This window comes from Magnolia sinica, chromosome 10, assembly GCF_029962835.1.
Source record: "Magnolia sinica isolate HGM2019 chromosome 10, MsV1, whole genome shotgun sequence".
In the NCBI taxonomy this organism is placed as follows: domain Eukaryota; kingdom Viridiplantae; phylum Streptophyta; class Magnoliopsida; order Magnoliales; family Magnoliaceae; genus Magnolia; species Magnolia sinica.
In genome coordinates this window covers 31,937,978-32,082,156 of record NC_080582.1, presented here as the reverse complement: position 1 = coordinate 32,082,156, position 144,179 = coordinate 31,937,978, and the positions used below count along the sequence as shown (strand labels likewise).

The following is a 144,179-nucleotide window of genomic DNA, read 5'->3' as shown; positions in this document are numbered from 1 at the left end:
AAAAAAAAAAAACAAAAGAGCAAAGACAGTAGCTGCTGCTGCTATCAGCGTATGCAGCAGGCGCTGCCTGCGGTTGACGAGCGGGCGGACGGGCTGGGGCTCACGGCCCCAGCTGTGGGCCCCACGTGATGTGTTTCAAAAATCAACACCGTGCGTTTGGTGGGCCATCCTCCTGGCTACGGTCCACTTAAAAATCAGCCGTAAACGGAACTCAGGCGGGCCATACCATCTAAAATCATGTGAAGACATGCCTAAAACATATAAAATCATTTGGTGGGGCCTACCTGAGTTTTGGATGTGATTGAAACTTGATTTGGACCCTTACATTTGTGGGACACACACAATGAATGGACTGGATTTGTGAACCACATCACGGTGGGCCCTAGTCCACGTGATCTCATCAACACTTTGAATGGCAAATAAACTTTACCGTGGGCCCAGGTCCACGTGACCTTGCAAACAGATTGGATGACTGATAAAAATCACGGTGGGCCCTGCCCTGGTCCACGTGACCTTATGAACAGTTAGATGGCAGTGGGCCCCAGTCTAGTGGGCCCTCCCCTAGTCCACATGATTTTATGAATAGATTGGATGGCAATAAACGCTATCGTGGCCCATGGTCCATGTGAACTGTTTGGATGGCAAACAAACATCACAGTAGGCCCCTACTCAAGGTCCATGTGACCTTATGAATGGATTGGATTGCAAATAAATATCACAGTGGGCCTTACCTTAGTCCACGTGGCTTTATGAACAGTTGGGTGGAAAATAAACATTATGTTGGGCCCTAAGTTGGGTGGAAAATAAACATTAAGTTGGGCCCTAGACTGGGTGGAGAATAAACATTATGGTGAGTCCTACTTAGAACCCACCTATGGATGTATTGTAATCCACACCCTCCATTAGTGTGGGCTCCACCATGATGCATGTGTTTCACCCAACTGTCCAATCATTTTGGAAATAATTTAAGGCCCATTGTTGAGGCCCATCTTGATGTATTAGTGGTCCTTATTAAGGCCTACCTTGGTTTGTATAAGGCCCATATTATGAGGCCCATTGAGGCCCACCTTGATATAGATATGGGGCTCATGCTATGTAGCCCATTTGATGTATTTGGGTCCTTGGGTCGAGGCCCAATAAGATATACAAAAGGCCCATTGCAATGTGTGATTCATGGAAGGCCATCCCTTGGGAGCAATGTTGATTTGATGTCCACATTAAATGGATAATTTTAGTTAAATGTCCGCATTATGACTCTCCCTAAGGCCCACTGATAGACCCATACCTGTGGTAAGTAGGCTGTCTAAGCCCATCTACGTTATACACAGAGCCCATCTCTTTATATATGTTTAGTATAGATCCATGATTCATGATCATTCGCATCATATGTATGCCTGATGTGAGGAGTGACTGATCATAGCATATGCCTTCGGGTGGACTGTTTATGGGCTCCCTGATAGGCGGAGTTGCCCCATATAAATGCATGGTACACGCAGGACTGTTGCATGACTGATAGTGTGATTCATGCACTTGCATTTGTGTGATTGTAGTTACTGTATGCCCTAGCAACATCAGGGCCATAACCTCCACAGACACATCGTGGATGGTTGGGTTGGATACTGAAAATATTTGGTTCTAGCATACGGGCGCCATAGATGTTCCTGGGTGAAAATCTCTAAACCCGATGGTACTAGAGGATGACTCCAACGTCGAGACCGAGTGGATATATGAGTGCACGAGGGCCAAATACCAGGAGGCCGCGTCTCCCACTGTGTCGTGGTCGATTGGAAAGGGGTGTGGCCTTACTCGCCAAAGGGTAGGGGCAATACTAAGCTGAATTTGACCAGCTCGCGAATGGGTCCGCTATCGACGTGCCGGATAGGTATTGGCAGACTATTGGCCAGGCGGATAGTGAGGTTTCTTACGCTCACTTGGACTGTGCGGCTAGGAGAGCGACAGTGCCATTTGGAGTGTATTGAACCCCGGTGATTATCCAGAATGAGAACTGTACTGATATATGATGAGAGTTGGCATGCTTAAGTTGCATCTCGCATCGAATGGCCATTTTATGGCCGATGACATTCATATCTTACACCGCATAGCCTTGGTACGGCTGATTGTATTCATGTACTCATCACCATGATTCTGCATTACTCTAACCTTGCGTTCTGAGCAAGCTTATATTGCACACACACTTACACCACCCTCTAAGCTTCCTATAAGCTTATGCATGATTGATGCGTGCAGGTGACGCCAGGACGCAGCCATAGCATAGTAGCAGCAGGAGTGTGCAGACGAGCTTTGGAGTTTCTATCTTGTATTTTTTCCCTTTCAGACGCATTGTACTCAAAAGTTTTTGATCATAGTGGATTCTGTGGTGGTGTTCTTGTGATTATTGTTCGTGGGTTATGCTTTTGGTTATGTTCACTATGAATCAGACTGATGATTATAAATCCTCTTTGTAGTATCTCAAGATCGGAACCTGGTGAATGGGTGCCGGGATCCGAGAATGGGGTTCTATGGAGGCTATCGGCGCCGGATTTGGCGAACGAAAATTCTGTGAGCCCGGTTTTCGAGTTCGGGGCGTGACATAGTCTACTGTACCTCGAATATACCAAAGTAACAATTATACTGCCTCTCGATGTTGTTTGTTGGGGTTAGCTAGGTATCTGCTCACAACGCCCACTGTATGTGAAATATTATGTCTCGTAGAGACCATGACATACATTAAACTGCCAAAGTGCTCGAATAAAGCACACGAGACATCCTTGCTTTTCTTCATTTGTAGTAAAATATTGTTTAAAAGAAAGCTTAAAGTGAGTAACATGGGGTGTGCTAAACGGTTTCACATTATCTGTACCAAATTTTATCAATATCTTCTCAAGGTATTTTACCTGTGATAACCATAGCCTATTCTTCTGTCTATCTCTATGAATATCTATGTCGAGAATCTTCTTGCAGCTCCCAAATCTTTCATTTCGAATGTCTCTGACAACCGAGTCTTCAATATATCGACTTCAAATATGTTATGGTTAGCAATAAGCATGTCATGTATGTACAATACCATTATGATGAATTATCCATCATTCAATGTCTTGTAATAAATACAACGATCATATTCACTTCTGGTAAATCGTTGGCCCATTATGAAAGTATCAAACATTTTGTACCACTGCTTAGGCGACTGTGTTTAGGCCATATAACGAGCTCCTTAATTTACAAACTTTATTATTTGCCCCTTTCACTCCAAACCCTTCTGGTTCCTTCATGTAAATCTACTCCGCCAACTCCCCATGTAGGAAAGTAATCTTTACATCCATCTATTCCAATTCCATGTTGTAATGTGCAACCAATGCCAATATAAATTTAATAGACACCTGCTTGACTATAAGTGTGAAAATCTCATTGAAGTTGAGACCCTCATTTTAAGCATACTTTATTGCGACCAATCTTGCCTTATATCTATCATACTTCTTCTTGTATATCCTCTCACAACCGATCTTTTTACACCCCACTGGAAGCTCCACCAGCTCCTATGTCTCATTCTTATGTAGGGAATCCATCTCATCATGTATGAACTGTAAATATAACCTGCGGTGAAAATCAGGCCGATCCACTCACTAAGTGAGCCACACCGGTAATGTCGAAATAGGAAACGGATAGGCTACTCCCCCTGCCACCAGCCAATGGCTGATGGTCGGTGCTCTGTGGACCCCACCATGATGTATGTGTTTCATCCATGCCGTTCATCTATTTTTCTAGATCATTTTATGGTGTGAGAGAAAAAATGAGGTATGTACCAATCTTAAGTGGACCACATTAAAAACTTTTTAGGGCCCATAAAAGTTTTGGATCAAGCTGATCTTTGTTTTTTCCCCTTCATCTGTGTTTGTATGACCTAATCAACAGATTAGATGTCAAATAAACAGTAAAGTGGGCCTTAGGAGGATTTGAATGGTGGATATCCAATCACTATTGTTTTCCTCTGGTGTGGTCCACTTGAGATTTAAATCCCTCTCAAGTTTTATATCAAGCCCTAAAATGATATGTAAAAATGGATGAACGGCATGGATGAAACACATACATCATGGTGAGGCCCACAGAGCACCGACCACCAACCACATGGCTAGTGGCAGGGGAAGTAGCCAATCCGTTTCCGTCCAAACTCCCCCTGTCTAGCGAAGATTCATGTTCACCACACACATTGGGAAACCCGGGATTGGACTCGGCCTGTCACTGGGTCAAGTTGACTAGGGACCCAACGGGTCACCCAAGTCCGAGTGAACTCACCCGAGTCCTGAGTTGGCTAATCGAGTTAGACCCGAGACAGATTGAAAGTGGGTGCATCTCGACCCAGTCACCCAACCGGTGAGTGGACTGAGCTGACTCTCCCTAGTCACGGGTCGATTGGCCTAGGGCTCGAAAAATGGAAGGGGCTTTGGCTTGTGAAGCTACCACCACCGTGGTGGCTAGTGGTTGGTGTTATGTGGACCCTACGATGATGTATGTGTTTTATCCACACCGTCCATCCATTTTAAAACATAATTCTAAGGCTTAATCCCAAAAATGAGGTAGATATAAATCTCAGGCAAATCATACCATGAGAAAACTAGTGATTGAATGTCCACTATTAAAAACTTCCTAGGGCCCACTGTAATGGTTATTTGACATCTAACCTATTGATTAGGTCATACAGACTTGGATGAAGGGAAATAATATATATCATCTTGATCTACAACTTTTGTGGCCCTGAGAAGTTTTTAATGGTAAGAGTTCAATCAACACTGTGCGGTCCACTTGAGATTTGGATCAACCTAATTTTTGAGCTCATACCATAAAATGATACATCATGGTGGGGTCCACAGAGCACCGACCACTCGCCATTGGCTAGTGGTAGGTCAGTAGCCGATTCGTTTCCGGTGTCATAGGAGGGGAAGTGAATTAGTTGGTGTCACACCAGCTATATTGCTGCTATAGGTACGTGTTGTGCCAAGATGAGCATTGACGCTCCTCGAGCTCCAAGTTGTACGGACGGTTCAAAGGAGATCAAAGTTACATGGCCCCACAGTGATGTATTTATTATACCTACACCATTTATCTATTTTTAGAGATCATTTTAAAGCATTTTCTAAAAAATAAATCATATCCAAAGATAGTTTGGACCACACCACAAATAGCAGCGGAGATAATGGTTTTCACTGTTAAAAAATTCGTAAGGCCCACCATAATGTCTATTTTCCATCCAATTTGTTCAAAAAAGGGTTTCAATGGTAGATGTTCAATCCCCCACTGCTTTTTGCAGTGTGGTCCACTTGGTAGTTAGATCTGTCTTATTTTTCTTCTCAAACTTTAGGATGAGCTCGTCAAATGGATGGACGGTTTGGATATAACACATACCTCATGATCAGACTCACAGAACTTGCTGATGTCAATACAGCAGCTATATAGCTAGTGTGTGTAAGGTTGTACATGAACCGACCTAGTTCGGTTAGCTCGCTCGACTCGACTCGAAAAAGCTCGATTCGACTTGGTTCAAAGTTGAGTTTGAGCCGAGTCGAGCTGATTTTTTTAGCTCGAAAATGAGTTCGAGCAAGCCCTAGCTCGACTCGACTCTGCTCGAATGCAGCTCGGATTGAACCAGGTTAGTGACTCGGTTTGGCTGGTGGATTGTCTTGATGTTGCTCACCAACTGTTTGATAAAATGATCCAGCCATTGATCATTTTACCTCATCAATAATCCACACAAAAAGCTCAAATAATCCAGCCATTGATGTTGCTCACCAACTGCTTGATAAAATGACTCAACGAAATGTGGCTATGACAAGGAAGGTTTGGCTGGTGGCAAGGAAGGTTTGGTCGGTGGCAAGCAAGGTATGTACATTAAACAAATACCTTTTTTCTCTTTTTTTTTTCTTTTTTTTTTTGGTTTTTATGTTACTTAGAAGGTGTTTGATAAAACACCTATAAAACCATTGCCTCTGTTTGTAAAATAGTGGGATTTTGAAGTTGCAGTTCAGGTATTTGTGGAAATGCCTCAATGGCGAACTCCGCTCGATCTTGGCTCAAACTCGGCCCGAGCTAGCCCGAGCTGCTGACCGTACCGAGCCGAGCTGGCCAGTCAGGCTCGAGGACCGAGCCAAGCCAAGTTCGAGCTGAGGTCGGCTAGTGTTCAAGCTGAGGCCAGCTCGACTCGGTTCGACTCGATGTACACCCCTAGGTGTGAGGTACACTAGCCAATCCGCTTCCCATAGGAAGTAGACATAAGTGTGACAAGTTGACACATATGAGACAATCCATCCGTTCAATCCACGTTGCAAACACGTGTCAGATTGGCAAGCGTGTAGGGTGTCCGAACGGTGCATCATATGCACGACCACCACCACCACATAATGCAGCATGATCCTATCATATGGCAATAACACATCAATGAATGAAGATGACTCGCTGCTTTGGATGTGTTGTATTGAGTAATTCAAACTTAAATTGCTTGCAAAAGGCCATAGGAACTTCTTGTGACAGGAAGCTAGATGTGGTGTTTGTGAGAAATCTGCTCCATCCATCCATTTTTCTAAATCATGCTAGGACATGGGCTGAAAAATGAAGCAGATTCAAAACTCAAGTGTGCCACACGACATGAAATAACGAGGATTGAACGTCTGCAGTTGAAATATTCGTGTAACCACATAAGTTTTGAATCAGGTTAATATTCATGTATTCTCAGTTCATCCCCAATAGGAAGTAGGAATGACCTTATGAACAGTATACATCATGGTGGACCTAGGGATGTTTTAATGATAGAATTTCCCTATTCACTTTTTCATGGCTTGCAACCCACTTGAGTTTTAGACCTACCTTATTTTTGACTCACATCCTAACATGAACCAGTAAAACAAATGGATGGGGTAGATTTCTCACAAACATCACAACTGGCCCCACCTAACTTTCCCTTACACAAAACCCTTATCAAAGGTTTCTTTGCAGACGATCTGTTGGGGGAAGCACATAAACAACCCTTAGTTAGAATCAAACAATAAGAGATCAAATAAACTATGCACATCGAGAACACAAGGCTTTACATGAAAAAATTATTGTGGGAAAAAATCACAACATAAAGCGGTAGCAAATCCACTATGATAATCAATGTTACAAGATATGGAAAAACTTATTGATCCGATAATAAACTCTGAAAAACATACAAAAAACCATAGCTTTGATCTCTAGTTGCTCACAAAATCCCTAAGCACATTTTAAATACCATAATTCCTTATTGCAAACCCTTAAATAGAGTAAAAATCCAATTTAATAACAAAACTCGCAATTCCGTAAAACTGCATAAGTTGGTTGATGGGGAGCTTTGATCATATTGAGTGCCATCAACGACCCATTGATGGGATCAAAGCTATCTTTAATCAAATCGATTTGGATTTAAAAATTGTCTAGCGAGCAAAGGCAAAAAAAATGAGATTTTCTTAATGGAATCAACCTAGTTGTATATAGACAAATTGAAGACATCTGACAACAATCTCCAACATGTCTTGAATTATTACAAACCACAGCTTTAAGCTTTATCTCTAATTGCCTCTATTGTGAGACCCGTATCCTAGCCCGTACCATTCCGTAGGCTTCCGCGGTCCTCCTGGTCGAATTCCGGCAACCAGCGACCTGTAATCGACATTTACGCGTGGCCCTGAGTCGTGTCCCGTATTCCAGAGTCGGCTCAACCCAAGACTTGTACCCTAGCGACCGCGACGTCGCCGCAGTTCCGACGCCGCATCTCGCGCGCCGAGACAGTACCTGGGCTAGGAGATGTGGACTAGCGTTCGGTTCGAGGAAAATACCGCATGTTACAAATACCGAGAGAATCTCTATAACAAGTCACATCAATCCATCAATCAAGTACAAGTAACCCAACCCATCTCCCTCTTACACAACCTTACCTAAAGTCAACTATCTCTTACAACCAAGTACACATCCATCACCCATCACCCATCTCTCACCCATCACACCCCATCACTCACCCATCCCTCTCTCTCTTACAACCTCTCTTTCTCATTCTCCCAAGCTTCATTAAAGCAATCCAACGTCCAAGCAAGAGACCTCCATGAGAGAAGCTTTGTGTGGCCCACTCCCTACCATCCAATCCAACCCTTCAAAGCCGATCTCGACCGTTGAATCGCGCCCCTTGGAGCTCTAGATCACATTGGTAGAAGAAGGAAGAGGAGATCAAAGGTGGGTGTTTTCTAGAGTTGATTTGTGTGGTTTTGATGAATTGAGGGCCAACATATGGTGGGACCCATCTTAATGTATGATTTGTATAAGGGGCCCATAGTGGCGGGGTCCCTCCGCTGCTCCGATCTCTCTTTATCTCTCTATCTCTCTCTTTCTCTCTATTTTTTCTCTCTTTTGGTGATGGTTTGCAGCCCACTTGATCTAGACCATTCATTTGTTGGGGCCCGACTCTCTACCTTAGATTAAGGAAAAATACAAACATCAACTTGATTGGCAGAGTGGCTCACTGGTGCAGACCCCACCATTTGTTCGTGTTGCGTATATACCATAGCACAACAAAAAAAAAATGATTTTAATAATATCTGGTGGGCCACACCACGTGGACACACCCTACTGGACATGAGGATCCAACCAACCATCCAACATCCAGATAGTCTTTAGATGCTGGAAGCCTTTTTTTAAAATATAATAATAATTTTATATATATCATGATATAATATATAATAATATTACATTATATTATATTATGGTGGCCCCACGTGGGAACCACCTGAGATATGTATTATATAATATATAATATATATATCTTAGTGGGGCCACACCACGTAGGAGCCCACCTTGCTGTAACTATGCCCAGCCGTCCATCTGGACGAGCTGTGGGACCCCCACTATGATGTAAGGGTGCCATCCACACCGTCCCGCACATTGAACGGGTGGACCCCACCCTAATGGATATGTTCCATCCAAACCGTCCACCCATTTAACGATCTCATTTTAAGGGCCGGACGGACCACATATGTGGACCCTACCCCGATGTATGTGATTCACCTAAAACCGCCCATCCATTTGGCAAGTCCGTCTCAAGGCTTGAGACTAAAAATAAGACAGATCCAGTTATCAGGTGGGCCACACCACAGCAATAGTGGGTTTGAACGTCTACCATTGAAACTCCTTTTGGGATCACAGAAGTTTTAAATCAATGTAATATTTGTTTTTCCTCCTTGTCAGGTCCTTGTGACCGTATGGACAGATTGGATGGAAAATGAACGTTATGGTGTGCCCTACCTTGACGTGTGTTGTATTCACACCTTCCATTCATTGGCTAGATTGGTGGGCCACATGTGTGGATCCCACAATGATGTATTTGTTTCATCACACCATCCAGATGTGCTGGATAGTGTTAGATAGTTTGGGCAGTGCTGGATACCATGTGACGGTGCTGCGGACCACCATGATGTATATTTTGATCTACGCCATCCATCTATTTTGGGGTTGGGCCCATCGTGATATATGTGTTATAACCACGCTGTCCAGTCCGTTGGACATGCGGCCCACTGTTATAGGTGTTGTTCATCCATGCTGATCATTTGGTGGGCCCATTTCGAAGGTGCAGGTCCACCTATTCCGAATTTGAGGCCCATTAGTGCGGCCCACTTATTGCATATGGGGCCCCTTTGCAATGTATCCAAGGGCCATTGGTGGGGCCTATTGTGATGTATTTTGGCTCGTGCGAGAGGCCCATTATGTTATATTCGTGGCCCAGTTGATAAGGCCCATTGTGATGTATTTGTGGCCCAGTTGATAAGGCCCATTGTGATGTATTTGTGGCTCGTATGGCTAGGCCGGATGTGGTGTATATGTGACCCTTGAGTGAGGCCCAATGCGATGATCATGCGGACCGATGTAATGTGTTATTTCACTATAATGTATGTAATGATGTTTATGTGGACCACTCCTTAGGAGCAATGTTGGTTAAATGGCCACATTGATGGACAATGATGGTTTAATGTCCACATTGTGACCTTCCTTTAGGGCCTGTTAGGCCCATTCTCATCATTCTTTAGTGGGTTAACCTAAACGAATGGGCCTCATTGATAATGCTTGATCCATCATCGGTCGTCCATCTATGGACCCTGCCTTGCGACGAGGCCGATTGTTAAGGCCGATTCCGATTGTCGAGGCCGAGTATCGAGGCCGATTCCGATTGTCAAGGCCAAGTATTGAGGTCGATCCGATTGTTGAGGCCGATTCCAATTATTGAGGTCAATTGTATGGGCTGATTTCGATTGTCGAGGCCGAGTATTAAGACTGATTCCGATTGTCGAGGCTGATTGTTAAGGCCGATTGTATAAGCCGATTCCGATTGTTGAGGCCGAGTATCGAGGCCGATTTTGATTGTTAAGGCCGATTCCGATTGTCAAGGTCTAGTATCGAGGCTGATTCTGATTGTCGAGGCCGAGTATCGAGGCTGATTTTGATTGTCGAGGCTGATTTCAATTGTCGAGGCTAAGTATCAAGGCCAATTCCGATTGTCGAGGCCGAGTATCGAGGCCAATTCCGATTGTCGAGGCCGGTTGTATAAGTCGATTCCGATTGCCGAGGTCAAGTATCGAGGCTGAATCCGATTGTCGAGGCTGAGTATCGAGGCCGATCCGATTGTCAAGGCCGATTGTATAGGCTGATTTCGATTGTCAAGGCCGAGTATCGAGGCCGATTGTATAGGCTGATTCTAATGGTCGAGGCCGAGTATCGAGGCCGATTCCGATTGTCGAGGCCGATTGTATAGGCCGATTCTAATTGTCAAGGCCAAGTATCGAGGCCGATTCCGATTGTCGAGGTTGATCGTATAGGCCGATTTCGATTATCGAGGACGAGTATCGAGGCCGATTTCGATTGTTGAGGCCGATTGTATAGGACAATTTCGATTGTTGAGGCCGATTGTATAGGACAATTCCGATTGTCGAGGTTAAATTTCAAGGCCGATTCCGATTGTCGAGGTCGATACTAATTATCGAGGCTGAATATTGAGGCCAATTATCGAAGCCTAATGTGACGTATATGCGGCTAGTATTTGAGGCCCATTGTGATGTGTATTCAGCCCGAGTTTAAGGCCCAATGTGATGTATATGAGGCCTATGTGATGAGGCGCATTATGGTGCATTTGAGGGCCAAGCGATGGAGCCCGTTGTGATGTATATTAGGCCCATCGTGATGTGTATTAAGCTCTTGAGTGAGGCCCATGGTGTTATATATTAGGCCCTTGTGTGAGGTCATGGGTCCACTATATGTTAGGCTCTATGAGGGTCATTCTTTGGGAGCAATGTTGGTTAAATGTCGACATTGTCAAGGCCAACCACTAATACCGATTATGAGTATGTGACAGCATAGCATCATGATATATGCCCATACGCATCATCTACATGTTTATTATAAGATGTGATTAACCATTGCATATGTCATTGTACAGATGGTTTATGAGACTCCCTGATAGGTGGAGTTATCCCACATGAGCGCATGAAATGCGTAGGATTGATGCATGATTGGACTACATGACTCATGCATCTTGCATTGTGTAATTGTGATTACTTTACGCCCTAGCGACATCAGGGTTGTGACCTCCACAGGCATGTCGTGGATGACCAGATGGGACATTGAAAATATTTAGTTCAAGCATTTGGGCACTTTGGATCTCCGTGGGTGAAAGTCCCTAAACCTCCGAGGCCAGGAGACGCTCCAACATCTAGACTGAGTGGATACATGAGAGCCCGAGTGTCGAATACTAGTAGGCCACGTCTTCCACTGTGTCATGGTCGGTTGGGAGGGGGTGTGGCCTTATCCACCCGAGTGAGGGGGCTGTAAGCTAGGCTGAGTTTGACCAGCTCCCAAATGGGTCCGCTATTTACGAGCCGGGTGGGCATTGGTATACTACTAGCAGGCGGGTAATGAGGTCTTTTCCACTCATTGGGCTATGCGGCCGGCCGGGGTAGTAGCCAGCTTGGAGTGTACTAGACCCTGGTGATGATCCCAGAGATGTACAGTACTGATATGTGGACTTATTGAGTAGGAGTTACATACTCATTCATTCATTCACTCTTCACTCGGGCTGGTGGTGTGCAACTATTTGTTACGTGTACCTTCACAACGGCCAGAATTTCGGTTGGGCCGCGCGACTAACCTGAGATCAGGAGTTTATCACATGAGTCTGACTATCCAAATTTAGGTATGAGACTAGTTTGGATAGAAGTCCCTTGTGATGGACCCCATAGCTTGCGATACTACGTACTATCATCCCAAATTCACTCCAGCTTGTTCATTTCATTTGCACCGCATATTGCATTGCATCCACAGCATTTAGCATTTTGGGTTGCCATGTTTCTGCATAGATATGGTCAGTCGCATTCATGTCTTGTATCGCATAGCCTTGGTACAGCTGATAGCACTCATGGACTTATCAGTATATTTCCACTTGCACTGATATCGTATGATTCATAATCTTGCCAGTATTTTCGATATTGTATGATTTATAGCATTGTACTGCATATTTGGCACTTACCTTATGCACATACTTTCACAACCCTCTAAGCTTTCTATAAACTTATGCATGATAGATGCGTGCAGGTGCCATTAGGTTGCAGCAGCGTTGAGCTTGGAGCGTGCAGCGGACTTCTAAAGCTTTGATTTTTGATATATGTATTTCCCTTTCAGCATTGTATTCAAATGTTTATATTAGTGGATATGTGATGTGTTGAGGGTCAAATATTGCATATCAGACCCAGTTGTTACCTGGATTTACTAACATAGTATTGTTTAAAGACCTGATTTAATCGTGTTTGTAATGCAGGGTGTGTTTAAGAGCCTGGACTGAAAAAAGGTGGTAAATGCATGGATTTAACACTCTGAGGACACCCAAGGCAGGGGACGGACTCCAGGAGACGAAGATCGATGGAATTATGCATCAAGGATCCGAGGAAAGCAGGCCATTTACATTAAAGAGGCCCGAAATTGGTGAAAAATGAAAGATCACATAGTTCTTGCCATCTGATTGGCTCAAAACTTCATACTTGGCCTGAGGGCCATGAATTAACCGTACACGTAAATTTTCATCCATTGGATCACTGTAGAAGGGGCCCAACGGACAGATCAGCCCCTTTAATCATTATGTGGGCCCCGCCTGATATCTGGATATACTCCAATTTTGGTCTCAACGCCTTAAACTACGTGTCAAAACAGATGGATGGAGCAGATTTCTTACAAACATCACCAGTGGACCCACGCATGCAGTGCACGTGCAAGGTGCACAAGTACACCGGACGAGTATAAACATTAAGGAAGTCGGTCAGCAGGCGCTGACCGACTCAAAACTCGGATTTTTTTATTTTTACGCAGCAACGGACGCTGGCCGACCGTTTTTGACTAGTGGGCCCCACCCATCATCCCTATGGAAGATCTGAACCGTCCAATGCATTCGGAATGGGGGTTTAACCCACGCCTAGGTCTCCTTTTAGGCATCATGAAAACTTCCTCACTTTCTTAGTTATTAAACACAGGATGGACGGTGACTTAAAAGATAACGTGGGCCACATAGGATTTGGTCCAAAAATAGTGCTTCCCACCTGGTTTTTCGAGTAGAACGCAGTGGACAGATCGGATTTTCCAAAAAGTCAGTGAAATGGGGCCCACCATCGTCACAGCGTCAATGACGCTACCCTGTTTTCGCAGCCGGACGCCGTCCGACTTTCACGGCGAGTTGTACGCCCTTAGGGGCGGTCGGACGGCTGATCTGAACCGTTCATCATGTAGGTGGGCCAAGAATCTCCCAGGGGACGCTGTCCTTTTGGAAAGAAGAAAAAAAATAAGAAGAAAGGAGATGCGGAATTCCGGACTGCGTGAGAACTTTCGCAGCAAAGGGACGCATTCCAGGCTCCGGAAGGACTGTTTCCGCAGTCTACTCCCGGTGGGACTCCACAGCATCGGAAGAAGGGGGGCTGGCCATCTTTAAAAGGAAGGAAAAGAAGAAGGAAGAGGCATCCACGGTGAGAGAGAGAGAGAGAGAACGGCTGGGGGAAACAGGCAGTTTTTCTGCTGCTGCTGTGCGTGGTTGGGAAAAGGGCTGGAAGAGTGAAGACAGGAGGGGCTGCACGTCAAGGAAGGCAACGTGGGAGGCAGAGACGTTGGCTGCTGGGATTGAGAGAGACGGGACGGCTGGAACGGGAGGAAAAGCTGGGTTTTCTCTTTCTTCCCTTCTTATTCTTTTCTTTTCCTTTATTTTATTTTATTTTATTTAACCAACCCATCCATGTGTAGCTAATCCTCTTAGCTAGGGCTAAGAGGTGAAGCTTGTAGCGTGATGGGAAGATTTTGTTGCCTTTAATTCTATTTTAAACTGAATAGATTTGGTATTGGGTTGATTTGATGGGAATATTTTTTTTTTCTTTAATGGCATGTTGTGACTGAAATTACAATGGGCTTGCAATGGCTTTGAATATTCCTCTCCCCTTTTAATGTTTATGACGTCAGGAAGCCCTGTTGTTCACCATCGTCTCATGGGCATGGTAGGATGACAGTACCTTCCTGATCTTCATACATTGTTAATTGGTTGGTAATTAGTTTAATTCTATTGTTTACTCTGTCTCCTGGGCATGGTTTGGTGATGGAATCCATTCTAATTCATACACCTTTCATCTCTTGAAACCTATATCAATGGCAGTTCAGTAAATTTCCATAATTTGTGATACTGGCATAAGATCTCCCTAATCTCTACAAGTGGATCCTCTGAATCCCTAGTTTCCTTTCTCTGAATTCCTTAAAGTTTTAGATAATTATTCCATAATTATTTTTTAAATTCTACTTTGTTTAGATCGCATCTTAGTCTATTTCTAGTTCTACTTGGTTTCAGATAACGTACAGGTATCAGTCCCTGTGGATTCGACCTCGGTCTTACCGAGTTTATTACTACATCACAACCCTGCACTTGGGGTGTGAACAAGTTTTTGGCGCCGTTGCCGGGGACTGATAGTTACAATTTTCTGAAATTAATTAGTTTTAGAATTAGGATAAGATTAGGATTTTATTAACTTTAGTTTTAGATTTTTATTTCTATTTGATTTTTAGAACTAACTTGTTTCCTGTTTTGTAGGATCCTGACATAAAATCTCTAAATTGGTAATTCTTTCTTAAATTCTCTACTTTTTCTTTTTATAGAATTAGGGTTTAGATTTTAGAAACTTTCTAATTCTAGTATCCTCTGTTCTGTAGGAAATAGGTTATTTTTAGAATTTAGGTTATTTAGAAATTGACTTTCTATTTTGGTTCTATTAACTTTCTAATTCTAACACTTTTTGAATCTAATTCTGTTTCTTAATTTATTTTTAGGATTTTTGTTTAGAAACTAACCTTCCTATTTTGTAGGCCTTTAAGATAGAAATCTCTATTTTGGTACACTCCTTCCCTACTCTCTATTTTTCAATTTTCTTGTAGTAATTTACTTTTTAGTTTAGGCTTTCCTAGTTTACTTTAGAAATTTCCGTTTTTCTTTAAAGAATACTTTCTTTTAGAAATTACTTTACTGTTATTTTTCTTTTAAAGTATCATTTCTCTCCTTTATAGAATCTAACTTATTTTTGTTTTATTTTGCAGGTCCTTAACTTAGGAGCCTCAATTTGGTAATTCCTTTCCAATTCTCCCTCTCTTTCGTTTTAGATTTTCTTTTTTCCTTCCTTAGGATTAGGCTGTGAATTGAGGGCTGCGAGTGTTTCATGCCCAAGTGGGCCCGTGACGACACTCGACGTCTCTTGACTGAAGGAGGAGTGGTTGAGGGGTTGACTATCCATCGCAGGATTAGACACCCCTCGAAATCCCCTGAGTTAACTGAGGTTATGGCTGAAGACCAACCTCCTCTACTTCCACCCAGGGTGGAGGATAACCATGATGAAAATGAGGTGCAACAAGCACCCCCGCCTCGTACTTTACGAGATTTTCTACAACCGGCGGGAGTGAGTACGCCCTCATGCATGATTTTTCCTGAAAACACAGGACAAATGGACATCAAGCCAGGAGTTATCCAACTCCTTCCCAAATTCCATGGACTTGAATCAGAGAGTCCATATTTACATTTGAAAGAGTTCGATGAGATTATAGCTACATTATGTTTTCCTAATGTATCTGAGGATACAATTAGGCTGAAACTCTTTCCTTTTTCCTTAAAAGAGAAAGCTAAGACGTGGTTACATTCACTGCGTCCTAGATCCATTGGCACGTGGAACGACATGCAGAGGGAATTCATAAAAAAATTTTTCCCACATCATAAAACGATTACCCTCAGAAAAGCGATCATGAACTTTGCCCAAAAGGAAGATGAAACATTCTTCCAATGTTGGGAAAGATTCAAAGATTAGGTCAGTTCATGCCCACAACACGGATTTGAAACGTGGCGCATTACAAATTTTTTCTATGATGGACTGACATCTTCCATGCGCCAAATGGTCGAGACAATGTGTAATGGAGAGTTCATTAATAAAGATATCGACGAGGTATGGGACTACCTCGACAGTTTGGCTGAAAAAACACAATCTTGGGACTATTACCCAAAGTCGAACACCACGTCTAGGCCGACTCAATTAAAGGAGAAAGGTGGATTATACCTCTTGAAAGAAGAGGATGATCTCAAGTGTAAAGTGACTACGCTCATAAGGAAAGTTGAGGCCATGGAAGGAAAGAAGGATAAGGTCAAGGAAATTGGCATCCGTGATTGCAACATTCACACAATTGAAAACCCGCCTTTGGAGGAGTGTTGAATGAACAAGCCAATGCCGTAAATAACTATCAAAGACCTTTTTTGGACCTAACTCCAACACATACAATCCTGGAAAAATCATCCAAACTTTAGTTGGAGGAATGGACAAACGGGACTCCTCCAGGTTTCTTCAATCAAAATCCAAATCAAGTGAAACCTCAAGAGGAACCTTCAAAATCCCATACAAGAGCCGGCTCGGGCAATGCGGGGAATCACAGATTTATGCCAAAGATAGATTCTCGTATGACGGTTATAGAAAAGGGGATGCTTCCCGCACAACCTCTCCCCAATCCTAAACCGCAATATGAGATTAAATGATTCCAGCTCTTCAAATCAGATGGGACATGCTAAATCCATCACCACTCTTAGGAGTGGGAAGATCATTGATAAAACTCTTAGGTTAGGCCCGAAAAGCCTCAAGAACCAAAAGAGAACAACAATGATGGATCCTGATGTCCCACAAAAAGTGGAACCGAAACTCTAGAGAAGCCGGTTGCTCCATTCCCCAACGGTTGGTTTCACCAAAACCTCTCTCTAACTCTCGGATATCCTAGAGGTGTTGAAACAGTGAAAGTCAACATTCCTCTACTTGATGTCGTTAAAGATACCTTCATATGCCAAATTTCTAAAAGACTTATGCACGACCAAGCGACGGAAAGTTATTCAAAAGAAGATCTTCTTGACCGAGAAAGTGAGTGTCATCCTAAAGCAAGACATGTCATAGAAATTCAAAGATCCTGGTAGCCCAACCATATCATGTGTAATGGGGGACCATCAAATTGATCACGCACTTCTTGACTTAGGAGCGAGCGTCAATCTGATTCCCTACTCGGTATACAAACAGTTAGGTTTAGGTGAATTAAAATCCACCCTAACCACACTACAACTTGCTGATCACTCTGTTCGTGTACCAAGAGGGATAATTGAGGATGTGTTGGTCCAAGTTGATAGATTTTACTACCCTGTAGATTTTATCATCCTGGACACCGAACCCATCAATAACATGAGCACTCAGATTCCCGTCATTCGTGGTCGCTCATTCCTTGCCACTTCAAATGCAATTATCAATTGCAGGAATGGTATCATGACTATGTCCTTTGGGAACATGACATTGGAGTCAAACATCTTTTTCAATAACGGCAGAAACTTAGAGGATGATGATGATTTCCACGACATTAACATGATTGACTCTTTAGTGGAAGTTAAGACACCTCTGACCTTATCCTCTGACCCTCTAGAGACGTGCCTAGCCCACTCCCATGATTTTGATGATGACATGATTAGGAGATGGATGCCGGTACTTGAAGTTAACCGTGGAGGCCACAATTTGAAGAATTACCACAAACCGATGTAGTGCCTCTATCGTCTAATCTCAAGCCCCAAGCTTGACCTAAAACCTTTGCCCTCGATTTGAAATATGCCTATTTAGGTCAGATGAGACATACCCGGTGGTGATCTCCGCCCACCCGGAGAAAGAACAGAGAGTATGCTTATATCTACCTCATTGAGCATAAAGGAGCCCTAGGATGGACGATAGCGGACCTCAAGGGAATCGACCCTTCGATTTGTACTCACCGCATATATCTTGAGGATAATGCAAAAACCGCTCGGCAACCACAACGTAGACTAAATCCAAATATGAAGGAAGTGGTTAAAGCCGAGGTTCTTAAACTATTGGATGTGGGTATTATATACCCTATATCCGATAGTCAATGGGTGAGTCCAACTCAAGTGGTCCCTAAGAAGTCCTAATCACCATCGTAGCCAATGCTAATAATGAACTCGTGCCAACCAGAGTCACTTTGGTTGGAGAATGTGCATTGACTACGGAAAGTTGTTACGAGGAAAGACCACTTTCCTTACCATTCATTGATCGGATCCTGGAAAGGTTATGGTCATTCCTATTATAGTTTTCTTGACGGGTATTCGGGCAACAATCAGAATAGCCCCGAAGACCAGGAAAAGACCACATTTACATGTCCCTACGGCACCTTTGCTTATCGAAGGATGCCATTCGGACTATGTAATGCCCCTGCCACCTTTCAGCGATGTATGCTTAGTATTTTTCCTGACATGGTGGGGCAATATCTAGAGGTCTTCATGGACGACTTCTCTGTTTATGGTCCATCTTTCAGCAAGTGCTTGGAAAGTCTTAAATGTGTGCTGAAAAGATGTGAAGAAAAGAACCTGGTACTTAATTGGGAGAAGTGTCATTTCATGGTTCAGAAGGGAATTGTCCTTGGGCATATCATCTCGGCCAAAGGAATCGAGGTAGATAAGGCAAAAATCGATCTTATCTCTAACCTACCTCCACCCAAGAACATCGAGACGTGCGATCTTTCTTAGGCCACGCAGGATTTTACCAGAGATTCATAAAGGACTTTAGTCTTCTCTCGCCCTTTATGTAATCTTCTTCAAAAGGATGCTCCGTACGAGTGGATCGAGCAATGCAGAAGCTTTCACCAAGCTTAAAGGCACGTTAACCACCGCACCTATCATGCAGCCGCTGGAGCCCTCCTTTTGAACTTATGTGCGATGCTTGATTATGCTCTTGGGGCGGTCCTAGGCCAGAGAAAAGACAAGAAGCCCTACGTCATTCACTACGCAAGTAGGACTCTAAATCCTGCCCAAGTGAACTACTCGACTACGGAAAAGGAACTCTTAGCCGTAGTGTTCGCCTTGGACAAATTTAGGTCCTACCTGATCGGATCCAAGATCATTATCTATACAGATCATGCGGCACTGAAATATCTTCTTTCTAAGAATGATTCTAAGCCCCGCTTGATACGATGGATCCTTCTACTCCAAGAATTTGATTTGGAAATTAAAGATAAAAAGGGAGTAGAGAATGTAGTGGCTGATCACCTTTCTCGCCTTAATACCTCTGATTCCCTTGAGGCGACCCATATCAATGACATGTTCCCCGATGAACAATTTTGTAGTCTCCCATTCACCTTGGTTTCTTGATATTGCTAATTATCTTGCTACAGGTGCCATACCAACACAATGCTTCGCAAGATAAGAAGAAATTTTTCACCGAGGTGCGAACTTTTTCTGGATGATCCTTATTTATTTAAATATTGCCGGACCAAATTCTAAGGAGATGTGTACGACGAAATATTACCCACCCCCTTCTTGTCACTCCGAGGCCTGTGGTGGTCACTTTTCTTAAAAAGACCACGGCCAAGATTCTCCAGTGTGGCTTTTATCGGCCCACTATGTTTAGGGACACTCATGAGTTTTGCAAAGCTTGTGAGCTGTCGAAATTGGGAGCATTGTCCGGTGAAATATGATGCCTTTGAATCCCATTCTTATCATCAAGGCATTGATTTTGGGGCATCGATTTCATGGGACCATTCCCCAATCGTTTGGAAATCAGTATATTTTGCTCGCGGTGGATTATGTCACTAAATGGGTCGAAGCGATTTCGTGTCGAAAGAATGACCATCGCACGGTCATTAAATTCCTAAAGAAAACATCCTTTCTCGATTCGGACGCCTCGAGCCATCATTAGTGATGGGGGCTCACACTTTTGTAATAGACCATTCGAGAGCTTAATGAAGAAATACGGTATCTCTCATAAGGTGAGCACCCCATACCATCCACAGACAAGTGGGCAAGCTGAGATTTCCAATAGGGAGATCAAACACATTTTGGAGAAAACGGTTAACCCAGATCATAAGGATTGGTCAATCCGATTGACCGATGCCTTATGGGCATACCGCTCGCATTTAAAACTCCTATTGGAATGTCTCCTTTAGACTTGTCATGGGAAGGCTTGTCACTTGCCTCTGGAGTTGGAATAAAGCGTACTCGGCGATCAAAAATCTTAATTTCAATCTGACAACGCTCGCTACGCAAACTTCAACTAAATGAACTTGAAGAAATCCGAAACGACATACGAGAATTCGAGAATTTACAAGGACGATGAAGGCGTTTCATGATCAACATATTCTACGAAAATCATTCACGCCAGCCGAAAGTCCTTTTGTATAATTCTCGATTACATCTTTTTCCTTGGAAGCTCCGATCTCGTTTGACCGGCCCTTACATTGTTATTCGCTTATCCTCATGGGGCCGTCGAGATAAGAGATCCCGACAATGGCAAAGAGTTTAAAGTAAATGGACATCGTTTAAAGCCATTTGTCGAGAAATTTGATTCAGAGGACATGTCCATGCCTCTGACTGATCCTGCTTACCAGGACTGATCTCCTAGCCCGATGGAGGTATAGGTAGGTTTATCGCTTTCATAGGATTATGGTAGTTGCTTTTGTCTGGCTGAAGACGGTAAACTTAGCGCTCCTGGGAGGCAACCCAGCTTTTCAACTTATTTCATTTTCCTAGCAAGTTCAATGTTTGTGGGTAACATTACTGGCAAACCCTCACGAGACTACAACTCGTCCACTAGGGGCAACCTAGGGGTTTAAAGGCTTGTTGCATACGCTAAATGCAATCGAGAGTACCTGCGAAAGTGGTATAGGTAGGATTTTATTTTTGTTATTTTTGTGTTGCTTTCTCTCTCGTGCTGACTCTCTTTTACGTAGATATTTTTGGAAAACTTCCTGATTCCTTCGTCCAGGTACTATCTTCCCATCACTCCTCTTATATTTCTGTTGTCTCATGTGTATTGCATGTTTATTTCATTTACATTGAGGACAATGTAGATTTTTTGGTTGGGGGTGGGAGATTAGGTTTCCTAATCAGTGTTTTCTTGGTCTTGAGCAAAAGTTGTGAAAATTTTTAATTTTTCAGGATTTCTAATGAAGTCGAAGTGATTTTGACAGGCCATCTAGGGCATTTAGAATTTCAAGATGCGTGATGTTGGTACTTCATGACTCTTGGATTCAATCATCTATTAAATTTCACAACTAAGTTTGAATTGTTAAATCCAGTATTAGAATTGTAAACATTGATTGAGTCATGAATTCCCAGGACACATCTCGCTTGCATATTAAGGTTTCAGTTCGATATTAAAGGACTAACTTGGTAATCACTATACATGAAAGAAACCCACTTGAATCGAATGGATTGGGCGAACAGTCTTTACCATAGGTTTGCTCCCTATATGTGAGGATTCGATTCCCCATGAATGATATGTGAAAAAGTTGGGTGTACAGTCTTTACCTTAGGTTTGCTCCCTGTAGGTGAGGATCTGATCCCTCTTCTTAACATTAATTCTAATGAGAAAATCAAAAAAAAATAAAAAAAAAATAAAAAAAGGTGTAAGCCAAGTTGGGTTATCATGATTTCTCTTCTTTGTTACCAATGATATTCTTAAATATCAAGGTAAATCTTAATGTTGACAAGTCGAGATTGGACTATACATCCATGGAATTCAATATTTAGAATTATACTAATTGATGGACTAATATTTTGAACTTGATTATGAAGTTTACCGTGAGCTTGATTTCAGGAAAAAGTAATGCCAAAATTCCTGATTCTTATAATTGATATCCAACTTTTCATAAATTAATCGAGTTTATAGAAATTGTCTCGTAATTCTCAATTTATTTTTCGCATACTTTGCTGGGACTACTAGGTGGGGGTTGTGTTGAGGGTCAAATATTGCATATCGGACCCTTGTTACCTGGATTTACTAACATGTATTGTTTAAAGACCTGATTTAATCGTGTTTGTAATGCAGGGTGTGTTTAAGGACTGAAAAAAGGTGGTAAATGCATGGATTTAACACTCTGAGGACACCAAGGCAAGGGACGGACTCCAGGAGACGAAGATCGATGGAATTATGCATCAAGGATCCGAGGAAAGCAGGCCATTTACATTAAAGAGGCCCGAAATTGGTGAAAAATGAAAGATCACATAGTTCTTGCCATCTGATTGGCTCAAAACTTCATACTTGGCCTGAGGGCCATGAATTAACCGTACACGTAAATTTTCATCCATTGGATCACTGTAGAAGGGGCCCAACGGACAGATCAGCCCCTTTAATCATTATGTGGGCCCCGCCTGATATCTGGATATACTCCAATTTTGGTCTCAACGCCTTAAACTACGTGTCAAAACAGATGGATGGAGCAGATTTCTTACAAACATCACCAGTGGACCCACGCATGCAGTGCACGTGCAAGGTGCACAAGTACACCGGACGAGTATAAACATTAAGGAAGTCGGTCAGCAGGCGCTGACCGACTCAAAACTCGGATTTTTTTATTTTTACGCAGCAACGGACGCTGGCCGACCGTTTTTGACTAGTGGGCCCCACCCATCATCCCTATGGAAGATCTGAACCGTCCAATGCATTCGGAATGGGGGTTTAACCCACGCCTAGGTCTCCTTTTAGGCATCATGAAAACTTCCTCACTTTCTTAGTTATTAAACACAGGATGGACGGTGACTTAAAAGATAACGTGGGCCACATAGGATTTGGTCCAAAAATAGTGCTTCCCACCTGGTTTTTCGAGTAAAACGCAGTGGACGGCTTGGACTTTCCAAAAAAAATAGTGAAGTGGGCCCCACCATCGTCACAGCGTCAATGACGCTACTCTGTTTTGCGTCCGAAAAATCTGGGATTTTTGTGCGGTTTTGGCCCACTATATTTGATCAGAGGTATGATCCAAATCGTCCATCGCTGTCCTTTTGGAAAGAAGAAAAAAAAATAAGAAGAAAGGAGACGCGGAATTCCGGACTGCGTGAGAACTTTCGCAGCAAAGGGACGCATTCCAGGCTCCGGAAGGACTGTTTCCGCAGTCTACTCCCGGTGGGACTCCACAGCATCGGAAGAAGGGGGGCTGGCCATCTTTAAAAGGAAGGAAAAGAAGAAGGAAGAGGCATCCACGGTGAGAGAGAGAGAGAGAGAGAACGGCTGGGGGAAACAGGCAGTTTTTCTGCTGCTGCTGTGCGTGGTTGGGAAAAGGGCTGGAAGAGTGAAGACAGGAGGGGCTGCACGTCAAGGAAGGCAACGTGGGAGGCAGAGACGTTGGCTGCTGGGATTGAGAGAGACGGGACGGCTGGAACGGGAGGAAAAGCTGGGTTTTCTCTTTCTTCCCTTCTTATTCTTTTCTTTTCCTTTATTTTATTTTATTTTATTTAACCAACCCATCCATGTGTAGCTAATCCTCTTAGCTAGGGCTAAGAGGTGAAGCTTGTAGCGTGATGGGAAGATTTTGTTGCCTTTAATTCTATTTTAAACTGAATAGATTTGGTATTGGGTTGATTTGATGGGAATATTTTTTTTTTTTTCTTTAATGGCATGTTGTGACTGAAATTACAATGGGCTTGCAATGGCTTTGAATATTCCTCTCCCCTTTTAATGTTTATGACGTCAGGAAGCCCTGTTGTTCACCATCGTCTCATGGGCATGGTAGGATGACAGTACCTTCCTGATCTTCATACATTGTTAATTGGTTGGTAATTAGTTTAATTCTATTGTTTACTCTGTCTCCTGGGCATGGTTTGGTGATGGAATCCATTCTAATTCATACACCTTTCATCTCTTGAAACCTATATCAATGGCAGTTCAGTAAATTTTCATAATTTGTGATACTGGCATAAGATCTCCCTAATCTCTACAAGTGGATCCTCTGAATCCCTAGTTTCCTTTCTCTGAATTCCTTAAAGTTTTAGATAATTATTCCATAATTATTTTTTAAATTCTACTTTGTTTAGATCGCATCTTAGTCTATTTCTAGTTCTACTTGGTTTCAGATAACGTACAGGTATCAGTCCCTGTGGATTCGACCTCGGTCTTACCGAGTTTATTACTACATCACAACCCTGCACTTGGGGTGTGAACATGATGATAATGTTGCCTTTATGATTTGGGTAAACTTGTGGTTGTGCTTCTTATGAGACAAATGTACGTTGAAAAAAATCCTCTTTATAAGATCCCAGGATCGAAATCTAGCGTATGCGCACTGGGAGCCGAGAATAGGGTACTACGAAGGCTGTCGGCACCAGATTCGGCGATCGGAAATTTTATGAGCTAGATTTCCAGATTTGGGGCGTGACATTTATCGTTGTCATCACTTCTTATGCACACTACATTTTCGTCAAGCCTTCCTCAAAACAAAGAAGTCGCATAAAACTTGAACTTCTCTGTATGAACCACTTTTGTAAGCATGTCCTCCGAATTCACACTTGTGTGGATCTTCTCAAGAGTCACTCTGCCTTCCTCAAGCACATGTTGGATAAAATGATGACAAACATTAATATGTTTAATACGAGAATGGTAAATCAAGTTCTTCATCAAATTGATCGAGCTTTCACTATCATAATTTACTAGCACGGCTTCCTACTGAAGACTGAGATTATTTATCATCCCTCTCAACCAAACACTTTCTTTGAATACTTTTGTTATCGCTAAATGCTATGCTTTTGTTGTGGAAAGAGCCATCACAAGCTAAAGCTTCAACATCTAACTGATTGCTCCACCCACTAGTACAAATGAGTGGCTGAAAGTCGATCTCATGTTATCCACATAACCTTCATAATCAGCATCCACGTAGCCTACCAACTTGTCTTCAAACTTTTCAAGCGTCAAGACGTAGTTTACTGTACCTAGAATATACCAAAGTAGCAATTATACTGCCTCTGTGTTGTTTGCTAGGGTTAGCCATGTATCTGCTCACAACGTCCACTGCATGTGAAATATTACGTCTCGTAGAGACCATGACATACATCAAACTGCCAATAGTGCTCGAATAAAGCACGTGAGACATCCTTGCTTTTCTTCATTTGTAGTAAAACATTGTTTACAAGAAAGCCTAAAGTGAGCAACATGGGGTGTGTTAAATAGTTTCACATTATCCATACCAAATTTTATCAATACCTTCTCAAGGTATTCTACCTGTGATAACCATAGCCTATTCTTTTGTCTATCTCTATGAATATCTATGTCAAGAATCTTCTTGCAGCTCTCAAATCTTTTATTTCGAATGTCTTTGACAACCGAGTCTTCAACGTATCGACCTCAAACATGTTACGGTTAGCAATAAGCATATCATGTATGTACAATACCATTATGATAAATTATCCATCATTCAATGTCTTGTAATAAACACAACGATCATATTCACTTCTGGTAAATCATTGGCCCATCTTGAAAGTATCAAACATTTTGTACCACTGCTTAGGCGACTGTGTATAGGCCATATAATGAGCTCCTTAATTTACAAACTTTATTATTTGCCCCTTTCACTCCAAACCCTTCTTGTTGTTTCATGTAAATCTACTCTGCCAACTCCCCATGTAGGAAAGCAGTCTTAATATCCATCTATTCTAATTCCATGTTTTAATGTGCAACCAACGCCAATACAAATCTAATAGACACCTGCTTGACTACAAGTACGAAAATCTCATTGAAGTTGACACCCTCATTCTACTCATACTTTTTTGTGACCAATCTTGTCTTATATCTATCATGCTTCTTCTTGTATATTCTCTTACAACCGATGTTTTTACACCCCACTAGAAGCTCCACCAGCTCCTATGTCTCATTCTTATACAAGGAATCCATCTCATCATGTATGATCGCTATTCACTTCTTAGAACCATCTAATGTTTCCTGAAAGATAGACAGATCCTCCTCATCTGTAATGAGGGCGAATGCAACATTCGATTCATTCCTATATATGACTAGAAATCTGCTATCTCTCGGCGGATTGCTTCTGAGAGGTGATTGCTCCATCTGCTCATGTACCTCTGCCAATATATCTACTTTTTTAATCTTGACATCAATAACCGTTGATTTCTTTGGTTCCTTGCTTTCGTCTTTGTGGAACAAAGAATCTTCACCAAACCTGATATCTTAGGTAATTATGATCTCATGTGTGACCTAGTCGTACGGCCTGTACACTTTTACACTATCACCATAGCCCACAAAAAAAAACTTTTTATCCATATAGTATAGCTTATCTCTCTCAACTGACAGTACATGATAGTAAGCATTACAACCAAATACAGGCAACTGTGAGTAGTCTACCTCATGACCACTCTACACTTCTTCAAAAATCTTATAATCTATTAGCGTAGATGGGGACTGCTTCACCAAGTAACAAGCCGTATTAACGACCTCAGTCTATAACTCTTTGCCCAATCCGGCATTACTTAACACGCTTTGGGCTCTCTCTAAGAGAGTCTGATTCATCTATCCCGCCACTCCATTTTACTTGGGAGTGTCTCACTGCATTGTGCCTCACAATTCCCCTATATTTGCAAAACTAATTGAATTCTTTTGAAGTAATTTCACTTCCATTATTAGTCCTTAATACCTTCAGTTTTTGCCTTGTTTGTCTTTCAATAATCACCTTTCACACTTTAAATATGGTAAAAACATCAAATTTATTGTTGAGGAAGTACACCCACACTGTCTTAAACTAATCATTGATGAATGAGACAAAATACGACGACCCCCCAGTAGAAATAATGGGCAACAAGACTCATACATCTTAATGCATATACTCAAGCACACATTCACAAATATGTTTTTCCAATTTAAAAAAAGTTTGCCTTGTTATTTACCATATATACAATGCTGACATATACTAAGTTTAATACTTTTTAAAATGAAAATCGAGCAATGATTAGAAAGAACCTTCATGTTGTGGTTGTTCATGTGACCTGGACGTGCATACCACAATCATGCCGACATGGATTCTGTTACAGATGTTGCAGCTCCACCCATATCAGTGTTTCTAATTAATATGTATAGATTACTGCTTTATTGCACTTTCATCAAAATAAATGCCCCTTTCGAAACTTTAAGGACCTTGTCATAACTAGTGAACTTATAACCAAGTACCTCGAGAGTCCCAGTGATATCAAATTCTTCCTGAGGTCCAGAACATGTCAAATATCTGTCAGAATACACTCCACTCCATTGAACATTCTGATGCGCACTGAACTGATTCCAACAACTTTACAGGCAATGTCATTGCCTATAAAACATGCCCATAAAATATGTCCACCGTTGTACTCGTTGTATGTGGTAAACCAATTCATATAAGAAATCATTTAGTAAGAGGCCCTTAAATCCAAAATCCAGTCGTTACTAAGGTAATCAGATTCGAATGCAGTCAAGACATCACCACCATCCACCTCCTCGCATGATTACTCTGTGTTGGCTTCTTTTGACACATTCTCTAATTTTTCCCCCTTTTGATCCTTAGGGTTTCTGCAATCCTTCTTCATATGCCATTTCATCCCACAATTTCAGCACTTCATTTTGCCCTTCCATTTCGATTTAGATCGAGATCGAGAATTGCCTTTCTCCCTTTCAGTGTTCATTTCCCTAGCAACCAATGCATCCATAAAGGTACCTCCACCACTGTCCTTTTTTCTCAAGTGTTTCTCATAATGGTTGAAATAACAGACTCCACATCAATGGTATCACTACTGTGGACCAGTGTGTCCACCAAATTCTCAAAAGATGGTGGAAGTGAATTTAAAAGAATCAATGCTTGATCTTCCTCTTTAATCTTAACCTCCACATTCATTAGTTTATATGACAATTTGTTGATAGTGCTTATCTGTTTATTAATGTCAGACTCCGCTATCATCTTACGCTATCATCTTAAGATTATAAAATTGCTTCTTAAGATACAGACGACTACCCAGGGATTTCTTCATGTATAAACTATCCAGTTTTGTCCATACCCCTGCGGCGATCTTTTGATCCAGGACATTATATAGAACATTGTTTGTTAGATAAAATTGTATCGAGGTTGTAGCCTTCTTGTCTAGCTCATCATGATCTTCTCCCATCATAAATGTAGGACATTTCACCTTTCCAAAGAAAGCATGTTACAATCCTTGCTGAACTAGGAGGCCTCCTATCTTAACCTTCCACAATGCAAAGTTATTTCTCACACTGAACTTCTTTATTTCATACTTAATATTATATTCCTTAGAAGACATGTTTTCAAATTCAAAAAATTCAAAACTCTAACGTTTACTCTGATACCACTTATTGAGGGACACGAAGAAGCAATTCCGAGTTAGAATACAATAATAAGATATCAAACAAACCAAACACACAGATAACACAAGGTTTTACATGGAAAAACTCTTATGAAAAAAACTATGGCACAAAGCAACAATGAATCCACTATGATAATTTATGTTACAAGAGATGGAAGAACTTACTGATCCGAGAATAAACTCTGAAAAACATTAAAAAAAAGAAAAAAACTCTAACTTGATCTCTGTTTTATCACAAAAGCCAGATTATGTTTGCAATACCCTAATCCCTAATTACAAACCATTAAATAGAGTTAAAATTGAATTAGGAAACAAAACTCGTAATTATGCAAAATTGTACCAGTCGGTTAATGGAAGCTTTGATCAGATTGAATCCCATCGATGACCCATCGATAGGATTGAAGCCATCTTCAATCAAATCGATTTGGACCCAAAAACTGTCCAGCGAGCAAAGACAAAAAAAATGAGATTTTCTCGATGAAGTCAAGTGGATTGTTGATGGGACCAACAACTGCATGATGAGATCGAGTGATTTGTCAATGCCATCGACAGACCCAGTTACAAACAAAATGAAGACAACAGCTAACATAGATTTTTCAGAAAGGCTGCAAGTACCTATGTGAGGAGATTGAATAAGTGAACTCCGGCCCATTCAGCCCATTCAGCACATGTCACACGTGTATGCAACCAATTCATTCATTACATGGGGTTCATTACGAACATCCTCTTACCTATGATTCAGGCCCATCAACCAATCAATGACCTACACCTTCATAAGGGAAATGGACATTTAAAAAATGCCAGAAGTCAGTGGACCAACCTTGCCATTGAGGGGCACGTTACGTTAAGCGAGGTAACACACAGTTTGGTTAAGCGGTGACAATGGGACCCACTTTGATGTATTTGATGTATGTATTGTATATCCAAGCCATTCATCCATTTTAAGCCGATCTAAATCTCAGGTGGACGACACAGGATTAGTGATGATTGAATGCCTACCATTAATTTTTTTTTTTTCATAGGCCACAAAAGTTTTGGATCAAATTGATATTTGTGTTTTCCTTCATCTCTGGCAGTGTGATGTTATGAACAGGTTAGATGACAGGTAAACATTACAATGGGCCCAGGAGGTTTTTTATGGTGGGCGTTCAATCACCACTATTTTTTCGACCACACCTGATATTTGTATCTGCTTCATTTTTGGGCTCATGCGCTGAAATAAGCTTTCAAAAGGGATGAACGATGAGGATATATAACATATATATCAAGGTGCGCCCGACGGTCATGGCCAGACCGAAGTCGGTGGGACGCGGATTAGATATTGATAGGTTGAGTAGCCAAAGTCGTTACTACTGAAGTGACGTCATTAAGTTTTGTGGGACTCACTGTGATGTATGTGTTATATCTATACCGTCTATCTGTTTAGAGAGATTATTTTAAGGCATGAGATAAAAAATGAGTTTGATCCAAATCTGTAGTAGACCAATCATAGAAAACAGGGGGGAGAGGGATGCCCACCGTTGAAACCTTTCTAAAAGTCACCTGGGATTCGACTTCGGTCTCACCGGGTTTATCCGTACATCACAGCCTATACTTACGGAGTGGCCAACAGCATCTTTTTATTTATTTTTTATTTTTTTTCCTGTAGTAGGGTCCACTCGACCTTTTTATCTGATCCGTTATTTGGCTCGCACCCTAAATTTATATCATCAAATGGATGGACGGTGTGGATACAACACATACATTATGGTGGTTCCCACGTAATTTTGTGACGTCACTTCGGATCGATGCTTGCTAATCAACCTGTCAGTAGGTAAACCGCGTTCCTACGATTGGGACAGCCATTCCCACTCGCTCACCCGCGCTCCATTGCCACCGTCTTACAGTGGTACCCGGAAGATGAAAGGCCCGATCAAGTATTCGGACCATCCAAACCTCTGAAAACCGTACCATTCCAAAAATCACTCCGATCCAAAACTAAAATGGGCCACAGCACAGGGGACGTATTGAAAGGGAAAGCTTACCGTTGATTAGAATGGGGGCCAAAGGTGTTATGTGTATTCCATACCCTTCATCCAATCAAGATGAACGGTCATACCAAACCTCGTCCTATTTTGCGATTCATCTGCCCTTGTGAAATTCACGGATGGGCGTTCCTACACAGCTTGGAACCTGATCCAGTCAACACATGTTTCATGCAGACACCCAAGATTACGGGGCCAGCATATTGTTAATGTAAAATCCACTCCGTCCGTCCATCGTTCGTTTTAAGCTCTGAGGCATAAACATCACCTCGATTCACAACTCAGACGGGCGTCCTATTTTGCTATTCATTTGCCCTTGTGAAATTCACGGATGGGCGTTCCTACACAGCTTGGAACCCGATCCAGTCAACACATGTTTCATGCAGACACCCAAGATTACGGGGCCCAGCATATTGTAAATGTAAAATCCACTCCGTCCGTCCATCGTTCATTTTAGGCTCTGAGGTATAAAAATCACCTCGATTCACAACTCAGACGGGCCACATCACATGCAACAGTGAGAATGGAATGCCCACCATAGGTTTGTATGTCTTCTACCATATGGTGTATCTTTCATCAAAACCGTTAATCAGGTCTAACTCACGGAAAAAATAAATTTTACAGAAATTAATATTAATAAAAAAACTCATGTGGGCCACACCGTGTAAACTTACCATTAGCAACTTTACATTTTTCCATTGTTATAGCTCATGTGACTCTTTAATCAGTCTTATATTTTGTATGTACGGGTAAAATAATTTATTTTATCTGATGGAAGGAGTGGATATTACATATACAATGTGGTGGACCCCACAAATTTTGGTGTTTTATCCACTTAGTAAAACAAGTATTGTCGATGATTCCTGTCCAGCAGCTTGTGCCCTTCTCTGTAGCCCACCTTAGCTCTGGATCAGACAGTTCTTTATGTCAGGGATTTCCTCATATAAAATAGCTGATGGATTGGTTGGATGGTGTGATTACATCATGTGGGTCCTACATCTGCCTGGTAGCACTGTAAGCTTACGGTGGTACCGGTATCACTGGAGCACGCCCCTCCTCAGGGGTGTAAAAAAACATCACCTCCAATATCTCACACACGCGTGACACATGAGCACGTGTGCTGCGAATCACACCATCAATCTAATTCGCGCGAATCGCTCTAGCACGTCTCGGGCCTCAGTTCTTTTATGACACTGCCCAGCGCACACTTCCCATCTTTTCCTCTCCAACATTGCATGAAATTTCCTCTCCTTTATTCTCATCAGAAATCCAACTTCTGATTTTATTTATTTACTTATTATTTTTTTTTTCTCAGATTATATTGTTTCTCCAAAATCCAATCTAATATCAAGCCCCCTCATTTCATAAAATACCCAAATCTCAAATCCATAAAAAAGATTAAGAAAAAGAAAAAAAAAGGAGAAAAATATCCCTTTTTTTTCACTCCTCGTATGGAAATTGCAGTGAGAAGAAGCTCTTGAGTGTTTGATTGATCTGAGAGAATGGCTGGAATAGCTCTTTTATTGGATTTACTGAAGAAAAATCCCGGCTTCGCAAGCCAATCCCTGCACTCGCACGGGCTATTCTCGGCGACAGTAGCTGCTTCCGCTGCCGCTGCGTCTGTCGCAGCAGGATGGCCTTTCGCTTCAAGATTCTTGTTTGGGTATGTCGATCGAATCCTGTCTTCTGGGTTTCTTTGATCAGTTGCTCTTTCTTGTAATATCTTTTTCTTTTTTGGGTATTGGTTCAGTTGAGTGAAAATAAGAGGATCTTTTTAGGGAATTCTGTCACTTGGGTTTGACTGCAAATTGTTTTTTTTTTTTTTTAAAAAAATTTATTTTAAATTTTGTAATAGATAGGCGATGTTTTCAGTGCTTCTGTAGCAGTTTTTTTTTTTTTTTTTTTCTAATTGGATTTTTACTAAGAGGAATTATACTATGCTCGGAAGGAATGTTTGTGTAGTGGCGGATTTAGGATTTAGCCCATAGTTCTGTGATTGAAGCCATTGATATAAACAATTGAAAATCTGTGGAAACTGTTGGTGTTGCAGGACAATTAACCACTTGCTCTAAAAGCTCGATGAGATAGAGAGTGGCGAATCAATCCCATGAATTAGGACCTTGGCCGAACCCTCCTCGTGGGCCCCACTTCACATGGGTTCTGCTTCACACGAGTCACCCACCCCGAGTGTGTCCCCGCATCCCACACCCACTCAAGCCCAGTTGGATATGAACCTGTGGGGGCCACTTGTATGCATATATGACACTCATCAACCACATGCTACGCATGCATTAGCGTGCGCGCACCTATATGACTGTGCAAGGTCTACACAAGCCGTACAAGATTATGACTTTCTAAGAATATCGATTTAAAAGGCTACATCTTTCTACACTTCCTTGAAATTGATGTGGATTATAAGGGTATCAATTTGCCAACCAGATACAATGGTGAGCTTTAGTCAAGCGCCTTACTGAAGATTTTTGCTAGTTGATTATGAGAGGAATGAGGAGAAACAATCTGATTTGAAAGAAAGGAAAGTCCAGTAGGGTTGGACGTCCATCACTATTGTATGTATAAGACAAAATATGCAAATTACATAAAATACCCTTTTAAAAGGGAAAAATTGGAAACATTTCATACAAGAAGCATCGTCAATGAAGGAGACAAAGTATTTAAATCTATTAGAATGGATTGAAATCAGTTCCCATACATTAACCAACACAAAAATTTTAGTTGACTTTTTTTTTTTCGCCGAGGGATAAACATACCTATGATGTTTAGTCAAAACACCAGCTTCATGTTGAAAATTCTTAATATCATTAGACTCAACTGACTGACCAACAAAGATTGTAGGCTTGAATTAGAAGAATGACCGAAATGACAATGCCAAAGATAAAGATCCTCTTTTCTTATAATATGATACTCACCAAACTGACTTGAAGAACTCAAGCGAAGAATGTACAATCCATCATTCTTAAGTCAACCGGGCAGCTTAGTCGTCTTCAGATCCTGAAAGACATAATGATTGGGAAAAATTGTCATGCTACAATTCAGATCCTTTGTAATCTGACTCACAGACAATAAATTAGTAGCAACATTACAAATCATTAATACAAAAGACAAGGAGAACAATGGTGAAGCCGAAACAGTACCATTTCCTTTAATAGGTATCAAAGTACCATCTCCTATCTTCACATGACCTAAATGAGCATCTGAGGTAAACGAAAAAAAGAAAGAAAATAGAAACAATTATACCTGTCATATGATCAATAGCCCCTGCATCAATTATCTGAGGATTGAATGCAGAAGCAACATGAAGAGCATTGAAGGTATGACCCTTTTTTGGCCAAAGATGTAAATGGAGATGTTTTATTCCAAGGTGCGTCCCTTAATAAAGGGTCATACTCATTTTTTGAGAGATTGAGCATATCCCCAGTTGGTTAAACCATTGGTGACTTTGCCAATGGAGCCATTTCCCCAATAGTACTCGGAAAGTCTTTATCATTCGTACTAATCGAACTAGCAGAACAACCTTGAGGTGGTTTACCATGAAATACCTAACAATAATCAACAATATGGCCATATTGACTTCAATGAGCACACAAAACGGCCTGCACCACTACCACAACTAATGTCACGATCACGCCCACAACCTGCATCTCGACCTCCTCGTCCAGTAGTTGTACTTCTTCCAGTACCAGCATCATTAAAATTTCTAAGCCCAGTCACAATAGTGGATTTTTCAACCACAGCAGGTCCCATAGTTGCACAATTATTCTCATCTCTTAATGGTAAAGTATAAACATTATTTGGGGAAGGTAGAGTAGGTGAACCAAGAATTTAAGTCCCCATAGATTCAAAATTAGGACTAAGACCCACTAACAACTTGAATATCCTCTTTTTCTCAATATTTCGTTTATATGCCTCTACATCAATGGTACAAGTAAATTAAAGATCATCTAGGAAAGATAAATCCTGCCATAAACCATGCATCTTAGCATAATAATTAGAAACCAAACGCTCCCTCTGTCTTAAAGTCTCAATCCTCAAGTAAATATTATAAATCCAAGCCATATTATTCTGACTGGCATGCAATTTATGAGCAGTCAATCAAATCTCATTGACAATAGATAATAAGAAAAGACCGGTCATTAATTTCTAGTTCCATAGATTTCAAAAGCGGGACATAACGAGCAGAGTATTTGATTTCCAATCTCCATAAGAAGGATCTGGCATAACAAGTTTTGGTATACTGCTAACTATATATCCTAACTTTTTTTTTTTCCCCTCCAATAAATATCTCGCTCCGTTGTTGTCATATGCGATCACATATTCGTATATGCCATTTTTTAGAAAGATTGCATATGCCATTATGGCATATGCGATCCAGGTTAGTATGCAATAGCATACTTTTTTGTGCGACAAGTATGAGATGGCATACTTTGCAAGTTGTGCTTTTTTTTTTTTTTTTGGTAAATTGTAAATTGTATTTGTAGATTAAGTTATAACTTGTAATTTATAAATTCTTCAAGTTATCATTGATCAATAAAATTTCTATGTTCGAAGTTTTTAATAATTAATTCTCTCTTAATGTAACATGGTGCTTGTTTTGTTAAATTTTATGTAAATATAATATAGGTAATTAAATATATAACTTATTTTATAGATGGTCCAATAGTCTCAAACACTTATACTATAATGGAGGTAAAAGAACCCAATCCAATCACTTGCAGTAATTAGGCATAGTTTTTTCTATTTTTTTAGATTTTTTTGTTTTTCCATATTTTTTAATTTTTTTCGAAAAAAAGGCTAGAGGCATGGTTTTTCCTAATTTTTTAGATTTTTTTTTTCAAATTTTTTTTTAAACATATATATATATATATATATATATATATATATATATATATATATATATATATATAGTTTTTTCAAAAAAAAAAAAAAAAGAAGAGAAGAAGCCAGAGCAATATGCGAGTATGCGATGGCATATGTGAACAGCATATGCTAGTCGCATATGATGGTGTATGCGATTTGACAACATTGCTTTCAATAAGTTAATGGGTTGTAATATGCAACATAGGATTTTCAAAATGAATAATAAATGTCTCCATCTCTCTCTCTCTCTCTATAATAATAATAATAATAATAATAATAATATTATTATTATTAAATCTCTTCATCTTAAAGTTGATTGGATCAACGGTCTCAGACCTTGACGAAGATGCTATATTGAATCCACACAATATAGATCAAAAGAAGATTGAAATAATAGTCGACTCCCAATTCACAAAAAAAAAAACAGAAAAAAAAAAGAAGAGAGAGGGAAGATCTTATGGCTAGATTACCAAAAATATGAAATATAAGGATTACCGTACACAAATTTCGATAAATCTGGACATTAAAATCTGTCCAAACAACAATCAACGAAAAAAAAAAAAAAAAAACCTTATCATTGCAAACAAGATGTCAGCAATTCTGGAGGAAAAACTGCCCAAAAAGTCCAGCGAACATGCCTGCTACTCTATGGCTCAGTGGTAGACGCACAAGAGTTTCAACACGAGGTCATGGGTTCGAGCACCCATTGTGGTGTGAGTGTGTGGGCGTGTGTGGGGTGTGTGAGTGCGTGTGAAAAATCCAGCGAACACAAACTTCCAACAATAAACTGCAACCGTAAAGTAGTTTTAAAAAACTGAAAGAAAATTTCAGAACCATAATTGAAGAAGATTGTCCAGCAACATCTTCTCTCAGATCTTCCAAAACAAGTAACAAGTCTCAAGCCTCAGAAAAGCTCAGCTGCAAAACTCCCCCACAAATCTTAAAAATCTTCAAAAATCTCCAACTGCATGTCTTCTCCTCTCAAATCAAATGAGATTAGTGGGTAAAAAACACTCAACACCCTCAAAACAAGATGAAGTGTGTGCATGAAAGAAGAAGAAAAAGAAGAGAAAAGAAGAAGAAATAAAAGAGAAGAAGAAGAGAGGGGAAAAATGCTTTGAAGGAGAAAGATCAAGAGAGGAAGGAACTAATAAAGAAACCCTAATAATAATATGTAGGCTTTGCTACTACGCAAAGTAGAAAAGCTTTGAAAGAAGGAAAGACGAGTATAGTTGGACCTCCAACTCTATTGTATTTATAGGACAAAATATGAAAATTACATAAAATACCCACAAGTAAAAGGGCAAAATTGGAACCAAGGAAAAAAAAAAAAACCTAAGAAATAACATAACTAATAGGCCCAAGGGCCCACAACCTAAACCAAGGGCCCATGACAGGCCCATATATACTATAATAGATGAAAAGGAAGAGTAAGATGGAAGAAAAGGCCACGATTAATGGTGCCTCATAAACATTGAAGGATTCTATGGATTTGCGATCATAGTGGAACAACGGGTGTTTGGACACCCAGCCGAATTTGCATAAGTAATAGGTGACAAGGAAGAGGAGATGGGAAGAAAAGGCTACAATTAATGGTGCCCCTAGATATCAAAGGCTTGTATGGACTGCAGTCAAGTGGTGTCATTTGGGACCAGAGATCAAACTCATTGATGCTATTAACTGCATGAAATATGGCAGGCCACATCACCCTATTAGATGTTGACACATTGTAGGATCTGAAATTGGCTCCCCATCATCTTTGTGGTACTTAACATTGAACTCAAGAGGAGAATCCAAAAGTTAATCGTCAATGAGATTGGGTTAAGGAAGGTCCTGGGTATACTTATGTTGAGCAATGGAGATCCCAACTGAGGATGAAGAAACTTACAAACCCAAGAAGTAAGTTAAGCTACTCAAATCCTTCATCTTAAAATGAGATTTAACCAGTTCCTTTAGCTCAGTTGTACCAGCGCTATCATCACCAAAATGATAATTTTTTCTTCCGCAAAGAAACTAATAAAATAACAATTCCAACTATACTGTGATGTATGCAAACAGAATAACATTAGAAAAATGTTGAATCTTGAATCCACAATAACACTTCAAAACTTTTCAAACCACACCTGCGGTGCTTGCTTTAATCCATAGATTCCTTGAGACGGCAAACGAGGCGTGGATTGACAGGTAATGAGAATCAAGGAGGCAGAGCCATATACATCACTTCTTTTAATTCACTGTGAAGTATGCCCAGTTGATGGAATGGTCACCTTCAAAGTCAAGCCACAGCTAACAAATTGCAAACAATTGTCTTCGGTACAGGAACAAAGGTCTCATCATAATCAATCCCATAGTCTTGTTTATATCCTTATGCCACTGGGCATGCCTGATAACCAAAAAGACCAAGGCTCTCTGACTATTGAGCACCACAGGAGACTTTTCTCCCAAAATTGTGAAAAGGAATGAAGATAGGGGGTTTCCTTGTCCCAGGTCCCCAATCTCATGGAAAATCCATGAAGAAAACAAAACTATCAACGAGAATGAAGTTCACAAGAAGCATTGACTTGTCCAAATGCATACTGATGAACTTGTAATAAAAGGAATGAAGATAGGGAGTACCTTGTCCTAGATCCCTAAACTTATGGAAAATCCATGAAGAGAACAGAGAATGAAGTTCACAAGCATTGACTTGTCCAAATGCATATTAATGAACTAGTAATATAAAAGAACTCCAAATCGAAGTGGTCATTCTCCCCTATGTCAATCTTGCACACTATCCTCGGATCGCCCAACCAACTTCTTGAGTTTAGACATCTATTAGCAATAAAAATTTGGTCAAGCATTTGTTAGCAATCAAAATTGCATAGCGCCCCCTTAAATTTCCCGGTTCCTTGTAACAGGCTCTTCAGACTAGGAACAAAGTATTCTCCTTATGTATTTTATGTTAGATATTTTAGATGTCTTTTAAAAAAAGTATGTGTTTAATGTGCACATATTCATTTCCATCTTCAATTTTATAGAAAATACTAAAAAAATAAATAAATCATGACAGGTTTTTTTCTCATAACTCTGAGAAACAACTTTTAGGGTGTGTTTGTGTGCCACCCAAAAAGGGGTTTAATGAATCTTTCTCCAAGACTCCGACATGTGTGACAGGTGCTGTTATTGCCTGTTGGAAGTTGTTTTCATGGCTGAGATTGTGTCTACAACTGTGGCCCACCTGTTTTTCTAACAGGTTTGATTTTTTAAGGGAGGCCCTTTCTTGTGATGGCGCATCCTATGGACGATTTGGATCTTCCACACATGGCGCACATTTGCATGTCTGCGGGGGATGATAAATCAACACCCCCTTGGGGGGGAGAGAGGACAGGGGTAGGGCAGTCTTTTTGGCATCTCACTTGCAGGCTGAAACGAGGGGAGCCTGTTTTTTGGTGCACCCAAGTGGGCTCTTAGCATCTTGTAAGAACCCAATAACAGTAGTAAAAGAGAAATACATGTTCGCTTGATGGAACTCATATTAAGGGAAGCATAAGATATTTCCTTAATGCTTTCTTTGTTAAATTATTTGATGATCAGTAAGCACATGTACATATGCATATATATATATATATATATATATATATATATATATATATATATATATATATATATATATACTGTATCCTAAATACATTTTCTTGTTTGACTCAACCTTCATTTCTATTGATTCTTACCTATTACATTTCAGTGATGGCGGAATCTCAACAGCTTTTTGTGATGCTGCCCCAGCCCCAGCATGGACTGAAGATTATGTTACTAATCTACGCAGTGCTTCTGAAAATATCTTTCAACACAAACCCCTCAAATACAGTACCAAGGAATATCCTATAGAGCTAAAACCTCTATTCTCAGCTTTCGGACCAAAGTCTCTTGCACTGACATCACTGAGGTCCTTCTTAATGTTTTATCTGCTGCTCCTGGAACCTCGCACACGCATGGAAGATGATGATGACAACGATTTCCTACAAGATGAATCAGAAGAGAGGCCACCTGTCAATTTGGTTGTTCCCTTCAAAAAGTCAATGAAGCAAATCAGGAGGTGAGTTTTTTTTTTTTGAAATAAAAAAATAAAAATTGAAGAGGAAATATAGGGTACTGAGCCTGACATTAACCTAGATCGTTGATTTGATGGTTCCACCATGTTGAGGGACCGTAATGGATGGTGATGATCACACGTGTAGCCCACTTCACATGGAGATTATTGTTCCTATTGTTTGATTTCATTATTCATTTTGTTTAATCCTTAAGGTGATGTGTTAGTATAGGCCATAGAGTTTTGAGCATATAGGCTTTGGATATGGACTAACGTAAGCATGGGGATATTTTTGTACGTTTACATATATCATGAAAGCCTTATTGATAATAAGGAGAGAGGGTAGGGGCATCACCTCCTTCTAAACCTTCTATCATTTTTCTCTTACTTCTTCTCATACTCTTTGATGTAATCAAGTGGCCAAACAAGCCGATTGATCAAGAGTTGAAGAATCCACCCATTTAAATTGTCTTGATTGATAATCTCAGCCAAATCAACTGTCAAATGGTCAATTGGATGGGATCAACGGTTAACTTAAATTGTAGGGCCTATGGGATCAATTATGTGGTCAATAATTTCATAGGTTTTATTTACTTAATTAGTTTTTAGAGTGAGATTGAGTCATGATTTAGTTAATGAATTCTCTTGTGTGTGTGTGTGTGTGTGTGTGTGTGTGTGTGTATAAATTTCTTAGTGGGCTCCTTTTGGTGCATCAAACGATGTGCGAATGCCCAAAAATTGGTCCTGTTTAGTAGCCTTTTGAGTAAGCTTTCAAACGAGCCCAAGGTCATGCAATTTTGAGGTAATTTGCGTGAGGTATAGCCCATCTACTTAAAGACCATATGCTAGTGACGAGATTTATGGGTAGTTTAGTCATTTTTTTTAAAGGTTTTTTTTTTAAAAAAAATTCGATATAAGATTGTTATGGAGGTGTAATGCATTATTATGATGATTTGAATAAAACTTCTTTGTTTTGTTGTTTCTTTATTCGGTGAAAGATTTGGAGATGGGGTTTTTCACGGTATCTAGCATTCAGCTAGAGGATTGTTGGGTTATTTCCCACTATCTCTATTCTTCTTTTCTTTTATCTAATTTGCTTCCCCTTTTGGGGCTTGCATTAAATTGGTATCAAAGTAAGTTTTGCTCTTGAGGAACTGAACATCTCAATTCTTCCCTTTCATTTTCCCCCACTTCCTCAATCCTCAACTTCCATTTTCTTTTCCTTTTTCATTTTACATTCCTTCCCAAATCACCAAATTCTAAATCGTATGTTTACCTTTTCTCTTTTTCTTGAACCCTTCTAACCCTAAACTTACCCAAAAATTAAAAAAATAAAATAAAAGAATTAACACAATTTAAGCCATGACCATGCCCATTTCCAACCCTACCAAATCCTAATCTTGTTCGAACCTATCAATTCTCTTGCCCGTATTTTTTCCTTCCCGAAAACCCATCCCAAACCCCCTAAAACCCTTAAATCTAGAACTCAAGCCTAAAGTTCACCTTATATTCTTACATTTTTCTTTCTTAGAGATGTCATGGATAGGAATATGTTCATATGCCTTCCATATCCATCATGTTATTCTTATCCAAGGTACTTCGATGATCAAGATCGTTCTTCGTATCACCTCGAGTTATACCCATCTTCAAATGCCTTATGGCGATTCCTTTCAACACCCCTCTCCATGTTACAAGTGATTACAACCACATTTTAGTAATTCAAAAGCCTCCTATAGCACGAAAATGTCAGGGAAGACTGTGAACGTTCAAGAGACGCAGGAGGAGAATATGTGGGAACTCAGGAACGAGATTAGAGCGTTCAAGGAAGATATTGCAAAAGAATTCAAGGAGGTGAAAGGGCTTACCTTGAGCCCTTGATTGAACGAGAAAAGCGCTATGGAGTTCAATCCATTGTCTTTGGAGTTTTGAAGAATTACATGTTTGAAGCAGGTGTGGCGAGTCAAGAGGAATCCACTATTGGCTTACTTAATGGATCCATGGATACACCTATTGATTGATCAACAACTCAATCGAAGGAAGTGCCAATGAAAATGGATGATCAACCATCGAATGACATGGTAGAGGATATCGAAGGATCAACAAGTATGGACGATTCAATGATCGTAAAGTAAATAATTCATGATCCCCATGGTGCCATCTCAATCTTAATTGGGGCCCATAGATCAAAAGCTAACCATGACAAAGGGACCATAATCGATGTCTAGAACATGGAGGACCACCAAGAAGCGAAAGAAAAGATGGCGCATATTTTGGCATTGTATTATGCACAAGTTGCCTGCCAAGTGTAGGTCTCCACTATCAACTGCCAGTGAAGCTAAAGAAGATGCGCTACAAACGAGGATCTTCATAGGAGATTGTAACCACTAATTTAAACTCGATGACTATTTTAGCCGGGTGAAATTGATGCAAAATGGCTACACAAGCTGATTGACAAAGATTTGAAGAATTCATCCGTTCACATTGTCCTGATTGATGATCCGAACCAAATCAACGGTCTAATGATTAATTGGATGAGAGCAACGGTCAATTTAAATTGTAGGGCCTGTGGGATCAATTATATGGTAATCAATTTCATAGGTTCTATTTATTTAATTAGTTTTTAGGGTGAGATTCAGTCATGATTTAATTAATAAATTCTCTTTTATATTTTTGTTGTGTTTTTGGTGGGCACCAAACGATGTGCGAATGACGTAAAATTAGTGCCTCCTGATAGCCTATCAAGTACGCTTTCAAACGAGCCCAAGATTGTGAATTTTGAGGTAGTTTGTGTGAGATATGGCCCATTCACATAAGGTTCATATGGTCGTGACAAGATTTAGGGGTAGTTTGGTAATTTTCTATTATTAGTGCTTCTTCTTCTTCTTGTTTAATTTTAAGCTTATATAAGGCTATGTTATGGAAGTGTAATGCATTATTATGAAAATAAAACTTAGTTGGTTTGTTGTTTCTTTGTTTAGTAGAAGATTTGGACAGAGGGTTCTTCGCGGTCTTTAACATTTTGTTAGAGGATTGTTGGGTCCTTTCTCCCAATCTCTTTCTTCTTTTCTTTGATCTATTTGCATCTCCTTTTTGGTTTTGCAATACTCTCTCTTTTTCCTTCTCAATCTAACTCGAGGAATATGGTATCATTGAGGTAAAAGATTTGGTATCACGTTCCTTCCCAATTTCTTTCAATTTCTCTCTTTTCTTCCTTTTTATTCTCCGCAAGGGGAAACACAGTTTTTTGGGGGCAGTGTTCGCAATATCGATACTATCGGCCGATATTATCATTATCACTGGCCAACGACATGAAACACGTCGAAAGCCCCACATAAATATAAAAAAAGCAACTTTCTATGTATTGTGCAATATATCACACAATTTCACACGATTTTTTGCAATGTCATAGATATTATATGCGGATTATCCCTTTATCTGCAGATTTTTTCTCAGGCTCACAGATTTATTATAGATTCTATCACAGACTCATGGGTCTGCTATGGCCAACAACCATTTCGATGCTAATTTCAACAATAAAAGGGTAGACAATGTCGAGCTTACATAATTATCGAAAAAATCAAAAAAGAAAAAAGGAAAAAAAAAAACAGGGAAAAGCTTTCAATTCAGATGGGATTTCGGTACTTGTAGACAGTGTTCGAAATATCGGTATCACGCTATGTATCGCACCCTTGGGATATAGATACGTATCGGTTATCACATAGGATATATCGTTTGTATTGCATAATGTATCGCACTTTTTGGGAAACATGGGGAAATATTGGGAAAATGGTTTCTATTTTTTAATGAAGCCTCAGGGACTGTTAAAAAAGCCCTTAATACACACCTTTAAATCTTAGCATCTCAAAAAAAGATGCACATAATAAATTTCCTTTGTATAGGGTCCTAAGCGATGCGATGTTTAATTGAACTTATGTAACTATATTTAAATTGAATGCATGACATTTATAAATGTATTGAAGACATGTATGAAAACACAACCAATTTATTGAAAAGCAAAAGAAGTAAAAATTGAGAAATATACATATCAATGATGGGGGAATGGCGCATTGGCCGCTAGAGCCTTTGGCATGAAGTTCCTGCTTTGGGAACCCAAGTGGGGCCAATTGTGATGTTTGTGAGAAATCTACTCCTTCCATCCGTTTTGTGAGTTCATTTTTGGACATGAGGCCAAAAATGAGCCGAATCCAATACTCAAGTGTGCCGAAAACGTGAGGATTGAATGTCCATAGTTGAAATATTTGTGGGGTCACAGAAGTTTTGAATAGTGCTAATATTTGTGTTTTCAGTTCATCCTAGTAGGAATGATGTTATGAACGGTATAGATGGTGTGTAAACATCATTGTCGACCCGAGGGAGGTTTCAATGGTAGGCATTTTCCTAACCACATTGTTCTTTTGTACGGACCACTTGAATCTTGGATCCTGCTCACTTTTGGTCTAATTTAGTAAAATGAGTTCGTAAAACAGATGGACGGTATGGATTTCTCACAAACATCATGTTGGGCCCCACATAGGTTTCCAGTGCAAGGAAATTCCTGCGAAAGGCTTCCGTATCAAATCCTCGTACACCGCATCAAATCAGTGTACGGTGTAACTCATTACGCCAAGCGTACTGAGTAAATTCTATGGGGTCCACCGTGATTTATATATTTTATCCACTCCTTCCATCCATTTTACCATATAATTTTAGGGCTTGGGACGAAAAATAAAGCATATCTAAAGCTTAAATGGACCACACTACGGAAAATAGTGTGAATTGAACGTCCACCGTTGAAATATTCTTAAGGGCCACGAAAGTTTTGGATCAAGCTTATATTTGTGTTTTCCCTTCATCCATGTTATTGTAGTCTTATGAACAGTTGGATGACAAATAAACATCACCGTGGGCCCTAACAAGGTTTCAATGGTGGAAATCATTATTCCCACTATTTCCTATGGTATGGTCCACTTGAGCTTTGGATATGCTTCAGTTTTGGGATCAACCTTTTAAACGAGCAGGAAAAATAGATGGACGGCGTGGATAAACCACATACATTCACGATGGGCCCAAAATCACTGTAAAAGATAAACAGATTTACCATTTAAAGGATCGGACTACATCGATAAACAAAATACATTACCCGTTAAAGAGGGATTGCATTTCCTGTTACGGGCCGAAGCTCGAAGGAGGGTTTCGGTACTTCCGGAACCCAAATCCCTGAAATTTTGCCAGAAATTTTGTCGTTTTCAAAGAAAGAGGGTTCTAGAAGACTGGCCAAAGCTCGAAGGAGGGTTCCGATACTTTCGGAACCCCAAATCCTTGAAATTTCACCAGAAAAATTGTCGTTTTCGAAGAAATAGGACTAGAACCCCAAATCTTGTCGATTTCTTGCCGAAAACTATTCTCTACAGGTACTGCAACCCCTTCTCTCACATCGATTCAAAGATTATTATTATTATTATTTTCTCTATTTTTCGATAGTTATGCAACCTCGACATCTCTAGCCTTGGTCTCGTGACTGTGACAGAAATCCATGACTCTGTCGTAAAATCTGCAAATAATACATGATATGGCAATATCGAGGAAAACTGTGACAATATCAACGAAAATCATGTGATATCTTGTGATATATCGCACGATACAAAGGATCCTTATTGTTTTTTAAAAAAAAAATTCCAAGTGTTTTTGAGGGTGTTGTATCGCTTGCATGCGATATCGATATTATCGGCCGATAGTATCGATATTACGAACACTGCCTGTAGAAGAAGATTGTGTGATCGAAAGTAGAATTTAGTGGGCCACTCGATCGATACACAGCGGTAAGTTGTAAGTTCCACAAAATCTTAATTTCCTTTGTTTTTTTCTTCTTCAAATAGATGTTAGATTCAAATTGCAAAGGAGATTTTGGCAAGAAATCTACAAAAACCCCTAGAGATTTAGGTTTGATTGAGGGATTTTGGGGATTCTTTGAGAGATTTTAAGGTTCCGGTCCTTCCAGAACCCTGTTCTGTTTCGAAAATGGCTTTGAAAGCCTTTTACAGATGCGGGTTGCATCACTTTAGCTTGAGACGAATGGAGGTCCACCTTGATGTATATGTTTTATACAATCCGTCCATTCATTATGGAAGATCATTTTAAGGTATGAGTCCGAAAATGAGACATTTTTAAGGCTCAAATGGACCACACCACAACAAGCAGTGGAGATTGAATACTTACCATTGATAACTTTTCGGTAGGGACAAATGTGTTGGATCAAGTTGATATTTATTTTTTACCCGCATTCAGGTCTATGTGACCTTATGAACAGGTTGGATAGCCAAATAAACATCACGATGAGCCCTATGACGTTTTGGACAGATTGGATGCCAAATAACTCAATCATCAATGTTTAATGTGGTGTGGTCCACTTGATTGAGCCTTCAATCTGCCTCTTTTTTACGATCATGCCTTAAAATGACCTGTCAAAATGGATGGATGATGTGGATAAAACACGTATAATATGGTGGGCCCCATACAACCCCTGATAGGTCCGTTCATCTCTCGCTAGGTAAAGGTGGAGCCCAACTTGGGTAAGACCCTGCGATGTGGGTGAGACCCCTGACTGTAGGGGCCCACCTCAATGTATGAATTGTATATCCATGCCGTTCATATGTTTTTTCAGCTTATTTTAGGCCATGGTTCCAGAAATAAATAAGATAAAAGTTTCAGGTAGACCACACTACAGGAAACAATGGTTAATGACCATTGAAAACCTTTTGTGGGCCACAAGTTTTACATCAAGGTGATATTTTGTCTTTCATGTAGATATGTATGACCTTATCAATAGGTTGGATGGTCAATAAACATTATGGTGGACGCCGAGAAACTTTTAATGGTGGAAGTTCAATGACCATCGTGTGCTGTGGTGCGGTCCACCTAAAATATTTGTTGGCTTCATTTTTGGGACCATGTCCTAAAATAATATGGAAAAACAGATGGACAATGTGGATATACAATGCATACATCGGGGTGGGCCCTACTATCAAGGTCCAACCCAAGTTGCGCTTGGGTATTTACCCAATTAACGCCTTGATAGGGTATTTACTCTTATTGTGGGCCCACCTTGATGATTTGGTTACATCCACATTGTCTATCCGTTTTTCCAACCCATTTTACGATGGGGTCCTAAAAATTATGCAGATCCAAATCTCAGGTGGACCACACCACTTGAAAGAGTGGTGTTGAGTGTCTCACCATTAAAAATTCCAAAGGGCCCATCGTAAGGTTTTTATATTGTTTATTTGCAATCTAACCTGTTGATAATGTCAACAAGATCTGGATTAAGGGAATATACAAAGATCATCTTGATCCAAAAGTTCTGTGGCCCATAAAAAGTTTTAAATGATCATTCATCACTGTTTCTGGTGGTATGGTCCACCTAAGATTTGAATCTTCTTAAGATTTGGGATCACGCCCTGACATGAGATGGGAAAATAGATAGATGGCGCGGATATACAAAAACTACATCAAGGCGGGCCCCACACGTTAGAGTAACACTCACTAAGGTGTTATCCGAGTGGACCACACCACAAGAAACAATTGTGTGATTGAACGTCCACCATTAAAAACTTTGTGGGCCCACTTTAAGCAGATCGATAATGTTTATTTTACATCCACCTGTTGATAAGGTCAAACAAACCTGAATGAAGGTAATGTACAAAGACAGATTGATCTAAAAATTTCGTGGGTCCACCGGAATTTTTATTCGCCATCCAACTTGTTGGTAAGGTCACAAAGACCTGGATGAAGAGACCACACAAATATCAGCTTGATCCAAAACTTTTGTGGCCCATGAAGAAGTTGATTACGAGCCACCGCGTAACTCTATGTGGGTCTAGGCCATAGCCAATTACATCATTGATAGGTATGTTTTTTAAATTCTACTATATCTTTTGCTTTCGAATGCATTGGTTGTGTTTTCATACATGTCTCGATACATTTATAAGTGTTATGCATCATATTTGAATATAGTTGCCTTAGTTCAATCAGACAACGCATAGCTTAGGATCTTATACAAATGAAACCTATTATGTACACTTCTTTTTTGAGATTTTATGATTTAAAATTGTGAATTAAGGTTTTTTTTTTTTTTTTTTTTAATAATTCTTGAAGTTTAATTGAAAAATTCAACAATTTTCCCCATGTTTCCCAAAAAGTACGATAAATTACGCGATACAAACAATATATCCTGTGCGATAACTGATATGTACTTGTATCTCAAGGTTGCGATACATTGTGTGATACTGATATTTCGAACATTGTTTGGAAGTTGATCTACACAAATCTCCTTCATTCAATCACCGTATGATGGCTTGTGCATCTACGGTCAGATTTGAAGATCAAGTCTGGGTGTAGAGATCATGAATGAAAGTGAAGGGTTCCTCATATTCATTATCAATAGTCCCTACTTGTTATAACAACTTTTTATGAAATACCAACATTCTATGTTGTTCACAGTGAGCGGGAATAAACTGCTCAATTAATATACCACTCCTCCAATAATGGATCATCAGTCGTTATTCATATATAAGCATCAATATCACAATGTTTAACTATATCCATTAAAATCTCTTTTGAAACCCATGAAGAAAAATATCTTTCTGCAACTATTATTTCAAATATGGAATTTCAAGAGACATGTCTACTTGAAAATAATGATAGTTAATTATGTTATAATTTTATAAAAACCAATAAAAGAAGTATCATGTGTAAAATTACTTAAGATCTTTTTCATAAAAAACTCTAATCATTCAGTTGTTTGGCTAGCAGATGGACAGTTAAGAAAGATAATGCAACCATTTACATTTAATCATTGGTGATCCCGCATTCCACTAAGCCTGACCTAATTATTCATTGGACCTAAGAGTAAGGGCTAGGGTCAATCTATCCATCCACTACTACTGGGCCAAACAGATGGATGGTCTGGATCACTTAACCATGGGCGTGAATACCCTGTGGTGTAGCTATAATCCATTGTAAGCTAAAACTCCCAAACATGCCACCATGTTGGGTATGTAAGAAATGAAGGGTTTGGATTGTTCCATCTGGGAAAAATTTCAGCCTGTGATTCAATCTACAATGCGGGCTATCAGATGAATGATATAAGCATACTATCATGTATTCAAACCATCTGGATGGTGGGAATGATTGCAGATGGGCAATAGCCAAATTGAAAAGATGCTATTAATATGATTCCTAATCATTTTAATTGTTGGGTTGTGACCAGTGTTCGAAATATCGGTATCGCACAATGTATCGCACCCTTGGGATATAGATACGTATCGGTTATCGCACGGGATATATCGTTTGTATCGCATAATTTATCGCACTTTTTGGGAAACATGGGGAAACATTGGGAAAATGGTTGAATTTTTTAATGAAACTTTGGGGATTGTTAAAAAAGCCCTTAATACACACTTTTAAATCATAAAGTTTCAAAAAAGAAGTGTACATAATAAATTTCCTTTGTATAAGGTCCCAAGCTGTGCGCTGTCCGATTGAACTAAGACAACTATATTCAGTATTAACCTCGTTCATCCGTTTTTCCATATCATTTCAGGACATTATCTAAAAAATAAAATAGATCCAACAATTAGGTAGACCATACCATAGGAAACAATGGTGATTGACCATTAGTGGGGCCACAAAAGTTTTGGTTCAGGCTAATAATAGTTTTTTCTCTTCATTCAAACCATAAATTTATCTGGTAAAATGAATGGACAGAGTGGATAAAATACATGAATTATAGTGGGCCCACAAAGTTTACAAAGTACACTGCTCACTAGGGGATCCACTTCCCACCACACTGGGATGGGGCGCTGCTACCAAGTTCCTTCGCTCAAAACCTATGTGGGGCCCACTGTGATGTTTGTAAGAAATCCACCTCGTCCATTCATTTTTTGAGATCATTTTAGCACTTGAGAGCAAAAATGAGTAGAATCTAAGACTAAAGTGGGCCGCACTAAAGGAAAAGGTGGGTAGGAAAATTCCTACTGTTGAAACCTCCCTGGGTCGACAGTGATGTTAACATGCCATCCAATCTGTTAATTAGGTCACACAGACCTGACCTGAATAAAGAGGAAAAATAAATATCATATTGATCCAAAACTTCGGTGACCCTCAAAAGGGTTTCAATGGTAAACGTTCAATCTACCACTGCTGTTTGCAGTGTGGTCCAGTTGATCTTTGGATCTGTCTTATTTTTCGGCTCAACCCTTACAAAGAGCTCGCCAAATGGACGAACAGCCTGGATATAACACATACCTCATGCTGGGACCCACAGAACTTGGTGACGTCAACACAGTTCGGTGGTACGCCGTGCGCACGTACTCGATTACAATAAAAAAAAGGGCGTGGATTAGCTGAGTAGCGAGACTCGCTACTAAATTGACGTCACCAAGTTCCGTGGGCCCCACCATGATGTATGTTTTGTATCCACACCGTCCATTAATTTGGAGAGAACATTTTATGCCATTAGCCTAAGAATGACTAAGATTCAAAGCTCCAATGGACCCCACCAGAGAAAGCAATAGAGAGAGTGATGCCCACCATTAAAAACTTCTGAGGGCCACAAAAGTTTTCGATTAAGTTGATATATTTTTTTCCCCTTTTATAATGCCTTTTTTAACTCATTAATGGGTCGGATCTCAAATAAACATCACGGTGGCCCTTAGGAAGGTTTCAGCGGTGTATGTCACTTTCTCCACTGTTTTCTGTAGTGGGGTCCATCACAGAATTTTATCCCCCTCGTTATTTGACTCATGTCCTAAAATGATATCTCCAAATGGATGGACCGTGTGGATATAACACATTCATCATGGTGGGACCCACGTAACTTGGTGGCGTCACTTCAGTAGCGATCTCGCTACACAACCTGTCAGTAGCTAATCCGCGTCCGAGAAAAAAAGGCTCGAACGTCCTTTGGTTTTCAAAGAGAGAGGGTTCCGGAAACCAGAACCCTAAAATATCTCCCAAATCTCATCGGATGTCTCCGGATTTCTCTCCAAAATCGGAGATGTTATTTGCGGTAACCTAGGAATGACGCTTCAATTCGAATCGCCCACCAAATGAAAGCTTCTGATCATGGTGATCTCTTCTACAGGTACCGAAATCCACTCTCTATTTTTTTTTCCCGATTTTTTCGGATGATGAGGTCGATGTCCGACAATAATGGAGAGGAAATCGCGTGCTATCGTCAAAATATCGTGCGATATCGATGATATATCGGCCGATATCTGGATTTTGAGTTTTTGGGTATCTTCCGGGGGTTATCGTGACTGTATCGTCTCGCAGGGGTGCGATAACGATAATATCGGCCGATATTATCGTTCATGCATGTGAATGGCTGATTACTTGTTCTCAAGAGAGCTGACTATACTGGCGTGTTTAATCATTGTTTCCTAACCTCATTATTCTCCCAAAAATCCAAGATAGTTGGCCACTTTTCAGTCTCCTGGATATAAATATCTCCTTTTTATTGGTAGCAAAAACTTTATTAACAAGAAAAGAAAATGTACAAACTGTAACAAGGATATGGAATAGCCACTTACTTTCTCGGGATGGTAAATGTGACCGTGGTTTTGAAGATCAGTCATGCTATGGCCAGTATAACCAAGCTACTAAAAAATAGTTATGTAATGGATGTTACATAACAGCTGTTACATAACGGTAATGGTGGTCACCATTACAGGGCTGTGATGGCCATTACGGGAAAATGGTCCATAGCAGACCTTTACGCTCCTGTAAGTGTAATGGTTCGTTATGGGCTAATATACAGCCATTGTGGCCCATATCGTAATGGTAATAGAAGTGGTCGTTATGGCCAACATTACCATTACTAAATACCTTGGATATAACATGGATACAAAACAACAACCTACGTTGTGGAGACAATACATGTGATCGGGTTTTGGAAATTAGTTATGATTCAATCACATCATAATCGTATTGGCCACCCCCTTATGCGATCCAGAGTGTGAATTGTTTCATGTCATGAAAAAGGCCATGTTGACCAATACAAGCCGATGCAGATCGTATCGGTGCCGAGATTGGCCAATAGATCATAAAGGCCCATTTCAAATTTTTTTTTTTACCAACTTGTCTCTAACTTTTTCACTTATTTCTTCATTTCAACCATGGAGGAATCTCAAAAACTCATTTTATACTAGATCTAGCCAATTTCGGGGATTAAAATACAATATTTGAGTGAGATTCGATAAATCGAATCGGAATGAAACATTTTGGGAGATGTTGGAAGGGAAAACTATCACTTTAAAAAAAACATCTTCTTCTTCCTGTGTTTCAATGTAATGACCCCTAATATATCAAATCATGGTTGATTTGTGTTCAATTAGGGCTTATTTGGTCGACTTTTAGTAGGTTAAGCCATCAGACAATGGTCTTATCATGGATCACTCTTATGAACCATTGAATACATGTTAAAAACATAAAAACATGATGGGTTTCGGTGTTTTACTTTCCTATTTCTTGCTACGCCCTGTATAATGTCTTTTTGGGCCCGACTAGTAAGTCCCTCAATGCCAATATTTAAAACCTTGCATATGACCCAAGATTGTCCCGTTGTGTTTTTACCTTTTGTCAGGACTCGCAGAAGCACACAAAGAGGAATCAAACAAAGTAATCACAATCGCACAAGCAAATCCAACAGAGAACACTCCGGATTTACGTGGAAAAACCCTTGCGGGAAAAAAAAAAAACCACGTTACAAAGTGATAATGCACTATGAATAACAAAGTTACAAGACATGAAACCTTACCAATTCAAAGCCCCAAGAGAAAAACCCTAGCTTTTTCTCTCTCCAAAACCCTCTCAAACCCTTAAACATGTCTAGCTCCCTCCCTAATCCCGATTACACCCATATATTTAAGATAAAATGGAAATGGAAACAAATCGCACAAAACTGTGCAATCCGTTGATCTATTAATTCGACCAGTCGAGACACGTCGATCGGTCGAGTCAACCTGTCAACCAAAGTTGAACAAAAATAGTCCAGAGAGTTCTTCCAAAAAATAAAAGTGAATATTTTCAATATCCTTCGACCTGTCGACCGGTCGATGGCCCCTATTTCCGCATAGATTTGAGGTATCTAATTTTCAACAATCTCCACCATGATTCTAATCTTTATGCTACAACATGCCATGTTATATCCTCCATCTCTACTTCATCTCCATCATAGCTCCACAATCATTGCTTCTCATGCACTCCGTCTTCACATTATATTTGTCAGTGTCAAGACGTAGTTTTGCGTACCTTGAATATATCGAAGTTAGCCATTTCACTGCCTTCCAGTGTCGCTTGTCGGGGTTAGACATGTATCTGCTAACAACACCCACCACATGTGAAATATTCGGTCTTGTACAAACCTTGGCATACATCAAGCTGCCAACATCACTCGAATATGGCACACGAGAGAGAACCTGCTTTTTTTCATCCGTTTCAGGACACTATTAAGAAGAAAGCTGAAAATAAGCCATGTGGGGAACGCTGACCGGCTTTGTCTTGTTCATCCCATACTTCACCAATACCTTTTTAAGGTATTCAGTCTGAGATAACCATAGCCTGCTCCTACTTCTGTCTTTGTGTATGTCAATGCCAAGAACCAACAGAGAACACTCTGAATTTACGTGGAAAAACCCTTGCGGGAAAAAACCACGGCATAAAGCAATAATTTACTATGAATAACAAAGTTACAAGATATGAAACCTTGCTAATTCAAAGCACCAAGAGAAAAACTCTAGCCTTTTCTCTCCCCAAAACCCTCTCATACTCTTAAGCACGTCTAGCCCCCTCTCTAATCTCGATTACACCCATATATTTAAGATAAAATGGAAATAAAAATAAATTGCGCAAAAACGCACAAAACTACACAATCCATTGATCTTTTGATTCAACCGGTCGAGACACGTTGATTGGTTAGGTTGACCCATCGACCAAAGTTTTCGACCTGTTGAAAACTCCAAAAACAGTCCAGAGAATTTTGCCAAAAAACCCTGAATATTTTCAATATCCTTCGACCTGTCGACCACACTGTCGATCAGTCGATGGCCCTGTTTCAACATAGATTTGAGGCATCCAATTTTCAACACCTTTATTGATCTCTTCATCATTTTGTTCATATTGGAGCTTTTGTTCCCTACTATCTACGCTTGTCGTGTCTTAGTCAAGGTACACCTATTTTTTACAACCCTCGTTATCTAGGAAAGGCTTGTCTCTAGTTTCTTCATATAGTATCACGTTGGAGTTTTTTTTTTTTTTTTTTTTAAATTTTTTTTTGATGATGACATGTTGGAGTTTAACATATTTTAAACTGCAATACGGCCTTCACATTCCTCTTTCACGGGTGAAGGTTGTTTAATATTAACATACATGGTTGTTCTCTGTATCATTCTTTGAAGTCAGTGAAGCTGAAGTTTTCCTCTGGCTTTTTTTTTTTTTTTTTTTTTTTTTTTTTTTTAAATAATGTTTTAGACAACTGTTGTAACCACTAGACAGGTGCTGGAAAGACTTGTTGTCCATTACATTTCCCATCGGATGACATGGAAGCTTCTTAAAGGTACTTAGCATTTTTCTAATGTGAAACAATTTGATTTTTTTTTTTTTTTTTTTTTTTTTTTTTAACACACGCACATGCACCCCACACACTCACGTTGGTGGAATTTGACCACCTATGGGTACTCGAACCCTTGACCGGGAGTTGAAACTCCTAAGAGTCTACCACCCGGGCAAGAGTAAGGACCCTGAAACAATTTGAATATGCATTTGAAGCATTTCCTTTTTCTTCTGGTTCTACAAAATGAAGAATATAAAAGATTCAGACTTAAGTAAAATTTCATTCATTTCAAAGATCCTGTGTAGAGACTTGGGAAAGAATGACTGTATTAGTAATTTATTTCTTGGTTGAAAATGGTTCTCTCTAGAAGGTAACTTCGAAAACTAGTTATGTGAACTCAATAGAGAAAGCATAGGAGAAAGGGGTTGGAAGCAAACGATGATAGATGATTTCTAATCTCTATAAATTGTGGTTGCGCGAGGTCTCACTGATAACACGATCTACATGAGACACTTCTAGGAAACAAGCCTCCCAACCCTGGGAAAGACCGTTGCAGGTTTAAATAAAGACTAAAAATGAGATTTCAATTCATTAATATCCTTTTTCCATGCGACATCTACAAAACATATATAAATCCCTACAATAATCCCAGCCATTCACTAAATCCAATCATAACCATCTATTTTAATCGAACGAAGGTCTCAAGTCCAACCTATGTAGTCAGCCCGTTGAATCTTTGATTTTAATCAACCTATGTAATAGACTATTAGATAGCGCTTGATTATAATCAACCTATATAGTAGTGTATTACATTGCACTTGTGGGAGTTTTGTTCTCTCACTACTAGTCCCCAACCAAATAAAGGAGGGTTGCATCAGCTTGGCGTCAGACATCAAACTTATGCCATAACTTTCATCATGAATATGAAGAATGTGACATTCAAAACCAGAGTGGAATGGCAGAACAACTTTAATGTAGCTGACCCAATTTAATTGGGAAAAGGCTTAGATGATGATAACGATGATGATGATGATGATGAAGGTTTCAAGTCCGACCTGTTGGACAAAGTATGGTCTAGCTAGTGGATAACTTCCAACCTTTCATGTGTGTGCGAGATCCTACCCATCCAATAGGTTGGCCCTGTCACAAGGATCACCTTGTGCAAAAATTTGCCATATCCACTCTTTGAAATAAATATAAAAAAAATAATATTTGAAGGATGATAATTTATTGATGAAAACGGCAAAGCCGAAAGAATATAGAATAAAAGAGAAAAAACACAAAGGATGCCACCCAAATTCCAACCCATAACTACAAGCCTCTACTCAAGGAGAAGCCACCACCTGTTCTAGAACATAAGATCTTGCTCTAAAGAACACCTCCTTAGGATTGCCACAAATATCTCGGTAGCATCTAAAATTTCTTTCCTTCCAAATAGCTTACAACCCTGCTAGAAGGAACAACCTCCACTCCTTTCTACCCAAGCTTCCTTGATCACCACCATACCAATACTTGGACAAATCTTCTATAGACCTTGGAAAGGTACCCATAAGAAACCGAGAAGCTAGAGAATACTAGCCCACACCTCCCTAGAGAAAAGGACCGTGCATAAAGAGATAGCACACTGTCTCCTCATCCTGCCAACACAACAAGCAAGCATTTAATATGAAAAGGCCCCCTCTTTCTCAAATTATCAATTGACAACACTCTATTCCAACCCACTAACCATGCAAAATTTGCCACCTTAGAGAGTGCTCCATATGACTAAAGGAACAGAGTATGCACTTTTTTGCCACTGCTTGAGCCTCCACTTACCACTTGAAATGAAAGTATGGAATGACTTCATTGAGAACTTCCCAGATTTCTCCTCTAGCCACTGCACCGAATCAATGTTCACTCCCCAAGTATAGGGTTGTGATGTAGTAATAAACTCGGTAAGACCGAGGTCGAATCCCAAGGGACTGATACCTGTACGTTACCTCTAACTAGGTAGAGATAGAACTAGCCTAAGATGAAATCTAAATCCAATATAAAGTGATGAGTAATGGTTTGAGAGATTAATCTAAAACTTAAGGAATTCAGAGGAAGGAAACTAGGGATTCAGAGGATCCACTTGTAGAGATCAGGGAGATCTTAGGCCTGCAGCAAGAATCATGGAAATCGGACTGAACTTCCTTTGATATAATTCTAAAGAGATGAAAAGTATATGAATTAGAATGGATTCTATCACCAAACCATGCCCAGGAGACAAAGTCAACAACAAAATTAAACTAATTACCAACCAATTAGGTGATTATGAAGGTTAGGAAGGGTAACGTCATCCGACCATGCCCATGAGACGATGGTGAACAACAAGGCTTCCTAACGTCATAAACATCAAAAGGAAGGAACATGCTCAAAGCTATCGCAGACCCATTGTAATTTTAGTCACAATAGACCATTAAAAACTAAAACCATTCCCAAAATCAGACAAATATCAAGTTCAATTCCATGTAAATAAAAATCATAAGCACAGGGTTCTTCCCATCACGCTACAAAGCTTCACCTCTTAGCCCTAGCTAAGAGGTTTAGCCTGACATGATCCGGCTAAATCTTTTTAAACAGAAACAAAAATAATAAAAACTAAATAAGAAAACCTCCAACTATCTCTCTCTCTCTCTCTCTTGTGCAGCCGTCTGCCTCCAAGCTTCACGTCCAAAAGCCTCAGCCCTCTTCCTTCTTTTCTTCTTTTCCTTCTCACAACTGGCCGTCCCTCTCCTTTATACATGCCAGGGGCGGTGGAGGGCTGGAGTCCGCAGAAGAGTCAGCTGCGGAAGCTCTCTTTACGCCCAGCAGTCCGCCAAACTGGAAGGTCGGTGGCGTGAATAACCCTTACGCAATCAAATTCGGAGCCTCCCAACTCCCATTTTCCTTGCGTTTTGTCCGTAAAATCAACGTCCCTTGGGACGTTTTTGAATGAGCTACATGATGGACGGATCAGATCTTCTATCCGATCATTGCCATGATCGTGCAATGGCCAAAAAAAGAACGCCCAGTGTCTGGCGCTAAAACAGGGATTGCGGATGGCACTTACATCGTTTCGATGGTGGGGCCCACTTCGTTGTTATTTTGTAAATCCAAGACGTCCATTAAATGCATGACGAAATCTCAGTGCAGAAAGAGAGGATTTTTACTTCCGATACTGCGGCCCACTGACTCTGTTCTTCAGCCGTCCGACCGGCGTTTGGACGGTATTTTCCTGTGTATGCGAGCATAGATTTGGAAAAACCTCATGTGTACGGTCGGTTTGACCTTCTGAAACAAATGGACGGTCCGGATTAGAGATATCTGCGATGATGGTGGCCCACCTGAAATCACCCGCAACTCCCTGTTGCGAACAGAGAAACGGCGATTTCCGTTTTTAGAATAAGGTCGGTCAAAACCGACTTTGACCCATTTTGTTGGTCCGGTGCACAGCGGGTGTACACTCGCTGTGTACATTCGCCACGTGAAGTGGGGTCTACCTTGATGTTTGTGGGAAATCGGATCCACTCGTCCCTTTTCTCATCTCATTTAATGGATAGAGCCCAAGTTTGAAGCATATCTGAATATCAGGTGGGCCTCAGATCAGTAATTCATGGGCTGATCTGACCATTGGACCACTTCCATAGGGGTCCAACTACTGAAATTTGACGTGTACGGTTTATTTAGGGTCTTCAGGCCATATATGAAGTTTTGAGTCGATCAGATGGTGGGAATATTGTGACCTTGCATTCTGGACGTTTTTCAGGCCTGTTTGAAGCGAGTGGCCGGAATTTCTCTGGTCTCTGGTGTGTAAATCCTCAATCTAGGCCCCATGGAGTCCCGTCCAATGCCTTGGTGATGCCAGAGCGCTACATCCATACCTTTAGCATCCTTTTCAATCCATGCTCATCAATTCTCCTTGCATCACAAACACGATTAAAATAGCCCATTAAAACAGTATCATGTTCATAATTCAGGAAATAACTGGGGTCTAATATGCAATATTTGACCCTCAACAATCAACCTCTTCTGAAATGGAGATCCCTACCAACTGATTTAAAAGTGCCAACCATTCTTGAACTTCTCATGGATGTCCCTTCTACATAATGGAGTTCATACCCCACGAATCTCATGAATAGAAAACTAACAGTCGGCCGAAATGTTGAGATCCATGACCACTTGAGCAAGCATTGGGAGTTGATCTTGCAAAGACCGATCACCATGCCACACACATCCTTAACCCGTCTCACACTACGAAAGTTCACCCCTCTTAAGGACCACTTTTTTTAACCTCAAAATCTGTTTCCACACTCTTGAAGCTTTATATATGGAGGCAATATTGAGCCAACACCCTACTTGGTCCACTCCTTCCAAAATATCACCTCCTTCTAAAGATCAGACCCGACGTCCCAGACCCCGTTTCGAATTTTCAAATTCACTTCCCTAATAAAGCTCCATTCTTAGATCCCCAAGGAATACCCACCCCCATCCTCTTTAGGCTTACAAACATTGGCCCATTTCATAAGATGAATTTTTTCTTAGCCTACCCCACCTTGGCATAAGAAATCCCTTTTAAACTTCTCCACTTTGTTGAGCACCTCTTTCGGGCACTTGAAGAGAGACATGAAATATAATGGAAGGTTCAATAGCGCCGCTTTAATAAGGACGATTCTGCCCCCAAAGACAACAACCTACTATTCCAAACTAACAACTTCCTTTTGAATATTTCAATCATCGGATCCCACAAGCTCTATTTCACCTTCCCAATATAGAAGGGGAGGCCCAACAAAATGGTTGGGAGCGACTCCACCTTGCAACCAAACACACCAGCAAGAGAAGTCAATTCCTCCCTAGGCAACCTAATACTCAACACTGTAGATTTTTGTAAGTTCATTGATAGACTCGGTACCATTTCAAATCAAAAATTCACTTTTCGAAGATTATTGATTTGGGAAGCATCTAGCTCATAGAATAGAATCGTGCCATCCATGAATTGAAGATGCGACACTTGAAAATCCCCCGTGGCCACTTTGAAGCCACAAAATAGACCTTCATTGTCCTCCTTAGAAAGCATTATGCTCAAGGCTTTTGCCACCATAACAAAAAGGAAAGGGAAAAAGTGGGTCCCCTTGCCTTAAAACTCCTCGCCAATTTAAAGAAACCTTTAGGAGAGCTATTGACGACAACGTATTCCGTAATGGTAGCAGTGGCCGTAAAGGTCACCACAGCTACCTTTATGATACGGGCTATAATGGCCATTATGGTCTTTTTTTTTATTGAGAAAAAACCCAAAAAACCTGTATCGGCCCCGTAATGGATTGTTACGGCCTTTGCAGGGAGCGTAATGGCCTGTTATGGGTCATTTTTATTTTTATTTTTCTATAATGGCCCCCGTAACACCTTTACGTAACGGCTATTATGGCACACCGTGGTTGATGATAAGTGAGAACTTGGCCGGTCCCACACACTCTAGAATTCAGCTTCTCCATTTAACCCCACAACCCCTTCAGCCCAACATATAATCTAGAAAAGCCCAATCAACATGCTCATTAGTTTTCTCCAGATCTAGCTTTACAAACCACACCACTCTTACCCCCTTTATGGTGCGAATTTTGATGATTTTGTTGGCAATTATTAAACTATCCAAGATCTGCCTCCCCTCCACAAAAGCTCCCTGCACCTTAGAGATGACTCGACCTAGAATGGCTCAAAACCTAGAAGCAAGAATCTTCGCGAGGATCTTGTATGGAGTGCTAATAAGACTAATCGGGCAGAAGTCCTTAAAAGGCAGTTGGCTCCCTCCTACTTGGGAATTAGAGCAATATAAGAAAGCTCCCAATTCTGATGCTAGCTTTCCTTTCACAAAAAACTCAGGAACTCACAAATGAAAGCAACACATTTGTCCTTAGCATTTCCCAAAAAATCTGGGAAAAAAAAGAAGCAATAGGAAACCTGTCCTTACCAAACTCCTAGATTTTATTTTTTTACTTCCTCCTCCAATATATCCCTTCCAAAGAAGCAACCTCATCCACTACAGCACCTCAAATTCCAGATTATCTGATCTTGGTCTCACAACTTTGGGGCCAGATAAAAGATCCTTATAGTAGGATGCTATAGCATCGCATGCTTCTGGTTTCCCTTCTACATGAACCCTATCCACTACAGCACTTTTGATTTTGATAGCACATGCTCTCGCACTTGCGATTCCATGAAAGGACTTTGTGTTTTTTTACCCATCCTTTAGTCACGTTGCTCTTGATTGTTGCTTCCACTTAATTTCCTGCTCATTCAAAAAATTATTGTATTCAACCTTAAGGGAACCCCTATAGCTGCGATCATCCTCCGATAAGGTTGCCCCTTCTTCTTTAATAAAGTGTCATCCATAACCCTTTCCATAACTCCCTCTCTATTGTGAGAAAATACAATAAAATCATTCTTCCACCGGACAATCTTCTTTTAAAAGGCGCAGTTTCAGGAAAAGCACAAATCCCAGCTGTCCCAAAACCTGGCAAGAATCTCACCAACTCTTCACTAAATCCCTAAACATCTCCATTGGAGCCAAGCTAATTCAAACCTGAATAGCCTTGGACCCCAACCCTCCATCTTTACCTCAAGAAATATTGGGCAGCGGTCGAAAATCGGCTTCGGCAGACCTCAGTGATCGGATAAGGGGAATCTATCAATCTAGCTATATGACACAAGGAAGTGATCTAGCTTGGAAAGAACAGGCTGACTTCTGCTATTTATCCCCCATTGGCAAATCCACCAAATTATTTTTGTGCTCCCAATCAAAAAACGCTGCCATGTTGCTAGTCATTTTCCCACCTGAAGATTTCTCGAACGAGAATCTTGGGACATTGACCCGTCCCACACACCATGAAAGCCCCTATCTCGCTCCAACAGAATCCAATTCCACCCAATGTTTTAAATATTGACGATATCAGCTGATATATCCCACGATATATCTTGTGTCTCAACTGTGCAATACGAAACGCACAGGTAGTGCCGATATATCCCACATGTTTGATCCAGTGAGCATTTTCAGTTTTCGATCCCTTTTTTTTATTGAAATTATGTTAAATCAGTGTCAAATAGTTATAAATCCATTGGTTCTTCATATTTTACATGAAAAATCATGGAGTTGGAGCTTTGATTTCGAAATCCATTGCTTCTTCATGTTCTCCACGGTTTTTTCAAAAATTTCCTTCAATCAGCGATCAATTGAGACTAATTTCGAAGTATTTGATAAAATGATCATCACATACATTCTAATTTTAAAATTTGAGTGTTGGTGGTCCGATTTGGGAAAATTCAAAATTTCCCTAATTTCTCCCTTGCAATGTTGCACTCCAAACATGAAATCAAGCATGTATGAGGGCTAATCTACTGATTTATTGAGTCCTTGTCAATTTTTGAAAAATAAAATCATTTTTTAATAAAAAAATTTTAAATTATTATTATTATTTTTCGAAATTTCCCTTCAACCAGCTGTCAATTATGACTAATTTCAAAGTATTTAGGAGTGTTTGATGAAATGATCATCACATACACTCTTAAGTATTATGCATTCAATTTCAATATAGTTGCATTAGTTTTGTCAAACGACGCATAGCTTAGGACCCCATACAAAGGAAACCTATTATGTGCACTTCTTTTTTGAGATGTTATGATTTAAAAGTGTGTGTTAAGGTATTTTTTAACAATTCCTGAAGTTTCATTGAAAAATTCAACCATTTCCCCGATGTTTACCTGTGTTTCCCAAAAAGTGCGATAAATTACCCGATAGAAATGATATATCCCGTGTGATAGCTGATATGTATTTGTATCCTAAGGATGCGATGTGTAATGCGATACCGGTATTTGGAACACTGATTCCACCCCCTAGGAGTCGCTGAGATTGGCAGTGTTCAGGCCATAAACTGCAGAAAACACCCATTTGAATCTTGAAGCCCCGTCTCGAAAAACCACACCAAGAGTAAATCCCCTGCCCAACTGTCCTCTTTGGACCATAATGAAGAATCCCAGACTATGAGGATAATCCCTGCAGCTCCTGCGGCATCCTTGACTACCCATTCCTTCGCATGACCTATCCAGATATTATCCACTCATCAGTGGACCACACTTGTATTTTGCTATTTCTCAATGGCTACACACTGTTTTCATGGTTTGGTCCACATGATCAGTGGATAAGGCTGATTTTTGCGCTAGGTGGTCCTCATGGAGAGGCCAACCTAATTGGAGGGGTTGGAAGTTATCCATGGGGTGGACAGTACCTTATGTTCCAACCAGTTTGACTTGAGACCTCTTTTAATGCAACGCTAAAGAAAGACTAAAATATCTGTAAATCCTATCACAACCATACAAGCTCTCCATGAATCAGCCATAACTCGAATCGCAAGATCTTGCTTGAAAGCCAACTCAATAGGTTTTCTTCAAGACCATTTTTACATCATACATCATTTTGCACTCGAAAATTGACCTTGGCAACAAGGTATTAACTGGTGCTGTAGAAAATTTGAGTGTGTGGGCCCATGAATAATTGGACCACTCATGTTGAGTCCATAGACTGATGGGCCATTGATATGGGGGCCTAAGACTTTTTAGACCACAGTAAATGGCCATAAAACTATCTCGATGGATCATGAGTCCCACTCCTGGGCTGCATGATGGGGACATCATGCGCACGCCCCCCAACCTACGCACGTATTCGAGGAGCAGGCGGGCCCGAATTTCGATTTGGATCGACGACGACATCTTTGGAGGGCCTTACAGTTAGGGGCTGCGCTATGGAGCATTGGGGTGGACCCAATCATCATATAGATTCTACCATCGGATCTCATGATCGTGGCCCACTGATCTAGGATTTTGAGTTTTTACTATTCTCATTATTAAAAACATCATGAACGGCTTTGATTGCTTAGATTAGTTATTATTTTATTTACTTTAGCTTTAAGTATTAGTGTACGCACGTGGCGCAAGGGTAAAATTGTCTTTTGGGGTTTAGGGTTTTCTTATAAATAAGCAACCCCATGTAAGTATTCTCAATGAAGTTTATAAATAAAAAAATTCTGCATTTTCTTCTTCTCTCTCTTTGGGTTGAAGAATCGAATTGGGTGCGAAACTCTCCCTTCCTTGAAGTGCTAACTATCGTGGTGCGAATCCACAATCATCCCAAATAATCCCCACTTCATTACGCCCAACATCCATCATCCTCTATATCCCTTCCACCTTCAGATTCAGCCTCTTTCGTATCCAAATTCTATTCTATAACAGTCCACAAACAAATTTTCAGATTTTGGCCTATCAAAGGGGCTGAAACTTCAGCGGAGCACCACGCACAAACCGTGCATCGGATCGACACAAAATTTGGCATGGAGACAGTCCTACCCTAGCCGATCCTAGCCTAGGAATCGGTTTCCGATTTTGTAGGCCCCACACACGTGCAGACGAGTGGTCACGCATGTGCGCCTAGGGCTAGCTGCCGTCCACGCACGTGGCTCATCTCAGGTTCTATCTTTTCTCTATTTTCCTCCTCTTTAGCCTTAAATCCAGATCCTTAACCCTAAAAAATCCCAAATCCCAATTATCCCCAAATTTGCAAATCCTAGATTTTTCCCGAATTAAAACATGGTGAATCTCTTGAATTGGGGAACAATCCTTTGCAAGAATGGATGAATGAATCTTATACTCCTTTGGGCTTATTTGGTTTATAGTTTTATTTGATCCAGTCCTAAACTTGCGTAGGCTTGGACCCCCATAGATTCCCTTTTTTGAATGTTTGATAGTATGTAGGATGTGGAATTTTGTGACTATTTAAATTGGTATAATCATGAGCTTGATTTCTTGCATTCCACATTTAATTTCATGTCCTGCATCACTGTATCAACCCTCACAGTTAAGAACTGTCCTTGAGTCTGCAGCTGCAGAGTGATCCTTTGCCGTAGTCCTTCGAATTGGCACAATCATTGCTGGACCTGACATTTGTTAGCATGCAGTTAACTGCCGTATTCCTCATCTTTGCTACAATAAGGGTGTGTTTAGATACATTTTCAAGTTTAATTGCAGATACTGGTCGGAAAAGTGGAAGTGACCAAATTCTAATTTCCTTCGTATTCATATTCAGCACCTCAGCTCCAAATTGCAGGAGTCTCGGAACACCTGCAAGGAACGCAAGTATAATTTTAGTAAAAACTTCCTCTCATGAATACTAGGATGTTAATGTTTGTAAAAACTTCCCCTCACGAATGCTAGGAAACATCGATAATTTTGAAATTTCCTCATAATTAAATAGAATGTTTGCAATTCAATGTGTAACCGAACACAGCCTGTATGGGTTAGATTTTCAAACAACAACTAACAGTTTAACTCTATACATGCAGATGTTCCTAAATCAGCTAAGCGAAAGGCTGAAAGGGGGATGGCGACTTAATTATTCTTCTTTAATGTCAGCAAGACGACTTTCAGAGGTTAGCATTCTTCTCTTGTTGGTATTCTCTTGAGTGCATGGTTTTTACACTTGGATTGACTCATTTGGTGTCTGACAGTCTGAGTCGAGTTGTGACTCACCCAAGTTGGGTGTGACTCGTGGTATTGAACCGGATTGGTTAGTGCTGAATCCAAGTCAACTTGTCCAAGTTGCACCTGATTCGGATGAGTACCATGCTTGAGTAGCCAGTTGCTTCCTTCAAATCTATAGTTCTCTCATGACTTATTCTGACCTCATTTTCTGCTGATAGGACATCTGTTAGGAGTTGCTGCATCTTGGATCGTCCAAGTTGGAATAGAGATATATCGTTGTTTTAAGAATGAGGATGAGAACGAGGAAGAGGTTGATAAAGCTGAAAAACTCGAGCTTCTTGGGAGAAAGGTCTCTGGTGCAACTATTAGGTGCGGTGCATCATTGGTTTTTGCATCCATTGGGGCCAGAATCGCTGCTATCCTCATCCGTCCTTCAACTGGACAGCGGATTGGTAAGCATAACACATACATTATCGATGGAAATTTGTACAGAGCTCTTTTTTTTTTTCTGAAAGATGTACAATGCAGATGCTGTGTTATCTTTTAGGGATTTTTATCAAAAAAATCCTCAAGATTTCTGATTTTCCCAATAATAGACTTCACTTTTCTATAGTCCCAGAAGGATCCTTTTGAGGTGACATGACCATGCCCTTCGCCTTGTTTTTTAAATGCAAATGTGGAGTCAAGCATTGTGGATGTGTGTATGACATCCAACCTGTTCAACAGGTGCGCCCCACCATGAGAATTAGATGACCCAAAACTCAGGCCATCCAATCATCAGGTGGGGCTGCATGTGAATTTGGAGCTTTTGGGTGGTCTACACTGTTTTCCACATTGTGGCCTACCTGATGATTGAATCAGCCGGATTTTTGGAGCATCTAATCAACATGGTGGACTGCACCTTTAGGACTTTTTGGATGTCATACACACACCATGTGGGCCCCACAATGCCGCGACTCCACACGACTCTACTAATTTAGAAAAAGAAAACAGATTGAGGGTGCTTGGGTCATTTCACACCCAGAAAGATTATTTTGGGGTTTTATAAAAAATCCAAGCTTCTTTTTTCAAAAAAAAAAAAAAAAAGCATGTTGGCCATGAATGCCCCTTCCTGATCAATGCATGTTATAAAATTCATCCTCCAGACATATAATCTCACCTTATGAAATCCAATTTTAATTAAATCACAAACTCTTCCTTGCTGCAGATTGTGCTATTGGAGACTTAGTGGGGCCTATCATAGTTGGAGTTTGTTTCGAGAAGGTTCTTCATGTTTTTGTTTTCAACAAACCAGATTGGAATGCGCTCTTGACATATCACAAAAGCTCCAGAGCCTCTGATCTAATAATTCTGTGATACTGTTTTTTTTAAATTTTCTTCTATTTTCTTTTCTTTTTCTCTCGGAATTTGTTTAGAAAACAGCTGCTCCCAATTAAAAAGTTAAAAGGGCTATCAGAATCTAACTCGAACCGGTTCTTGGAGAAGAGAGAAGTTTCAAATGTCTGAATGAGCTCTGGCAGAACTCGATGGTAAGTTTCTTCATTTCTTCCTTCTGTTCTTTACTCATCCGAGCGCAAGCGTCTTCTATAGAACCGTATGATTGCTCTTCTGTAAGAATGAAACAATGAAAACAACAACAAAAGACAGATTACCCCCAAGAATTGTTTGTGTTCATAGGCCTGTGGCCTCTATGCATATTTAAAAAACCCAAAAACTCACTCAATGTTGATCTGAATCGAATCAACTCGATATTTAATAATTAAATTAATAAGAATATTAGTAATAAATAATAATAGACCAGAGAGCATGGCACATCCAGCTTGTGTAGTTGTACACAGTTCAAACTAATGGGCCTGATACTCCAGCTGAAGCCTGGCCCAAAGGCAGGTTAGGCCCAAAAGCCCAGCCCATTGACAATCCTATATGCAGGAAAATGTAGGCATATGTGCATGGGGTTGAGCATTTATAAGCAAAATGTAACAACCCTAAATTTTTGTACATTATAAAAAAACTAAATTAAATATTTAAAGATTTTATTTTTAAATAAAAAATAAAATCAAGTCAATAGTTAAGTTGGTAGCGACATTCTTAATTGAGAGAGAGGTTTAGAAATCGATTATTGAAGTAGTAATAATAATTTTTTTTTTTTATTATCAAATATCATAAAAAAAAATTCAAATTCAGGATAAGAGAGGATGTGCTCATCCTATCTTATGAGAATTTTTTTAAAAAAGGGATACGGAAGGTTTCTGCATTAAAAAAAAAAAAGGAAATAGGAAGCCCTAAAGTAAAAGGAAAAGAAAATTCTAAAAAGCCTCAATTAGGTAAGTTCTAATCGTTAGATCTTTTTAACTTTTTATTATGTTGTTAATTTCTTATTGATCTATACAATGGATGGTGTGGATCATCCACACCATCGTCGTATAGGTGTGTAGAGTCAATTTTAATAAAGTAATGTTTTTTATGATTTCAGATCTAGTTAGTAATATTTTAGGAATATATTGAATGGATGAAATCTGATTGTGCTAAGATAGATCTGTACGAATCATATGATCCCTAAAACCAAAATATGCAAGGGCCATAATGTTTAGATCAATCTAACAATCAGATAGGCCACATTAGTCAGATCTAAAAGTGATTAATAAAGAAATCTTAGATTTTTGCGCAAGTGTTGGTATCACTTGACGTAGAAGGTCGAGATGAGCCATCGGTGTATGTGTGGTTAGATCCACACCATCCATCTAATGTGTAGAGGCAAAACATGATAATACCTCAAGAATCTGGATGATCCAATCATCTGGTGGGCCACCCCGATTAATTATTTGACATTCAATTTCAGGATCTTAAAAAGAAATCTAAATTTTGATAATTAAATTTACATAAACATATAATTTTAATTATTTGATTATTTTAGATTTAGTCACTTAGGATGTTAATCAAAGGTGGGCCCTACCATGTAATACAAATAAATGAATAATAATATCGTTGATATAATTGATAGGACCTGGAATTCAAATCAATCTAATTACATTGAAGAGTCAATACTACCAAACTCAGGTGAGTGACCCAACTTGTCTCATAATTCATTAAAATTAAAATAAATCATTGTGATTGTTTGATTGATTTACTGGTTCGAATATTTTGATATGATAATTGTACAATAAATTTATATGTGAATATTTTAATCGATACAACTATGCCGAATATGGAAAATATGCATTTACATATCATCCCTCATTCATTGCATTGCATAATGCATGGTCGATCCTAGGGGCCCTCACTGGAAGAAATGTCGATCCTGGTAGAGCGTTACCAGATGCGGGCTATGCCCAAGCCTACCGAAAGGTGGAAGCTTACCCAACGAGTGGATGCGGGTTGACGACTTCCAACCCAAGCAGATGGACGATCATCCCATCTGATGCATTCATACTCCATTTGAATCATGTATTTATGTATTATTTTAATTACTATGATTATGAACCATGCTGAGTTATATCACTAAGCCTGGCCAGCTTATATTTTTATTGATAGAAAAACTGTACAGATGTGAATGAGGGTGGGCCGGTGTCTCAAGTATAGGAATATGTGGTCAAGCCGAAAAGGACTTAAGGGACACGTGGCCCTACTTGACAAAGGAAGAAGTTACTACATTAGACTAATCATGATATTTTTACTTTAATTATATTTGATTTTCTTAGATTGTAAATTAATTCTTTCAAGTTGTTGGACATGTTTATTTCATTTCATAAGATCCCAATTGAGAGGGTCCTTAGTTATGTTTATGATTAATTATTAGAATAAATGATTGTTTCTTATTTTTGAGATGTTGTTGAATATGAATGGAATGTAAATCTACGGTAGAGCTAGTAAGTAGACGAATAGTTGTATAATTGAATGAAATTAGTACAATCAGTGTACGTGTTATGGACCGAAACTCGGGTCTGAGGGTGCGCACTCTGTACTCGAATTTCGGGGCGTGACAGAATGGTATCAGAGAGATACTCGTTTTAAATTTAGTGTAACCTATAAGTTATGATCCCACATATATACATAATTGGTAGATTCATTTTAATTAGAAATTGTACACTTAGGATTCCCTATTTAACTATTGTGTATTAGGAAAAAAAAAAACGTAGAAAAAAAATAATAAATTAATTAATGTTCCATATTCATTGAAGTATTATTAAAAAATAAAAAATAAAAATGAATGTATAAAACAACGTTAGGATGTTTCCCTATACTCTAGTTTAATATTATTTGAATCGTAAAATTTTATTAAAAACATTAAATTTTCCAAAATCCTGCTATACAAAAATGGACAACAGTAGTCACTCTGATTGTAAAAATCGTAACTATAAAAAAAAATATAATTTTATTGGTCGTGATTTAAAAAAAATAAATAAATTTAATTGTAGGTTATAAAGTTTGGATTAAATTTTATTATAAAGAAAAAAAAAAAAATCTAGGTTCCATGCACTCAAATTGAATGTGTTTTACATTGAAATGAGTTATTTTGAATCAAATATAAATTTTAAAGATATTTAGTCGACAAGTTGCGTTGGACAGTATAAATCATCCACAACTTGTAAAATTCATAACTATAAAAGTATTATTCCGATCGATGCGATTCAAAATCCTGATCGATGATAGACAAGTTTAAATTAAAATAAAAATAATTAAAAAATCGAAATTAGATAGTCATTATACTGATTTAGGGACTTAGTGTAGACTTGTCAAAATTCGTCAAATTTTGGATAGGTCATACTGCGGGAATTTTAGAAATTCATGTGAATGGTTGACTAAGCTAAAATTTTATAAAAGGACTGTATACTTGTCATGGAATCCCAAAATAAATAAATAATTAATTAATTAATTAAAATAAAAATAAAATAAAATTTGAATATAATTTGATGTTCCTAAGTATTTAAATAGTGATTATGATCACATCTATTAAAAAGAAATTAAATCTGCCAAAAAAAAAAAAAAACTAAGTTCCTATTAATTTTTGCTGAACGTAGAAATAAGAATTTAAATTCTCTATACTTTTATTTGAATATAATTTAGATTAAGATGGATTAATATAACGAAAATGAATTTTAAAGATATTTTAATTCACAAAATTTTGCTAGACAGCAATGGGCAGCAAGAATTACTTAACTTATAAAATTCATAGTTATAAAAGTACTACTCTGATTGAGGCGATTCAAAAGCCTGATCGAAGATAAACAAGTCTATATTAAGATAAAAATAATAATAAAATTTGAATCTTATAGTAAATATACTGATCCAGTGAGTTAGTACGGGCTGGTCATAAATTATCAAATTCTAGACAGGACTGACTGCGGGAATTCTAAAAATTTTTGCAGTTGTAATTTTTAGCTAAGATTTTACAGAGATAGTAAACTTATAATAAGATCTCCATATAAATTTTTAACCTAATCTGAAATTTTAAAGTATAATAAAATATAATATAAACAACAGTTATCAAACCGAAAATCAATTTGCCCATATAACCTTTTATAGATTTGAATTAATAGAATTTTTTTCATTTTGATAAATACCTTTGGTTAAATAAATATTTTTATTTAAAGTATTTTATTTAAAGAAAAAAATATATTAAGTATAAAATAAAATAACCATAATCTCTATTAAAATTTAAAAATTCCTTCTTATAGGATCATAAGTCCATATTTGGTGAAAAAAAAATTTTACTTTAAAAAAAAATAAAATTTAAATATCAAACTCACTAGAATCTTTTTTCAAGTATAGGACAATGTCTTCCCTAAATTTCAAGATATGGTTAAATTATTTCTAATTTTCTAACAAATTTCAACATTATAGAGTGAAAATCTAGACCAATTTAGTATCCCTGATCAAATCAGATAAAATTATCGTTCAAAATAATTCCTGAATATTTTTTTTTTGAGTCATATAAATACCCCTAGACAACTTCATAAAATTTTATGATGATTCGAATTGTAAAGAAATTATAAACATTTAAGCACTAGGCTGTAAACAATAGAAACGACTGTTGGACAACAGGATTTTTCACCCTTAGCAGCGATAAAAAAAAAAAAAAAAAAAACCCTTAGTAAAAGTAATAATTTTAATCTGAATTTTTTTATATCATATAGTTAATGACATATTCTCTAAATTTAAGTCATTCTGACTTTTGATTCGAATGTTAAAATTCTGTAAATAACAATGTGTCTGTGAGTCCAAATTTAAAATATTCCGTTTGTTATTTTGAGAGATGCAAGACATAGGATCATTGATTGTTATGATATCAGAAACTTAGACATCCAACCTAGGACCCCATAATATTAAAAAAAAATTGCCCCTCATATTTTGTTAAATAATGAAAATCACCTGATTTGATAAACTTATAACTAATTAAGTACGAGTCCAATTAAGGTGATTCAAAGGCTATATTGTAGATTAATAAATCGAGTTCAAAAGAAAATAATTAAGAAATTAAAAATTAAAAATTTATTTTTTTTAAACCAAATTTAATTTTTAACTAAAAAATGTTTATTTCTAGACAGCCCTCATTGTCTGAATTTTTAAATCTTTTATAAACCTTAGTTTTTGACAAAATTTTACATATTTATAAATTCACTACTATGAAAACTAAAAGACCAATCCAATGTCTAAAACCATTCATAACATAAGCGTGACCAACGCCATTAAAATAGAAAAATTTTGAGATATTAGTTTCTAAATCTCGAGGACGAGATTTTATTTTAAGGGGGGTAGAATGTAACAACCCTAAATTTTTGTACATTATAAAAAAATTAAATTAAATATTTAAAGATTTTATTTTTAAATAAAAAATAAAATCAAGTCAATAGTTAAGTTGGTAGCGATATTCTTAATTGAGAGAGAGGTTTAGGGATTGATTCTTGAAGTAGTAATAATAATTTTTTTTTTATCAAATATCATTATAAAAAAAAATTCAAATTCAGGATAAGGGAGGATGTGCTCATCCTATCTTATGAGAATTTTCTTTAAAAAGGGATACGAAAAGTTTCTGTATATTATAAAAAGGAGATAAAAAGCCCTAAAGTAAAAGGAAAAGAAAATTCTAAGAAGGCTCGATTAGGTAAGTTCTAATTGTTAGATCTTTTTAACTTTTTATTATGTTGTTAATTTCTTATTGATCTATATAATGGATGGTGTGGATCATCCACACCATCATCGTATAGGTGTGAGGAGTCAATTTTAATAAAGTAATGTTTTTTATGATTTCAGATCTAGTTAGTAATATTTTAGGAATATATTGAATGGATGGAATCTGATTGTGCTAAGATAGATCTGTACGGATCATATGATCCCTAAGACCAAAATATACAAGGGTCATAATTTTTAGATCAATCTAACAATTAGATAGGCCACATTAGTCAGATCTAAAAGTGTTTAATAAAGGAATCTTAGATTTTTGCGCAAGTGTTGGTATCACTTGGCGTAGAAGGTCGAGATGGGCCATCGGTGTATGTGTAGTTAGATCCACACCATCCATCTAATGTGTAGAGGCAAAACATGATAATACCTCAAGAATCTGGATGATCCAATCACCCAGTGGGCTACCCCGATTAATTATTTGACATTCAATTTCAGGATCTTTAAAAGAAAATCTGAATCTTGATAATTAAAATTACATAAACATATAATTTTAATTATTTGATTATTTTAGATTTGGTCTCTTAGGATGTTAATTGAAAGTGGGCTCCACCATGTAATACAAATAAATGCATAATAATATCGTTGATATAATTGATAGAACCCCGAAATTTAAATCAACCTAATTACATTGCAGAGCCAATACTACCAAACTCAGGTGAGTGACCCAATTTGTCTCATAATTCATTAAAATTAAAATAAATCATTGTGATTGTTTGATTGATTTACTGGTTCGAATATTTTGATATGATAATTGTACAATAAATTTATATGTGAATATTTTAATCGAGACAACTATGCCGAATATGGAAAATATGTATTTACATATCATCCCTCATTTATTGCATTGCATAATACATGGTCGATTCTAGGAGCCCTCCCTGGAAGAAATGTCGATCCTGGTAGAGCGTTATCAGATGCGGGCTATGCCCAAGCCTACCGAAAGGTGGAAGCTTACCCAACGGGTGGATACAGGTTGATGACTTCCAACCCATGTTCATACCCCATTTTACATTCATATCTTTGTACATGTATTTATGTATTATTTTAATTACTATGATTATGAACCATGCTAGGTTATATCACTAAGCCTGGCCAGCTTATATTTTTATTGATGGAAAAATCGTACAGATGTGAATGAGGGTGGGCCGGTGTCTCAAGAATAAGAATGTAGTCAAGCCGGAAAGGACTTAAGGGACACGTGACCCTACTTGACAAAGGAAGAAGTTGCTGCATTAGACTAATCATAATATTTTTACTTTAATTATATTTGATTTTCTTAGATTGTAAATTAATTCTTTCAAGTTGTTGGACATGTTTATTTCATTTCATAAGATCTCAATTGAGATGGTTCTTAGTTATGTTTATGATTAATTATTGGAATAAATAATTGTTTCTTATTTTTGAGATGTTGTTGAGTATGAATGGAATATAAATCTACAGTAGAGTTAGTACGTATATGAAGAATTGTATAATTGAATGAAATTAGTACACTTAGTGTACGTGTCATGGGCCGAAACTCGAGTCTGAGGGTGCACACTCTAGACTCGAATTTCGGGGTGTGACACAAAACATGAGAGAATCAAGGTTGATGATATGCCATCCTCACTGAGTATGCAATGGCATGATCACATAAACATGGCAGGTCCAAAAACTGCATATGCCACTATGGCATATGCGGTCCAAGGGCCCAAAAAAATGAAACATGCAATCGCGTCTGACAACACTTGTATTGTATAAATGTTATAACTAATAAATGTTGGGATACATAGGCATAATTGCAGCATTTTTTTCTTAAAACAATCACCCAAAAAGTGGTCATTAAAAACTTACTGCCACCAAACCAAAAGTGGGAATTGTTGGTCAAATGCAGGTGTATTAAGGAGATGGAATGTATATACATTGCACTTTTTTATGGTATTACTATCAAAATCTTAAATCTAAACAGCCACATCAGTATTTTGGTGATGATTAGACATTAACGTAATTTTAAAATGCCATTATTACAATGTTATTACTGATAAATCAAACATGGGAATTTGTAGTCGTCACAAATGCTGATGGAGAGCATTTAGTAGCTTGGATGGCCTTTGGTTTTCTTTTATCACCACAAGAAACAATCTTGACGAACCCATATACAGTTTGGCTAGAAATAGAAGGCCAACGATTCGATGGCTATGATGATTATTTGATTAAACATGATCTTTGCATGGCCCAAATTTGCTCAACTCATACCGAACCTGATTTGAATCAGGTTGGTGTTTTCCAAACCCGAACCCTGACCCAAGGACCTTGAAAACCCAACTAAACCCAACCCAAACTCGGTATGAATCGAGTACACACGTTGCCATGATGACTTCGATTCTACTTGAAAAGACCATGAAAATCTAATGTCACGCCTACTCTAGTGAAAAGCTCCTATTGTAGCACATCTGCAACTCCTCTCTTCCCTTGATCCGGTGATCCCTGAGAGTCCCCACCTGGGCTCAATCCAAGTCGCTCAAGTCTTTTACCCATGGGCTTAATCGTTCATTGTCAACCGTTACCTGTTTAGGTGAGCCACAAATTCGAGCATGGAAGTGGGAAGTCTCTCTCTCTCTCTCTCTCTCTCTCAAAATGTAGACAAGTATAAATATATAGGAAGTAGGAGTGGGAGTGAAGAGTCCTATGGAAGGATTAGAAGGTGGAGCAGCGCCTAAGATAATCCAGACCGTTGGAAGATCTTAACCTTCCAAAATGGGGCCCACACTTCACTAATCCAGACCGTTGGAAGATCTTAACCTTCAATCTTTTGACTTTTTACAATTGATCACCCGCCATTGCTCTCTTCTTTGCCGATTGCAGGCCACGAGTTTGAAAGGTTATGATGGTCCCATTAAAGAGATTTTTTTTTTTTTTAGCATGGTCCACCTATGATGGGACACTAACTGATCAGCAGTCCGGAATGGATTCCCAGACCAATGGTCTCACTTGTCAGAATTGAGAAACCATGTGTACTGATTATTCCGGTTGTGTTGTTAGTTAATATCCAACCATTTTTTTTTTCTTCTGCCAATCATGTCCCATTTGTAGAATATCCTATACGTAGAAATGGTGAGCCATAACATGGTAACTACCCAATAGGAAAATCAGGCCCATCTACTCCTTGAATGGGCCACGACCGTATGTATATTCGGCTGTCTATTCCTGATTTTCATACCAGGCGATCAACATGGTATGGCCCACCTTTTGTAACGACAGGACATTCTTCATATGTGACACTGGTGCAGAAAAAAGGCTGTATCATTACACCTTTTCACCTTCTAAATCCCCTCTTTCCTTGCGGTCGGTAGAGATTGAGGGGAACAAAACAATCATGCAGAATCGATTTTTTTGTGGGGCCCACCGGGTGTGGGTGACAGGCTGATCCAATCATCAGTTGAGCATGCCCCCTAAAAATTAGGCAGATCCAATAACAATCAGGTGGGCCAGTACTACTGAACAATGGAAAACACCACCCAATGCTCTCCTAAATCAGTGTGGGGCCCACTGGTGAACATCACATCCAACCGTCCACTATGGATTGCACTTGATCTTACCTACTGCTACGTGCATAACGGTCTAGGGGCTCTGAACCGATTGGCTACCAACCGAAACCGTTATCCCAACCATCTGAAGAATACTAATAAATAAATAAATATCCTTCCACAGTTGGAGATGTTGCTGATTTCCATCTCATACGGTATTTATTACAGGCTTTATTGGACCGACTGATTTTTGGCTTGTCCCATTCATTATTGGACCGACTGAAATAAATGGTCCAGATCCCATCACAGCCATCCATTTCTCCATGGGCACTTGACCTGTTGACCAGCTTCAACAGTCAGCGAGCACTGCCTACGCCTTGAAAGTAAGAATCCAGTAGAAATATTTCTTACAACTCCCATCTAAAAAGCAAAGTTATTGTAATCAAATCTGATAGCGCATCCAAACAGCCGCTTAAAATACTCACATTACATACGTTGTATTCCAAATTTTATCATCATAAATTTGAACCACAAATAACACTGTTTTCCGAGCATAGCAACGCAAAATTAAAAAAATAAAAAATTTAAAAAAAAAAAGAAAAGAAAAAGAAAATCTCCTTGGGATCATTATACAACACTGGAAAACATCTGTGGTTTTGTTGTACAAGTGGGGCTCATGGTTCGGCAATACCAACCATTTCAGCGATGTCCATGGGCCATGATATTTAAGCCCTTCAATTGGTGGGCAGCACAATCCATATTCAGCCATAAAAGGTTCTACCATTCTGAGTGCAAAGGCCAAGTACGATAGGGCCCACATCACTGAAAAAAAAGAGAAGAGAGGAGGCCGTTTGGTGGAAGGCTTTTGGGGCAAGTTTGGTTGCCACTTTTAAAAAATGAGTTCATCTCATTTTAGCTAACATCAATTACATATTAGAGATCATAGTGTATGTAAACTATTGGTTATATTTTTTTATACCTACCAAAAAACATCTCTAATACATAATTAGAGACTAAATAAAATTCTCTAAAATTCGGTTGGTCGACTTTAAACTTGATCAAGTTGACTAGAGCGTCAAATCGAGTCAAGTGATGTTTTCAGGTTTCGAAACGATGCTTTACAAGCAATCATGATTTCTAATACATAATTATTATGAACTAAAATGAGATGATCTCATTTTTAGGTGTCTACCAAACAGGCCCTTAGCTTCCTTCTTCTTCTTTTGACTATGCTTTGGTTTGTTCATGACAAAAATTATATTACATCTATGAACTCATTAGCAATTCGGATACATATAAACACAATTTCATCAACACAGATTGCCCCCAATGGTGTGAGTGAACAAACGGCCAAGATCAGTGAATGGCCATGCTACATGACATTTAAAAACTTTGGGGGCATTGCTAATAATGTCCCCATTAAGGCGGGGACATTAGCATTTTCCACATGTATAATTAAAACAACATCTGTAATATATTAAGAACCATTTCTCTGAAATTTCTGACTTGCATCATGTATATAACTAGAAAGTGCACTGAATTTTCTTTACAGGAAAGAGATTTATGGAACCTGATTAGATGGGCTCCACACTTTGAGATTCTGAACATTCCCTTTCTGCAAACGAGAAGTCATCTCAAGGGAATTCCAGGGTTTCAGGGGTCCATCTCAGCCCAAGGGTCATGTGTCCCAAATCATTACAACAGCAATGACCCCAATACCCAATGTCACGGCCAAGAACTTGTAAAACGGGGCGTCGACGACAACAGGTCTCTGCGGTGTGAATCCTTTGGAGAGTAGATGGTTTATCGAGACGTATACAAAAACCCCAATAGCAATACCCATCGAGATGGTATAAGAACTCCATGTGGTGGGCCTTAGTGATCAACGGTCTAGATTGATCAGACGGTTGGACAATCTGATCATGTAAACCAGTGGACCCCACTTCTATGTGATTTACGCAGATACTCTTTGAGTGTTATAGCCTTTCGCAGGGCTGCCCGGGGCTGTTTGAATTGAACTAGGACACAGCAATGTGGAGCAGTGGGAGAGAGAGAGTTATGATGGGATTCAAACTCTCATCTCTCAGCTTCTATGTAAGAGAAGAGCTGGGTCCCCAATCCAACACAAGGACAGAACCCTATGTCCCATCTATCATTCTGTATACTGGTGTGAAGGAGAGGAAGACTACAGCATTGACATTCTGGTATTCTAATGTGGCATCTATGGCGTCTCAGTTAGGTAAGCCATCCGAACCCTAGATCTCCATGTCCTATGCACAGCAGATCTTTGGGATTTCCGCATCCAGATAATCTTACAGTTGGTATCAAAGCCACTGAGTAAAGGCATGGATGATCAGATTCAGATTCATCCATTAGATATTCAAATTCATAATCAGATTTTCGAATTCCCAAATCAGGCAAATTGGGATTTCGAATTTTGAATAAAATTAGGGATTTTCGAATCCCTGAATTCAGAAATCGGGTAATTAGGGATTTCGAATCCCAAATCCCATATTGGGGATTTCAGTCCTATTACCCCAAATCCAGTTAAAATTAGGGATTTTGGATTCGAACCCCTAAATACAGACATCCATTTAGGGATTTCAAATTCCCCAAATCCAGTATTATTGGGGATTTCGAATCCCAAATTCAGATTGGGAATTTCATGTTCTGATTCCTAAATTCAGATTGGGGATTTCCGATTCGAATCCCATATCAGATGTTGGGGATTTCTAAACCCATATTCGGCATCCATCAGGGATTTCACGACTCCAAATCTGATGATAGGGCTTTCGATCCCTAATTTCATCATTAGGGAATGAGATTCCCATATTGGAATTAGGTATTTCGTACCCTTACCTCCATCAACGGTGTTGACAACCATGGATGCATTGATCATCTTCGACAGCGTCTATAGACAGTCGCGAAACCGCACTTCTCCTCTGCTGCAGCCATGGATTCCGGCCATCATTTAACACCTCTCTAGTTGATGTCGATTTCCATGGATGTCCAGAGTGCTGGAGTTGCGCAGGAAGTCGCATTGGCGATCTTCTTTCTTGGTAGAGGCGGCTCCTGTCGTAGAAGGGGAGGCTGCACATGAGTATAGGGCGTTTTGCCCCTTGGAGTCAAGAAACGGGTTTTTTTTTTTTTTTTTTCCCTTGCCTTTTATTCCACTGAGTAAACGGGCCTGGCTACAGTTGATTCGGATCCGCTTGTGGACCCACAAACGGGATCCACTTGTATCCAAATCCTGTTGGACTTGACATTGTTTTGAGCCCATTATTCACATCCTGCGTGATTCGACCACAAGTGGGCCTCATCAGTTGGCAATACGTAAGAATATTGTTTGGGACCTGTCTTTTGGACCATCTAGTTATCAATCAACTGATCTTGTTTGTAGGCCTGATTACCACATTATTTCATATCTTAATTGGGTCTAACTTGAGAACTATTTCCATAATCTGGTCCAAATATTCAGTTCATAGTGAGCTCATAATCTGGTTTATTATATTGATAGACAATATAAAATACGAACCTTCAATCACGGGGATATGACCATCTAAATTATTCCATGAGCAACTGTTTATCATGTGAATGTTGTAGACCGATATTATAATGTGCATTCATATAAAGTTTTGACTTGACTCAGTTATAAAGTTCTAATAATGGATCCTCTGATCCTCCATCTGGAAACCATGAGAATCAATCTGGAAATGGATTAAAACGCAAACGGGTTAAAGGCAAACCGTACTTCTTTTGCAATAAGATGGGTCATCTAAAGAAAGACTGCGAAGGGTTTAAGAATTGGCTCATAAAGAAAGGTAATCATTCTGTTCTTATCTGTTTTGAAACTAATCTTACCGGTGTATCGGTGGATTCCTGGTGGATAGATTCAGGAACTACTATTCACACATGCAATTCTATACAGGAATTACTACAGGCCAGGCCACCGACTGATGCAGATCGCTCAGTATACGTAGGCAATGGCTTAAGGTAGACGTGGAGGCAATAGGATTCTATAGGCTTAAGTTAAAGTTTGGTTATTTTTTGAATTTATTAGATATATTTTGTGTGTCGTTTATAAGATGCAATTTAGTTTCAATTTTCTATTTGGATAAATTGGGATATTCATTTCAATTTGAAAATAAGAGCTTTAGTATTTACTTTAATTCGATTAAAGTTTGGACCGGCTCTATGGCAAACAACTTATACCAGTTAGACTTGGTTTCCTCTCATATCTATAATATTAATACCTTGCATGGAAATAAAGTAAGATCCAAGCGAAGGCTAGACTATGAGAATTCCTCCATGTTGTGGCACAGGCGACTATACCATATATCTCATGAGAGATTAGACAGGCTTGTGCGAAAAGAAATTCTGCACATTCTAGACTTCTCTGACTATAAAGTATGTATTAATTGCATAAAAGGAAAATAGACTAGAACTAGAAAGGAAGGTGCAACTAGGAGTGTAGGTCTATTAGCGGTGAGACATACAAACATTTGTGGACCATTCCCTACGGCTTCATGGAGTAGACAAAAATATTTTATTACCTTTATAGATGACTACTCTCGTTTCGGGTACCTATACCTTATCAAAAAAAAATCAGATGCCCTGGATGCTTTTAAAATCTATAAAGTCGAAGTTGAAAATCAACTCGATAAAATGATTAAAGTTGTTAGATCTGACCATGGTGGTGAATACTATGGCAGATATGACGAATCAGGACGCAATCCAGGGCCATTCGCTAGATACCTGCAGGATTGTGGCATCGTCACCCAGTACACTATGCCTGGTACTCCAGAGAATAATGATGTGGCTGAGAGGCGTAATTGCACCCTTATGGATATGGTGCGAAGCATGATTAGTAATTCGATATTGCCAAAATCACTGTGGGGTGATGTGATCAAAACTGTAGTTCATATACTTAACAGGGTCCCCAGCAAAGCAGTAAGCAAAACTCCTTTTGAGTTGTGGAATGGAAGAAAACCAAGTCTCTGATATCTACATGTTTAGGGTTGTCCTGCTGAGACCAAAATTTATAACCCGCATAAAAAGAAGCTTGATCCTAGAGCCGTAAGTTGTTTCTTCATAGATATCTAGAAAGATCAAAGGACTATCATTCTACTGTCCTTCCCACTTTATCAGGATTGTTGAGACTGGGAATGCTAGATTCATTGAGGACACTGAAAACAATGGGAGCACGAACATTAGAAATTTTGTATTTGAGGAACAAAGGACTATGACTCCAGTCATAATCACTTTAGATCACGTGGATATCAATGATGTAGTTGATCTTTCAGTCACTGCAGAACACCACGTAAAACCTCATGTACAAACCACCGATGAGGAAAATCAAGATCACACCCAACAAGCTGAATCATTGGGAAGATCTAAAAGAGAGAGAATGCCTCCAAATCGAGAGGATTATATCGTATACTTATAGGAGCACAACTTTGACATAGGGGTGAAAAAAGATCCTGAATCATTTACGTAAGTCAAACAAAGTGCTGATCCTTCTCATTAGTTTGATGCCATGAAAGATGGGTTGAAATCCATGCAAGACAATAAGGTATGAGATCTTGTAGAATTACTCACTGGAATAAGGCCGATTAGTTGTAAATGGATATTTAAAACCAAGAGGGACTTTGAGTGTAATGTCGAAAGATATAAAGCCAGACTTGTTGCTAAAGGTTTTAACTAACGTGAGGGCATTGACTTTAAAGAGACTTTCTCATCGGTATCTAAGAAAGACTCATTCAGGATCATAATAGCTCTTGTAGCTCAAATGGACTTAGAATTATATCAGATAGATGTAAAGACTGCATTTCTCAATGGGGATCTGAATGAGAATGTATACATGTTACAACCCGAAGGTTTTGTAGACAATGGCTCAGAATGTTTAGTTTGTAAACTAAAGAAATTCATCTATGGATTGAAACAGGCATCGCGTCAGTGGTACCTAAAGTTTCATGAAGTAATTTCCTCGTATGGTTTTGTAGAAAACACTACGGATGAATGTATCTACATTAAGATTAGTGGGAGTAAGTTCATTATGATGATTTTATATGTTGATTATCACGCCCCAAACCTAAAAATCGGGCTCACAGAATTCCTGATTGCCGAATTCGGCGCCGACAGCCTCCGTAGTACCCCATTCTCGGCTTTCGGCACCCATATGCTGGATTCTAATCCTGGGATCCTACAAGGAGGATTTTCAGTATGAATTTTTATTCTTTTTTTTAACGGTTAATCTGTTTAGGCAATTACACATTTTGTACATGGTATCAACGCATCTCGAAGAGACGAACCTGTTTGATATATCACACATGATAAGGTGCACCAGCTCAACATTAATGAAGGAAATAATGGCAACTCAACAGTTCTTGCATGCATCCTGAAAAATTGTAAGTCATCTATATGAGCAAACCATAGCTCGTGAGTCTACTGCGTGCCGGGAGTAAAACATGGCTTATCAGGGCGCTCCCATAAAGACATCCAAAACAACCATAGACACATTATCAATCGAGCATGTTATCATATGTGAGCAGGTTGTTAATTAAGCATGTCATACAACTACACAGGTTATTATGAACATGACATCAATAATAGGCATGTCACTCAACAAGCGACCATGAATCATTAAAATAGCCAATCATTATGAACAAGATGATCAAATTCCATTTTCTACTATATGGCATACGATGGAAGGCAATGGAAGAGCTGACATGTGGAGTCATAGTAAGCCAAATGTCATATGCTGAGGGTAATGTCATATACCGAGGGTGTAATGCAACATGCAATGCAAGGGAATGACAAAGCTGGAGTGTGTAGTCGGGATGATAGTACGTGGTATCGCAAGCCATGGGGTTCATCACAAGGGACTTTTGTAAGGCCCGTATCATAGTCCGTACTGTTCCGTAGACTTTCGCAATCCTCCCCGTCGAATTTCGACAACCCGCGACTTGTAACTGACATTTGCGCGTGAACCTAAGTCGCGTCCCGTAGATCAAAATCAGCTCGACTCGAAACTTGTATCCTACCGACAGCGCCGTCGCCGCAGTTCCAACACTGTGACTCGTGCACTGATCTGATACCCAGGCCAGAAGATGTGGGCTCGTGTTCATTTTGAGGAAAATGCCGCACGTGCGAATTCTGAGAGAATCTCTACAACCCGTCTCATCAATCAATCAAGTATACATCAATCACAAGTCAAGTACACCCATACCCTATACCACCTCACCCCTCACAAGTCAACTCTCTCTCTCTCTCTCTCTCTCTCTCTCTCTCTCTCTCTCTCCACCCATCCCTCTTTCACCCAAAATACAACCAAGCCCATACCCTAACCATCCCTTTCTTACAACATCCATTCCACCATCCCATCATTTCTCTCTCCCTCATTTCTCAAACAATTTCCTAAGCAACCAAGAGATCCAACGTCCAAGCCTCCCAAGCCAAACCCAAGTGTGGCCCACTTTCCTACCCCGATCTCCCATCTTAGCCGTCCGATCTTCATCATCTTCCATCAAGATCGAAGTTAAGGAGCCTAGGAGTTCAAGGAGCTAAAGAAGAAGGCCGATAGGAGGGTGATCCATCGTTGATTCCCATTTAAGGACCCCTTATGTTGGGACCCATTTTGATGTATGTGTGTATCAAAGAGGGGCCCAAGTGGCGGGGTCCCTCTGCTACTCTCTCTCTCTCTCTCTCTCTCTCTCTCTCTCCCTCTCTCTCTCTCTCTTTTCTTTTAGGTGGTGATAATGATGTGAGTGGCCCACTTGTGGCGTATGTATTATATCCATACCGTCCACTTTAGGATGTATGGACCCCACCGTGATAAATGGATTAGATCCACACCGTCCATCAGTGGGCCACGTGTATATGGGACCACCTCGGTGTATGTGGCTGGTGGGCCATGTGTATGTGGACCCCACGTTGATGAATGTATTACATCCATACATGGGACGTGCTGGACTGTGTAAAGAGAAAGCACTGCAGTCATTTTACACAAAAAAAAGAAAAAGAATATATATCATATGTATACTATATATATATATATATTAATATATGTGATATATATTATATATATGTGATGGTGGGCCCCATGTGGGAACCCACCTTTGCATCCTTTGATTAAGGGCCATCCATTGCTGGATGGCCAGTAGCGCTGGCTACTGTATTGGTTGTGGTAAAATAATAATAAAAATAAATAAATAAATAATATATATATATATATATATATATATATATATATATATAATAATAAAAATAAATAAATAAATAATATATATATATATATATATATATATATATATATATATATCTTGGTGAGCCACACCCACGTGGGACCCACCAGATGCATGTGTATGTGTGTGTGTGAGTGTGTGTGTAATATTTCATGGTGGACCACACCACGTGGCCCCACTCTGATGGATATGTTGAATATCCACCGTTCATCTTGGTGATCCACTGTGATATGTGTTTCACCATCCATTCATCCCATCTAGACGAGGTGTGAGGATCCCACCGTGATGCATGTTTTGTATTCCATGCCGTCCATCTGTTTGATGGTGGGCCAGTTGCTACTGCACGTGCAACAACAGCACTCTGATGTATGTGAGAACCCACCCCCCACCCCCCAAGCCATCCATGCTGTGTGGATCCACACCATCCAGACCTTGGACGGTGGGACCCACCATGATGTATGTGCTGTATCTATACCGTCCAACCATTTTTGGGGATCGTTTTATGGCATGAGAAAAGAATGAGATAGATCTATAGTTCAAGCAGACCCCACCATTGAAAATAGTGTGGACAGTGACATCCACCCTTCAAAACTTCTTAAGGGCCACGGTAGTTCTAATCAAGCTGATGTTTTTGTTTTCACTTCATCTATCTCCATGTTAATTTATGAATAGGTCGGATCTCAAAAAAAAAAAAAACATAACGGTGGGTCCTATAAATGTTTTAATGGTGGGTGTGGGTGCTCTCACAGTTTTCTGTGGTGGGCCCTATAGGATTTTAACGGTAGAAATCATTATCTCCACTGTTATTTGTGGTATGGTCCAGATGATCCTCCAATGCGAACCATTTTTTTTAAAGGTTTAATGCACTAAACTGACCTCTAAAGATAGATGAATGGTGTATATAATGCGGCCCATTTGATGTATATTGGCCCATTGGTGCGGCCCATATAATGTGGCCCATTTAATGTATATTGGCCCATAGGTGCGGCCCAAATGATGCGGCCCACCTGATGTATATTGGCCCATTGGTGCGGCCCATATAATGCGACCCATTTAATGTATATTGGCCCATAGGTGCGGCCCATATGATGCGGCCCACCTGATGTATATTGGCCCATTGGTGCGGCCCATATAATGCGGCCCATTTAATGTATATTAGCCCATTGGTGCGGCCCATATGATGCGGCCCACTTGATATATATTGGCCCATTGGTGCCGCCCATATAATGCGACCCACTTGATGTATATTGGTTCATTGGTGCGGCCCAATATAATGTATATGAGGCCCATTGAGATGTATTTGGGGCCCATAGGTTAAGGCCCAATGTAATGTATATGAGGCCCATTGAGATGTATTTGGGGCCCATAGGTTAAGGCCCAATGTAATGTATATGAGGACCATGAGTGAGGCCTGATGAGACGTATGTAAAGCCTTTGTGTGGGGCCGAATGTGTTGTATATGAGGCCCATTGCGATGTGAGACTCCACCATGATGTATGTAATGATGTTTATGATGACCATGCCTTGGGAGCAATGATGGTTTGATGTCCACATTGTAAGAGCAATGATGGTTAAATGTCCACATTGCAACTCTCCCTAGGGCCTATTGTTAGGCCCATACTTGTTGTGTGTAGGCCATTTAAGCCCATCTTCGTTATGAATAGAGTTCATCACCATATAACATGCCTAGTATAGCTCCATGATTCACGCTCATATGCATCATATGTATGCTTGATATGGGGAGTGACTGATCATAGCATATGCCTTCGGGCAGATTGTTTATGGTTTCCCTAATAGGCGAAGTTGCCCCACATGAGAGCGCAGTACGCGTGGGATTGCTGCATGACTGGTAGTGTGATTCATGCACTTCGCATTTGTATGACATGATTACTGTACGCCCTACCGACATTAGGGCTGTGGCCTCCACAAACATATCATGGATGGAAGGATCAGACATTGAAAATACTATTATAAGCATCGGGATGCCATAGATATCCCTAGGTGAAAATTCATAAACCAGATGGTACTAGAGAATGACTCCAACATCGAGATCGAGTGGATACATGAGCGCACGAGGGCCAAATATCACGAGGCTATGTCTCCCTCTGTGTCGTGGTCAGTTAGAAGGGGGTGTGGCCTTATCCACCTGAGGGTAGGGGGCATTGCTAGGCTGAGTATGACCAGCTTGTAAATGAGTCTACTATCGATGTGCCGGATAAGTATTGACAGACTATTGGCTAGGCGGATAGTGAGGTTTCTTATGCTTACTTAGACTGCGCGCCTTAGAAAGGAGCAGTGTCATTTAGAGTGTACTAAACCCCGATGATTATCCAGAGTGAGAACTGTACTAATATTTGATACTTTAGTGATGATCTGCATTAATATGTGGATTCGGATTAGGATTGGTATGTTTGAGTTACATCTCGCATCGCATGACCTTGATATGGCTGATAACATTCATGTGTTGCATCACATAGCCTTGGTACAGCTAATTGCATTCATGTACTTATCAGCATGATTTCACATTACTTTGACATTACATTATGAGTATGCTCATATTACACACACACTTACACCACCTTCTAAGCTTTCTATAAGCTTATGCACGATGATGTGTGCAGGTGACGCTAGGACACCGCAGTAGCACTGAGATTGGGGCGTGCAGCAGACTTCTGGAGCTTCCAATTCTGTTATTGTATTTCCCTTTATGCGCATTGTATTGAAAGTTTTTTATCATAGTGGATTTGTGATGATGTTGTTGGTTGTTGTTTGTGGATTATGCTTACTGCGAATCAAATTCATGTTGAAAATCCTTCTTATAGGATCCCAGGATCGGAACCTGGTGTATGGGTGCCGAGAGCCGAGAATAGGGTACTACGGACGCTGTCAGTGTCGGATTCGACAATCAGGAATTTTGGGACTCAGGTTTCCAAGTTTGGGGCATGACTACTTCTATCAAAATTAGTCCCATACCAAAATTTGGATAGCCAGACTCAATGTGGTAAACTCCTGATCTTAGGTTGGTCACACGCCCCAACTGAAATCATGGCCAATGCAAAGGAACACATAATGATTTAGCTGCATACCAGCAGCCCGAGTGGATAGTGAATGAATGAATGAATGAGTAAAATGCTGAACATGCAAGTCCCACTCAGTAAGTCTACATATCAGTACAACTCATCTCTAGGATCATCACTGGGGTCTAGTACAATGCTGTTAGCCATACCAAGGCTATGCAGTGCAAGGCTTACATAGCCAATTTCATATGCAAGATGCAATCACAAGTCATGCCAGTCCTCATCTGAATCCTCGTATCAGTACAGTTCTTCTTTGGACAATCACTGAGGTTTAATACACAATACACCACATTGTCGCCCTACACTGGACGCACATCCATGTATGTGGAAGAAACCTCACTATCTGCCTAGCCAATAGCCAACCAATATCTATCCAACACGTCGATAGCGGACCCATTTATGAGCTGGTCATACTCAGCCTAACAATTGTCCCCTACCCTCGGGCGGGTAAGGCCGTACCCCCTTCCAACCGACCACGACACAATGGGAGATGTGACTTCCTAGTATTTGGCTCTCATGCGCTCATACATCTACTCAGTCTAGACATTGGAGATCCTCCATGGTACCATAAGGCTTTGGGGATTTTCACCCTGGGACATCCTTCGCGCCCTCCGTGCTTAACAGGAATTTCGATGTCCAATCCTACCATCCACGCTGTATCTGTGGAAGCTACAACCCTGATGTCGCTAGGGTGTACAGTAATCATAACACACAATGCAAGATGCATGAGTCATACAATTCAGTCATACATCAATCCAGCGCATACAGTGCGCTCATGCGGGACAACTCTGCCTATCAGGGAGTCTCATAAATAACCTGCCTAATGACACATGTAATGGTCAACCACATCTCATAACAAACATGCAGATGATGTATCACATACTCATAATCGGTATCGATAACCGGCCTATATACAAGGCGGGGTCCATAGATGGACAACCAATCTAAACCATAATATAAAGATCAGTTCTCGACTATGGATATACCAAATCCGATAGCACGGATCCCTCCGTTTACGGCGATGATGAACTCTCCTCATATCAAGGTTGGGCCTAGGTGACCTATTTATAATCCTAAGGATCCGGAACGGGCTTCCTTCACCATATTATTATATGGCCCACTAGATGCCCTGAGGGCCCAAATAAGTCTTAAATGGACTCCAAGGTTAAAACAATCCTACTAGTAACAAATGGTGGCGCAAATGTTGGGTTATCCCAATATGAATAGATGGATTATGCACATATCAATGGGGCCCAATGAAAAGGGTCAACCCACTTAGAGAAAGATGAGAATGGGCCTAACAAAGGCCTAAGGGAAGGTCACAATGTGGACATTTAACCACCACTGCCCATCAATGTGGACATTTAACCAACATTGCTCTCAAGGAGTGGCCCACATAGAGCCTAACATATAGTGGGGCCCATGGCCTCACACAAGGGCCTTATACACAACATAATGGGCCTCACACAAGGGCCTAATGAAATAGCCCATAGCCCTCAAATGGCTGAAAATAAAATGGACATCTCTCATGTTATCTCATACATAATTATGGCCTCACCACATGGGCATCTCGTATATCACAGTGGGCCTCATCATATGGGCCTCTCAAACATTACAATGGGCCGCACATATGGGCCACACATATGGGACACCCAAACATCATAATGGGATATGGGCCACACAAATATCATATATTTATCATCATTCATACATCAAGCAAAACATAGTTATCTTGTCCACAATATCATCACGACAATCAATACATGAATTATTATTACTTGGATATCAAGCATGGTGGTCAACTAGCACGTTTTGTCATCATGCATATAAATATATAATATCATAATCATTATCATGAGGATCATCTTCACTTTATGATTAGCATAAGAAATGTTATAAGTAACGCAAATAATTGATCATCCATCATCAATGCATATGCCATAATTCACCATCCATTAAATCATATCTATCATTTCAACCAACAACTCATAATCATCATTATCACGTTACCATACATGTATCATCATCTCACCCATCACTAGGTGCGTTTAACCTAGTATGACTCCCACACTAGACCTGAACTACATGTAAGGCATGGGGTCGTATAGGTCAGGTGTGACTCCCACTTGGTGAATCAATAAGCCAACCCAAGGGCATAAATGTCCAACCACAATGCTTTCAATGGTGTGGATCTAGTTCCACAACTAAGTGGGCGCCACACATTCCATCAACTAAAAATAATGCACAATCTTAAGCATAAAGGATAATATGCTAACATCTTTCATGTCATATATCATATTGGGCCCACTAGCCACTTACACAACAAACTAAGAAAAAGCCCAATAATATCTAAGAGTTATTTTTCAGAGTTTAGATGCTGCATAAAATGCTTTGGGAAGGTGGTGGACCATACTAACATGGCCCCACATAAATTTTACATTAAACAGATTTTTGCACAAATGTTGGTTTCTGGCCATCTTTAATTTAAATTTATGATCATGTGGGACCCACATATGGGGAAAGGAAGGGCCCATCTGGTAGCTTTGTGTATGGGCTCTAAGAGGTATAAGGCGGGCCTCATTGGTTGGGTCTGTACAATTTACAGTGCTGGCCCAAACATGGGTACTTGGAGAAACTGTGCAGGAAATGTAGTGCAGAATTGGATCTGGCCCAATTTTGAGTATGTCCCATGATCATAAGGGGCCACCTTTCAGTGTGCTATCTAGTGCCTTTGGTAGTACTATATATGTACTTTAAAAAGTATAAGCTGGGACCAACTGGTTGCGTACACATAATATTTGGTATAGGGCCAAACATAGGTACTTTAATTTTTTGCACAACCATGCCTGGCCACATTTTGGGATCCACTCCCTGATCATGTGAGGTCTGATTTAGCCCGAGTAAAATATTATTTATCTATTCATTGGTATAGGTTAAAGGTTCCAAGTGGTGACCTACTCATTTCTCCAATGTGTGGTCCACTACAGAGGCCCAAAGTTGGTACAAAACACAAATAAGCAGACAGTTTTCAGCAATGGGGTCTGTCACAACTTAGGGTCCAATTTCCAAACACTTAGGGATCATTCTTGATAAAAAGGTGAGACATACCAGCTTAATTATATAAGGACTAAACATCCTCAAAAGTGAAACCCTTAACTATAGAGTGTGGGGCCCACTACAAGGTGTCAAGGATGCCTACATGCAATACAGTTAGGTACTCGGAAAATTTTCAGCAAATAGAGTGTAAAGGGAATGAAATAGATCCAATGGCAAGTGGAGCCCACATACTAGCAAACCATAGATAAGAGATGCACAAAAATATACATGGGTTCCCAGGTTGGATGAACTAATAAAATGCACAAATCACAAGTGATCCCACACCCAAGTGGGTCAATAGAGGATAATTGTTATGTATAACATAGATCCAACATATTTGTCAAGTAACACATGAAATATATATTGATGAAATCTCTACGATCAGATTCTCTATTAGAAGTTCTGATCCAATGGATGATTTGGGAACAAGTCATTCAAGCCGTTTATAGGTTTCCAACCATACAGAGCCGTTTATCTGGACCACACATAGAAATTTAAGATTTGTCATTACAAAAGTATCTATCGGTCCAGAATTTTGTAAATTTATCATGAAAGAATCTGACCATAGGGACCATACATATGATTATTAAATTTCTCAAGTTAGGTGAGAGCAAATATCAAATACATCTGACTATTGGAATCACGGATATGGCCCAAACAAGCATGGTTATAATAAGCTCCCCTATACATGTTTTGTATAAGGCCAAGATTTTAGCCGTCCGAACTTCGATTGAGGCTAATTATATACCATTGGAAAGCTGGTTCGATTTTCTACGAATCCAACAGAACATATATTTTTAAGACATTTATTAAAAGAGTTAAAGAATGGGTCCATTTAGGCAAATCAGAATCCTACATGTGCTGTTGGACACCGACCAAGTAAACTTGATGTTACGGATGATTGGACCGTTGGATGGCTTCGAAATTTGGTCTAGAGTTAGTTCATATTGTGATTTATAATATCTTAAATTTCAACTCCGATCTTAGCATGGTTGATTTTATATGATTTTTAAAACTTACAGTCCAGAAACAAAAACAGGATTATGTAAGTGTTATAGTTTATAGCCCCTTTTTGTTGTCAAATTTGTGGTGCCAAAGACACTATTATAAAGCTTGCATATGTGAAGAACAAAGCTCTACTCAAGATCAACTTTGATTGACAAGCACTGTTCATAAGTTAAGATTCGAGAAAGAGAGATTCTTCGACTTTATTCAAGACAAGGATAATGCAAGATCTCAAGAAGCTTTCAAGTTTGAGCTACATCAAGACTTTAAGCTTCATTACTTTCAAAGGTCACTCGTCTCTAAGTTTCAATGTCCTTACTTCACTATTGAGGTATGACTGACCTTAGGTTGACCTTTAGAGTAGGCCATTTTGGATACATAATTCATATGTTTTATATAAGTGAGTTTAGTCTGTTCTAAGACTAGTCCTAGACTTTGTTCGACTAGTCCTAGCACTGCTTCGACTTGTCTAAGAATTTCCTTGATCAGTCGTAAGTTTGTTGCAAAATTCAGAAATTTTCTGTTAGGCTTCGACTAGTCTTAGGGATTATTTGACTAGTCGTATGAACAGTGTCGACTATTTCTTCGACCAGTCGTAGTCCTACGACTCAAAGTACAATGTTGAAATTCGGTTAGCTTCGACTAGTCGTGAGCAACCTACGACTAGTCGAAGGAGACCTACGACCGGTCGTAGACCACCTACGACCTGTCGTGAAACTGCGAGATCTTATCGTGCCTAAATTTTCAAATATCTGTTGGTTCTACGACCAGTCGTAGAGATCTTTAGACCGGTCGGAGATGTGATTTGCTCACTTATAAATAGAGCACGAATCTCAGAATAAACTATGAAAGTCAAGCTAATTTAATTTGGCCTTCTGAGAGATAAGTTTGTGCTCCATTTAAGTTAAGTGTGTATGTTTAATATTCTCTTTCGTTAGCTTTTAAAATTGATTTTGTTTCTTGTATTCCAATCTAATCTGAAAAGAGGAAGTTTCATTTTTCCTTTTTCTGAAATCAAAATCAATTAGAGCTAGCCCCACTTGGTTTAATTTAAAATCTATTAGAACCTAGAACCATTATAAAGTGAGTATTGGACATTGAACTTTGACATTCAAATCTCTACTCCGACTTGGTTCTTCTAGGCTGCCACAACGAAGGAGAAATTCAGGTATTTTATGTTTATGTAATTTACTTTTATTTAGTTTTCTTTTGGGATTTGCTAGAAAAATCTCATTGTATTGGTTATCTGAGGAGAGCAGGAAAGCTCAGAAGAGGGGTTTTTTTTAATTGTGTAAGCCCACAGAGAAAGACACAATTGTGACGGTGTTGGGTGAACTTGGAAAACCTATGTTTGATAGTGAACGCTAATATCCCCTGTGTGAGGATATTATGAGTGGAGTAGCTGTGTGGCCATTTATTAACAGTTGGTGTACACACAGGCGAACCATTATACTCCCTTGTGTTTTGTGGTTGTGTGGTTTATATTTCATATCTTTAATTCTTCATTTGTGGAATGTATATATGGATGTGAATGTTGTAATCATTTTATTTCAAGATCAGTGGGGAATGTTGTAATAGTTTAGATTTATATTTCTGCAATTTATCTCTTGCTATCTCTTTATTAGTTTGAGCTTCAATTTCTCTATTTGTTCTAGTAAGGTTGCCCTGCCATTTTTATGGTGCATGGCTGTCCTTAGAACAATCAATATTTTGAGATTGCATTTAGCATTGTGTATTGATTTATTTATTTGGCTATCTCTCTTTCTTTATTTTCGTTGTATTTATTTTAAATTTGGCATAGTCCTATTCACCTCCCCCTTAAGGACATATAGCTTGGCCATTTCAGATTACAAATGAAGGGTGTAGATATGATGTTCATCATGGTGGACCATACTAACATGGGCCACTTTTCTGACCACCATAGATATAAATACATGTACACAAGAACTCCACATCAGTGGGGCCCACACGTATTAAGAAAATAAAAAGGAGAAGAAAGAGGAGGATGAGGAAGATGGAAGGAAGGGTGTAGACTCACTTTAATGGATGGATGGTTGGATGACGATGTGTGGTTCACTCCCTCTTGATTAATGGTGGGCCACACCTTGGCCCCACTCTCTCTAACTCTCTCTTAAAATCTCATAATTTTTTCTAAGTATAGAAAAAAAATAAGTGCAAGAGAGCTCCTACTCTTATATAGGAATTGGGGGTTGAGGTGGCAAAATGATGTGGCAAGTTCATGAGATCTCATTGGTGCTAAAAGTGAGGGTGAAAGGTGGTGTATGGCATGGGTAGTGGATGAATGAGATGGATGGTGCTAAACATGCATTGGCCAAGGTGGAAGAAATCTAGACATGCATTGACTAATGGATGGATAAGGATTATGGGTTGTAGGTGATGCATGGTGGATGATGAAGTGGAGTGTTGCAATTGGTTGTTTGAAGTGATGTAGCACAAATCAAGACATGTATTGGATGCATGTATAGGATGAGGTGGACATGGGCCATGATGAGTTTCTAAGGCATGGGGAGAGAGCTAATGATGGGTTTTGGGATAAAATCTAATTTTTTCTTATAATGCTTGTCTTATATGTGCTAGGTTCTTATTTTGTCATGTAGCAATTGTCCTATTTGTTGGTAATTTTCATGTTCTAAAAGTGGGCTTTAGGCCCACATAGGATCAATTCCAATGGGCCTAGCATAATAACGGTTGCTTGTGTTACTAGATAGATAATTTGGGCCGTACATTCGATGGGTCATATCTCACTAACGGAACATCGGATTGATACACGGTTTTCACCATTGCGACTGCAACGACGACGCGACCTACATGATAGAGGTCTCAAGGTCATTCATAACAAATTGGTTTGGTGCGTTTTCTAGGTACACCAAGGTGCAGTGTTTGGTCTATCAACAGTGCGAGTTGGGACATGTGTGCACACGAGCGAATGTTGCAAAAGACCGGGATCTCACATTGATGACATTCTATTGGTTAACAGTGATATTAGGATGTTGAGCGACATTAAGAAATTCTTATCTCAAATATTTGAAATGAAAGATCTTAGTGAAGCTTCTTACATCATCGGCATTGAGATTCACCATGACAGATCTCTTGGACTGCTTAGCCTGTCAAAGAGGGCCTATATTACTAAGGTACTCGAAAGGTATGGCATGTAAAGTTATGCTTCCGTACAGTTGCACATTGTGAAGGGCGACAAATTTAGCCTATTTCAATGTCCAAAGAATGATCTGGAAAAGAATCGAATGAATGAATTTCCTTATGCATCAGTAGTAGGGAGCATCATGTATGCTCAAGTCTGTACGCGGCCGCATATAGCCTTTGTTGTTGGAATGTTGGGAAGATGCCTATCTAATCCAGGAATGCAACATCGGATAGCTGCAAAGAAAGTATTATGGTATCAATAGAGAACGAAGGACTTCGGACTCACGTACAGAAGATCTGATCAATTGGAATTGATTGGATACTCAGACGCAGATTTTGCTGGCTGGGTTGACACTAAGAAGTCCACCTCAGGATATATCTTCATGATGGTTGGAGGAGCTGTCTTGAAAAAGTGTGAAACACTCTACCATAGCCTCGTCCACCATGGAAGTTGAATTTATTGCCTACCACAAGGCATTTAATCAGGTACTATGGTTACGGAGTTTCTTCTCAGGTTTGTGGGTACTGAAGCATATCCCGAAACCATTGAGAATATTTTGCGATAATTCAGCTGTTATTTCATTCTCTAGCAACAACAAGCATTCATCGAGGTCAAGACATATCGACATCAAATATTTTGTTGTAAAGGAAAGAGTTCAGAATCATCAAGTGTTTGTAGAATTATCAGCACTAAGCAGATGATCGCAAATCTGCTCACTAAAGGGCTCCCGATCACGCCATTTCAGGAGCATGTGACATCCATGAGAGTCATTAATCCTACAAATATTTTCAGTTAGTGGAAGTTGAGCGTACTTTAATTTTCACAGACATTTAGAGATCTCATTTTATACAGTTTTGATGATTTTGATATAAATGTTTGTTTTTGCTTCTCTATATATGTGTAAATTTTGAGTAAGTAGAATTACAGTCATGTCTCATTGGAGACATATAAAAGCTTCATGACTTCTTAAGGATAAACACATATCATCACACTAAGTGTGTAATCCTTATACCACATTTCCTAGTTCCTGATCTATGTCATTAAGATTGAAAGTACTTGTGATCGCGCTTAGCCTCACTTCGCTTAAATTAAATGTTGTGATGACTACCACAGTTCAATATTGACAGTTTTGATAGACCAGATTGAATAACACTACACATATTGTCCAACAATTTTATTAGTTAACCATTTGAATGTTTTCTTAAATCAAAACTTATTTTTTCAAAATATATTTCTACATGATTAATCATTGACGTTACTCAACATGGCCCAAGTGGGAGAATGTAAGAACTCTATGTGGTGGGCATATTTGATCAACGGTCTACATTGATCAGACGGTTGGACAGTGTGATCATGTAAACCAGTGGAGCCCACTTCTATGTGATTTATGCAGATACTCTGCGTTAGGGGTTGAGTGCTATAGCCTTTCGCAGGGCTGTTTGAATTGAACTAGGACACAACAATGTGAAGCAGTGGGAGAGAGAGAGAGAGAGAGAGAGAGAGAGAGAGAGAGAGAGAGAGTTATGATGGCATTCAAACTCTCATCTCTCAGCTTCTATATAAGAGAAGAGCTGGGTCCCCGATCCAACACAACGACAAAACCCTAAGTCCTACCTATCATTCCGTATACTGGTGTGAAGGAGAGGAAGACTACAACATTGGCATTATGGTATTCTAATCTGGCATCTATGGCGTCTCAGTTAGGTAAGCCATCCGGATGTCCATGTCCTATGCACAACAGATCTCTGGGATTTCCGCATCCAGATAATCTTACAGACGGCGTATATCCAGTCAGCCATGCCCCCCTGTGTCGTGGCATCTATTATACAATGCCAATGACAATCCCAACGGGGCTGGAGATGGCAAAGGCGAAAGCATAGGCTGCACATGATAAGAGAGGGCGGCCAGGAATCATCCGCAGGAGAGCTATGCCCATTGCAATGGCAGCGAATATATCTTGTGTAAACAAACAGTCCATAGGGCTTTCCAAGCATCTCCTTTAGTCTCTGTAATCCGACAATGCATGAAAAGAAGAGAAGAAAAGGTTGTTCGCTACTGAGTATTGGTTCCACAACGAATGAAGGATTGCACGCTGTCTATAGCTGGTTTTTAGCATGTATTGAGGACAAATCATAGCATTTTAAGATGCTGTAGGAACCACACACTGTGTCGCCTACTAAGGAATAAAAGATCTAACTATTCAAGAGTTGGGTCCTGGGAATGGATTAGATAGCGGTTTTGGAGTAGAGTCGCTTGGAGACCGAAAGCCGCTACTTCACCCCATATCAGTCAGCTTCAGTCCCATTTCCGGCTGGTGACTTGTATCATTTCAGAACGGAACTGATACGATTCGGACAAAGCTGACTCATACTGGACAATTTTTAAATATGGTCCTGGGTTTTGCATGAAAAAATATCGATGAGTGGCCATTGTGACAAATATAGCCGAGATTCTAAAAATCTCGTGATTTTATCAATCAGATGATATTTTCACGAGACTTTCAGAATATCAGCATTTTAATTTTTTAATTTTTTTAATTTTTTTAATTTTTGCAAATTTATTGTGAGATTTTCATTATAATCTCATACAGTTGGATTTTTACCACCCATTTCCTCATATGAGGGTGGTCCAACCAGCAAGTGGACTGTACTGACCTATGGGTCACAGTTTTTTTTTTTTTTTTTTTTTTTTTATTTTTAAACACGCACACACGCACGCCATGGGATTTCACCACCTATGGGTCACAGTTGGCACCACTTAATGATTGGCTCAGACTTTGAACTCATGTGCTTATGCTGTGATTCACATCATCAACCTCTTATTGCATATCATAGTTATAAAACTCAGTGACCCGACTCAAAATTCAGCCGAGTTTACTTGACCTGATGAGATTTCGAGCCAACAACTTGAACTGAGTCACGCTGGAAAATGTGTCTTTACAAGAAGTAAGAGGTCAGAATTGAACACGTAACCTCTCTGCGATTATCTACCATATCAAACCAGCTTTTGCAAGTGCTGGCCGTTTGAAGTTTCTTCAGTTTGTTTATTATTTATCCTCACACAACAGTGTAATAATATTTACAAAATAATTAAATTAATTATTAGGTATGGGTTGAGTCAAGTAAAGATTCGCCTAGGCTGAGTCAAGTAAAGACTCGCCTGAGTTGAGTCAACAAGACCCGGCTGAACATTGAATCTAAGTTCTCGAGTTTTTGAACATGTCAGAGTTTCTCTGATGGCAACTCACTATTAGGATTTTATAATGAGTAGATGGTATTAGTAGCTTCCATTGGCCTTCCATGTATACCCAACAGTCCCATAAAGTGGCACACATAAAGAAGATGAGATCTGTACACCATGCATCTAGTGGCCCTGTTATGGATAGTATGATGGACCATATAAAAATCACATTGCACCAGACAATACAAACTGCTGATTGCAGGACTTTTTGAGGATCAAGAATGTCGGTTGAACCAGCAGACCAAAATTAATGGGCAAAGGTCCTCCAATAAGTTGCTAGGATCATCAGACCACTGCAATGTTTGGGGTAAGCTGCTCCATGATAGGACACACCAGCTCAGATCTCATACAAGTCTGCCTTACGTATGGGGTAGAGTGCAGAGAAAAGGGCCCATTAGGATGTATTGTCGATTGTTGACTGCTCAGGATACCTGCAATTGTCGTTTCCTCATGAACCAATCAGATTGGGTCTTGGGGTCTAGTCAATTTGTCACCTAAATCATAGGTGACTACCAAACCGGCAATTGCAGGTGGTATCCAAACAGGGCTCAAAATCCTCATTTCAGATTGATGCAGGGGTTTCATCTCCAAACGCCACTTTTGACACTGTCAAAACAGCATAAAAAACTCACAAACAGATTAACCTTTCCCTGAACTGCTAGAATGCTTTGCGAGGCAGTTGCATCTTTATGCATGTATCTCATCTTACCTGCAACTCCAATTGCAATGCCCTCAAATACAGAGTGAAAACAGAGGGCAACAATCAGCAAAATGCTATCACCGAATGAACCAACCGTAGGAAGTGGTTTTATAAATTGAGTTTCCCTTCCGTCATTGACCTGTAGAGACATGCATGCCAAAAGGAAGGTTCAGAAGTAATAGGCTAAGCAGTGGATACCTGATTACACATCTACTATCAGAATTATGGTATCAATTGATTCAATTCACTAATGCCTTGAACAAAATAATCACTAATCATTCAAATTTGTAGCGTGGTTATCAGAAGATTAAAACCTGTGCCATTCTATAATTACTCTCCGAAATATATTATGCATGCCATAACAGAAACTAGCGAGCACTTCAAAATCAAAATCAAAAGATTTCTGGTAAAATGTAATAGTAAAGGTGGGTCACACATCAATTGAGTTGTAATATTTGGGATTACCACTTTCTTATGATTTCTTAATCTACTTTGAAAATCAGTGACAACCCATAATTAGGAAGCATAGACAAGAGTCCTGCAACAGACGTGCATATAATTATTTCACGGGCTTTCCGACATAGTTTCAGATATTGATCAGACACTAGAAACACTTGCAGACCAGCATCATCCCAATCAAATATTGGTGCGGAAGCAAAAGTTCTATAAAAAGTTCAAAACATATGGAAATTGAAAGGTACAAATAAAACTCACCACCTTCTAGACTTGATTGCATTACATATCTCAAGAAACTGGATGACTTAGTTAAAATACTCCCACCTAGTTTGGGAATGAAGCCCTCAGTACAGGGATGTATGGTGGTATACATTAGTGTTAAAAAAGTTGAAAGAGACAAATGCACAACGAATATTTTGGAGGAATTCAATTCATTAATTTAAAGATCTGATTACATCTTAAATAGAAAACAATAAACAAACTAACCAGAGAAATAGGAACCAACTAGTTCCACGATTGGAGTACTCCTAAAGAAATGGGATACACTAACCCATTTCAACAGACTTCCTATAGAATAGGACAACCAAGACTTATTCAACATTTATCCAAACAAACCTTTAACACCCTCCCTTAAACTGAATGTCCTAAAGACATCAATTTAAAACAATTTCAGCAGCTCATTTCTTCTTCATTAACACCATCACAAACTGCTTCCTTCTTTGAACAGACACCGAGCATATCTCGAAGCTTTAAAAACACAGCAGGCTTGAGGGGCTTAGTTATTATGTCTGCAATTTGATTCTCACTCTTATAGTATACCAAATCGATAACATCATCCTTACATAAATCACGCAAGAAATGGTACCTCACATCAATATGCTTGCTCCTCCCATGTATAACTGGATTTTTTGAAAGCTTTATGACAGAATCATTATCACAATATATTAAAGTGGGACCTTGCTGCTGACTGTGTAGAACGGTAAGTAACCGTCGTAACCAAATAGCTAGACAGGAGCTTGATGCTGCAACAACAAACTCAGCTTCAGTAGTCGACAAAGTCACTATCTGTTGCTTCTTAGATGACCATGAGACAGCTCCAGAACTGATCATGAACACCAATCCGGATGTACTCTTTCTATCATCAAGATCTCCAGCATAATCACCATCTGAATACCCGATTAAGCTTGACTTTCCACATTTTTGATACAAAATTCCAAACTCTACAGTACCTTTCAAGTAGTGAAAAATTCTCTTTGCAGCTAAGAGATGAACTTTAGTTGGGTTCTCCATGTATCGACTAATTAAACTGACAACATGCATGATATCTGGATTTGTTGAAGTCAAATACATAAGACTCCCAGCAATTTGCTTATAAAGAGTAGCATCCACCTTCTTCCCTGACGCATTCTTTGTGAGCTTTAAACCATGTTCAGCTAGGGTGGAAACTGAATTACAATTCTTCATTTTGAAGCTGTCTAAGATCTCCAAAACATATTTTTGTTGTGAAATAAAGACACCGACAGACGATTGCACTACTTCGATGCCAAGGATATAGTGCATCAACCCCAAATCTGTCATGTCGAATTCATTCATCATTGATTGCTTAAAATCGTCAAACATGGCTCTATCATTACCGGTATAGATAAGGTCATCAACATATAAGTACACAAACAAGTATCTCACCTTCATCTCCAATTTTAGTATAGAGTGTGTGCTCATAAGGACATTTAAGAAAACCTTCTTTGGAAAAATAAACATCTATACGATTTATCACGCCCTAAACTTAGAAACCGGGCTCATAAAATTCTCGATCGCCGAATCTAGCGCTGACAGCCTCCGTAGTACCCCATTCTCTGCTACTGTCACCCATATGCTAGATTCCGATCCTGGGATCCTACAAGGTATATATATATATATATATATATATATATATATATTATATATATATATATATATATATATATATATATATATATATATTATCACATGGCATGGAATGGTTAATCTGATTAGGCGGTTACACCTTTTATACATGGTATCGATGCATATCCAAGAAACGAACTTGGTCAACATATCAAACATATGATGGTGCACCAGCTCAACAATGAGGGAGAAGAGATAACAAATCCCCTATAACTCTTGTACGCACCATGCTACTAAACATATCCTTAAAAAAGGTGTAAATAATCTGTATGAGCAAACCACAACTCGTGAGTCTACTGCATGCCGGGAGTAAAATACAGCTTAACGAGGCGCTCTCGTAAAGACATCCAAAACAACCACATGCATATTATTAACCAAGCATGTTATTATAGGTGAGCATGTAACCAACCAAGCATAATATTAAAGTTCGTCAGGTTATCATAAATCATGATCAATTTTAGGCATACTATTCAGACTAACGATCGTAAATCATAAGAATAGTCAATCATCATGTACAAGATAGTCAATTTCATGTTCCACTACAGAGCATACGAAGTAAAAGAAATGACAAAGCTGGTGTGTCTAGTCGGGATGATAGTACGTGATATCGCAAGCCGCGAGATTCATCACACGGAACTTCTATCTAAACCAGTCCCATACCTAAATTTAGATAACTAGATTCAATGTGGTAAACTCCTGATCTCAGGTAAGTCGCGCGCCCAACCGAAATCCTGGCCATTGCGAAGGTACATATAATGACTTGGTTGCCCACCACTAGCCCGAGTGGATAGTGAATGAATGAATGAATGAGTCAAATGCTGAGTACACAAATCCTGCTCAGTAAGTCTATATATAACTACCACAATACTCATAATGTGGAACAAGGTTCCGCCCCACTGTATGTACAGTAGCTTGCAGCACAGTAGCCTTCCAACCACTGGTAGCTCTCCCAGACCCTTAAGCCTTACCCACATCAGCGTCCGCCCATGTGTGCCCACTCACATGTACAACAGTGACGAGGCGTCATAATGTCAATACCGTACATGAATACTATCAGCCGTGCCAAGGCTATGAGATGTAAGGCCTACCTAGCCAAATGTCATATACAAGATGCAGCTCAAGCATGCAAGTCCTCATCTGAATCCACATATCAGTACAGTTCCTCTCTGGATAATCACCGGGGTCTAGTACACTCAACACCAACTTGTCGCCCCATTTAAGCACACAACTGTGTAAGTGGAAGAGACCTCACTATCCGCTTGCCAATATCAGGCCTAGCTCGTCAATAGTGGACTCATTCCTCAAGCTGGGTCAGACTTAGCCTAGTCATTGCTCCTTCACTTGGGCGAGTAAGGCCACACCCCCTTCCAACCGACCATGACATAGTGGGAGATGCGGCCTGCTGGTATACGGCCCTCATGCGCTCATGTATCCACTTGGTCTCGATGTTGAAGCATCCTCTGGTACCAACAACGTTTGGGGACTTTCACCCTGGGACATCTATGACGCCCCCGTGCTATAACAAGTATTTCTGGTGTCCAATCCTGCCATCCATGCTATGCCTGTGGAAGCTACGACCCTGATGTCGCTAGGGCGTACAACAATCGAATCATACCATGCAAGGTGCAGGAATCACACTATCCAATCATACATCAATCCTGCGCGTACCGCGCACTCATGTGGGGAAATTCCGTCTATCAGGGAGTCCCATAAGGGGCTGTTTGATTTTTAATTTTCCTGGTAAATACAGGGAAATAAGTAATTATTACTTACCCCACCTGTTTGAAATTCACCCAGAATTACGTTTCAAAAAGCGGTCATACAATACCTGTTATTACTGATTTAAATATGTGGGCCCCACCATGATATATGTGAGTTATCCACACCATCCATCCTTTTAAAAAATACATTTTAAGGCATGAACCCAAAAATTAAGAAAATCAAAAACTCAAGTGGACCACACCTTAAGGAACAATGATCATTAAGACGTCAATGGTTAAAGCTGTTTTCTCCATAGGGCCCACATTGATGTTTATTTGTCATCCAACCTGTTCATATGGTCACACAGTCATGGATAAAGGGGAAACAAAAATATTAGTTTGATCTAAAACTTTTGGGGTCCTCAAGAAGCTTTCAATGGTAGGAGTTCAATTCCCATTATTTCTTGTGTTGTGGTCCACTTGATCTTGGGATCTGCTTCATTTTTCGGCTCATACCCTAAAATGAGTTGGCTAAATGGACGGACGGTGTGGATAAGATACACACATCATGGTGGGCCCCATGATTTAACAATTTTCTCCTCGGGTGATGTGAGGAGTGTTATAAATGAAAGGTGGCGGTCAACATCACCTTGAAAATCCAACCGGAAATAGACTGGTATATAATTATTACCCATTTATCTTGAATTCCCTCTGTAATTAGAAAATCAAACAGGCCCTAAACAATTCGCCCAATGGCATATGCTATGATCAGTCGCTCCTCATAACAAGCATATAAATGATGTGCATGGGCATGTAACATGATGTTATACTAAGCATATTCTCAGTGTCCTACCAGACTAGGTACACTAGCATGACTATCAGATATAAACAATAATCGACCTAAACACAAGAATAGCTAATGTGATGCAAAGGTCCATACATTTAAGTGTCTTCAATAACACACTGAGGCCCTATACCTCTTGTGAATACTTAATAAATGGCCACCAGGGCTCCTATAACATGCACATACATAAAGTGCATAGGTTATGATGGTACACAAGTTTTAACATGTATCATCATTATCATAGACATCATTCAACATCAAATTTATCCTTATAACACGTATCATGCAAGGGATTCACATGCATCATTAATATCGTGGCCATTGTCCAATACTGTCATTATACATGCCCTAGGCATTAGTTGTATATCATGCATAAGGTTATCCTTACGTCCACCAACATCATTTATTTATCATTATCCATGCATCGAGTAAAATATGGTTATCTTATCTACATTATTATCACGACAATCAATACGTGCATTATTATCACTTGGATATCAAGCATGGTGGTCAACTAGCATGTTTTATCATCATGCATATATATATATATATATATATAAAATATCATCATCATTACCATGAGGATCATTTTCACTTTATGATTAACATAAACAATGTCATAAGTACTATAAATAATTACTTATCCATCATCAATGCATATGCTCTAATGCACCATTCATTAAATCATATCTATCATTTCAACCAACAACTCACAATCATCATTATCATGTTACCATACATATATCATTATCTCACCCATCACTAGGTGCGTCCTACCTAGTGTGACTTCCACATGGGACTTGAACTACATGCAAGGCATGGGGTCGTGTATGTCTGATGTGAGTCCCACTTGATGAACCAATAGGCCAACTCAAAGGCATAGACGTCCAACTACAAGGTCTTCAATGGTATGAATCTAATTCCACAACTAAGTGGGTCCTACTAGCTAAAGGTGTAAGTTCAACACATGATTGTGCCCCACATTCCACAACTAAGTGGGTCCTACTAGCTAAAGGTGTAAGTTCAACACATGATTGTGCCCCACATTTTACCACAAGTATGGTTAATGGGATTTTTATTGATTTAACATTCTTGTGGTATGACCCACTTAGGTCTAAGTTTGGTTTATTAGTGGACAACGGTCCCACACCAAGGGAAGTGTACGTGGATACATACCTCTAAGGTGGATCCCATAACACAACCAGGACCTACAACTCCAACATCAAATAAGATATAAAATTACAATCCCAAACATAAGACTCACATGCCAACATTGCACAGACTCCACATTGTGTTGGGCTCATGTACCTCATTCACAAGTAAATATTAAGGCTTCTCTATTATAACTTATCTAATCCAAATGGAGCCCCTTTAAGTATGACCTAACTGACTAGTGGTAGTGTGCAAGGCATGCTGCCCACTAGGCAATTGGCCTACCTAACGGGCCTAAGAAAATTTACCATGACGGGCTTTATACTGCCATGTGTTCCTCTTAGGATTGGGCCCACTGGGCCTTAGTTTTAATTCATTTGGTTTGGTCCGGTGCCACATATGACCTAGGGAAAGAAATTGGGCAGTAAGGCTATCCACTACATATATTTTACAAGTTATATAACACCCATTTATAAAACATGCTAGGTCGGCCTCATCAGATGGAGGGAATGACACATACAAGACAACCCACACTGGATGGCCCACTTAAGGTTGTGGGCTCACCAGCACCAACAGTTTCTTTTCCATAGTTTAGATGCTGTATTAAATACCTTGGGAAGGTGGTGAACCCCATTAATGTGGCCCAGATGAATTCTATATCAAACAGACATTTGGTGCAAAGTTGGTTCTAGGTCATTTTAGTGTTAGATTCATGATCACGTGGGGCCTACATATGATGAAAGAAAATAACTACCTGGTAGCTCTATATATGGGCTTTATAAATTATAAAGCAGGTGTCATTGGTTGGGAGAGTACAATTTATGGTGATGGCCTAAACATGGGTACTTGGAGAAACTGTGCAGGAAATATAGTGCACAATTAGTTTTGACCCAATTTTGAGTATATCCCATGATCACAAGGGACACATTTCAGTGTGCCGTCAGGTGCCCTTGGTTGTACTATTTATGCACTTCAAAAATTATAAGTTGGGACCAACTGGTTGTGTACATGTAATATTTGGTATAAGGCCAAACATAAGCACTTAAATTTTCTGCACAACCATACCTGGCCCCATTTGGGATCCACTCTCTAATCATGTGAGGTCTGATTTGGCCCAATTAAAATATTATTTATCTTTTCATTAGTGTAGGTTAGAGATTTCAAGTGGTGGCCTACTCAAACCTCCAGTGTGTGGTCCACCACAGAGGCCTAAAGTTGGTACAAAACACAAATAATCAAACAATTTTTAGTAATGGGGTCTGTCACAACTTAGGGCCTAACTTCCATACACTTAGGGATCATTCCTGATAAAAAGGTGGGACATCCCAGCTCACTTATATAAGGATTAAACATCTCCCAAAGTGAGATCCTTAACTACAGAGTGTGGGGCCCACTACAAGGTTTCAAAGAGGCTTACATGCACTACAGTCAAGTACTTAGAAAATTTCAGCAAACAGAAGTGTGAAGGAAATGAAATAGATCCAATGACAAGTGGGGCCCACGTACTAGCAAACCATAGATAAGATATACACAAAAATATACATGGGTTTCTAGATTAGATGAGTTAATAAAGTGCATAAATCACAAGTGATCCCACACCCAAGTGCGTCAATAAGAGGATGAATGTTATGTACAACATAGATCCAACATACACATCAAGTAGTAGATGAAATGAATTGATCAAATTTCTATGATTAGATCCTCAATTGGAAAATCTCATCCAATGGATGGTTTAGTAATATATCATTTATGCTGTATATAGATTTCCAACCATACAGAGCCTTGGATCCATCTGGACCATACAAAACAATTTAAGGCTTATTCTTACGAAAGTATCTATCGGTCCAGAACTTTCTAAATTTTATCATGAAAAGATCTGATCATAGAGACCATACATATGATTATTTGCTATCTCAAGTAAGTTAAGAACAAATATGAAACGCATCTGACTGTTGGAATCCCGGATATCGACCGCAAAAGAATGGTCATAACAAGCCCCCAAATACATCTTTCATATAAGGCCAAGATCTCAGCCGTCTGAACTCCGATTAAGGCTTATTATATACCGTTGGAAAGCTAGTTTGATTTTCTATGAATCCAATGGAGCATATATATCTAATGTATTCATTAAATGGATTAAAAGTGGGTCCGTTTTTGGAAAATTGGAATCCTACATGTGCTGTTGGACAACAGCCAAGTAAAGTTGATGCCAATGATGATTGGACCGTTGGGTAACTACGAAATTTGGACCAGAGTTAGTTCATATTGTGTTTAATATTATTTCCAAATTTCAACTCTAATCTTAGCATATTTGATTTTATACAAATTATATAATTTGCTATTTAGATATAAAAATAAAATTACATGTGAAGGGTATGGATCTAATGTTCATCATGGTGGGTCATATTGATGTAGGCCACCTTGCTGACCACCATAGCCATAAATACATGCACACAAGAACTCTACACTAGTGGGGCCCACATATATCAAGAAAATAAAAAGAAGAAGAAAGAGGAGGATGAAGAAGATGGACGGAGGGGAGTAGACTCACCTTAAATAGATGGATGGTTGGATGATGATGTGCGGTTCACTCCATCTAGGATTGATAGTGGGCCACACCTTGGCCCCTCTCTCTCACTCTCTCTTAAAATCTCAGAATTTTTCTAAGTATAGGAAAAGAATAAGTGCAAGAGAGATCCTACTCTTATATAGGGAATTGGGGGTTAAGGTGGCATGATGATGTGGCTAATTTATGGGTCTCATTGGTGCTAAAAGTGAGGTGGAAGGTGGTGTATAGTATGGGTAGTGGATGGATGAGGTAGATGGTGTTAAGCATGCATTGACCAAAGTGAATGAAATCTAGACATGCGTTGGCTAATGGATGGATAAGGGTTGTGGGTTGTAGGTGATGCATGGTGGATGATAAAGTGGAATGTTGCAATTGGTTATTTGAAGTAATGTGGCATAAAGTAAGACATGCATTGGATGCATGCATAGGATGAGGTGGACATGAGCCATGATTAGTTTCTAAGGAATGGGGAGAAAGCTAATGATGGGTTTTGGGATAGAATCCAATTTTGTCTTATAGTGCTTGTCTTACATGTGCTAGCTCATATTTTTGTAATGTAGCAATTGTCCTATTTGGTGGTAATTTCCATGTTCTAAAAGTGGGCTTTAGGCCCACATGGGCCTAAGTCCAATGGGCCTATCATAATAAAGGTTGCTTGTCTTACAGGATATGTAATTTGGGTCATGGATTCGACAGGTCATATCTTACTAATGGAGCGTTGGATTGACACACAGTTTTCATTGTGGCGACCGCAGCGACGACGCGGTCCACATGATAGATCTTAAAGTCATTTAGAACAAATCACTTGGGTGAGTTTTCTAAGTGCACTAGGGTGTAGTGTATGGTCTATCAACGGTGCAAGCTGGGACGTGTGTATACGAGCAATGTTGCAAAATATAGAGATCTTACACGACTATACCAAGCTCTAGGATCTTGTTTCAGTCCGTGTAGAGTTTTCTTTAGCCTGTATACCTGATTCTCATGACCTTGTTTCACATATCCAGGAGGTTGATCAACATACACCTCTTCTTCCAATTCGCCATGCAAAAATGCTGACTTCACATCCAATTGATAGATAGGCCAGAATTTCTGAGCAGCAATGGATAACACTAATCGAATAGTATATAGCCTCACAACTGGAGCAAACACCTCTTTGTAATCAACACCAAATTCTTGCTCAATGTCGCCATCTTTCTTTAGCTTTGTTTTATAAACCCATTTGACACCAATGGATTTTTGCCATTTGGGAAGATTTGTCAACTCCCAGGTATTGTTATTTTCAATGGATGTGATCTCCTCTTCCATAACTTTTTATCACTTTGTTTCTTTGATTGCTTCTTGGAATGTTAGAGGAGTACTGTCTGCAAATAAAGCAAAGTGAACAAGTGAATCATCATAAGAAAGTTCATTACCACTTACATAGTCGTTCATCCAGGCTGGTCTCATTCTTGTTCTTGGACCTGGCGAATCTGTTGGTTGCACTTGTTACTCATCAATTGCTTTTTCTGCCTCTTCTTCGTCGAAGCTCATAGGTATTTGCTGCTGTCCTGTGCCTTTTCAGTCCAATTCCATGTGTTTTGCTCATCAAAAACAACATCTCGGCTGGTGGCTATCTTCTTTGTGATAGTATTGAACAACTTGTAAGCTTTCGATTGGTCGCTAACCCCAAGAAAGACACATTTTTCGCCTTTGTCATCGAGCTTCTTTCTTTTCTCATCTGGAATGTGTGCATATGCAATGCACCCAAAGATTCTGAAGCAATCAATGGCTTGCTTCCGTTCACTCCAAGCTTCCTCCAGTGTCATGTTTTGAACGACTAATGTGGAACTCTGATTCAGAATATGGATGCTCCAATTCACTGCTTCTGGCTAAAAACTTTTTGGAATTCTCCCGTTTGCCAGCATGCTTCGCATCATGTTCAGGATAGTTCAGTTCTTCCTCTCCGATACACCATTTTGCCACGGTGTGTAGGCTATCGTCAATTGCCTTTGAATAACATGTGTATCACAAAAATTTGCAAATTCTTGTCACATGTATTCTCCACCGCGATCAGTATGGAGAGTTTTAATGGCTCTCTCAATTTCTTTTCCACATGAGCTTTGAAACTTTTAAATGCTTCAAAAGCTTCAGATTTCTCCTGCAAAAAATCGACCCAAGTTTTCCGACAAAAATCATCAATAAATGAAATAAAATATTTCTTTTTGCCATTGGATACCGGATTAATGGGACCACATATATCAGAATGGATCAACTCCAATGGTCTCTGTGCTCTCCATGCTTTTCCTTTTGGGAATGGCTTATGATGTTGTTTGCCAACAACACACTCTTCACATACTTTGGAGGGAGGAATGATCTGAGGAAGGCCGATCACCATGTTCTTCTGAGAAAGTGTCTTCAATCCATTGAAATTCAAATAGCCATAGCGAAAATGCCAAAGCCATGTTGGATCATTCACTTTGGCTATAAGGCAAGTCTGGATGCTCGTGAGTCTTAGCGGAAACAACCTGTTTGGTGCCATCTTAACATGAACAATTAGACCCCTTTTTGGATCATAGATTTTACAAGCACCTTCTTTTATTGTAGTTACATATCCCTTATCTGGCAACTGTCCCATACTCAACAAATTGCTTTTCAGGTCAGGAATATAAAAGACATTTGAGATAGTCTCACTATTATCTTCTTTAGTCCTGATTCGAACATCACCCTTTCCTATAACATTAACTGTAGAATGATCACCAAAACTAACAGTAATACGAAATTCTTTATTTAAATGGGAAAAGAATGACTTACTATCACACATATTTGTTGCAGCCTGTATCCAAATACAATATTTTTGGTTCTGGTTTTTCCTTGACATGGGTTGCCATCAAGAGTATTTCTTCTTCCTTGTTCTCAGCAAAATTAGACCTTTCCTCCTTTTCTTTGTTTTTTTTAGCAATTTGGTGTAACATTCGGAACTGTAATGACCAAAATTATGACATCTGAAGCATTCAATATTGGACTTGTCATATTATTTTTTTATCACGGCAGCTGCCTTTGCTTTGAGAATTTGGGGTCAGATGATCGTTAGGCTATTGCCTGCTTCTATCTCTATTTCCTCGACCTCCTCGTCCTCTTCCTCTGCATCTTACTCGGCCTCTAGCTCTTGAACTTGAGAATTCAGCAAAGGTTGAAGCTTTCAATGCTTGCTATTCGGTGGTGGTGGTGCTGCACCGGTTCACCTTTTGCTCATGGACTAGCAAAGAACTCTGCAGCTCATCAATGGAGAGTCCATCAATGTCATTTAATTCTTCAATCGAACAAATGACATAGTCAAACTTCGAGGTCATCGCGCGCAGAATTTTTTTCGATTATGGTTACGTCTTCCATCTTGTTGCCATGGATGTGCATCTTGTTTGCAATCGCCATGGTTCTTGAGAAATAATCAGAAACACATTCTCCATGTTTCATACAAAGAGTCTCGAATTCTACGTGAAGTGCTTGGAGTTGTGCACGTTTCACCTTCGCCGTGCCTTGATACTTATTTTTTAGAGAATCCTAAATATATTTAGAAGTATCTTTAGAGAGAATCGTTTCCAAGATTGAATGATCAATTGTTTGGAAAAGATATTCTTTACTTTCAAGTCCTTCAATCTTTGCTCTTCCAATGCTTTCTTTTGAGCATCCGTCAATGCTCTCGCTGTGCTGCCTCAGTTACTGGTTCCGAGATTCCAGTTTCCATGAGATGCCAGTACTCCTTGGATCTCAGGAAATTCTCCATTAACATGCTCCAATGATCGTAGTGACCATTGAAGCGAGGTATGGCTGGCTGGATATAGTTATCGACCACCTTGTCAGACACCATTGATTTTACTGCTGCAAGTAAGAAGATTGTTGCTTCTTTTTACCTCAACCTGGCTCTGATATGGCCGTGTGGCCCACCCAGATGGGACCCACTTGAAGTATGCAAATTATCCAAGCCGTCCATCGAGTGGGCCACCTGGCATCCCATAACGCACAGGCCCAGATGTAGGGAAAACACAAATATCGTATTGATACAAATCAGATGGGCCACGTCCCTGTGGGACCCACCATGATGCATGTGTTGTATCCATACCGTCCAGTGTCCCTGGATGCTGGACATGTGCGTTCAGTAAAGTGTGAACTAACGGTGGAGTGTACTAGCCAGTTAACAAAAAAATATATATATATATAATATATATAATCTTATATACCTGATATGGTGGGCCCTACGTGGGACCCACCTCTGCCGTTGTGCATCGTACAACTGCTATATTGTTGCTGTACTGACGTCATAGGTACCAGAGACCCTTGCTGACGTGGGACCTAGCGGCTGTGTGGATGGCATCCACTTCGTCCGTCCATTTGCATGGGACCCACCTGCTGACATGCTGCATCCAGCACGTGTGACCTACCTTGATGTACCATCCATGCCGTCTGTACGTGGGCCATCCAGTCCATCCAGATCATGGGGCCGGCTGTGATGTGTGTGCCGTCCACACCATCCAGTGATGGTGGGGCCCACCTTGATATGTGGCCATCCAACCGTCCAATCCAGGACGTAGATAGAAGCGGATTGACCGGTGAACCTCGCACCAGCAATGTGATTGCTGCTTTAACGTCAGCAACTCTTTGGATCCCACCTACCTGCTGTGGTGACGTCAGCAACTCTTTGGGTCCCACCCACCTGCTGTGGTGATGTTAGCAAGAGGGTCTAATCTAGGGTATGTGTAATATTTGGACCGTTCATCTCCACCGTCCACTGTTTGGGATGGTGGAGATGCCACTTTGATGTATGTGTTTTAGCCACACTGTCCAAACTGCTGGAAGTGCAGCCCACCTTGATGCTGACGACTATCCAGCCGTCCATCACGAGGGTTGCACCATGATGCATGGGTTTTATCCAGACCGTCCATCTGTACGGACGACAGCAAGATCTGTGGGCCCTTCCATGATGTATGTGCTACTTCCAAACCATCTGTCCATATGGTGAACTCATCTTTAAGGCCTGAGACAAAAGTTAAGGTAGATCTGCCTATCAGGTGGACCACACTGCAAAAATCAGTGGAGGGTTGAACGCTTACTGTTGAAATTCGTTTGGGTTCTAGGAACTCTGGATCATATGAAATTTGATTTCCTTCTTAATTCAGGTCTTTGTGACCTCATGAACAAATTGGAAAATAAACATTATGGTGGGCCCTGGAATTTTTAAATGGTGAAAATCATTGCCTCCACTGCTATTAGTGGTATGGTCCAGATGATATTTCGATAAAATCCATTTTTTTTGGGAATGTATGAGGCCCATTGTTGCGGCCCATTGATGCAGCCCACTTGACGTATATGAGGCCCATTAGTGCAGCCCATTGATGCGGCCCACTTGATGTATATGAGGCCCATTATTGAGGCCCATGTGATACGACCCACTTGATGTATTTGTGGCCCATTTGTGCGAGGCCTGTTGGTGCGACTCATGTAATGCGGCCCACTTGATGTATATGAGGCCCATGTTTGAGGCCCATTATGATGTATCTCTGGCCCACTTGGTAAGCCCAATGTGATGTATGTAGGGCCAATATGGAGAGGCCCGATGTGGTGTATATGTGGCCCTTGAGTGAGGCTGATTGCGATGTATATTAGCCCTTTGTGCGAGGCTTTGGGCCCACTATACGTTTGACTCTATGTGGGCCACTCATTGGGAGCAATGATGGTTAAATGTACACATTGTGACCTTCCATTAGGCCCTTTGTGAGGCCGATTCCGATTGTCGAGGTTGAGTATGATTGTCGAGGCTAATTCCGATTGTCGAGACCGATTCCGATTGTCTAGGCCGATTCCGAGTCCGATTGTCGAGGCCGATTCCGATTGTCGAGGTCGAGTCTGATTGTCGAGGCCGATTCCGATTGTCGAGGTCGAGTTAGATTGTCGAGGCCGATTCCGATTTCGATTGTCGAGGTCAAGTCAGATTATCGAGGCCGATTCCGATTCCGATTGTCGAGGCCAAGTCAGATTGTCGAGGCTGATTCTGATTCCGATTGTTGAGGCCGATTCCGATTCCGATTGTCGAGGGCGAGTCAGATTGTCGAGACCGATTCCGATTCTGATTGTCGAGGCCGATTCTGATTGTCGAGGCCAATTCCGATTGTTGAGGCCGAGTCAAATTGTCGAGGCCGATTCCGATTCAGATTGTCAAGGCTGATTGTATAGGCCGATTCCGATTGATGAGGCTGATTGTATAGGCTGATTCCGATTGTCGAGGCCGATTGTTGAGGCCTATTCCGATTCTGATTGTCGAGACCGATATTGAGGCCGATTGTCGAGGCCCATTGTTGAGGCCCATGTGATACAGCCCACTTGATGTATATGAGGCGCATGTAATGTGGCCCACTGTGACCATGTGAAGGCCATTGTGAGCATGTGAGGCCCATTGTGATTGTACGAAGCCCATCGTGACCATGTAAGGCCAATTATGATGGTATGAGGCCTATTGTGTATGTATGAGGCCCATTATGATGTGAGAGGCCCATGGTGATTGTGTGAGATCAATCATTATTATGTTCGATAATCATGCATAGTATCATGTTACATGCCCAAAACATCATCTACATGATCAATATGAGATGTGGTTGACCATTGCATATACCATAGGGTAGGTTGTTTATGAGACTTCTTGATAGGTGGAGTTACCCCACATGAGCGCACGGTATGCGCAGGATTCATGCATGATTGGACTGTGTGACTCATGCATCTCACATTGGGTGATTATGATTACCATACGCCCTAACAACATCAGGGTTGTAGCCTCTATAGGCATATTGTGGATGGCCAGATGGGACATCGAAAATTTGTTTTAAATGGGGTGCTATAGATATCCCTGGGTGAAAGTCCCTAAACCCTCTTGGTTCCAGAGGTTACTCCAACGTCTAGACCGAGTGGATGCATGAGCGCATGAGGGCCGTATACCGTTAGGCTGCGACTCCCACTGTGTCGTGGTCGGTTGGAAGGGGGTGCGACCTTACTTCCCCGAGAGGAGGGGCAAAGCTAGGCTGAGTTTGACCAGCTCGAGTAATGGGTCCGCTATCGACGAGCCGGGTTCAATATTGGCAGATGGATACTGAGGTCTCTTCCACTCACTTTGTTGCTTGCGATGGGGCAATAATCTGGTTTGGAGTGTAATAGACCCCAATAATTTTTTAGAGAGGAACCATACTGATATGTGGACTTATTAAGTATGAGTTGCATACTCATTCATTCATTCACTATCCACTCGGGCTGGTGGTGCGCAACTAATTATTGTGTACCTTCGCATAGCCAGGATTTCGGTTGGGCGCGTGACTAACCAGAGATTAGGAGTCTACCACATTGAGTCTGACTATCCAAATTTAAGTATGGGACTGGTTTGGATGGAAGTCCCTTGTGATGGACCCCATAGCCTGTGATACTACGTACTATCATCCCGACTTCACTCCAGCTTGGTCATTCCATTCGCACCACATATTGCATTGCATTCGCAGCATTTAACATTTTGGGTTGCCATGTTTCTGTATTTACATGGCTTAAATATGACTGACGGTATTCGTGGACTCATCAGGATTTGCATATTGCATTGCATCTTCGGCATCTAATATTTGGCTTACTATCTCCACATTGCATAGTTGATCTACATTGCTTCATCAGTATATGATATTATTTTTATTATATTTTTGTATCCCATAGCCTGGATAAGGCTGATGGTATTTATGGGCCCATCAGCATGTTTTCGCATAACTTTGATTCGTATGATTTATGAACTTTCCAGTAACTCTGATATTTTATGATTTATGAATTTCTAGTATTTCTGATATTGTATAATTTATGGGTTTGTCAGTATTTCCGCTTACTCTGATTACTCTGATATTACTTACTGACACTTACCTTGTGCACACACGTTCACCACCCACTAAGCTTTCTATAAGCTTAAGCATGATAGATGCGTGCAGGTGGCGTTAAGTTGCAGCAGTGTTGAGCTCGGAGCATGCAGTGGACCTCTGGAGCTTTGATTTTCGATATATGTATTTCCCTTTCAGCATTGTATTCAAATGATTATATTAGTGGATATGTGATGATGATGTTGCCTTTGTGATTTGGGTAAACTTGTGGTTATGCTTCTTACGAGATAAATATATGTTAGAAAATGTTCCTTGTAGGATCCCAGGATCGGAATTTAACGTATGGGCACTAGGAACCGAGAATGGGGTAGTACAGAGGCTGTCAGCACCAGATTCGACGATCGGGATTCCTGTGAGTCTGATATCCGGGTTTAGGGCGTGACACGCGGCCTAATGGTAAAGGCACTGGCGCTCATATTCTCCACTCGGTCTCGGTATTGGAGCATCTCCTAGTACCAAGGAGGTTCTGAGACTTTAACCCAAGGACATTTCACGTGCCCATAGTGCTAGAACCAAACATTTTCGGTGTCCAATTCTGACCATCCACGATGTGCTTGTGGAGGCTACGACCCTGATGATGCTAAGGCGAATAATAACCATGCCATGCAAATGCGAGATGCACGAATCTTACCAATCAATTATGCATCAGTCTTGTGCATACAGCGCGCTCACGTGGGACATTCCCGCCTATCAGGGAGTCCCATAAACAATTAGCCTAATGGCACATGCTATGCTCAATCACTCCTCATAACAAGTATGCGGATGATGCGTATGGGCATGTATCATGAAGTGTACCAAGCATGAATATAATCACGTACATTATGGTGGGCCTGTATAAGGTAGCTCACGGCCCGTAATAATGAATGGGTGGTGTGCACATAATCACACACATATGGTGGGCCTCACGCATCATAATTGGGCCTCACTCATACAATGGTCCTCACACATATAATGGGTCTCACAGAAGGGTCTCATACATCACAAGGGGCCTAATCACATGGGCCTTATACAACCAAGATGGGCCTCATATAATCACAATAGGCCGCATATAATCACAATGAGCATCATATAATCGTAATGAGCCTTATACAATCACAACGGGCCTCATATAATCACAACGGGCCTCATACAATCCCAATGGGCCGCATATAATCACAATGAGCCTTATATAATCCCAATGGGCCGCATATAATCACAATGGGCCTCATACAATTCTAATGGGCATTATACGATCATAATGCTACACTACCACATACTCAGTGCGTGTACTAACATAGTCGTAATCGATAATCGCCCTATATAAATGGCGGGGTCCATAGAAGGACAACAGATCTAATTCATAACGTGAGGATTGGTCCTCAACAGTAGATATACTAAATCCGATACTACCGATCCTTCCATCTATGGTGATGATGTACTCTCCTTATATCAAGGTTGGACCTAAGTAGCCTACCTATAATCCTAAGGATCCGGAATGAGCTTCCTTCACCATACTATTATATAGCCCGCTAGATGCCCTTGGGGGGGAGGGGGGCACATAAGTCGTACATGGACTTTAAGATTAAAACAATCCTACTAGCAACTAATAGAGGGCCCAATATCTTGGGTTAGCCGAATATGAATAAATGGATCATGCAATTATCAATGAGGTCCAATGATTAGGGTCAACCCACTTAGAGAAAGATGAGAATGGGCCTAACAAGACCTAAGGGAAGGTCATAATGTAGACATCTAACCATCATTGCCCATCAATGTGGACATTTAACCAACATTGCTCTCAAGGAGTGGCCCACATAGAGCCAAACCTATAGTAGGCCCATGGTCTCACACATGGGCCTCATACATAACATAATGGGCCTTGCACAAGGGCCTAATGAAACAGCCAGTAGCCCTCAAATGGTTAGGAATAATATGGACTTCTTTCATGTTATCTTATACATCATTATGGCCTCACCACATGGGCCTCTCGTATATCACAGTGGGCCTCTTAAACATTACAATGGGCCACACATATGGGCCTCACATAATCATATTGGGCCGCACATATGAGCCACACAAAGTTTATATTGGGCCGCACATATGGGCCACACATATATCTACTTGGGTCACATCCCATGGGCTTCACATACATCACATTAAGCTCATCACATAGGCCTCATGGGACAACCCATGGCCCAGAAGAATAGATGGTCTAGAAAAATAGATGGGCAGCATGCACTGAATCACATACATCACAATGGGCCCCATGGGTCAGCCCATGGCCCATAAAAATGGATGGGCAGCATGCATATACACATAACTCATGGTGGGCCTCACAAGGCAATGGGGCCCACGACCCTAAGGATAAATGGACAGTGTGTAACACATAATTATCATGGTGGGCCTGCATAAGGCAGCCCATGGTTGGGCACATACGTAGGGTGGGCCTCTCAAGACAGTGGGGCCCACGGCCCTAAACATGGATGAACGGTTTACATCTAACACGTACATCATAGCGGGCCTCGCAAGGCAACCCCCAACATGGTGGGCATTGTGCGTTTAACATATACTTCAAGGTGGGTGTCACGGACCAGCCCTATAGTCCAGGAAAAACGGATGTGTAGTGGGCTTACGATACTCATCAAGGTGGGCCTGAACAGTTCAGATGGGCCCAACTCATACAGCAGGTGGGCCCTACTCATACAACAGGTGGGCCCTGCGTGTACAGCAAGTAACTGGCTCCTGGCCTGGTCCAGGTATCCTGCAGATGGACGGTATGGATTCATGTACACATCATGTGGACCCCACTGCCCAGTGGGTCCATTGAAGAAAACTAGGAAAGACGGGTGGACGGCTGGGTAGAACACTGCATCACGGTGATGCCATGGAGGCTCCAACGGTATCCATTCATTCTCCAATATCCCAGGAAACGGTGGGGTCCACTGGAGCTATAATCCTAGGTGATATTTGTGGCTTCTCATTAACCAGGTCACACGTGACCTGCTCCACACATTGGATGGCAAATGAATATCATGGTGGTCCCACGTCCAGCCCATCTGGACAGTGGGACAGATACATACGTCAAGATGGTCCCACGTCCAGGGTCTGGACGATAAGGATACAACACATATATCATGGCAGGCCCCACAACTGCATAATGGGCAGCAAGGATAGAACATACAGCAGGTGGGCCCTGCACATTCACAGCCGGTGGGCCCTTAGGTGGTTTTCAAGGGTAGGCGTTCAACCATCACTATTATCATGGTGCGGTCCACTTGGGATTTGGGTCTGCCTCACAATGGAGCCCATGGTCCCATAATAACAAAAAAAAAAAGGATGTACAGTGCATATATAACACACACATCACGGTGGGCCTCACAAGGTAGCCCCACGGTGGGCACCCCAAGCCAATGTACATCCACCTGAAATTTGGATTTGCTTCATTTATGTGGGCCCACACTATAGAGTGGGCCGGGGAAACTGATGGAGAGTGTGGGGGCCCCACACATCATTAATGGGCCCCACAATTAATGGCCAGCAGAGATTTACAAAACATGCAGCAAGGTGGGCCATCTGCTGGGCGGTCAGCCAACCTGCGTGCTGGGCTTGTTGTGCGTCCAACAAGTAGACAACCTAGATAAAACACATATATATGGTGTGTCCCACCTGGGGACGGTCCATCAGGAGCGTGGGACCTGTCCATGTGGGCCCTAAAACACATGGGCGGAGTGGATAAAACACAAACATCACAGCATGCCCAACAGTCTGCTGGACGCTGGTCCAGCAGAGGATGGGATATGCCTGAGTTTTGGGCCAGCCTTGTGGGCTATGAGGATAAAATCCATATATCGCAGTGGGTCCCATAGAGAAGTGGGGCCAACCAGAAGGTGGGCCATCCTCAATATACACCCATCAGGTGGGCTAGGCATGGTAAAAAAATATGCCACAACGTCCCTACAGCTGGGCGCTCCTGCTGCTAGATTAGTCCAGCCCTTGGACTGATGGCCTACAATGATCTCTCCGAATGGATGGTGTGGATGTACTGCACATTAATCAAGGTGGGATCCACATGGTGGGCCACACGCTGGATGGATGAAGTGGGTAAAAACCACAACCATGTAGTAGACCCCACAGTTGCTGGACGTCAGTCCAGCAGCAGGTGAATCTACCTGGATTTAGGTCGCTGGATGTTCTTCACAAATGGGCCCATGGCCCTGGAAATATGAATGGAGGGTGTGCATGCATCACGCCTACAGCAAGGTGGGGTCCACGTCCAGGTGCGGGACTACGGAGGTGAAGCACATACATCAGGTATGTCCAGCACCTGTCCAAACATTTGGACGGTGTGGATAGTACACATAATCATGGTGGGGTTCACGTTTCTAGAAATGGGCAGCGTGGATGCAGTACAAACATCAAGGTGGCCCCACGTCCAAGCAATGGATAGCATGGGGACCACATGTGCAGGTGGGTTCCACCTACTACATGAAAAATAGAAAAAAATGACGGATTTTGAGACGATTGTGGACCGTCTCTAAAATTCTTTGGTTTAAAGACGGTTTAGAGACGGCCATAAACCGTCTCTAAAATTTTAGACAGCTCTTGACCATCTCTAATATTGTCTTAAAATGTTGAACGTCCACAAATCATTTAAGACAGTCGAAGACCGTCTTATATGCGGTCATCTGAGACGGTCCTCGCATTAGAGATGGTCTTTGACCGTCTTATATGCAGTCATTTGAGACGGTCACTGGCCGTCTGCATTAGAGACTGTCATTAGCCATCTTTTACTTGTAATATGAGACGGTCCTTAGCCGTCTTATAGCCCTGGTAAAGACCGTCTCTATTAGGAACTGTCAAGGACCGTCCCTATTAGGGACTGTCAATGACCGTCTCTATTAGGGACTGTCAATGACCGTCTCTATTAGAGACAGTCCTTAGCTGTCTTATAGCAGTCTTTTGAGACCGTCTAAGACCGTCTGCATTAGAGACGGTCTATGCTCAGAAAAATATAGTTAAGAAGCTTAGAAAAAAATAATGAATTTTGAAAAAAAAAAATAGTTAAGAAGCTTAGAAAAAATTATGAATTTCGAAAAAAAAATATTTAAAAAGCTTTAAAAAAATAATTAACAATGTTTTTTTTTAAAAAAACTGATTTTATAAAAATCAGGATTTTGAAAAAAAAATTAAGAAATTCAAATAAAAAGCTTAGAAAAAATAATTAACAATGTTTAAAAAATATAATTAAGAACCAAAAAATTATGAATTTCGAAAAAAAAAAATAGTTAAGAAGCTTAGAAAAAATAATTAAGAACCTAAAAATTAAACAAAATTGTAAAAAACTTGACAAAAATAGCTAAGAAACTTAGAAAAAATTAAACAAAAATACTTAAGAAGCTTAGAAAATAATTTAGAACCAAAAAATTAAACAAAAAATAGTTAAGAAGCTTAGAAAATAATTAAGAAAAAAAAATAAACAAAACATAGTTAAGAAGCTTAGAAAATAAGTAAGAAAAAATTAAACAAAAAATAGTTAAGAAGCTTAGAAAAATAGTTAAGAAGCTTAGAAAATAATTAAGAAGCTTAGAAAATAATTAAGAACCAAAAATAGTTAAGAAGTTTAGAAAATAATTAAGAAGCTTAGAAAATAATTAAGAACAAAAATAGTTAAGAAGCTTAGAAAATAATTAGGAAGCTTAGAAAATAATTAAGAACCAAAAATAGTTAAGAAGAACCAAAAATAGTTAAGAAGCTTAGAAAATAATTAAGAAGCTTAGAAAAATAATTAAGAAGCTTAGAAAATAATTAAGAAAAAATTAAACAAAAAATAGTTAAGAAGCTTAGAAAATAATTAAGAACCAAAAAATTAAACAAAAAATAGTTAAGAAGCTTAGAAAAAAAATTAAGAACCTAAAAATTATGAATTTCGAAAAAAAATAGTTAACAAGCTTAGAAAAAATAATTAACAATGTTTAAAAAAAACTTATTTTATAAAAATCTAGATTTTGAAAAAAAATTTTAAGAACTTTGAATAATGTTGATAACTTTGGAAAAAAAAAAGATTTCAATAAAAAAATGATATTTTAAAAAAATATATAAAAAAATTAAACAAAATTGTGAAAAAATTGACAAATTGTAAAAAAATATATATTTTAAAAAAGAAAACTAGATTTTGTATTTTGACAAGAAAAATTGAAAAGTTATATAACAAAAGTGAGATTTAAAAAATGATATTTTGAAAAAGAAAATTTAAAAAATAAAACAGAATTGTGAAAAAATTGACAAATTGTAAAAAAAATATATATTTTAAAAAGGAAAACTAGATTTTGTATTTTGACAAGAAAAATTGAAAAGTTATATAACAAAAGTGAGATTTAAAAAATGATATTTTGAAAAAGAAAATTTTAAAAATTAAACAAAATTGTGAAAAAATTGACAAATTATAAAAATATATATATTTTAAAAAAGAAAACTAGATTTTATATTTTGACAAGAAAAATTGAAAAGTTATATAACAAAAGTGAGATTTAAAAAATGATATTTTGAAATAGAAAATTTAAAAAATTAAATAGAATTGTGAAAAAATTGACAAATTGTAAAAAAATATATTTAAAAAAAAAAGAAAACTAGATTTTGTATTTTGACAAGAAAAATTGAAAAGTTAGATAACAAAAGTGAGATTTTGATGATGTGTTGTATATCCTTGCTGACCCTTTGTTTCTCCAACCCATTTTTGGGCCAGCTATAAAACATTGTGTAGATTTAAATATTAAGTGGACCACACCACTAGAAAGAATGAGAATATAATACCTTGCCATTAAAAATTATAAAGAGCCCATTGTAAGGTTTTAGTAATGTTTATTTGCAATCCAACTTGTTGATAATGTAAAGAAGATCTAGATGAAGGTAAACTACAAAGATCAAATTGATCCAAAACTTTTGTGGCCTTCAAAAGGTTTTTAATAGTTATTCATCATTGTTTTGATTGGTATGGCCCACTTGAGATTATTGAGTTCTTATGATTTGAAATCACATCCTAAAATATGATGGAAAAAATATATGGACGGTGTCGATTACATAAAACATATCAAGGTGGGCCTTACATGGTTAAAGTAACACCCATGAAGGAGTTACCTAAAATAGTGAAATGGTACTATTAGGTCACCTCATGGGAACTTCCCATGAGGTTAATCTGTGTGCGCCCCACCATGATGTGTATAGAACATCAACACCATGCATTTGATGTGTCCCCTTTAAGTCCAAAAATCAGTCATATACGAAACTCAGGTGGGCCATAGCATCTAAAACTATGTGAAGACATCCCTAAAACATATAAAAGCATTTGGTGGGCCCACATGAGTTTTGTATGAAACTTGGTCTGACTCTTCATCCAAGTGGGACACACATAATGAATAGGCTGGATCTATGAACCACATCCAGGTGGGCCCAATAAATGATTATGAATGTTTTAATGGGAGGGTAACCCTCTCAACTATAGTATGTAGTGTGGCCCACCCAAGTCATGGATTGATTTTATTTTTAAGCTCGTGGCCTACCATGGAATGGTGCATCTGACTGACGGGGCAGATCCAAAGTTTAAGGTGGAAATCATTATTCCACACTGTTTTGTGTGGCATGGTCTACTTGAGTTTTGGATTTACCGAAAATTTGGGATCAACACACACCGTTCATCCATTTTTCGAGATCATTTTACAGAATTATCTAAAAAATGAATCATATTCAAAGATTAAATGGACCACACCACAAATAAGGGGAACAAATTAGCTACTCCCCCTACACCATCCAATGGCTGGTGGTTGGTGTTGTGTGGGCCCCACCATGATGTATGGCCCCATGACCATTTTTTATTTTTTTTACTTTTGAACTAGTTGGATTTCAAATAAACATTACGATGTGCCTTAGGATAGTTTCAACGGTGGGAATCACCCTCCCATTGTTTTCTATGGTGGGGTCCACTACAGATTTTTATCTGTCTCATTCTTTGGCTTGTGACTTAAAATGATATCTCAAAATGGATGGACGGTGTGGATATAACAAATACATCATAAGTTTTATATATATATATATATATATGGAAAATGTTCTATCCGTCGAGCTCATGGGAACTCCCATGAGGTCGAGCTATGTGGGCCCCACCATGACGTGTGTCGAAAATCAACACCGTGCATTTGATGGGTCCCCTTTAAATTATAGGATATCCTAAAAATCAGCCATATACATAACTCTGGTGGACCATACCATCTAAAATCATGTGAAGACATGCCTAAAACATATAAAAGTACTTGGTGGGGCCCCACCTGAAATTTGGATGCATCTGAAACTTGGTATGACCCCTCATCCAAGTGGCACACATAATGGATGGGCTAGATTTGTGAACCACATCTCTGTGGGCCCAAAAAATAATTATGAATGTTTTAATGGAGGTAACCCCTCTCAACTTTTGTGTTCAGTGGTCTGTGGGCCCCACCATGATGTATGTGTTTCATCCATGCCGTCCATCTATTTTTATAGATCATTTTATGATATTACAAAAAAATGAGTTATATCCCAATCTCAAGTGGACCACGTTACAGGAAAAAGTGTTGAATGAATGTCGACCATTAAAAACTTTTTGGGAGCCATAAAAGTATTGGATCAAGCTGATCTTTGTTTTTTCCCTTCATCTGGGCCTTTATGACCTAATCAACAGATTGGATGTCAGATAAACAGTATAGTGGGCCTTAGGAGGATTTAAATGATGGATATCCAATCATTATTGTTTTCTTGTGGTATGGTCCACCTAAGATTTATATCCCTCTTATTTTTAGGACGAAAGCCTAAAATGATCTTTAAAAATGGATGAACGGATTGGATGAAACACATACATCATGGTGGGGCCCACAGACCACAAGGGGAGTAGCCAATCCGTTCCACCCCAAAACCCAATCCCGCATGCGCCCATCTCCCACAACCCCAAATCCCTCTCGCGCGCCTACCCCTCCCAAAACCCAAACCCTCTCTCTCGCGCCCAAAACCTCTCTCTCTCTCTCTCTCTCTCTCTCTCTCTCTCTGAAATCCGGCCATGGCTACTCTCGTCTCAACCGTCGATCAGCTGTGGGTCACCCTGAAAGATTCCATCACAGCTTACATAGGCCTCTCCCCGACTACCTTCTTCACGGTCCTAGCCCTAGCGATGGCCTTCTACTATGCCGTCTCCAACTTCTTCGATTCTCCACCTCCTCCGCAGAGGTCGAGGGATTGCGAGGAGAAGATGGAGCCTCTGCCGCCTCCGGTCCAGCTCAGGGAGATCATGGAGGAGGAGTTGAAGGTGTACGACGGATCGGACCCTAAGAAGCCACTGCTGATGGCGATCAAGGGCCTTCCGCTGCTCGTGAATCTCCGATTCTCAGGTATTTTCCCTTCTTACTATTGCTTTCTGCAATTTAGAATACCTGATTAGGGATTTGCATTGAAAATGTTATACTGATGCTCAAGCAGAGGATTATAATGGAATCCCCAATCTGATTCCAGATTGAAATCCCCAATCTGATTCCAGATTGAAATCCCCAATCTAGCAACTGGATTTGGGGTTCGAATTCAAAATCCCTAATTGACTGATTCGAATCCAAAAAAAAAATAAAATCCCTAATTTCAACTGGATTATGGGGTATATGACTGGAATCCCCAATATGGGACTTGGGATTCGAAATCCCTAATTTCTGATTTGGGGATTCAAATCAAAAAACCCTAATTGCTGGATTTGGGATTCAAAATCCCTAATCAGCCTGTATGGATTCTTTTTTTTATTTTTTATTTTTATTTTTTACACATGCACACACAACCCCACACACTCATGTCACACGCACACTTGATATTCAGCTGTGATGATGATGTAATTTTATTTTTTCTCCCATTTCTAACACCTTCAAATTTGGACTACTCACTATTTACTTTTGACCATCTACTTGATAGCCATCAATCAGATAGTAAGGATTGCTTGATCAGTGTGATTTTTGAGATGCTCCACTCATAATGAGTAATGAGACCCACAATTTCGATGATCTGGTTAAATCTACTAGATATCTTTTCATTAGATTTTAATCGCCTGTGTATAGCTGAGCATTTAATAATAGTTATTTTGATTTTGTTTAGTTGGGCAGTTTGAAATTTTGAATCTAAGAATATAGGCATCTCCTGTAGTAGGTCTTATGAAACTGCCTCAAATCGGAGATGCATCAACTGTAGTAGGGGTGTTTTTGCCCTAACCTTGGCTCAGATCTTGGGATGTTTATGGCTTAATCATGCTTTTTTTTTTTTTACTTTCATAGCTCTGATCTGGTCGAAATGTTAGGGTTTTAATTATTGATTGTAGAGTTGGTTTATGTGTTTTTTTTTTTTTTTTTTTTAAGCAAGAAGATTTGATTGTAAGAAGACTAGAAACAGAGAATACCTTCGTGAGCAGCCACCTCAGGAAAATATGTTATACTGTGCCTTTTGTTATAATCAAGGTCTTTTGCATGGGAACTTCTTCTTCTCTAGTTTTGTTGCAGGCAAGATAACCTTTCTATTAACCCAGAGGTTTAGGTTGATTTTACAAAATGGGATTGACTTTTTTTTTTTTTTTTTTTGGTATATATGCATTGGATTAATTGCAAAATAAGGTCATAAAGGTTTTCAAGTTTAACATTCAGATGTTGATCTATTAGAGCAATTGGTGAAACAAAATCATAAGTGATGTATCATCCATTGATTACAGGCAATAGGCAATTTTCAGATATATCACAAGCTCACGTGACACAATCAGGTGACTCTTAAAGCAGTAACCCATGACAATTTCCAGATTAGTACAACTCTTAGAGCAGTTACCCATGACAATTTCCAGATTGGTATTCTAAGTGTGATTGTGTATGCTTGCTTGCGAGGAATTTCAAGTTTAATTTGTAATAATTGTCTGCATCTCATTTTATCATTTACAATCCTGTTCCATTGATTTGGTATTGGAGCAGATAGCAACAACCATTTCAATGGACATGCATCTATTCCTCAGAATTTTAGAACTCCACTATTGTTACAAGTGGTTGCATCCTATTCCTCAGAATTTTAGAAAGAAACAAAACAATGTATAGAATTTGCATCTCATGTATGGTTTATGAACTTTCAACATGCCTAATTTCTTTTGAAGGTCAAGTGGTGGACATGGGACTAACAACTACATCCTTACTGAATTCTGAGAAGTTTCCTGTCATAGTCCCGAATTCATTATTTTCCAGTCAGGTATGTACTTTATTTCTTCCAAATTTGTATTCTTTGGCCCTTTCTGTAACCATTAGATAGATGATAATCTATGAAGAACAGTTTGTCAGGCACTGGCACTCTTAACAATTACATACTGCTGCACTTTACACACTGCATGGCGACAGATTGATGGAAAATACATCTGTTCAAAGATGGCACATGTGGGCATTCATGTCTTGTGGCTGCAAGTAGTATTCCTCTGTTATGTAACTTTCGTGTAACAGTAACATGTATTGGTAACTAACAACCAACTCCACCTAGCTAGTTGCTTGTCTAGTTGCCTACAAACAGAGAGTGTAGCATGTGTGAGTGATCCAGGTTTACTAGTGTACCAAAAAAAGGAAAGCTGTTCAAGCTTCACACACTCATATTGGGTCTATGCTCTTGAAAATGAGAGAATAACATTAACTATAGATTATGAAGAGCTTTTGATAGCCATGAATGTTATAAAAATCTAAGAAACAACCCATACAGATTGACCATCACATTCGCCTAAAACAGCCCCTTACCTTGTATGAAGAGCAGTGTAGCTTTTGACGAGTGATGAGCCGTAAATGTCACATCATTGGTGGCATGAGTAGCCCTGCAAATGATATTAACAAACCATTAAAAAAACAAGTTGGCTCCTACCTAATTACAACCGTATGGATAGATAATAAAGAGAGGTATTTGCCAAAAAAGGTTTACATTTCTCTTTATTATAATATGGGTAAATAACATTTAAAAAAAAAATCTGTATGATTATCAAATAGCCATCAATTCAGGGTATTTTAGGTCTAAAAGATTTGTTGAGAATGTCTTGTATTTTGATTTTCTATCTGATAATATTGCAAGATTTTTTTACATACACACATCTTTGCATATATAGCTATTTTCACCTTTTCAGGTTACCAACTCTATAAAACCCGACATTTCTATGTGTTTCTGTTTCTTTTACCAAGCTATTAACTGTTTTTTCAAGGATCCAAATGGTATAAAATTCAAACCTTCTCTAAATCCCAACTTTCCTAATACCATTTTTTCAAGACCAGATCCTCTCTTTGTAACTCAAAGAATCCCAACTCTAGACACTTTCCATAGGTTACTGCAACATGACTTGTCATGTAGGTCACTCATTCCTACCAACATGCTGCAAATGAGTAATCCTCATCTTGAAAATCAGTCTGATCCACTCAGTAGTGGACCACAACTGATGCTTACACGAGATGACTGTCGAAAGCTTTATTCGAGTTTTGGTTCATTGTAAGCTTTTCAAGTGACCTTTTTCCTGCATTTTTTGGCTTGGAATTACTCAACTAAGTTCCTGCTATAGCTGATAGATGGTGTGTTCATGGCTGTAGCTAATAGATGGTGTGTTTGTGGCTCATAGGTATCCATTTGGTCATGAGGAACTTGTTGTTTGTGAGGACATTGATCAGGTAAGTTTCTATGGAAATTGCATGAAAACATTGTGAGAAAGCACCATTGATTTTCTCATGTGTGGTTTCAGGGCGCAGACATAAACAGAGAACAATGGAATCACTCTACATGGAACCTGCTTATCTGGATTCACCTCATCTAAATAATTCATAAAATTGTACTTTGAAGGATTTTGTTTCATATTTGTCATTGATGATGCTTCTCTCTGTTTCTTTAAAGACAGCTGTTGAGGACATTAGAGGTAATTCATTGCAATTATGCTACAATATTAGATGGTTTTTTTTCCTGATAACTGCTTCAGGCATTTTCACAGTTTACACTACTTAATGAATGGTCAGATCTTTGGCATGTGTGCTATCTGATGGTGGGAATCATTTTTGCATTTTTGCTATCTAATGAATGGTCAAATTAGAACACAAATTGCATTTTTGCAGGCAATCGAGATTGCTTTCAAAGTTGAAATCATGCAATTTTTAGGTTTTTCATAGTTTTTTATTTTTATTATTTTTATTATAGTTCAGACATGGTGATTTTGGACTCCAGATTTTGCCTTTCGTAGAAATTGTGGGTTTGGATGCAAATTAGAGCACAGATTGCAATTTTACAGGTAATTGGGATTACTTTCAAAGTTGAATGCATGCCATTTCAGGGTTTTTGCCTAATTGCTAGACCATATTCTGCTTATGAAGATGGTGATTTTGGAACTTATTAGTTATTAAGATAGTGATTCTGGAACATCTTAGAAATTACGGCTTGGGAAATTAATTAGAGCAGAAAATTACGGTTTTTAGGTAGTTTAGACTTGTTCCAAGTTGATGCATGCGATTACAGTATTTTCATGCGGTTTTTGAGTTTAGAATGCTGCTTTAATCTCCTAATCTTTGGTTTCCATAGAAATTACATTTATCAAATGCAAATCGTAGCAGAAGAGTGCATTTTTCATGTATTTGGGACTGTTTTTGAGGTTGAATGCTTGTTATTTTTGGTATTTTCTCTAGTTCAATAATTTGTTCTAAGTCTGGGAGTTGTTCAAACTCCAATTCAATAATCTATTCCAGTATTTGGTGAGTTCCAGCATGAACCCTATCTGAATGAAAGAATCTGTTTGGCTTTGCAGCAGCGAAAAATAGATGAAACTAGTCTGTTTATGCTGGTTATGATTTTGGTTATTTATCAATTTATTTGTATTGCATCTCTAGTCCAATTCTTTGTCAAAAGCCGAGTTAATTGTTTGTAATGAATAGAGAACTTACCGTATTGTGCACCGGGTTTGTACTTGTGGGGTCCATGGTTTATCCAAGCCATTGATTCGATGTCCCTCATCATGGATGGCCATGCCCCCATATTTCTGAAATTGGAAGATCAGAGTGATGAAATCTTTCGCCTTCCTTCCATTGAAATGTGGCTTGTTGGTGCATTACTTCTTAACCATATATTTGCATGCCACAGCGATGGAAAGCTCACTAGTTAAGAGGATAATTTTTTTGGCAAAGGTTATCTATGATTGGGGCCATTGGGCCATCTAAACAATGACTTGGATAAGCTGAACGGGACCCTTCCCTGCTTGTGGGTGATTGCTTGCATAATCTTTGTTATTCATCATCGGTTGCCTCTCACTTTTCACGATTCAAATTGATTGATTTCCATTGTTCCCTTTTCTATGTGAGATATGGATGGAAGAATAGGTATTCCTTTTATTTATTTTTAAATTAATTCCATCCGGAATGCATGTCCATATTAATCTGGATATTATGTGTATTGGACTGCCTCATCATTCCTCATGTAGGTACATGGATGGTGTGACTTTTGATGATGGTGCTACATGTGGGGGAACAATTTTATGGAGAAGGGTTAAACAATATAATTGTGTTAGCTTTCCATCATAGAAAGTGGTGGTGACTCATCCTCTCAGACATGGCACTGACATATCGCCATCCAAATTATGGGTTCCATTGCGCACAGAGATTGTCAAAGTTGCTTATGAGAATTGCAAGGTGCCTTAGCAAAACTTTTTTGTTACCCCTGGTTGTCATTGTCACCATACACATTTTCCAATCTCCCATAGACACGAACGATGATGTGTACAGGTAAATTCATTTTTTCTTATTCCTTATATTGTTTCCCAGTTATATATGTGTTGGTTTCAGAGTACAGGTAGCGATAAAAAGTGTTGGTCGATTGTGGCTTGTAGACAAAGGGATGAGTAAGCAATAATACGAATATGGGAGGCCTTCCCCAGGTATCTAAATGCTTTTAGATATAATTATGTTGTTTTAAAATGTATTAGCTTGAAATTGATGGAGCAGACCCAGATGTGTGTCGGAGCTATCCGGATGTTGAGCGGGGGTCCCTGGAAGGTGGGAATCGCTGTTATGACGATGATGAAGCTGTCCATTTCCTATGGACAACATTGGAGTGGCCTGGCCATTTGGACACGCCATATTTATGTATTTATTCGAAATTGATGGAGCAGACCCGGATGTGTGTCGGAGCTATCCGGATGTTGAGCGGGGGTCGCTGGAAGATGGGAACCGCTGTTATGACTATGATGAAGTTGCCCATTTCCTATGGACAACATTGGAAGGGCCTGACCAATTGGATCAGGCCGTGTTTATATTTGTATTTGCAGGGACCACACCCTTAACCTATAACCTAAACCTATTCTCAAATCCCAAAACCTATAACTACAACATAAACCTATAACCTAAACCTATAAACTATAACCTAAACCTATAACCTAAACTCAATTCCCTAAATTTTAACCTACAACCTAACCTAAACCTATACTTATTCCCTAAACCTATTCTCAAATCTCAAAACCTATAACCTAAACCATACCCTAAACCTATAACCTGAACCTACAACCTAAACTCAATTCCCTAAACCTTAACCTATAACCTAACCTAAACCTATACTTATAACCTAAATCTATTCTCAAATCCCAAAACCTATAACCTAAACCTATAACCTATAACCTATAACCTGAACCTATAACCTAAACTCAATTCCCAAAACCTTAACCTATAACCTAACCTAAACCTATACTTATAACCTAAACCTATTCTCAAATTCCAAAACCTATAACTATAACCTAAACCTTAACCAAAAACCTATAACCTAACCTAAACCTAAACCTATAACCTTAACCTAAACCTAAACCTATAACCTTAACATTAACATATAACCTTAACCTAAATGTAAACAGAAACCTAAACCTATAACCTAAGCCTATTCTCAAATCCCTAAACCTAAACCGAAACCTAAATTTAAACCTAAACCTATTCTCAAATCCCTAAACCTAAACCTAAACCTTAATGTATTCTCAAATCCCTAAACCTAAACTTACACCTAATCCTAATCTAACCTCCCTAACCTAAACCTAAACCTAAACTTGAAAACCCAAATCTAAACTCGATCCCGAACCCGAACATGATTTCCTAAACCTAAACCGAAACCTAAACCTATGACTTATAACCTAAACCTAAACCTAAAACCTAAATGTATTCTCAAATCCCTAAACCTAAACCTACACCTAATCCTAATCTCAACTCCCTAACTTAAACTTAAACCTAAACTTGAAAATCCAAACCTAAACCTGATCCTGAACCCGAACCCGATTTCCTAAACCTAAACCTTAATGTATTCTCAAATCCTTAAACCTAAACTTACACCTAATCCTAATCTCAACTCCCTAACTTAAACCTAAACTTAAACTTGAAAACCCAAACCTAAACCCGATCCCGAACCCGAACCTGATTTCCTAAACCTAAACCTTAACCTATTTTCAATTCCCTAAACTTATATCTTACAACCTAAACCTAAGCCTAAACCTAAACCTAAACCTAAACCTAAACCTGTAACCTATAATCTAAACCTAAACCTAAAACCTAATTGTATTCTCAAATCCCTAAACCAAAACCTACACTTAATCCTAATCTCAACTCCCTAACCTAAAACTAAACCTAAACTTGAAAACCAAAACCTAAACCCGATCCCGAACCTGAACCCGATTTCCTAAACCTAAACCTTAACCTATTCTCAATTCCCTAAACCTATATCTTATAACCTAAACCAAAACCTAAACCTAAACCTTAACCTAAACTGAAACCTAAACTAATAACCTATAACCTAAACCTAAACCTAAAACCTAAATGTATTCTCAAATCGCTAAACCTAAACCTACACCTAATCCTAATCTCAACTCCCTAACCTAAAACTAAACCTAAACTTGAAAACCCAAACCCAAACCCGATCCCGAACCCGAACCCGATTTCCTAAACCTGAACCTTAATGTATTCTCAAATCCCTAAACCTAAACCTACACCTAATCCTAATCTCAACTCCCTAACCTAAACCTAAACTTAAACTTGAAAACCCAAACCTAAACCCGATCCCGAACCTGAACCCGATTTCCTAAACCTAAACCTTAACCTATTCTCAATTCCCTAAACCTACGCCTAAACCCAAACCTTAACCTAAACTTAAACCTAAACCTGTAACCTATAACCTAAACCTAAAACCTAAACGTATTCTCAAATCCCTAAACCTAAGCCTACACCTAATCCTAATCTCAACTCCCTAACCTAAAACTAAACCTAAACTTGAAAACCAAAACCTAAACCCGATCCCGAACCTGAACTCGATTTCCTAAACCTAAACCTTAACCTATTCTCAATTCCCTAAACCTATAGCTAATAACCTAAACCTAAACCTAAACCTATAACATATAACCTAAACCTAAACCTAAAACTTATTGTATTCTCAAATTCCTAAACCTAAACCTACACCTAATCCTACTCTCAACTCCCTAACCCAAACCTAAACCTAAACTTGAAAACCAAAACCTAAACCCGATCCCGAACCTGAACCCGAACTTGATTTCCTAAACCTAAAACCGATCCCGAACCCGAACCCGATTTCCTAAACCTAAACCTTAACCTATTCTCGATTCCCTAAACCTAAGCCTAAACCTAAACCTTAACCTAAACTTAAACCTAAACTTGTAACCTATAACCTAAACCTAAACCTAAAACCTAAACGTATTCTCAAATCCCTAAACCTAAACCTACACCTAATCCTAATCTCAACTCCCTAACCTAAACCTAAACCTAAACTTGAAAACCAAAACCAAAACCCGATCCCGAACCTGAACCCGATTTCCTAAACCTAAACCTTAACCTAATCTCAATTCCCTAAACCTATAGCTAATAACCTAAACCTAAACCTAAACCTAAACCTATAACATATAACCTAAACCTAAACCTAAAACTTATTGTATTCTCAAATTCCTAAACCTAAACCTACACCTAATCCTACTCTCAACTCCCTAACCCAAACCTAAACCTAAACTGGAAAACCTAAACCTAAACTCGATCCCGAACCTGAACCCGAACCTGATTTCTTAAACCTAAACCCGATCCCGAACCCGAACCCGATTTCCTAAACCTAAACCTTAACCTATTCTCAATTCCCTAAACCTAAACCTAAACCTAAACCTTAACCTAAACTTAAACCTAAACCTGTAACCTATAACCTAAACCTAAACCTAAAACCTAACTATATTCTCAACTCCCTAAACCTAAACCTACACCTAATCCTAATCTCAACTCCCTAACCTAAACCTAAACTTAAACTTGAAAACCAAAACCTAAACCCGATCTCGAACCTGAACCCGATTTCCTAAACCTAAACCTTAACCTATTCTCAATTCCCTAAACTTATAGCTAATAACCTAAACCTAAACCTAAACCTAAACCTATAACATATAACCTAAACCTAAAACTAAAACTTATTGTATTCTCAAATTCCTAAACCTAAACTTACACCTAATCCTACTCTCAACTCCCTAACCCAAACCTAAACCTAAACTTGAAAACCAAAACCTAAACCCGATCCCGAACCTGAACCCGAACCCGATTTCCTAAACCTAAACCTTAACCTAACCTTAACCTAATCTCAATTTCCTAAACATAAACCTTAACCTATTCTCAATTCCCTAAACCTAAGCCTAAACCTAAGCCTTAACCTAAACTTAAACCTAAACTTGTAACCTATAACCTAAACCTAAAACCTAAACATATTCTCAAATCCCTAAACCTAAGCCTACACCTAATCCTAATCTCAACTCCCTAACCTAAACCTAAACCTAAACTTGAAAACCAAAACCTAAACCCGATCCCGAACCTGAACTCGATTTCCTAAACCTAAACCTTAACCTATTCTCAATTCCCTAAACCTATAGTTAATAACCTAAACCTAAACCTAAACCTAAACCTATAACATATAACCTAAACCTAAACCTAAAACTTATTGTATTCTCAAATTCCTAAACCTAAACCTACACCTAATCCTACTCTCAACTCCCTAACCCAAACCTAAACCTAAACTTGAAAACCAAAACCTAAACCTGATCCCGAACCTGAACCCGAACCTGATTTCCTAAACCTAAAATCGATCCCGAACTCGAACCCGATTTCCTAAACCTAAACCTTAACCTATTCTCAATTCCCTAAACCTAAGCCTAAACCTAAACCTAAACCTAAACTTAAACCTAAACCTGTAACCTATAACCTAAACCTAAACCTAAAACCTAAACGTATTCTCAAATCCCTAAACCTAAACCTACACCTAATCCTAATCTCAACTCCCTAACCTAAACCTAAACCTAAACTTGAGAACCAAAACCTAAACCCGATCCCGAACCTGAACCCAATTTCCTAAACCTAAACCTTAACCTATTCTCAATTCCCTAAACCTATAGCTAATAACCTAAACCTAAACCTAAACCTAAACCTATAACATATAACCTAAACCTAAACCTAAAACTTATTATATTCTCAAATTCCTAAACCTAAACCTACACCTAATCCTACTCTCAACTCCCTAACCCAAACCTAAACCTAAACTGGAAAATCAAAACCTAAACCCGATCCCGAACCTGAATTCTGAAACCTAAACCCGATCCCGAACCCGAACCCGATTTCCTAAACCTAAACCTTAACCTATTCTCAATTCCCTAAACCTAAACCTAAATCTAAACCTTAACCTAAACTTAAACCTAAACCTGTAACCTATAACCTAAACCTAAACCTAAAACCTAAATATATTCTCAAATCCCTAAACCTAAACCTACACCTAATCCTAATCTCAACTCCCTAACCTAAACCTAAACTTAAACTTGAAAACCAAAACCAAAACCCGATCCCGAACCTGAACCCGATTTCCTAAACCTAAACCTTAACCTATTCTCAATTCCCTAAACTTATAGCTAATAACCTAAACCTAAACCTAAACCTAAACCTAAACCTATAACATATAACCTAAACCTAAACCTAAAACTTATTGTATTCTCAAATCCCTAAACCGAAACCTACACCTAATCCTAATCTCAACTCTCTAACCTAAACCTAAACCTAAACTTGAAAACCCAAACCCAAACCCGATCCCGAACCCCAACCCGATCCCAAACCCAAACCCGATTTCCTAAACCTAAACCTTAACCTATTCTCAATTCCCTAAACCTAAACCTAAATCTAAACCTTAACCTAAACTTAAACCTAAACCTGTAACCTATAACCTAAACCTAAACCTAAAACCTAAATATATTCTCAAATCCCTAAACCTAAACCTACACCTAATCCTAATCTCAACTCCCTAACCTAAACCTAAACTTAAACTTGAAAACCAAAACCAAAACCCGATCCCGAACCTGAACCCGATTTCCTAAACCTAAACCTTAACCTATTCTCAATTCCCTAAACTTATAGCTAATAACCTAAACCTAAACCTAAACCTAAACCTAAACCTATAACATATAACCTAAACCTAAACCTAAAACTTATTGTATTCTCAAATTCCTAAACCTAAACTTACACCTAATCCTACTCTCAACTCCCTAACCCAAACCTAAACCTAAACTTGAAAACCAAAACCTAAACCCGATCCCGAACCTGAACCCGAACCCGATTTCCTAAACCTAAACCTTAACCTATTCTCAATTCCCTGAACCTATAGCTTATAAGCTAAACCTAATCCTAAACTTAAACCTTAACCTAAACCTAAACCTAAACCTAAACCTGTAACCTATAACCTAAACCTAGACCTAAAACCTAAATGCATTCTCAAATCCCTAAACTTAAACCTACACCTAATCCTAATCTCAACTCCCTAACCTAAACCTAAACCTAAACTTGAAAACCAAAACCTAAACCCGATCCCGAACCTGAACCCGATTTCCTAAAACTAAACCTTAACCAGTTCTCAATTCCCTAAACCTATTGCTTATAACCTAAACCGAAACCTAAACCTATAACTTAACCTAAACCTAAACCTAAACCTATAACTTATAACCTAAACATAAACCTAAAACCTAAATGTATTCTCAAATTTCTAAACCTAAATCTACACCTAATCCTAATCTCAACTCCTTAACTTAAACCTAAACACCTAAACTTGAATACCAAAACCTAAACCCGATCCCGAACCTGAACCCGATTTCTTAAACCTAAACCTTAAACTATTCTCAATTCCCTAAACCTATTGCATATAACCTAAACTGAAACCTAAACCTATACCTTAACCTAAACCTAAACCTATAACCTATAACCTAAACATAAACCTAAAACCTAAAAGTATTTTCAAATCTCTAAACCTAAACCTACACCTAATCCTAATCTCAACTCCCTAACCTAAACCTAAACCTAAACTTGAAACCTCAAACCTAAGCCCGATCTTGAACCTTTACCCGATTTCCTAAACCTAAACCTTAAAGTATTCTTAAATCCCTAAACCTAAACCTACACCTAATTCTAATCTCAACTCCTTAGCCTAAACCTAAACCTAAACTTGAAAACCCAAACCTAAACCCGATCCCGAACCCAAACCCAATTTCCTAAACCTAAACCTTAACCTATTCTCAATTCCTTAAACCTATTGCTTATAACCTAAACCGAAACCTAAACCTATGCCTTAACCTAAACCTAAACCTAAACCTATAACCTATAACTTAAACCTAAACTTAAAACCTAAATGTATTCTCAAATCCTTAAACTTAAACCTACACCTAATCCTAATCTCAACTCCCTAACCTAAACCTAAACCTAAACTTGGAAACCAAAACCTAAACCCGATCCCGAACCTGAACCCGATTTCCTAAACCTAAACCTTAACCTATTCTCAACTCCCTAAACCTATAGCTTATAACCTAAACCTAAGCCTAAACCTAAACCTTAACCTAAACCTAAACCTAAAACAAAACCTGTAACCTATAACCTAAACCTAAACCTAAAACCTAAATGTATTCTCAAATCCCTAAACCTAAACCTACACCTAATCCTAATCTCAACTCCCTAACCTAAACCTAAACCTAAACTTGAAAACCAAAACCTAAACCCAATCCCACACCCGAACCCGATTTCCTAAACCTAAACCTTAACCTATTCTCAATTCCCTAAACCTATTGCTTATAACCTAAACCGAAACCTAAACCTATACCTTAACTTAAACCTAAACCTAAACCTATAACCTATAACCTAAACATAAACCTAAAACCTAAATGTTTTATCAAATCCCTAAACCTAAACCTACACCTAATCCTAATCTTAACTCCCTAACCTACACCTAAACCTAAACTTGAAAACTCAAACCTAAACCCAATCCCGAACCCGAATCCGATTTTCTAAACTTAAACCTTAATGTATTCTCAAATCCCTAAACGTAAACCAACACCTAATCCTAATCTCAACTCCCTTACCTAAACCTAAAACTAAACTTGAAAACCAAAACCTAAACCCGATCCCGAACCCGAACCCAATTTCCTAAACCTAAACCTTAACCTATTCTCAATTCCCTAAACCTATAGCTTATAACCTAAACCTAAACCTTAACCTAAACCTAAACCTAAACCAGTAACCTATAACCTAATCTTAAACCTTAAACCTAAATGTATTCTCAAATCCCTAAACCTAAACCTACACGTAATCCTAATCTCAACTCCCTTACCAAAACCTAAACCTAAACTTGAAAACTCAAACCCAAATCCGCACCCGATTTCCTAAACCTAAACCTAAACCTTAATGTATTCTCAAATCCCTAAACCTAAACCTACACCTAATCATAATCTCAACTCCCTAACCTAAACCTAAACCTAAACTTGAAAACCAAAACATAAACCCGATCCCGAACCCGAACCCGATTTCCTAAACCTAAACCTTAACCTATTCTCAATTCCCTAAACCTATAGCTTATAACCTAAACCTAAACCTAAACCTAAACCTTAATCTTAACCTAAACCTAAACCAGTAACCTATAACCTAATCTTAAACCTAAAACCTAAATGTATTCTCAAATCCCTAAACCTAAACCTACACCTAATCCTAATCTCAACTCCCTATCCTAAACCTAAACTTGAAAACCCAAACCTAAACCCGATCTCGAACCCGAACCCGAACCCAATTTCCTAAACCTAAACCTTAACCTATTCTCAATTCCCTAAACCTGTAGCTTATAACATAGACCTAAACCTAAACCTATATAACATATAACCTAAACCTAAACCTAAAACCTAATGTATTCTCAAATCCCTAAACCTAAACCTACACCTAATCCCAATCTCAACTCCCTAACCTAAACCTAAACTTGAAAACCCAAACCTAAACCCGATCCCGAACCCGAACCCGATTTCCTAAACCTAAACCTTAACCTATTCTCAATTCCCTAAACCTATAGCTTATAACCTAAACATAAACCTAAACCTTAACCTAAACCAATAACCTATAACCTAAACTTAAACCTAAAACCTATATGTATTCTCGAATCCCTAAATATAAACCTACACCTAATCCTAATCTCAACTCCCTAACCTAAACCTAAACTTAAACTTGAAAACCTAAAGCTAAACTCGATCCCGAACCCGAACCCGATTTCCTAAACCTAAACATTAACCTATTCTCCATTCCCTAAACCTATAGCTTATAACCTAAACCTAAACCTAAAACTTAACCTCAACCTAAACCTAAACCTATAACCTATAACCTAAACCTAAACCTAAAACCTAAATGTATTCTTAAATCCCTAAACCTAAACCTACACCTAATCCTAATCTCAACTCCCTAACCTAAACCTAAACTGAAACTTGAAAGCCCAAACCCGAACCCGATTTCCTCAACCTAAACCTTAACCTATTCTCAATTCCCTAAACCTTAACCTATAACCTAACCTAAACCTAAACCTATTACCTGCACTTATAACTTAAACCTATAACCTAAATCTAAGCCTAAAAACTAAACTTAAACCTAAAATTGAAATATATTATCAAATCTTTAAACCTAAACCTACACCTAATCCTAATCTCAACTCCCTAACCTAAACTTAAACCTAAACTTGAAAACCCAAACCTAAACCCGATCCCGAACCCGAACCCGATTTCCTAAACCTAAACCTTAACCATAACCTGTTCTCAATTCTCTAAAGCTATAACCTATATACTATAACCTATAACTAAAACCTAAACCTATAACCTAAACCTAAACCTTTACCTAAACCCAAACCTATAACCTATAACCTAAACCTTAACCTATAACCTATAACCTATAATCTAAACTTATAACCTATAATCTAAAACCTAATCCTAAACCTAAACCTAAACTTAAAACCTAAAACCTAAAACCTAAACCTAAACCTAAAACCTAAATGTATTCTCAAATCCTTAAACCTAAACCTACACCTAATTCTAATCTTAACTCCCTAACCTAAACCTAAACCTAAACTTGAAAACTCAAACCTAAACCCGATCCCGAACCCAAACCCAATTGCTATAATAATGTAGCCCAATCACATGGCAACAAACAAGAATGTATCCCTTTTAACACATGCTCCTTTTTACAGAGCTTTAATTTTTGTTGTTGTTTTATTAGCGTGAATTGTAGCCCATTCACATGGCAACAAACAAAAATGTATCCCTTTTAACACGTCCCTTTTTACAGAGCTTTAATTTTTGTTGTTGTTTCTATTAACTTGAATTGAAACACTTTTTTGAATTATTTGTTTGCGTTAGTTTTATTTTAAAAAAGTGCCCACTTTTTTGGAAGAAGTTTATGCAATTCTTCATGATTCTGAATTATAATGTTTTGTTAGTTTAATATTTTTTTTTTCCAGATAAAAGACAAAAAGAAAATTGTTGCTGATTTTTTTCCTTTTTTTATTTATGATGTTAAACTTATATGTATTTATGCGTGGATGAATGTAATATGGATAAGATTATTTGTGTTTGGATGGATGTAGTTTATGTTTGGATGAATGTAGTTTATGTTGGATTTACGTAGTTTACGTTTAGACGGATATGAATGTGAATATGATGAAATATATTATATAACAGGTGTATATCAGGAAGAATACGATGAAATATATTGTAACAGGTGTATATTGATCCTCTCAAATTTGAACATGTGCTTTGAAGTCTCATAAGGGACGGTCTATGATAGTCCTTTTTAAGGACGGTCTGTGGCCGTCCTTTGAAGGCTCATAAGAGACGGTCTATGACAGTCCTTTTTAAGGACAGTCCATGACTGTCCTTTTAAAGGACAGTCCATAGCCGTCCTTTGAAGGGCCATAAGAGACGGTCCATGACAGTCCTTTTTAAGGACGGTCTATGGCCGTCCTTTGAAGTCTCATCAGAGACGGCCTATGACAGTCCTTTTTAAGGATGGTCCATGACCGTCCTTTTAAAGGATGGTCGATGGCGGTCCTTTGAAGGCTCATAAGAGACGGTCCATAACCGTCTTTTTTTTGTCAATAAGAATGACGGTTTTCGACCGTCCTTTAAGTAATACGACATGTCAAAATTTGACGGCCCATGCGATGGTCCATGACCGTCCTTTTTGGTCATTTGAGACGGTTTTGAACCGTTCTTTTATTGTAGTTTTGGCGTAGTGACCGTCCAGAAATGCTGGACGGTGTGGTTATACAAATACATCATTGATGGGTCCCACCGTCTAGGACGTTGGACGTTGTGGAAATATACATCTGGTGGGTCCCACACTAGTGGGTGAAATACATAAATCAAGGTGGGTCCTCATAGTGGCCCACCAATCAGCTGGAAATCCAGCTGCTACTGTGTTTTCCCCTTTATGTTCAGGCCTGTCTAGATGGACAGCCAGGTGGGCCGTCTGGACGGTCAGCAAGGCGGGCCCCATTCGATGGTCGGATTGTGTGGATGACACACATGCATGGTGAGATCTACAAAAGGGCGGGCCACCAACTTGGACACAAGCTGATATTAGCGTTTTCCCAGCGTCTAGGCCCGTCCCAAAATGGACAGCAAGGTGGATAAATGCATCATAGTGGGCCTGTTGGCCCTAGACGGTCTGATGTGCCGTGCACATCAGGTGGACCACACATCATTATAAAAAAATAAAGATCCATGAAAGAAACAAGTTCTAAGAAGCACCCACCTTACTCTTCTTCTTCTTCCCTTATGCTTCAATGCTTCTATGAAGCTCTATCAATGGTGGAGATGACTGATGACAATCTAAAGGTTGGATTGGTGGGGATGTAAGGAGGGAAAATGCTGGATTTGGAGAGGTTGCCATGGACGTCCAAACTCCTCTCTTGCTAGAGGAGAAATGAAGAAGAAGAGAGAGACAGAGATAGAGACAGATAAGAGAGAGTAATTAATTCTTGTAAGGTCATAATGGCTTGTAAGGCCATCATTCCTAGGGTTGACTCATGGGGAAAATAAATGCCATCATTACTTGTGTAAGGTCATGACATCACCCACCTAGGGAATGGTACCGATGGGTCCCGTAACATGCGGTCCATGACAATTATAATGCACGGTTCACATCTTATGATCAAAGCGTCGCATTGATGCATGAGACGCGGTGTTGGAACCGCGGCGACGATGCGGTCGCAATGGTATAGGTCTCGGGTCAAGCCGACTCAGATTTATAAGATGCGACTTAGGGTTGTGTGCAATTGCTATCTACGCGTCGCGGGTCGCCAAAATTCGACCGGGATGACCACGGGATCTTATGAAACGAAATGGTCACTAGGACACAGGCTTGACACAACTGGTTCCAGGATTGTAGTACTCTTAAAGAAATGGGATATACTAACCCATTTCAATAGACTTCAACATTTATCCAAACAAACCTTTAACAATTAGGATTATAAGGAATTGAATTCTGATTAAATAAAGGGAACCATGGTGAATTTATATAAGTCATGGCTGACTTGGTCAACTTTAGAAGGAAGGATCCAGATATTTAGGAACAGGCAAGTCACTCTGGTGCGCATCAATAATACAAAATGCACGCTTTTTACAAGTATGCACAGCATCCGTAAGCACATATAATTTTGCTGGTAATCTGAGCTGCAACACTGAAAATGCTGCAGAACAGTGAAGTATTTTTGCATGTATCAAGTTGTGTAGAAATAGCTTTTAAAAAACAATTTTGCATGTATTTTTGCTATTTTGGTGTATATTCCTATGAAAGTCAATTTCCAACGTTTGTTTATGCTACGACACAAGGGTGAAATTTGATTTCAGTCTAATTTTTTACTTGGAAGCATTGTTTGCACACATCCATGCGGAGTTGACTGTATGCATACACCACATGTAAATGGGCCCTAGGACAAACAGCAGCAGCATGAGACCCACTGTATGGGGGTCTAGAAAATGGACATAAAAAATTGGTTCGATGGCAAGAATGGAATATCCATATTGATTATACTAGAGAAAGGTCCAATCATTGATCGCTAATGTTCATTGTGTGGGGAACCCTTAATGGCCTGTCCCTCTCAAATCACTTCCATGGGATGATCCTAACCATTAGATCAATGGCTATGGAAATAGATGATCCATACCGATTATGCTAGAAAAGATATGATCATTGTTATGGATCGTCCATCATTTGGGCCCACCCTTGTTGGCCCATCACTATCAAATCACTTTGATCAAATGCTCCTATCCATCCAATCGATGGTTATGGAAATGGTTGATCCATATTGATTACACTCGAAAGGTTTTCAGTTGTATGATCCTAACCATCCAATTAGTGGTTTTGGGAAAATAGATGGTCTATATTTGGTATACTAGAGAAGTGCAAGCATTGATGGACCATCTACGATGCGAAATCTACTTTTGATTGCCCATCCTTCTAAATCAATTCGCTTCAATGATCCTAACCACCCAATCAGTGAGCCGGGAAATATTGAGCACGAAGGGGTCATTTGCATAGGAAAATGTTTCCTTGAGGGATGTGGAAATATTTTTTGTAAAAAAAATAATTTGAAAGGTGGCGTGAAATAAAATGCGCATTTGCATAATAAAATTGGCCCATTTGAAAACATTTTCATAAGAAAATTAACAGACGCCAGTGGGAAAATGTTTGCTTGTGAAAATATAAATTTACATATGTACATATGAGGGCAAACAAACACAATTAATATTCACTTTCACTGACTGCGCAAGAAATTCTAAGTCCGCACGATGCCAATTTCACTTCAAGTTAACAGCATATAAGCTCACAAACATGCGAGGCAACCATATCTCACCTGACCATGAGATTGTGAGTATCCACCATTACCACTGACTTTACTTTGCTGAACACTCCCTGCAATGAAAAGAAAAATATAATAAAATGACTTGGTAAATAAGAGAAAATGGATAGAAAGTTTAGTAGGTCCACAAAAGATCATATGAACACAACAGTTGCTAGCACTACATGTATTTTCTTTACCCAAGGGTGTGTGGGCGGATTTGATTCTTTAAAGAACAAATGCTTTCCAGCCAAATCAAGAGCAGCAAGGTTCAAGTTGAAACAAAACTTTCCATGATTTGGGTGGAAATCTGCCTCTTTTAACTTAAAATTTTGAGAGAATGAAAAGGTAGAGCATCCCAGACAGATAATTCTATAATTCTTATACATGAAAACTCTGGATACATGAAATTTCGAATGGCTTCATAGAACATACCATATATAATATGGTATTAACTTAAGAATCCAAATCTATGATTTTCAATCCCTGATATTTTCATTTTATCAGTTGTGTTCGGGCACCCAGAATTTCAATCATGACAAATCCAGAAACTGTGTTTGGCAACCTGGATTTTAAAAAAGACCACTTTGTAGAGAGGACGAGAGAGCTGTTATGAATAGTTAGAGAGGATTGAAAACCCTTGAATTTTGCAACCCACCTTTTAAGACAAAAAAAAAAAGCCCTCTTTTGAGGAATTTTAATCCTAGGTGGATTTGAAATCCACCAAAATCCACAGTGCTAAACAAAACTTGGATTCAAAATCCATGATTGAAAATCCTAAGGCTGTGTTTGGATGCCCGTGAGTTTTTTAAGTTGTAATTAAGTTATAGGTAACTTACTTACATATGAAAGAAAGTTACTGGTAATCCTGTTTGGGTGTAAGTTGTAACTGACTTACAGGTAACTTAGTTTCTGTATTTGGATAACCTGTAACTTAGTTACATGTAGGACGTTTTATATTTACACCAACTAGAGTTTAGAGTATGGAATTGTTAAAAAATCAAATTGTTACATAGAAAAGTTTGGATAAAAGTATGTAATTTTATTAAGCCCATTTAGATGACTAGTTGGACTGATTTTAAAGCTAAACTAATCATTATGTGAGAAACATTATTTTTATTATAAAATATAAGTCTGAATAAAAGCTTTTATACATGTTGGGTCTTATATACTTAGGTGTTTTATGCTATACGTGGAGGATTTGAGTTTCCCCGCAAGCGGGTATATTTGTGTGTGTGTATATGTATACATGTGTGTATAAGTATGTATGTGTATATGTATATGTATGTATATATATGTAAATATGTTTACGCATGTATATGTTTATGTATATGTG

The 144,179-nt window shown here is 39.3% G+C and overlaps 1 protein-coding gene, 1 long non-coding RNA gene, 1 other non-coding gene and 1 pseudogene across 4 annotated transcripts; 2 read left to right on the top strand and 2 right to left on the bottom strand.

Annotated features, from left to right (window-relative positions):
• Nucleotides 1-16,322: 16,322 nt before the first annotated feature.
• On the bottom strand, nt 16,323-16,429 carry LOC131217717 (small nucleolar RNA R71). The gene has a single exon (XR_009157308.1). It is a non-coding gene; the product is annotated as a small nucleolar RNA R71 (small nucleolar RNA).
• A 15,694-nt stretch (nt 16,430-32,123) lies between these two features.
• On the top strand, nt 32,124-66,473 carry LOC131258267 (uncharacterized). Of its 2 annotated transcripts, XR_009178033.1 has the most exons (6): nt 32,124-32,425; nt 39,362-39,712; nt 54,233-54,317; nt 64,697-64,783; nt 65,054-65,287; nt 66,043-66,472. XR_009178033.1 is itself a non-coding variant. In XM_058259468.1 (5 exons), exons 1-3 carry the CDS (start codon nt 32,265-32,267, stop codon nt 64,704-64,706), a joined length of 522 nt encoding a protein of 173 aa, XP_058115451.1. In that variant the 5' UTR covers nt 32,124-32,264; the 3' UTR covers nt 64,707-64,783; nt 65,054-65,287; nt 66,043-66,473. The 2 variants fall into 2 exon arrangements, 1 of the variants encoding a protein (XP_058115451.1); XM_058259468.1 differs by lacking the exon at nt 54,233-54,317 and having other exon boundaries at nt 66,043-66,473.
• Nucleotides 66,474-76,789: 10,316 nt separating this feature from the next.
• LOC131258265 (zinc transporter 2-like) lies at nt 76,790-143,354 on the bottom strand (annotated as a pseudogene).
• On the top strand, nt 125,402-128,764 carry LOC131258266 (uncharacterized). Its single transcript, XR_009178032.1, has 3 exons — nt 125,402-125,866; nt 126,995-127,129; nt 127,257-128,764. It is a non-coding gene; the product is annotated as an uncharacterized LOC131258266 (long non-coding RNA).
• Nucleotides 143,355-144,179: the final 825 nt, after the last annotated feature.

Bases quoted from the DNA above. Each gene is read 5' to 3' on its own strand.
- LOC131258267 (XM_058259468.1), top strand. From the start codon at position 32,265: ATGGCTGGAATAGCTCTTTTATTGGATTTACTGAAGAAAAATCCCGGC. The intron at 32,426-39,361 runs GTATGTCGATCG...ATTACATTTCAG, and splicing joins GCTTCAAGATTCTTGTTTGG to TGATGGCGGAATCTCAACAG.